The sequence below is a fragment of the Coturnix japonica genome, chromosome 4 (genome assembly GCF_054131305.1).
Source record: "Coturnix japonica strain WE chromosome 4, WE-NBRP24, whole genome shotgun sequence".
Classification (NCBI taxonomy): Eukaryota; Metazoa; Chordata; class Aves; order Galliformes; family Phasianidae; genus Coturnix; species Coturnix japonica.
In genome coordinates, this window is record NC_140666.1 from 4,323,657 (window position 1) to 4,467,031 (window position 143,375).

A 143,375-nucleotide genomic window follows, 5' to 3' on the forward strand; every position below is an offset into this window, starting at 1 on the left:
CCTGCCTCGGAGAAGAGCCCTCAGCCTTCAGTATTGCTGCACTTACAGGTGAGGGGAAGAGAAGCAAGAGGACGGGTGGGTGTCAAAGAAGGGAAAATTTACCAGGCAAGAATAAACCTATCCCTGAGCTCCATCACACACATGTGAATACTGCCTTACTAATATGAACAATAACATCATTCACACAGCTAAATTTACTCACATTCACGTACCTGGTTGTGGACATGTTCGAGGCCTCGCTGCTGCTGTGCTGTTCAACGCCGGCCACAGCAATAAAGCGCGCAGAAAGCCCATCTGTTGCAGACAGAGGAGTGAGCCGTGCTTAACCAACACTGCTTCAGCGCACGCTTACAGTAAGGCACACCTACCTTGCGCTGGCCATGCAGGAAGCTCGTGACGCAGCTCCAGACGGCTCTCCTGAGGCCCAGCTTCATTTCACGGCCACTCACGCTCTGCTGCTGGACATTCTGCAACAGAAAAGCCACCGGATGCAAATCCCATCCCTCGCAGATGGCATCAGACCTCCGCTCTCATGGCAGTCGCACTCACAGCTCCGGGGGAGAAAGCAGACGTGTGCTTACCGAGCGAGCGCTGTTTGCTGCCAGCTGCTGGTAGGAACCCATGCCTAACCCTACAGTACCAACAGTAACCTATGCCTAACTCTACTATGGGAACAACAATCTACTCCTAACACTAAAGAATGAAGAGGAACAAACTCCTAACAGGAAAACACCAACTACTAACACTAAACCTACTCCTAACCTACTCCTAACACTAAAAAATGAACAATAAGCAATGCCTAACTCGAAAACACAAACAATAACCTATGCCTAACTCAAAAACACTAACAACAACCTACACCTAACTCTAAAACTAAACTAAACCCAAAAACCAACTATAGAAACAGGGACTGGAACAAACAGGGTAAAGATGGGACTGGGGGCCCACAGAATGTGGCTGCAGAATAGGCCCAAAGGAGGAACAGATGTTACAAAAATGCCACCCAGCTAATGCAGGGGGCGGGGGCCGTGCAGCGGGTAAGGAGCTCAGCGCCTGGACCAGCCACGGTGGAGCTGTGACCATGCCAGCGCGGGGCCTGGCACGGTGGTGTGGTGCCAGGCCAGCTATGCCGCGGGCGGATCCACCTCCATGGGCTCCTCTGCAGGTGGATCCACCTCCATTCGCTCATCTGGAGGTGGATCCACCTCCATAGGCTCCACATGGGTGGTGGTCACGGGGCTGGTCCAGGCATGATGGAATATGGCTCTCTTACCCATCCTCTGCCTGGTGGTCATGGCGGGCCCCCTCCTCCTTCTCACTCCTAGGGCCCCCAGCTCCATCCTCCCGCCTGAAACAGGGAAAACTTCTACCCTAGCCCTCTTAGCTGCCGACATGGCTGCTAACTGCCACAGCTGTCAGAGGCGAGTGCGTTGCGCGCGGCAGCGGTGACCAAGGTGACGTGGAGAGGGTTCTAAAATGGCGGCCGCACTGCTGGCACTGGTGTTCCACATAGGATGAGGAGGGGGCTGGTAATAGCGGGACAAGGGGAAACTGATTTAAGTTGAAAGAGGGAAGATTTAGGTTGGATGTTAGGGGGAAAGTTGTTTACTAGGAGAGTGGTTAGGCCCTGGAACGGGCTGCCCAGGGAGGTTGTGGATGCCCCGTCCTTGGGGGTGTTCAGGGCCAGGTTGGACAGGGCCCTGGGCAACCTGATCTAGTAAAGGTGTATGTTTGGTGGCCCTGCCAGGCAGGGGGGTTTGTTCTTCATGATCCATGAGGTCCCTTCCAACCTGGGTCATTCTGTGACTCTGTGATACTGGTGTGTGGCTGTTTGTCCCAGCGCGCTGACCTTTTGTCTTCAGGTTCACCAACAAGACTGTAACTGATTTATGGAGGAGGCAAGTGATGGGTGCTACTGAGTGACAATCAACATCACTTTGTGGACATTTGAAAGCACCTTCCTCCAGAGCTGTTCACCTCCAGAAGAGGGTGCTCAGAAGTGTTTACTGGCAGAAGATCTGGCAGCTGCCCCCCTCCCCAACAGGCCCCAGCCCGGCCTGAGCCACGTGACAGTGACAGGAAGTGCTTCCTGCAGGCGGCGGAGAGCACTTCCTGGCCATGGCGGCCATGAGCGGGGCCGGGAGGAGCGGGCTCTGTGCTGCGAACGGGGTCGGGCCTCGGTGCGGGGGCACGGAGGGGCTGTCGGGGGAGGAGCTCGCGGCGCTGCCGGCACCCAGAGGCGGCTCCCGGGCGGCTCCACGGTCTCGCTGTGCTGCGGAGTCACCCGGCCGGCCCCAAAAGCCTGGAGGCAGAGCCTGAGCCGGCCCCGGCCCGGATCGTGTGGTGCGGCTCCGGCCGTGCTGGGCTGTGCGGCACCAAGAGGAAGACGTCCGTTCGTTTGCCGGCCACTCGCAGGCTGTAAGATCCGGGTGGCGCCGAGGCCCGGTTAAGAAACGGCGTGGATGAAGGTTTGTACGGATGGAGTGGGTCTGGATTGCAGTGAGCGGGACGAGTCCGGGCTGCGGTTTGGCGTGGTTGTGTTGGTTGCTTTGAAGGGCTGCCGTCATAGGGCGGAGGGAGGGAGAGGGAGAGGGAGGGATGAACAGGGAAGCAGAAAACAGATGCTCTGCTGGAATTCAGAATAAAGGGGGGCTAAAAGGGGGATAGTTAAAGGTAGTTTACAGAAAATGATTTAGTTAGAATAACAAGGAATGGAGACAGTGGGTCTGGAAGAGCAGGAAGGATGAAGATTAAGGAGTGAGAACTCCCTGAGACACCTGGTGAGAAGGGGATTAGGTGTTGCAACTCCTCTTTTGATATTTGCATCTCCCTGACAAGATGGGCGATAACAAGAGGAGGTCAGCATGATAAAGAATGTGTATTAGAATTAAGGGATGCATGTTAGAATTACGGGAAATCATTGACTATGCATGAGGTGTACCTATATCTGTATCATGGTTTTACAAGTTGGTGTGCAAGTTTGGAGGAGCTATCCCCCTTGCACCCAGCGCTGGAATAAAACATACCTGCTTTATAACCCATCTCTGGATTATAGAGTTTGATTCCGCAAGTCAGGGAGCTTTGAACAGTGCGGGCAGTCAGGAGCACGTCGCGTTTCTGCCTGCTGTGTTGGCGCTGCCGTAAGTCTTTGGGTCCCCAGGGAGGCTCTCCCTGGGGGTGTCCCGATTGGAAGGTAGGATTCAGTCCCGCCGCAGCCCGTCCATGGCAGGCAGACCCTTCTCTCCTCTGCTCATGGGACTCAGCAGTGCCAGGGGTTTCACAGCGCGTGTTGCAGTGGCTGGCAGCCTCCGTGTGTTTTTCTGTTGCAAACAGGATCCCATGGTGGAGCCGAACTAGAAGCAGACGTTGGTGTCTTGTGGCAGGAGCAAGGGCAGTGGAAGCGCTGTCCAATGCCGGGCGGTGGTGACTGCCATGAGAGCAGGGGTCTGATACCATCTGTGAGGGATGGGATTTGCATCCGGTGGCTTTCCCGTTGCAGAATGTCCAGCAGCAGAGCGTGAGTGGCCGTGAAATGAAGCTGGGCCTCAGGAGAGCCGTCTGGAGCTGCGTCACGAGCACCTTGTGTGTGTGCTGGCCATCATGCTGCCAGTTTCCAAGTTCCCAGAGGCAGTAAGTGGTGCTCTCATGGGCTGAGAGAAAGGCACGGGCAACTGGCTGGGAGGGAACTGTCAAATACAAGATACGAAATACTAAAGTATTGATGCTACAGATAAAGCTCAGTTTGCATTTTTGTTAGAGTCTGTGACAACAAATACAGTGTCCCTGAAGAAATGGCTTTTTTGGCCATTAAAAGACAAAATGCAATCTTTTGATTTGCACAAAGCAGTAAAAACAACACTGGAGCGATTTTCTTTATCCTTTGACAGAGTCTCTGGGTCTTTAATGTCCCTTCCCACCCAAACCATTCCACAATAATATATTTCCACAATGTAAATGTGAAAATATCTGCCATGGTCTCCTGCTGCTCTAGATGACTGGGAATCCTCAGCGTCCATAACAAGCCCAGGGGGAGCCTGGTCCTTGCGGTGGAACAGATCTACCCAGTGGGACACGCTCCCAGTAATTCTTCCCCAGCAGCCTGGCACTCACCCACTAAGGGGTGCCACAAGCACCCACTCTATGCAGCCCTGCTGCACAGGAGGAGCAGCCCGTGGGGAGGCCCAGCCAGCAGCCTGGGGATGTGAGGTCACTATGCCCTGCCACATTGCTGCCTTGTGCCACAAGATCACAATGCCCAGCTGCGTGCTCTAGGTGTTCTGTGCCCCAATAGCAGCACTCTTTGTGGCTGTAGCAGTGGTGGTAGCAGCATGGCACGAGTACTGGGGGCCACGGCCCCCACCTGCCTTGCCGTCCTCCTACTGATAGCCATGTGTTGTCAGGAGACTTGTGCTGCTCCAGGGCAAGCAGCAGGAGCAGGTGGGTGGGCAGAGATGGGGTAAAAAATAAGCGGAAATGAGAGTGAGAAGCCCAGGTTCTGGTTCCAGTGGCTCTGTGCCTTATAGCCCTAAGGCTGCCTTCGATGGGGGCGGGGGGGTATTGGAAAAGGGGGACAGGCAGCACCACAGGAGCTGGGCAAGGGCATGAGGAAGCCCTGTGCTCCCACGGCTCTGCCGCTGGCTGGGTGGAGCATGCTCTTCATCCTGGGGGTGTCCCAGGGGAGAACGTGGAAGGTGTGTGCTGGGAAAAGCATGAGCATTTCTGCTCCAGCTGCCTGATGCTCCCCATAGAAAAATCCTGGTTCCCAACAGAGACCCCCAGCTGTAGCCCAGTGTGTTTCAGGCACCTTTTCTTTGTATGCTCTTCCACGCGGTCCCGGAGGGGTGCTGCATGTGGCCAGGAGGGAGCATTTGTAAAGCTGCCGAGTGCTAGGCTCCAGGTCACCCTGGCCCCTCTATAGCTTTGGCGATCAAGGCCTGAGTCTCCCATCCTGTTACCTGTCCCCTTCCCTGGCCCATTCCCTGTCACTAAGGTGATCACAGCATGCAATGGGAACATCCCTCTTCTGTTCTTTCTTCTAGATGATGACATTGGTACTCCTTCCTCAGATGACTGGAAGGAGACTGCTTTTGTGCCTCAGGGGAAACTCCGAGGTAAGTTGTGAGTGTCTGTTTCCTTGGAAGTCGAAAAATTAGTGCTATAATAGCTTATTTGGGTACGTAAGGCTCTCCAAAGGTCTTTCAAGTCTCTTTGTGCTTTGAAGGTCGTACACAGATCAGTCATTAGTATTTCTTTACTTGGAGAATTGTCACATTTCAGTGGGAAGGCGGCCCTTGCCAGTCTTTGCTCCTATTCCTTTGCTGTTTGGGCCATGTCATTCCCTGACCTGCAGCCAGTCCTCACAGGTCACTGCAGGAAAAAAAACAAGGCAGACCCCAGTGCACAGCGGAAGCTCTCCTCACCTGTGTCTGATCACTCTTGTGCCTGCAGGCCCCTTTGGTGCATTTCGAAAGCAAAGTCGCGTCCCTGAGCCTGGGGTGGATGCCAGAGGTAAGTCACCAGTCTTCATCTCATGATCTTTGCTCATATTTGGTTGTGGAAGTTCAGGAGGGGTTCATCTTTTCACTGCCTGGTGATTTCTTCTCCATGAGAAGCTTGGGTAGTCACTGTTTCTTGGGTGCTGCATGCTCCCAGCATCCCGTTGACTTTGTCTCCATACATCAGAGATCTCCCCACTAAAAAAACCTTGAGGGGCCAAATGTTCTTCTATGCCTTCTCTGAAGGTTGTTTTACATGGCCTGGAGAGAGTATCTGGAAAGCTGCTGAGTGCCAGCCAACTGCCCACCTGGCTTCTCTGCAGCTTTGCAACTTTTGACCCAGGTCTGAGTGCCATGTCATCACCTGAGCCCCTTCCAGTCACTGCAGGTCCCTAAGGAAGAGAGAAATTACAGCATACCATGTCATGAGATTTTACTTCCTTTGAGAGATGCCAGCTCACAGTCCTAATGTCAGCCAGGCGCGTCTGCAGGTGTGAGTGAGAATGCACACCTGTGTGTGTGTGCCCTGCCCTCGCACAATGCCCTTGTCCCATTCAGTGATGCTGTTATGCGTTTAGGTAAGCTGCAGTGTGTGGTGAAAAGTTCTCATTCTTTGGTTGCAGAAGTGCCTCCAGGGAAGGCCGTGCTAAATTCTTAGTTGTGCTGGAACCCCACAGGCATCCCAGGGGTGGCTGTTGTCGTTACTGACTTCACTGAAAAGACCGTTCAGTTTAATATCTTGTTTGTCTGAAAGTTATCTTAATGCTTTCTGTTTAGGTCCTGAGAAACAGAAAGAGGCCCTGGAAACAGGAAAATATCTGCAGACACTGCCCCCTCTGCTAATGAAAATCATGAAGGACAAAGCACGTGGTAGGTGTATTTCCGTCTGTTCCCTGAAAGGCTTGTGAAACTGAATTTCTAGAAATACATGTGGAGAAACTGCACCATCTTCCTGATGAGAAGCAGTTACTTACAGTCCCACTCCCTTACCTCCTTTCTAAAGAGACAGGTGGAGCACCTATGCGCTGGCTTGCATTTTGGAACGGCAGAGTTCGCACACTGACTGTCCCCCTGAGAGTAATAGAGGCCATGCACACAACAACTGTCACTCCAGGTAAGGGCCGCTCATAGAGCTCCGTGGCCGTGGTTAGAGGTTGCTCCCCTCCCACTGCAGCCAGTTCCCAGGGACTTAGGAACTTTGTCCTTTTGGGAACTAGGCCACCAGAACCACATTCAGCAGATAAGGAGAGGAAACAGGACCCTCCATAGTACCTCCTGTGCACAGACCCTGCATTCCAGAGCTTGCTGTGCTTCCCCTGAGCCACCAGGCACAACAGCAGCCCGGAGCGGGATCCTTCCTGTGGTTGTTCTTGTCCATGTCACTCAAAGCAGCAGCTGGTGAAACAGATCCACATTGTTTTTCCAGGTGCGGATGGTGAGGAACACGCAAATGCCGCAGACAATAATTTTATCAAGAAGTACTGCCTGGGATTTGGTGTGGCTATCTTCGTTACCATGCTGATGGCAATGTTTTCGTGCTATCGTCTTGTCCAACAACGGAGGCAGATAAACCAGTGAGTTCTTGTTCACCCCCAACCCCATCCTGCCCCCTCTCTTTACTATAGGGATCCTGTGAGCAAGGAGGCATTTCTAGTTAAAGCAGCATAGAGAAGCCAGTTAGTTGTTGCCTAACACTGTCTGAGATTGACACTGTCAGACATTTAACTGGCCTCGCCATTCCTGCTGCATGTTCTTACTGCTGGGCCTGAGACAGGCCCGGAGCTGAGAGTGACTCTATCATGCACTGTGAGGAAGGAGAGCAGGGGGTTCTCCTGTGCCCTCAGCACGTTTCTCTCCCTGCAGGCGCCTTGCTGAAGATGCTGCAGTCCAGCATATTGCCCGCAGCAACCTCACGCTTGGACAAACAGCTTCCTCGCCTCAGTGCGCCGGACAGAAAAGACGTGGCACAAACAACCGGTGCCTGTGCAGTGACAATCTGCCCACCAGCTGCAGAGCACCACCAGAGCGGCCCCTGCCAGGCCTGACGGCTGTCGGGCTCAGCTGCCCCCAGTGCAGCCCCCGTAGCCCACCAGCCCAGGCTCCGTGGCCCCTGGGAAGTACATCAGGCCCAGTGGCCCCTATCCACCTTGGGCATCAACACCTCTTTCAGGGGACAGGAGGGACCCACCTGGTTTGGAAGCTTGCAGTCATCGGCTAGCACCCAAACAGCAGCACCCTGGCATCAACACCACCCTCCCATCCCGCACCACCATCCTTCAGGGGTTGGCAGTGGCTCCCTCAAAGTGTCACCCGCAGGCAGCCACTGCCTCAGGGAAGCCTGAGAGGCCTGTCAGCCTCCAGCACCATCTCTGCCCTCACCCTCCCCTCCACCATCCATCAGGGGATGGAAGCGACCCCAGCAGAGTATAGACCTGGGGACATCATCCAACAGACGGACGACCATTGCCTGGGGGAAGCCAACTGGCCCAGCAGCCCCCTGTCCCCCCAGGAACTGTCACCAACTTTCCTTCACCATCCTTCAGGAGGTTGGAGCAGCCCCCACAGGGTGGCAGTTTGAGGGCATCATCCGACACCCAGAAAACCACAGCCAGGGGAAAGCATACCAGGCCCCACAGCTCCCAGCCCCCCACAGCACCAACTCTGCCCTCCCGCTCCTCTCCTCCATCCTTCAGGATGTGGGAGTGGCCCCCCCCCACAGGGTCGGCATGGGGGCAACACCTGTAAAACCTCTGCCTGGAAAAAGTATGACAGGCCCAGCAGCCCCAAGATCCCCCCAGCACCACCTCTCTCTTCATGCTCCTCTCCACCATTGGTCAGGTGGTGGGAGCATCATCACTGGTCAACACAACAGGGGCTTCTTTCTTTAACATCCTTATTACACCTTCTGAACTGAGTATACCTTTTCTACAAAAATTCTCAGCACCACAGATGATCATATTCAAAACATCTATAACTATATGGAATATAGATATTGTAAATTAATTCAATAAAGTTCAACAATAAAACAAAATAACCAAGAAGCTGCTTTCTTCAAAAGGCAGAGTATTCTGACGAGGAGAAAACAGCAATACTAACATCACGTCACAGCGTTGCCATCAGGGCTCAAGCTAAGGCAGCCAGCTGACCAGGGCAGAACTTGTGTTAGATGCTGCTCAGTGACAACACCCAGAATGAAGTAGCAAGGATGTGAAGTGTAGGAGACTACTTGCGCTTATCACATTCTGTCTGCTGTAACAGCACTACTCAAAGATTTCTAATCGGGCCAAGATCTTTGTGAAGCAGCAGTTTGTTCATTACTGCCATCATGGCCGCACACCCCTACTGACTGTTGGGCAGGGCTGCAGTGGAGAACGGCCTCCACACGCAGTCCTGGGCAGGCAAGGGCTGTCGGTGCACAGTGCCACACGCTCCTTGCCATCTGCACACACATGGGCTGGCTTTGCACTGCCAGGCACATCGTCTCACCTGGGCACTGCAGGTCCTCGCTTGGTGGTATGCAGAGACAGCGGGGCCAACAGATGAAGTTATCTGTGTTGTGTGCAATACTTGCATGACTTGGGAGCTGACAATCCTTGTGGTTCTCTGTCCTGCTCCAATTTATAGGAAGGAGAGGAGGTCCATATGTGTATGCCTGAGCATGGTTCAAATGTTGGAGGACGGACGCTATTACGATTTAGGGTGATTAGGAAGGGAAGGCGGGCAATAGAAAAGACAGGAAAAAGAATCAAGGAGTCTTTATAGGAAGCAAGAGGGAGAGAGAGTCACCACCATGGATCTGACGTGTTTAGTAGTTCAGTCATTGATCTTCAGTAGTGGTGGGTCATCAGGAGTTGTTGTTCCGCTGACAATGACTGTGACCACGGCAACAGTTTCCAATGATAGTATAAACTTACAAATAAGTCCAACGTGGTTCAGTCAGCTCTCCTTGGTGTGACAGCTCAAATCCAAAATGGTTGAGTAAGCTCTCCTTGGAATGGCAGCTTCTGGCTCTGGGATCTCATCTGGACCTTGCCAGCAGACAAGAGGGAGCAGGGACGCCCACCTGCTTCTTGTTCTTCACCGGACACGATGGTATCATTCCCCAGTTTTTCCATACCAAGCTGGAGCCAGATCTTCTGCCAGTAAACACTTCTGAGCACCCTCTTCTGGAGGTGAACAGCTCTGGAGGAAGGTGCTTTCAAATGTCCACAAAGTGATGTTGATTGTCACACAGTAGCACCCATCACTTGCCTCCTCCATAAATCAGTTACAGTCTTGTTGGTGAACCTGAAGACAAAAGGTCAGCGCGCTGGGACAAACAGCCACACACCAGTATCACAGAGTCACAGAATGACCCAGGTTGGAAGGGACCTCATGGATCATGAAGAACAAACCCCCCTGCCTGGCAGGGCCACCAAACATACACCTTTACTAGATCAGGTTGCCCAGGGCCCTGTCCAACCTGGCCCTGAACACCCCCAAGGACGGGGCATCCACAACCTCCCTGGGCAGCCCGTTCCAGGGCCTAACCACTCTCCTAGTAAACAACTTTCCCCCTAACATCCAACCTAAATCTTCCCTATTTCAACTTAAATCAGTTTCCCCTTGTCCCGCTATTACCAGCCCCCTCCTCATCCTATGTGGAACACCAGTGCCAGCAGTGCGGCCGCCATTTTAGAACCCTCTCCACGTCACCTTAGTCACCGCTGACGCGCGCAAAACACTCGCCTCTGACAGCTGTGGCAGTTAGCAGCCATGTTGGCAGCTAAGAGGGCTAGGGTAGAAGTTTTCCCTGTTTCAGGCGGGAGGATGGAGCTGGGGGCCCTAGGAGTGAGAAGGAGGAGGGGGCCCGCCATGACCACCAGGCAGAGGAGCCCCCCTGCAAAGGGGCACATGTGGGTCAGATCTATGAGGCAGGGGCTGATGTGGGTCAGATCTATGGGGCAGGAGCTGCTGTAGGGCTGATTTGGATCAGATCTATGGGGCAGGAGCTGCTGTGGGGTAGTTGTGGGTCAGATCTATGGGGCAGGATCTGCTCTGGGGCACATGTGAGTGAAATCTATGGGGCAGGAGCTGCTGTGGGGTAGATGTTGGTCAGAACTATGGGGCAGGAGGAGCTGTGGGGGTGCTGTGGGTCAGATCTGTGGGACAGGAGCTGCTGTGTGGCTCATGTGGTTGAGATCTATGGGGCAGGAGCTGCTGTGGGGAAGACGTGGGTCAGATCTATGGGGCAGGAGCTGCTGTGGGGTAGATGTGGGTCAGATCTATGGGACTGGAGCTGCTGTGGGTCTGATGGGGGCTAGATCTATGGGGCAGGAGCTGCTGTGAAGGTGATGTGTGTCAGATCTATGGGGCAGGAGATGCTATGGCGCTGATGTTGGTAAGATATATGGGGCAGGAGCTGCTGTGGGGTAGATGTGGGTCTGATCTATGGGGCAGGAGCTGTTGTGGGTCCGATGTGGGTCAGATCTATGGGGCGGGAGCTGCTGTGTGGCTGATGTGAGTCTGATCTATGGGGCAGGAGCTTCTTTGGGGCTGATGTGGGTCAGATCTATGGGGCGGGAGCTGTTCTGGGGCAGATGTGGGTGAGATCTATGTGGCAGGAGCAGCTGTCGGTCAGATCTATGGGGTTGGAGCTCCTAAGGGGCAGATGTGGGTCGGATCTATGGGGCAGGAGCTGCTGTGGGGCTGGTGTTGGTCAGATCTGTGGGGCGGGAGCTTCTGTTTTGCTGCTGAGGGTCAGATCTATGGGACAGGAGCTGCTGTGGGGCTCATGTGGTTGAGATCTATGGGGCAGGCGTTGCTGTGGATCTGATATGGGTCAGATATACGGGGCAGGAGCAGCTTTGGGGCAGATGTGGGTCAGATCTATGGGGCAGGAGCTGCAGTGGGGCAGAAGTAAGTCAGATCTATGGTGCAGGAGCTGCTGTGGGGTAGATCTATGGGGCAGGAGCTGTTGTGAGGCTGATGATGGTCTGATCTATAAGGCAGGAGCTGCTGTGGGGCGCATGTGGGTCAGATGTATGGGGCAGGAGCTGCTGTGTGGCTGATGTGGGTCAGATCTATGGGGCAGGAGCTGCTGTGGGGCACATGTGGGTCAGATCTATGGGGCAGGAGCTGCTGTGAGGCTGATGCGGGTCAGATCTATGGGGCAGGAGCTGCTGTGGGGCTGGTGTGGGTCAGATCAATGGGGCAGGAGCTGCTCTGGGGCACATGTTGGTCAGATCTATGGGGCAGGAGCTGCTGTGGGTCAGATCTACTGGGCAGGAGTTGCTGTGGGGCAGATGTGGGTCAGATCTATGGGGCAGGAGCTCCTGTGGGGCACATGTATATCAAATCTTTGGGGCAGGAGCAGTTGTGGGGATGATGTGTGTGAGATCTATGGAACAGGTGCTGCTGTGGGTTTATGTGGGTCTGATCTATGGGGCAGGAGCTGCTGTGGGGCTGATGAGGGTCAGATCTATGGGGAGGAATCTGCGGTGGGGCTGATGTGGGTCTGATCTATGGGGCAGGAGCTGCTGTGGGGCTGATGTGGGTCTGATCTATAGGGCAGGAGCTGCTGTGGGTCAGATCTATGGGGCAGGAGCTGCTAAGGGGCACATGTTGGTCAGATCTATGAGGCAGGGGCTGAGGTGGGTCATATCTATGGGGCAGGAGCTCATGTGGGGCTGATGTGTGTCAGATCTACGGAACAGGTGCTGCTGTGGGGCTTATGTGGGTCAGATCAATAGGGAAGGAGCTGCTGTGGGGCAGGTGTGTGTCATATCTATGGGGCAGGAGCTGCTGTGGGGCAGGTGTGTGTCAGATCTGTGGGGCAGGAGCTGCTGTGGGGCAGATGTGTGTCAGATCTATGGGGCAGGAGCTGCTGTGGGGCAGGTGTGTGTCAGATCTATGGGGCAGGAGCTGCTGTGGGGCAGGTGTGTGTCAGATCTATGGGGCAGGAGCTGGTGAGGGGCTGATGTGGGTCAGATCTATGGGGCAGGAGCTGCTGTGGGGCAGATGTGGGTCTGATATATGGGGCAGGAGCTGCAGTGGGGCAGATGTGGGTCAGATCTATGGGGCAGGAGCTGCTGTGGGGGCTATGTGGGTCAGATCTGTGGGACAGGAGCTGCTGTGGGGCTCATGTGGTTGTGATCTATGGGGCAGGCGTTGCTGTGGTGCTGATGTGGGTCAGATATATGGGGCAGAAGCTGCTGTGGGGCAGATGTGGGTCTGATCTATGGGGCAGGAGCTGCAGTGGGGATGATGTGAGTCAGATCAATGGGGCAGGAGCTGCTGTGGGGATGATGAGGGTCAGATCAATGGGGCAGGAGCTGCTGTGTGGCTGATGAGGTTCAAATCTACAGGACAGGAGCTGCTGTGGGGCTCAGGGGGGACAGATCTATGAGGCAGGAGCTGCTGTGGGTCTGATCTATGGGTCAGGAGCTGCTGTGGGGCTGATGAGGGTCAGATCTATGGGGCAGGATCTGCGGTGGGGCTGATGTGGGTCTGATCTATGGGGCAGGAGCTACTGTGGGTCAGATCTATGGGGCAGGAGCTGCGGTGGGGCTGATGTGGGTCTGATCTTTGGGGCAGAAGCTGCTGTGGGTCAGATCTATGGGGCAGGATCTGCTGTGGGTCATATGAGGGTCAGATCTATGAGTTAGGAGCTGCTGTGGGTCAGATCTATGGGGCAGGAGCTGCTAAGGGGCACATGTTGGTCAGATCTATGAGGCAGGAGCTGAGGTGGGTCATATCTATGGGGCAGGAGCTGCTGTGGGGCAGGTGTGTGTCAGATCTATGGGGCAGGAGCTGCTGTGGGGCAGATGTGTGTCAGATCTATGGGGCAGGAGCTGCTGTGGGGCAGGTGTGTGTCAGATCTATGGGGCAGGAGCTGCTGTGGGGCAGGTGTGTGTCATATCTATGGGGCATGAGCTGCTGTGGGGCAGGTGTGTGTCAGATCTATGGGGCAGGAGCTGCTGTGGGGCTGGTGTGGGTCAGATCAATGGGGCAGGAGATGGTGTGGGGCTGATATGGGTCAGATCTATGAGGCAGGATCTGGTGTGGGGCTGATTTGGATCAAATCTATGGGCAGGAGCTGCTGTGGGGTAGATGTTGTTCAGATCTATGGGGCAGGAGTATCTGTGGGGCATATGTGAGTCAGATGTATGCGGCAGGAGCTACTGTAGTGCAGATGTGGGTCAGATCAATGGGGCAGGAGCTGCTGTGGGGCTGATGTGGGTCAGATCTATGGGGCAGGAGCTTCTGTGGGGTAGATGTGGGTCAGATCTATGGGACTGGAGCTGCTGTGGTTCTGATGGGGGCTAGATCTATGGGGCAGGAGCTGCTGTGGGGGTGATGTGTGTCAGGTCTATGGGGCAGGAGATGCTATGGCGCTGATGTTTGTAAGATATATGGGGCAGAAGCTGCAGTGGGGTAGATGTGGGTCTGATCTATGGGGCAGGAGCTGTTGTGGGTCCGATGTGGGTCAGAAGTATGGGGCGGGAGCTGTTGTGGATCCGATGTGGGTCAGATCTATGGGTCAGGAGCTGCAGTGGGGCAGATGTGAGTCAGATCAATGGGGCAGGAGCTGCTGTGGGGGTGATGAGGGTCAGATCTATGGGACAGGAGCTGCTGTGGGGCTGGTGTTGGTCAGATCTGTGGGGCGGGAGCTGCTGTGTTGCTGCTGAGGGTCAGATCTATGGGGCAGGAGCTGCTGTGAGGCTCATGTGGTTGAGATCTATGGGGCAGGCGTTGCTGTGGATATGATATGGGTCAGATATATGGGGCAGGAGCTGCTGTGGTGCTGATGTGGGTCAGATCTATGGGGCAGGAGCTGCAGTGGGGCAGATGTGAGTCAGATCAATGGGGCAGGAGCTTCTGTGGGGATGATGAGGGTCAGATCTATGGGGCAGGATCTGCTTTGGGGCAGATGTGTGTCAGATCTATGGGGTAGGTGCTGCTGTGGAGCTGATGTTGGTAAGATCTATGGGGCAGGAGCTGCTGTGGGGTATATGTGGGTCATGTCTGTTGGGCAGGTGCTGCTGTGTTGCTGCTGAGGGTCAGATCTATGGTGCAGAAGATGCTGTGGGGATGATGAGGGTCAGATCTATGGGGCATGAGCTGCTGTGTGGTAGATCTATGGGGCAGGAGCTGTTGTGAGGCTGATGAGGGTCTGATCTATAAGGCAGGAGCTGCTGTGGGGCGCATGTGGGTCAGATTTATTGGGCAGGAACAGCTGTGGGGCAGATGTGGGTCAGATCTACTTGGCTGGAGCTGCTGTGGGTCAGATCTACTTGGCTGGAGCTGCTGTGGGGCTGATGTGGGTCAGATCTATGGGGCAGGAGCTCCTGTGGGGCACATGTATATCAGATCTTTGGGGCAGGAGCAGTTGTGGGGATGATGTGTGTCAGATCTACGGAACAGGTGCTGCTGTGGGTCTTATGTGGGTCAGATCTATAGGGAAGGAGCTGCTGTGGAGCTGATGTTGGTTAGATCTATGGGGCAGGAGCTGCTGTGGGGCCTATGTGGGCAAGATCTGTGGGACAGGAGCTGCTGTGTGGCTCAAGTGGTTGAGATCTATGGGGCAGGAGCTGCTGTGGGGTAGATGTGGGTCTGATCTATGGGGCAGGAGCTGTTGTTGGTCCGATGTGGTTCAGATCTCTGGGGCGGGAGCTGCTGTGTGGCTGACGTGGGTCTGATCTATGGGGCAGGAGCTTCTTTGGGGCTGATGTGGGTCAGATCTATCGGGCAGGAGCTGCTGTGGGGATAATGTGGGTCAGATCAATTGGGCACGATCTGGTATGGGGCAGATGTGGGTCAGATCTATGGGGCAGGAGCTGCTGTGGGGCAGATGTGGGTCTGATCTATGGGGCAGGAGCTGCTGTGGTGCTGATGAGGGTGAGATCTATGGGGCAGGAGCTGCTGTGGGGCTGATTGGGATCAGATCTATGGGTCAGGAGCTGCTGTGTGGCTGATGTGGGTCTGATCAATGGGGCAGGAGCTTCTTTGGGGCTGATGTGGGTCAGATCTATGGGGCGGGAGCTGTTCTGGGGCAGCTGTGGGTCAGATCTATGTGGCAGGAGCAGCTGTTGGTCAGATCTATGGGGTTGGAGCTCCTAAGGGGCAGATGTGTGTCGGATCTATGGGGCAGGAGATGCTGTGGGGCTGATGTGGGTCAGATCAATGGGGCAGGAGCTGTTGTGTAGCTGATGAGGGTCAGATCTATTGGGCAGGAGCTGCTGTGGTGCTGATGTGGGTCAGATCTATGGGGTACGAGCTGTTGTGGGGCACATGGGTATCAGATCTTTGGGGCAGGAGCTGTTGTGGGGCACTTGTCGGTAGATCTATGGGGCAGGAGCTGCTGTGGGGCAGATGTGGGTCAGATCTATGGGGTAGGTGCTGCTGTGGTGCTGGTGTTGGTCAGATCTGTGGGGCAGGAGCTGCTGTGTTGCTGCTGAGGGTTAGATCTATGGGGCAGGAGCTGCTGTGGGGCCTATGTGGGTCAGATCTATGGGACAGGAGCTGCTGTGGGGCTCACGTGGTTGAGATCTATGGGGCAGGCATTGCTGTGGATCTGATATGGGTCAGATATACGGGGCAGTAGCTGCTATGGGGCAGATGTGGGTCAGATCTATGGGGCAGGAGCTGCAGTGGGGCAGATGTGAGTCAGATCAATGGGGCAGGAGCTGCTGTGGGGATGATGAGGGTCAGATCTATGGGGCAGGAGCTGCTGTGGGGTAGATCCATGGGGCAGGAGCTGTTGTGAGGCTGATGATGGTCTGTTCTATAAGGCAGGAGCTGCTGTGGGGCACAAGTGGGTCAGATGTATGGGGCAGGAGCTGCTGTGTGGCTGATGCGGGTCAGATCTATGGGGCAGGAGCTGCTCTGGGGCACATGTGGTTCAGATGTATGGGGCAGGAGCTGCTGTGTGGCTGATGCGGGTCAGATCTATGGGGCAGGAGCTGCTGTGGGGCAGATGTGGGTCAGATCTATGGGCAGGAGCTGCTTTGGGGCAGATGTGGGTCAGATCTATGGGGCAGGAGCTGCTGTGGGTCTGATCAATGGGTCAGGAGCTGCTGTGGGGCTGATGAGGGTCAGATCTATGGGCAGGAGCTGCTGTGGGGCTGATGTGGGTCTGATCTATGGGCAGGAGCTGCTGTGGGGCAGATGTGGGGCAGATCTATGGGCAGGAGCTGCTTTGGGGCAGATGTGGGTCAGATCTATGGGGTAGGTGCTGCTGTGGAGCTGATGTTGGTAAGATCTATGGGGCAGGAGCTGCTGTGGGGTATATGTGGGTCATATCTGTGGGGCAGGAGCTGCTGTGTTGCTGCTGAGGGTCAGATCTATGGGGCAGAAGATGCTGTGGGGATGATGAGGTTCAGATCTATTGGGCAGGAGCTGCTGTGGTGCTGATTGGGATCAGATCTATGGGGCAGGAGCTGTTCTGTGGCTGATGTGGGTCAGATTTTTAGGGCAGAAGGCTCTGTGGGGCAGATGTGGGTGAGATCGATGGGGCAGAAGATGCTGTGGGGTTGATGGGCGTCAGATCTATGGGGCAGGAGCTGCAGTGGGGCAGATGTGAGTCAGATCAATGGGGCAGGAGCTGCTGTGGGGATGATGAGGGTCAGATCTATGGGGCAGGAGCTGTTGTGAGGCTGATGATGGTCTGATCTATAAGGCAGGAGCTTCTGTGGGGCTCATTTGGGTCAGATGTATGGGGCAGGAGCTGCTGTGGGGCACATGTGGGTCAGGTGTATGGGGCAGGAGCTGCTGTGTGGCTGATGTGGGTCAGATCTATGGGGCAGGAGCTTCTGTGGGGCACATGTGGTTCAGATCTATGAGACAGGAGCTGCTGTGGGGCAGATGTGGGTCAGATTTTTAGGACAGAAGGCTCTGTGGGGAAGATGTGGGTCAGATCGATGGGGCAGAAGATGCTGTGGGGCTGATGGGCATCAGATCTATTGGGCAGGAGATGCTGTGGGGCTAATGTGGGTCAGATCTATGGTGTAGGAGCTGCTGTGGGGCACATGTTGGTCAGATCGATGGGGCAGGAGCTGCTGTGGGGCAGATGTGGGTCAGATCTATGTGGCAGGAGCTGCTGTGGGGCTGATCTCTTGGACAGGAGCTGCTCTGGGGCACATTTTGGTCAGATCTATGGGGCAGGAGCTGCTGTGGTGTAGATGTGGGTCAGATCTATGGGACTGGAGCTGCTGTGGGTCTGATGGGGCTAGATCTATGCGGCTGGAGCTGCTGTGGGGGTGATGTGGGTCCGATCTATGGGGCAGGAGCTGCTGTTTGGCTGATGTGGGTCTGATCTATGGGGCAGGAGCTTCTTTGGGGCTGATGTATGTCAGATCTATGGGGCGGGAGCTGCTGTGCGTCTGATGTGGGTCAGATCTATGTGGAGAATGTTTATGCAGAATGGCTTCATGAGAAATGACATGAAGAGATTCCACTAGTTAAATTGTAAAAGAATGAACGTGATTAAAGACAAAGACGGTCTATCCTAGGGCCGATCACGGGCTAAGCAGCTATGGAGAAATCAGGATGTGAAAAGACAGGGTATGTAGCTAAAGACGAAATATGTATCTAGAGGCAAGGACGGCCTGAGGGAAAAGCAAGATGTGTAGCAAGGTGTAGACAGAGCTGCAAAGAAAAAGTATCCGTAAGACTAACCACAAAGGTCAGATGAAGTAATGTGTAACCCACCAATCCTGAGCTTTACTTCTGCAATATGCATGAACTTATTACTGATTGTATAAATGAGATGCTGTAACACCTAATAAACGAGACTTGTTGACCATGATAGCATGAGACTTGTCTCCCGCGGTTACTTCCAACAAAGCTGTGTTACAGAAAGGCAGAATTTCTATACGTCCTTATCAAACTAGTTTTTTCTTCTTTTAGTTTGACTCCTGACTTTAACTTTGAAATCAGACAAAGACCTTACAGTAGCAGACTTATCTGATGAAGAATTCACCATTTGTTTACTGTTACAGCATGAAATGATTTGTAAAATGAGTACAGAGCAGGTAAAGAACATCTACCATGTGAAATCAAGGATCATCCATTCCTGCCCTAAACACACAGTTATTCACCGAAAAAATTCTCCCTCTACATATCCAAAAGCTGATTTTAACAGAAATCAGAGCATAGACAGAAACACACAATCAAAATTAAAATGTTTCTTTGTGAGTCATTATGAAGTTAATAAAACATTTAATAAACACAGTGAGTCCGAGCTTCAGAGATGCTTTGTGTTTTTATTTATTTATCTAGCTGGAAGAATGTACACACACATTTCCTTGGACTGTGGTATTGAGAGATACACTTAAAGCAATCAAGCTGAAGTATAACAGAAGTATATCTAAAGCACCTTTCTTGAAGGACGGCAGGATCACTGAGGATAAGATAATACAGAGCCATAAATGAGAAGGATCAGAAGGACCAACCAACCTGTATAGCATTTCAGAGTGTAGCTGGTTCTTAGAAGAACGAATGACTCTATGGTTCTATGATTCTGTGACTTAAGGTTGAAAAAGACCACTGAAGGTCATCTAGTTCAACCATCAACCCACTCCCAGCATGCCCACTATGTCCCTCAGAGCCACATCTACACGTTTCTTGGACGTCTGCAGGGATGGTGATTCCACCATCACCCTGGGCAAACCTTTCCAATACCTAATGACTATTTTTGAGAAGTTGTTTCTCCGAACATCCAGTAGAACCTCTCCTGGCACAACTCTAAGCCACTCCCTCTTGTCCTGTCACTAGTTACACACAAAAAGAGGTTGAACCTCACCTCACCACAACCCCCCTTCAGGAAGTTGTAGAGAGCAATGAGGTCTCCCCCCAAGCCTCCTCTTCGCCGGACTAAATACCCCCAGCTTCCTCAGCTGCTCCTCACAAGGCTTATGCTCCAGACCCCACACCAGCCTCATTACCATTCTATGAACATGTGCCAGGGTCTTTCTTGTAGTGAGGGGGCCCAAAAATGAACACAGTGCTCAAGTCACAGCTTCACCAGTGCCAAGTACTGAGAGATTATCACCTCCCTGGTCCTGCTGGCAACACTATTTCTGATACAAGCCAGGCCTTCTAGGCTACCAGGCACACTGCTGGCTCACATTCATCTGGCTGTCAACGAACACCACCAGAATCTAGATTCTAGCCACAAGCCTGCAAAATGGAGTGGCATGATATTGTGATCAAAGTGCAGTAGCTGGCACTTGACTTTGTTGAAGCTTATACAATTGCCTTCAGCCCATTGATCCAGCCAATTCAGATCCCTCTGTAAGGCCTTCCTACTCTCAGGCAAATCAACACTTCCTTCCAGCGAGGAGTCATCTGCAAACTCACTGGGGATACACTCAATCCCCCCATCCAGATCATCAATAAAGATATTAAACAGGACCTACCCCTATACTGACGCCTGGGGAAAAAAAAAAAAAAAAAAAGTCAATTAATGAAGCTGGGAAACAGCACAACATTAGGCACCTCTTTGTATTCTAAGTGTGACAAGAAAGAATATTTTCCACTTTAAATTCACAGTATGTAATTAGCAACAGGATAATAGTTATCTATAAATACCTACAAAATCCTTTTACTGAAGGCTTGTTTTGTTCTGGAGACAAACCATCTGTGCATTCCACTCAGAATCTGTATTTACAAATGCTCTGACTTATGTCATTGATATCAGATCAAAAGAACCACAAGCTAAAAACTGCTAACAAAGATAAGAACCAGCTTAAGTCGATCTGCATATACTAAAAGTTTAACTCTCACTGGGTTAGTAGAAAAAAACTACAGTACTGGAATGTAGAGGATTTTACAGACACTTTACACCTGTGTTTTTAACTGTGTATCTGAAGCCCAGGCTGCCCAGCAAAGCCACCAGGTGGCACGAACACATAGTACCAGAGGTGCTTTCTCTCACCATCCCTCAGCAAAGGCACTGCCCCAAAACAAACTGTGCGATCAACCTACCAAATGACAGAAGCACAAAATCATTTATCTGAAATGAATCTGAAAATATCTGGCAAACCAATACCCTTCATAAAAAGAGGAAGAGATGATTAACCAAAAAAATACATTCTATTTCCTCACAATTATTGGGTTCAACTTCAGGCATCTTTTTATTCACTCAACATATCCTTTAAATATCAGGTCACAGTAGCAGCCCCTGTTTTGTTACACAAGATGAAGAGCAGTCATGCCCTGCCCGGCATTAGAGTTCTCATCACCTGTTAACTCATCTGCGAGCTCATATGCAGCAATAATGTATAGATCAATCAGGAAATTAAAAAACAAATAAAAAACCAGCAGGATGCCATAAATGTTGCACTGATTCAGCAACAGGAGATAGTATTTACCTATTTGTGGCATTCGACTCTCTAAGACAAGATCAAACCATTTCAGAAACAATAAATGTCAAAAACCCTCTCAAATCTGTATCAAAGAGCATCAAGACCTCCAAAACATTGTACCCTAGAGCTTAAACTCTCAGGAAAGAAGATGACACATACATACAAGAAAATACTTTAAGGCTGTCAGAGAGAAGGCACCTACTACATTAAAGCATTGCAACTCGATCCTTGCAACACTGCAGTACTTGCAGTCTTTACAGTTAGCTGAATTCCATTTCTAGACCATCAGAAGAGCAGTAGAACAGGTGCCATTTGTAAACAGCGAGCTCTTCAGGAGTACAAGATGGATATTAACACTACCCAGCAAATGCATGCCTTGGGCAACAAATACATGAGCTCTACTTCACAGCGTCAATTGATGTGATATCTAAAGTATTCATAAATAATATCCACATATACTATTGGTTCCATTTAAATCTAATCAGAACTTGGTACAGTGTATATTAACAGTAATTGCAAAAATGGCTTTCAAGTTAAATTTTTCAATACATGGTCCTTCTACAAGGAATATAATGATTGCACCCAAAAAATTCAAATAGCATATCCATGCAACACTTAGATTGCTAAGAGGGATTAATAACTCTTTTGACAAATGAAATGGATGCGACAAAAGACAGAAAGTACTGATCACACAAGAACTTGACGTGCGTGAAAACAGAGGACACTCAAAGTCCATGACGTGTTAAATCACCACTAAGATCATCACGTCCATCTATCAGAGACAAACATGAACTTTTATTGAATACTACACGCCATACGTGTTTTGCATGTGTGTAATGGCCAGGGAGACCTGTCAGATCTATGGGGCAGGAGCTACTGTGGGGCAGATGTGCATCAGATCTATGGGGCAGGAGATGCTGTGGGGATGATATGGGTCAGATCTATGGAGCAGGAGCAGCTGTGGAGATGATGAGGGTCAGAACTATGTGGCAGGAGATGATGTGGGACAATGTGGGTCAGATCTATGGGGCAGTTGCATCTGTGGGGCTAATTGGGGTAAGATCTATGGGGCAGGAGCTCTTGTGGGTCAGATCTATGGAGGAGGAGCTGCTTTGGGGCTGATGTTGGTCAGATCTATGGGGCAGGAGCTGCTGTGGGGCACATGTGTATCAGATTTATGGGGCAGGAGCTGTTGTGGTGCACATGTGGGTCAGATCTATAGGGCAGGAGCTGCTGTGGGGCTGATTGGCGTCAGATCTATGGGGCAGGAGCTGCTCTGCGGCATATGTGGGTCAGATCTATGGGGCAGGAGCTGCTGTGGGGCAGATATGGTTCATATCTATGGGCAAGGAGCTGCTGTGGTACAGATCTATGGGGCAGAAGATGCAGTGGGGCAGATGTGCATCAGATCTATGGGGCAGGAGCTGCTGTGTGGCTGATGTGGTTCAGATCTATGGGGCAGGAGCTCATGTGGGGCTGATATGGGTCAGATCTACGGAGCAGGAGCAGCTTTGGTGCAGATGAGAGTCAGATCTATGGGGCAGTAGCTGCTGTGGGTCAGATCTATGGGGCAGGAGCAACTGTGGAGATGATGTGGGTCAGAACTATGTGGTAGGAGATGATGTGAGACAATGTGGGTCAGATCTATGTGGCAGGAGCTGCTGTGGAGCTAATGCGGGTCCGATCTATGGGGCAGCAGCTGCTGTAGGGCTGATTGTGGTCAGATCTATTGGGCAGGAGGTGCTCTGGGGCATATGTGTGTCAGATCTATGGGGCAGGAGCTGCTGTGGGGCACATGTGGGTCAGATATACGGGGCAGGAGTTGCTGTGGGGTAGATGTGGTTCAGATCTATGGGGCAGGTGCTGCTATGGGGCATATATGGGTGAGATATATGGGGCAGGAGCTGCTACGGGGATGATTGCGCTAAGATCAATAGGGCAGGAGCTGCTGTGAGGCAGATGTGGGTCAGATTTATTGGGAAGGATCTGCTGTGGGGTAGAGGTGGGTCAGATCAATGGGGCAGAAGCTGCTGTGGGGCAGAGGTGGGTCTGATCTATTGGGCAGGAGATGCTGTGGGGCTGATGTGGGTCAGATCTACGGAGCAGGAGCTTCTCTGGGGCACATGTGGTTCAGGTCTGTGGGGCAGGTGCTGCTGTGGGGAAGATGTGGGTCAGATCTATGGGGCAGGAGCTGATGTGGGTCAGATCTGTGGGACAGGAGCTGCTATGGGGCAGATGTAGGTCAGATCTATTGGTCAGGAACTGCTGTGGAGCTGATGTGGGTCAGATCTATGGGGCAGGAGCTGCTGTGGTGCTGCTTGGCGTCAGATCTATGGACAGGAGCTGCTTTGGTGCACATGTGGGTCAGATCTATGGGGCAGGAGCTGCTGTGTGGCTGATATGGGTCAGATCTATGTGGCACGCGCTGCTGTGTGGTAGATGTGGGTCAGATCTATGGGGCAGGAATTGCTGTGTGGATGATGTGGCTCAGATCTATGGGGCAGGAATTGCTGTGTGGATGATGTGGCTCAGATCTATGGGGCAGGAGCTGCTGTGGGGCAGATGTGGGTCAGATCTATGGGGCAGGAGCTACAGTGGGGATGATTGCGGTAAGATCTATAGGGCAGGAGCTGCTGTGAGGCAGATGTGGGTCAGATCTATTGGGAAGGATCTGCTGTGGGGTAGAGGTGGGTCACATCAATGAGGCAGGAGCTGCTGTGGGCAGATGTGGGTCTGATCTATGGGGCAGAAGCTGCTGTGGGTCAGATCTATGGGGCAGGAGTTGCTGTGGGGCACATGTGGGTCGGATCTATGGGTCAGGAGCTGCTGTGGAGTAGATGTGGGTCAGATCTATGGTACAGAAGCAGCTTTGGGGATGATGTGGCTAAGATATATGGGGCAGGAGCTGCTATGGGGCAGATGTGGGTGAGATATATGGGGCAGGATCTGATCTGGGAATGATTGCGGTAAGATCTATAGGGCAGGAGCTGCTGTGGGGTAGAGGTGGGTCAGATCAATGGGGCAGGACCTATGTGGGGCAGAGGGGGTTCTTATTATTGGGCAGGAGCTGCTGTGGGGAACATGTGGGTCAGGTCTATAAGGCAGGTGCTGCTGTGGAGCTAATTGGGGTAAGATCTATGGGGCAGGAGCTGATGTGGGTCAGATCTATGGGGCAGGAGCTGCTGCGGGGCTGATGTGGGTCAGATCTATGGGGTAGAAGCTGCTATGGGGCACATGTGTATCAGATCTATGGGGCAGTAGCTGTTGTGGGGCACATGTGGGTAAGATCTATGGGCCTGGAGCTGCTGTGGGGCAGATGTAGGTCAGATCAATGGGTCAGGAGCTGCTGTGGAGCTGATATGGGTCAGATCTATGGGGCAGGATCTGCTGTGGGGCTGATTGGCATCAGATCTATGGGACAGGAGCTGCTGTGGTGCACATGTGGGTCAGATCTATGGGTCAGGAGATGATGTGGGGCACATGTGGGTCAGATCCAAGGGGGAGGCGCTGCTGTGGGGTATATGTAGGTCAGATCTATGGGGCAGGAGCTGCTGTGAGGCAGGTATGGTTCATATCGATGGGGCAGGAGATGTAGTGGGGCGGATGTGGATCAGATCTATGGGGCAGGAGCTGCTGTGGGTCTGATTTGGGTCAGATCTATGGGGCAGGAGCTGCTGTGGGTCAGATCTATGGGGCAGGAGCTGCTGTGGAGATGATGTGGGTCAGAACTATGTGGTAGGAGATGATGTGGGACAATGTGGGTCAGATCTATGGGGCAGGAACTGCTGTGTGGCTTCTAAGGGTCACATCTATGGGGCAGGAGCTGCTGTGGGGCACATGTGTTTCAGATCTATGGGGCAGGAGCTGCTGTGGAGCTGATGTGGGTCAGATCTATGGGGCAGGAGCTGCTGTAGGGCTGATTGGGGTCAGATCTATGGGGCAGGAGATGATGTGGGGCACATTTGTGTCAGATCTATGGGGCAGGAGTTGCTGTGGGGCACATGTGGGTCAGATCCAAGGGGGGAGGCGCTGCTGTGGGGTATATGTGGGTCAGATCTATGGGGCAGGAGCTGCTGTGGGGATGATGTGGCTCAGATCTATGGGGTAGGAGCTGCTATGGGGCAGATTTGGGTCAGGTATATGGGGCAGGAGCTGCTGTGGGGCTGATTGCGGTAAGATCTATAGGGCAGGAGCTGCTGTGAGGCAGATGTGGGTCAGATCTATTGGGAAAGATCTGCTGTGGGGTAGAGGTGGGTCAGATCTATGGGGCAGAAGCTGCTGTGGGGTAGATGTGGGTCAGATCTATGGGACAGGCGCTGCTGTGGAACAGAAGTGGGTCAGATTTAACGGGCAGGAGTAGCTGTTGGGGTGATGTGGGTCAGATCTATGGGGAGTAGCTGCTGTGGGGCAGATGTGGGTCAGATCTATGAGGCACGAGTTGCTGTGGGGCTGATGGGGGTCAGATCTATGGGGCAGGAGGTGCTGTGGGGCTGATGTGCTTCTGATCTGTTGGGCAGGAGCTGCTGTGGGGCGTATGTGTGTCAGATCTATGGGGGTGGAACTGCTGTGGGGCACTTGTAGGTCAATTCTTTGGGGCAGGAAATTCTGTGGGTCAGATGTGGGTCAGATCATAGGGGCAGGAAATTCTGTGGGGCAGATCTCTTGGACAGGATCTGCTGTGGGTCAGATCCATGGGGCAGGAGCTGCTGTGGGGTAGAGGTGGGTCAGATCTATGGTGCAGGTGCTTCTATGGGGCACATGTGTGTCAGGCCAATGGGGCAGGAGCTGCTGTGGGGCACATGTGGGTCAGATCTATGGGGCAGAAGGCTGCTGTGGTGAAGATGGTGGTCAGATCTATGGGGCAGAAGATGCTGTGGGGCTGATGGGGGTAACTTCTATTGGGCAGGAGCTGCTCTGGGGCATATGTGGGTCAGATCTATGGGGCAGGAGCTTCTGTGGGGTAGATGTGGGTCATATCTTTGGGACAGGAGTTGCTGTGGGTCAGATCTATGTGGCAATAGCTGCTGTGGGACTGATATGGGTCAGATCTATGGGGCAGGAGCTGCTGTGGGGCAGATTTGGGTCAGGTATATGGGGCAGGAGCTGATGTTTGCCTGCTGAGGTTCAGATATATGAGGCAGGAGCTGCTATGGGGCACATGTGTATCAGATATATGGGGTAGGAGCTGTTGTGGGGCACAAGGGGGTCAGATCTATGGGGCAGGAGATGCTCTGATGAAGATGTGGTTCAGATCTATGGGGCAGGAGCGGCTGTGAGGCTGATTGGTGTCAGAGCTATGTGGCAGGAGCTGTGTGGGGCACATGTGGGTTAGATCTATGGGGCAGGAGCTGCTCTGGGGCATATGTGGGTCAGATCTATGTGGCAGGAGCTGCTGTGGGGCAGATCTATGGGGCAGGAGCTACTGTGCAGATGATGTGGATCAGAACTATATGGTAGGAGATGCTGTGGGACAATGTGGGCTAGATCTATGGGGCAGGAGCTGATGTTTGCCTGCTGGGGTTCAGATATATGAGGCAGGAGCTGCTGTGGGGCACATGTGGATCGGATCTATGGGGCAGGAGCTGCTGTGGGGCTGATGTGGGCCAGATCTATGGGGCAGGATCTGCTGTCGGGTAGATATGGGTCAGATCTATGGGGCAGGAACTGCTGTGGGGGAGATGTGGATCTGATCTATTGGGCAGGAGCTGCTGTGGGGCTGATGTGGGTCAGATCTATGAGGCAGGAGCTGCTGTGGGGCACATGTGGATCAGACCTATGGGGCAGGAGCTTCTGTGGGGCTGATGTGGGTCAGAACTATGGGGCAGGAGCTTCTATGGGGCTGATGTGGGACATTTCTATGGGGCAGGAGATGCTGTGGGTCACATGTGCGTAAGATCTATGGTGCAGGCGCTGCTGTGGGGCAGATGTGGGTCAGATCTATGGGCAGTAGCTGCTGTGGGGCAGATGTGGGTCTGATCTATGGGGCAGGAGCTGCTCTGGATCACATGTGGGTCAGATATATGGGGCAGGAGCTGCTGTGGGGATGATTTGGGTCAGATCTATGGGGCATGTGCTGCTGTGTGTCAGATCTATGGGGAAGGAGCTGCTGTGGGACAGATCTATGGGACAGGAGAGTCTCTGGGGCTGATGTGGGTCACATCTATGGGGTAGGAGCTGCTGTGGGGTAGATGTGGGTCAGATCTATGGGGCAGGAGCCGCTTTGGGGCTTATGGGGGTTAGATCATTTCGGTAGGAGCTGCTGTGGGTCAGATATATGGGGCAGGAGATACAGTGGGGCAGTAGTGGGTCAGATCTATTGAGAAGGATCTGCTGTGGTGTAGATGTGGGTCAGATATATGGGGCAGGAGCTGCTGTGGGGCAGATGTGGGTCTCATCTATGGGGCAGGAGATGTTGTGGGTCAGATCTATGGGGCAGAAGCTGCTCTGGGACTGATTTGGGTAAGTTTTTTGGGAAAGGTGCTGCTTTGGGGCTGATGTGGGTCAGATCTATGGGGCAGGTGGTGCTGTTGGTCTCATTGGTGTAAGATCTATGGGGCAGGAGCTGCTGTGGGACTGATGTGGGTCAGATCTATTTGTCAGGAGCTTCTCTGTGGCACATGTGCGTCAGATCTATGGGGAGGGAGCAGCTGTGGGACTGATGGGGTTTAGATCAATTGAGCAGGAGCTGCTGTCGGTCAGAACTATGGGGCAGGAGCTGCTGTGAGGCAGAGGTGGGTCAGATCTATGGGGCACGAGCTGCTGTGGGTCAGATCTATGGGGCAGGAGCTGGTGTGGGACACATGTGGTTCAGATTTATGGGTAGGTGCTGCTGTGGGGCTCATGTGGGTCAGATCTATGGGGCAGGAGCTGCTGTGTGGCTGATATGGTTCAGATCAATGGGGCAGGAGCTGGTGTGGGGCTGATGTGGGTCAGATCTATGGGGCAGGAGCTGGTGTGGGGCAGATCTATGGGGCAGGCTCTGCTCTGGGGCACATCTGGGTAAGATCTATGGGGCAGGAGCTGCTGTGGGGTAGATGTGGGTCAGATCTATGGGGCAGGAGCTGCTGTGGGGCAGATGTAGGTCAGATCTATGGGGCAGAAGCTCTTGTGGGACTGATGAGGGTCAGACATCTAAGGCTGGAGCTGATCTGGGTCAGATCTATGTGTCAGGAGCTGATGTGGGTCAGATCTATGGGGCAGAAGCTGTTGTGTTGCAGATGAGGGTCAGATCTATGTGGCAGGAGCTGCTGTGGGGCTGATGTGGGTCAGATCTGTAGGGCAGGAGCTGCTGTGGGGTAGACGTGGGTAAGATCTATGGGGCAGGAGCTGCTGTCGGGCTGATTTGGGTCAGATCTATGGGGCAGGAGCTGCTGTGTGTCAGATATATGGGGCAGGAGAAGCTGTGGGTCAGATCTATGGGGCAGGAGCTGCTGTGGGGCACATGTGGTTCATATCTATTGGGAAGGAGCTGCTGTGGGGCAGATGTGGGTCATATCAATGGGGTAGCTGTTGCTGTGGGTTAGATCTATGGGGCAGAAGCTCCTTTCGGGCATATGTGAGTCAGATGTATAGCAATACCTGGCCCATAGATGTGACCCTCATCAGCCTCACAGCAGCTCCTGCCCCATAGATCTGACCAACATCAGCCCCACAGCAGCTCCTGCCCGATAGATCTGAACCACATCTGACCAACAGCAGCTCCTGCCCCATAGATCTGACTCACATATGCCCGACAGCAGCTTCTGCCCCATAGATCTAACCCACAGCATCTCCTTCCCCATTGAAATGACCCTCATCAGACCCACAGCTGCTCCAGCCCAATAGATATGACCCACATATACCCCTCAGCAGGTTATGCCCCATAGATCTGACCCACATGTGCCCCACAGCAACTCCTGCCCCATAGATCTGACCCACAGCAGCTCCTGCCCCATAGATCAGACCCACATCTGCCCCACAGCAACTCCTGCCCCATAGATCTGACCCACATGTGCACCACAGCAGCTCCTGCCCCATCGATCTGACCCACATGTGCCCCACAACAGCTCCTGCCCCATAGATCTGATACACATGTGCCCCGTAGCAGCTCCTGCCCCATAGATCTGACCCACAGCAACCCCACAGCAGCTCCTGCCCCGTAGATCTGACCCACAGCAGCTCCTGCCTCAATAGATCATACCCCAATTAGCCCCACAGCAGAACCTGTCCCATAGACCTGACCCACATGTGCCCCACAGCTGCTCCTGCTCCATAGATCTGACCCTCATCAGCCCCACAGCAGCTCCTGCCCAATAGATCAGTCCCACCTCTACCCCACAGCAGATCCTTCCCAATAGATCTGACCCACATCTGCCTCACAGCAGCTCCTGCCCTATAGATCTTTCCGCAATCAGCCCCACAGCATTTCCTGCCCCATAGATCTGACCCACATCTACCCCACAGCAACTCTGGCCCCATAGATCTGACCCACATGTGCCCCACAGCAGCTCCTGCCCCATAGATCTGACACACATATACCCCAGAGCTGGTCCTGCACAATAGATCTGACCAACATCTACCCCACAGCAGCTCCTGCCCCATAGATCTTACCAACATCAGCGCCATAGCATCTCCTGCCCCATAGATCTGACACACAGCAGCTCCTGCCCCATAGATCAGACCCACATCTGCACTACAGCAGCTCCTGCCCCATAGATCTCACTCACATGTGCCCCAGAGCAGATACTGCCCGATAGATCTGACCCAGAACTACCCCACAGCAGCTCCTGCCCCATAGATCTGACCCACATCTGCACTACAGCAGCTCCTGCCCCATACATCTGACTCACATATGCCCCACAGCTACTCCTGCCCCATAGATCTGACCAACATCTACCCCACAGCAGCTCCTGCCCCATAGATCTCACTCACATGTGCCCCAGAGCAGATCCTGCCCCATAGATCAGACCCACAACTACCCCACAGCAGCTCCTGCCCCATAGATCTGACCCAAATCAGCCCCACACCAGCTCCTGCCCCATAGATCTGACCCACATCAGCCCCACACCAGCACCTGCCCCATTGATCTGACCAACACCAGCCCCATAGCAGCTCCTGCCCCATAGATATGACACACACCTGCCCCACAGCAGCTCCTTCCCTATAGATCTGACCCACATAAGCCCCACAGCAGCACCTGTTCCGTAGATCTGACCCACATCAGCCCCACAGCAGCTCCTGCCCCATAGATATGACCCACCTCAGCCCCTGCCTCAGAGATCTTACCCACATGTGCCCCTTAGCAGCTCCTGCCCCATAGATCTGACCCACAGCAGCTCCTAACTCATAGATCTGACCCACATATGACCCACAGCAGATCCTGCCCCATAGATCTGACCCACAGCAGCTCCATAGCAGCACCTACCCCATAGATCTGACCCACATCTGCCCCACAGCATCTCCTGCCACATAGATCTACCGACATGTGCCCCACAACAGATCCTGCCCCAAAGATCTGATACCCATGTGCCCCACAACAGCTCCTGCCCAATAGATCTGACCCACATCGGCCCCACAGCAGCTCTTGTCTCATAGATCTTAACCACATCAGCACCACAGCAGCTCCTGCCCCACAGATCTGTCCCACATGAGCCCCACAGCAGCTCCTGCCCCATTGATCTGACTCACTTGTGCCCCACAGCAGCTCCAGTCCCATAGATCTGACCCACATCTGCCCCACAGGAGCTCCTGCCCTATAGATCTGATCCACATAAGCCCCACAGCAGCTCCTGTTCAATATGTCTCACCCACATCTGCCCCATAGCAGCTCCTGCCTCATAGATCTGAGCTACATCATCCCCACAGCAGCTCCTGCCCCATAGATATGACCCACAGCAGCCCCACAGCAGCTTATGTCCCATAGATATGACCCATATGTGCCCCACAGCAACTCCTGCCCCATAGATCTGACCCTCAGCAGCTCCTGCCCCATAGATCAGACCCACATCTGCCCCACAGAAACTCCTGCCTCATAGATCTGACCCACATGTGCCCCACAGCAGCTCCTGCCTTATAGATCTGACCCACATGTGCCCCACAGCAGCTCCTGCCCCTTAGATCTGTCCCACAGCAGTTCCTTCCTCATAGATCTGACCCTCATCATCCCCACAGCAGCTCCTGCCCCATTGATCTGACTCACATCTGCCCCACTGCAGCTCCTGCCCCATAGATCTGACCCACATCTGCCCCATAGCAGCTCCTGCCCCATATATCTGACCCATATCAGATCCACAGCAACGCCTGCCCCATAGATCCCAACCACATGAGCCCCACAGCAGCTCCTGTCCCACAGATCTGACCCACATAGGCCCCACAGCAGCTCCTGCCCCATAGGTCTGACCCACATCAGCCACACAGCAGCTCCCGCCCCACAGATCTGACCAACACCAGCCCCACAGCAGCTCCTGCCTCATAGATCCGACCCACATCTGCCCCTTAGGAGCTCCAACCCCATAGATCTGACCGACAGCTGCTCCTGCCACATAGATCTCACCCACATCTGCCCCAGAACAGCTCCCGCCCCATAGATCTGACCCACATCAGCCCCAAAGATGCTCCTGCCCCATAGATCAGACCCACATCAGCCACACAGCAGCTCCCGCCACATAGATCTGACCCACATCGGACCCACCACAGCTCTTGCCCCATAGATCAGACCCACATCTACCCCACAGCAGCTCCTGCCCCATATATCTTACCAACATCAGCGCCATAGCATCTCCTGCCCCATAGATCTGACACACATCACCCCCACAGCAGCTCCTGCCCCATAGATCTGACCCACGTCTTCCCCACAGCAGCTCCTGCCCCATAGATCTAGCCCCCATCAGACCCACAGCAGCTCCAGTCCCATAGATCTGACCCTCATCATCCCCACAACAGCTCCTGCCCCATAGATCTGACCCACATCTGCCCCACAGCAGCTCCTGCCTCATAGATCTGACCTACACACTACATCCGGATCTCACTACAGCCTCCCTTCAGGAAGTTAGAGAGAGCAATGAGGTCTCCCCTGAGCCTCCTCTTCTCCAGGCTGAACAATCCCAGCTCCCTCAGCCTCAACTCATACGGCCTGTGCTCCAGACCCCTCACCAGCTTTGTTGCCCTCCTCTGAACGCGTTCCGGGGCCTCCATGTCTTCCTTGCACTGAGGGGCCCAAAACTGAACACAGCACTCGAGCTGCGGCCTCATCAGTGCTGAGAACAGGGGGACAATCACCTCTCTGCTCCTGCTGGCAACACTGTTTCTGATGCAGGCCAGGATGCCCTTGGCCTTCTTAATATACAGCAAAGGAATCTCCTGAAAAGGAAACCAGAATATCTGGCAACATGAAACAAAGTTCTGATTCATAAAAGACTGGCAGCAAGGCCTGAATCTCTTGTGTAATCTGCTCTTGATTTATCCCATTAGCACTAGGTGGAATGCAGAAGCTTCCTGAGAAGTGATAATCAAAACCTAGTCCAATGCCTTTAAAAAAGCCTTTAAGAGATTACTCCTCCTTGGCTGTTTAAAATAAACTTAGGTAATACAAAATGTTGGAAAATTTTTGGACAGCTCCCCAGGGCCGGGCTTTGGAAGGCCGTATTGACGAGAGTCAATCAAGCTCCGGCTGCAGGCGTATATGTGTGTGCCAGTTCTTTAACACAGTAGAAATCACAACTTGCTGCGTGATCAAAATTCTGCATGTGCTACTCCTGAACCCCAATTACTTCCAACGGTGTTAAATTACCCCTTGATCTCAAAGCTGAACAAAACAACAAAATGCCACACCAATACTGAATACATAAAAACAAACAACTCCTTGGGCCTCAAGGGGAGGCTGATGCACAGGCCACGGCTGCCAGCGTGCAGCTGGGCTTCCCAGGGCAAACAGCAGCACACGGTGCATCAGAAGCTGAAAGAACCCTCAGGGAAGAGAGGCCAACTCAAGGGGCTGAGCACGGGACACCCTTCTTCCTGCCGGGCTGCTTCCCCTCCTCTGGTTTCTTTCTGTCAGTCCTCAGAGAGCAAGGAGATGCTCACAGCCTGTCACCAGCACTTACGGGTTGGCTGAAAGGCCACAGGTTGGGAAGACCAACAAGGAAACAGGGGAAAACCTGCACCATGTCAAGGGAGAGACGTGAAGCCGACCGCTTCATCGCCCTGTGATTGCCAGCCCGAGCGAGGGACGTTCTGACCAGCTACTGAAAGAGGCAGCACCAGGTTTAGAATGTTCGCTTCAATTTTATTGCGTACAAAAGGACTCGGCTTCTATTTATTACCCCGCCCACACCCCAAAATGAAGCCCCAGTGCCCAGGATTTCCGCTTAGCAATCAGTCACTCAGCCTCCAGTCAGACCCAAGGAGAAGCCAAACCCCAGGGCTACGTCACCTCCTCCCTCTCCAGTCCCAGCCAGCCCTATTTCAACCTAACCCTACACCAGGCCTGGACCTCAAGAGACACACCCTGAAGGAACGCAGCGTCTCCAGCTCTTGCCGTACACCAAGTCCTGCACAGGTGAAGCCCTCTTTGCTTCTAACGCAGCACAAGTCCTTCCTGTCCAGTTCACTTCCATCATCTCCACCGTCCATGACAGGGAAAGCACGGCTGTGCCGGTAAACTGGACTGTTCAGTCAGCAGCTTTTGGTGCCACCTCCGAGGAAGCGCTGCAGGTGGTTCTGCTGTCCTCTGCAGCTTCTTGCTCAGGCCATCATCGTTGCTTTCTGCTTTCCTTCTCGGCTTTCTTCCTCAGCTGAGCAGCGCTTGCCTTGCCTCAGCTTTCTTCACTCTCTCCCAGGTCTCAGTCCCCAGACTCTCCGAGTCCTACAAGAATCAATTCGGAAACGCTCAGGGAACCTTCTCAGCTAACAACTGGTTGGCGGCTCGCTTTGGGAGCTCAAGTCACCCTGCTGGGCACGTTGGGCTGCCAGAACTGGGAACCGCCTTCCTGACAGTCGGGCACACAAGAAACTCCACCCCTGTCTCGTTCCCCAAATCCCACACAAACCAGAGCCTAAAGCCCTTTCCTGCAAGGCGGTCCCTGCACGGGCGGGAGGACCCTGTGCCTGGCAGCTCATAGGGAGCAGCAGTAGCCACAGGATAAGACTGAGCTGGCACCTCCAGGCTGCTGGCAACAGTTACAGATGGTTCCCTCCCACCCAGTTGCCCGTGCCTTTCTCCTATCCCATGAGAGCACCACTTACTGCCTTTGGGAACTTGGAAACTGGCAGCATGATGGCCAGCACAGAGAAGCTGCAAAACGGCTCCGTAGAAGAGTCTGTGGCGCAGCATGTTCTTCATTAGCATGGGCTCAGGGATCTCAGGTGGCCAGAAATGCAGTTCAGCAGCCATAGCACAGACAGCCTGCTGCTCTACTGCTCTCTTATGGAGGCTGCCTGCTGTGAGGGGGGAAATGAGGCATCATTACTCTCAGGCACTGTGATGGAGTTACTTCCTGCTAGAAACATTTCCAGGCTGACTTAGAGAAGTGCTCTGAAGCTTGGTCACCTTGGGCTACCGACCCAAGAACAAAGAGGGACAACAAACTTGCATTTCAATTGCCCTTTAGCGCCTGCCTCGGAGAAGAGCCCTCAGCCTTCAGTATTGCTGCACTTACAGGTGAGGGGAAGAGAAGCAAGAGGACGGGTGGGTGTCAAAGAAGGGAAAATTTACCAGGCAAGAATAAACCTATCCCTGAGCTCCATCACACACATGTGAATACTGCCTTACTAATATGAACAATAACATCATTCACACAGCTAAATTTACTCACATTCACGTACCTGGTTGTGGACATGTTCGAGGCCTCGCTGCTGCTGTGCTCTTCAACGCCGGCCACAGCAATAAAGCGTGCAGAAAGCCCATCTGTTGCAGACAGAGGAGTGAGCCGTGCTTAACCAACACTGCTTCAGCGCACGCTTAAAGTAAGGCACACCTACCTTGCGCTGGCCATGCAGGAAGCTCGTGACGCAGCTCCAGACGGCTCTCCTGAGGCCCAGCTTCATTTCACGGCCACTCACGCTCTGCTGCTGGACATTCTGCAACGGAAAAGCCACCGGATGCAAATCCCATCCCTCGCAGATGGCATCAGACCTCCGCTCTCATGGCAGTCGCACTCACGGCTCCGGGGGAGAAAGCAGACGTGTGCTTACCGAGCGAGCGCTGTTTGCTGCCAGCTGCTGGTAGGAACCCACGCCTAACCCTACAGTACCAACAGTAACCTATGCCTAACTCTACTATGGGAACAACAATCTACTCCTAACACTAAAGAATGAAGAGGAACAAACTCCTAACAGGAAAACACCAACTACTAACACTAAACCTACTCCTAACCTACTCCTAACACTAAAAAATGAACAATAAGCAATGCCTAACTCAAAAACACAAACAATAACCTATGCCTAACTCAAAAACACTAACAACAACCTACACCTAACTCTAAAACTAAACTAAACCCAAAAACCAACTATAGAAACAGGGACTGGAACAAACAGGGTAAAGATGGGACTGGGGGCCCACAGAATGTGGCTGCAGAATAGGCCCAAAGGAGGAACAGATGTTACAAAAATGCCACCCAGCTAATGCAGGGGGCGGGGGCCGTGCAGCGGGTAAGGAGCTCAGCGCCTGGACCAGCCACGGTGGAGCTGTGACCATGCCAGCGCGGGGCCTGGCACGGTGGTGTGGTGCCAGGCCAGCTATGCCGCGGGCGGATCCACCTCCATGGGCTCCTCTGCATGTGGATCCACCTCCATGGGCTCCTCTGCAGGTGGATCCACCTCCATTCGCTCATCTGGAGGTGGATCCACCTCCATAGGCTCCACATGGGTGGTGGTCACGGGGCTGGTCCAGGCATGATGGAATATGGCTCTCTTACCCATCCTCTGCCTGGTGGTCATGGCGGGCCCCCTCCTCCTTCTCACTCCTAGGGCCCCCAGCTCCATCCTCCCGCCTGAAACAGGGAAAACTTCTACCCTAGCCCTCTTAGCTGCCGACATGGCTGCTAACTGCCACAGCTGTCAGAGGCGAGTGCGTTGCGCGCGGCAGCGGTGACCAAGGTGACGTGGAGAGGGTTCTAAAATGGCGGCCGCACTGCTGGCACTGGTGTTCCACATAGGATGATGAGGGGGCTGGTAATAGCAGGACAAGGGGAAACTGATTTAAGTTGAAAGAGGGAAGATTTAGGTTGGATGTTAGGGGGAAAGTTGTTTACTAGCAGAGTGGTTAGGCCCTGGAACGGGCTGCCCAGGGAGGTTGTGGATGCCCCGTCCTTGGGGGTGTTCAGGGCCAGGTTGGACAGGGCCCTGGGCAACCTGATCTAGTAAAGGTGTATGTTTGGTGGCCCTGCCAGGCAGGGGGGTTTGTTCTTCATGATCCATGAGGTCCCTTCCAACCTGGGTCATTCTGTGACTCTGTGATACTGGTGTGTGGCTGTTTGTCCCAGCGCGCTGACCTTTTGTCTTCAGGTTCACCAAAAAGACTGTAACTGATTTATGGAGGAGGCAAGTGATGGGTGCTACTGTGTGACAATCAACATCACTTTGTGGACATTTGAAAGCACCTTCCTCCAGAGCTGTTCACCTACAGAAGAGGGTGCTCAGAAGTGTTTACTGGCAGAAGATCTGGCAGCTGCCCCCCCCCCCAACAGGCCCCAGCCCGGCCTGAGCCACGTGACAGTGACAGGAATTGCTTCCTGCAGGCGGCGGAGAGCACTTCCGGGCCATGGCGGCCATGAGCGGGGCCGGGAGGAGCGGGCTCTGTGCTGCGAACGGGGTCGGGCCTCGGTGTGGGGGCACGGAGGGGCTGTCGGGGGAGGAGCTCGCGGCGCTGCCGGCACCCAGAGGCGGCTCCCGGGCGGCTCCACGGTCTCGCTGTGCTGCGGAGTCACCCGGCCGGCCCCAAAAGCCTGGAGGCAGAGCCTGAGCCGGCCCCGGCCCGGATCGTGTGGTGTGGCTCCGACCGTGCTGGGCTGTGCGGCACCAAGAGGAAGACGGCCGTTCGTTTGCCGGCCGCTCGCTGGCTGTATGATCCGGGTGGCGCCGAGGCCCGGTTAAGAAACGGCGTGGATGAAGGTTTGTACGGATGGAGTGGGTCTGGATTGCAGTGAGCGGGACGAGTCCGGGCTGCGGTTTGGCGTGGTTGTGTTGGTTGCTTTGAAGGGCTGCCGTCATAGGGCGGAGGGAGGGAGAGGGAGAGGGAGGGATGAACAGGGAAGCAGAAAACAGATGCTCTGCTGGAATTCAGAATAAAGGGGGGCTAAAAGGGGAATAGTTAAAGGTAGTTTACAGAAAATGATTTAGTTAGAATAACAAGGAATGGAGACAGTGGGTCTGGAAGAGCAGGAAGGATGAAGATTAAGGAGTGAGAACTCCCTGAGACACCTGGTGAGAAGGGGATTAGGTGTTGCAACTCCTCTTTTGATATTTGCATCTCCCTGACAAGATGGGCGATAACAAGAGGGGGTCTGCATGATAAAGAATGTGTATTAGAATTAAGGGATGCATGTTAGAATTACGGGAAATCATTGACTATGCATGAGGTGTACCTATATATGTATCACGGTTTTACAAGTTGGTGTGCAAGTTTGGAGGAGCTATCCCCCTTGAACCCAGCGCTGGAATAAAACATACCTGCTGTATAACCCATCTCTGGATTATAGAGTTTGATTCCGCAAGTCAGGGAGCTTTGAACAGTGCGGGCAGTCAGGAGCACGTCGCGTTTCTGCCTGCTGTGTTGGCGCTGCCGTAAGTCTTTGGGTCCCCAGGGAGGCTCTCCCTGGGGGTGTCCCGATTGGAAGGCAGGATTCAATCCCGCCGCAGCCCGTCCATGGCAGGCAGACGCTTCTCTCCTCTGCTCATGGGACTCAGCAGTGCCAGGGGTTTCACAGCGCGTGTTGCAGTGGCTGGCAGCCTCCGTGTGTTTTTCTGTTGCAAACAGGATCCCATGGTGGAGCCGAACTAGAAGCAGACGTTGGTGTCTTGTGGCAGGAGCAAGGGCAGTGGAAGCGCTGTCCAATGCCGGGCGGTGGTGACTGCCATGAGAGCAGGGGTCTGATACCATCTGTGAGGGATGGGATTTGCATCCGGTGGCTTTTCCGTTGCAGAATGTCCAGCAGCAGAGCGTGAGTGGCCGTGAAATGAAGCTGGGCCTCAGGAGAGCCGTCTGGAGCTGCGTCACGAGCACCTTGTGTGTGTGCTGGCCATCATGCTGCCAGTTTCCAAGTTCCCAGAGGCAGTAAGTGGTGCTCTCATGGGCTGAGAGAAAGGCACGGGCAACTGGCTGGGAGGGAACTGTCAAATACAAGATACGAAATACTAAAGTATTGATGCTACAGATAAAGCTCAGTTTGCATTTTTGTTAGAGTCTGTGACAACAAATACAGTGTCCCTGAAGAAATGGCTTTTTTGGCCATTAAAAGACAAAATGCAATCTTTTGATTTGCACAAAGCAGTAAAAACAACACTGGAGCGATTTTCTTTATCCTTTGACAGAGTCTCTGGGTCTTTAATGTCCCTTCCCACCCAAACCATTCCACAATAATATATTTCCACAATGTAAATGTGAAAATATCTGCCATGGTCTCCTGCTGCTCTAGATGACTGGGAATCCTCAGCGTCCATAACAAGCCCAGGGGGAGCCTGGTCCTTGCGGTGGAACAGATCTACCCAGTGGGACACGCTCCCAGTAATTCTTCCCCAGCAGCCTGGCACTCACCCACTAAGGGGTGCCACAAGCACCCACTCTATGCAGCCCTGCGTCACAGGAGGAGCAGCCCGTGGGGAGGCCCAGCCAGCAGCCTGGGGATGTGAGGTCACTATGCCCTGCCACATTGCTGCCTTGTGCCACAAGATCACAATGCCCAGCTGCGTGCTCTAGGTGTTCTGTGCCCCAATAGCAGCACTCGTTGTGGCTGTAGCAGTGGTGGTAGCAGCATGGCACGAGTACTGGGGGCCACGGCCCCCACCTGCCTTGCCGTCCTCCTACTGATAGCCATGTGTTGTCAGGAGACTTGTGCTGCTCCAGGGCAAGCAGCAGGAGCAGGTGGGTGGGCAGAGATGGGGTAAAAAATAAGCGGAAATGAGAGTGAGAAGCCCAGGTTCTGGTTCCAGTGGCTCTGTGCCTTATAGCCCTAAGGCTGCCTTCGATGGGGGCGGGGGGGTATTGGAAAAGGGGGACAGGCAGCACCACAGGAGCTGGGCAAGGGCATGAGGAAGCCCTGTGCTCCCACGGCTCTGCCGCTGGCTGGGTGGAGCATGCTCTTCATCCTGGGGGTGTCCCAGGGGAGAACGTGGAAGGTGTGTGCTGGGAAAAGCATGAGCATTTCTGCTCCAGCTGCCTGATGCTCCCCATAGAAAAATCCTGGTTCCCAACAGAGACCCCCAGCTGTAGCCCAGTGTGTTTCAGGCACCTTTTCTTTGTATGCTCTTCCACGCGGTCCCGGAGGGGTGCTGCATGTGGCCAGGAGGGAGCATTTGTAAAGCTGCCGAGTGCTAGGCTCCAGGTCACCCTGGCCCCCCTATAGCTTTGGCGATCAAGGCCTGAGTCTCCCATCCTGTTACCTGGCCCCTTCCCTGGCCCCTTCCCTGTCACTAAGGTGATCACAGCATGCAATGGGGACATCCCTCTTCTGTTCTTTCTTCTAGATGATGACATTGGTACTCCTTCCTCAGATGACTGGAAGGAGACTGCTTTTGTGCCTCAGGGGAAACTCCGAGGTAAGTTGTGAGTGTCTGTTTCCTTGGAAGTCGAAAAATTAGTGCTATAATAGCTTATTTGGGTACGTAAGGCTCTCCAAAGGTCTTTCAAGTCTCTTTGTGCTTTGAAGGTCGTACACAGATCAGTCATTAGTATTTCTTTACTTGGAGAATTGTCACATTTCAGTGGGAAGGCGGCCCTTGCCAGTCTTTGCTCCTATTCCTTTGCTGTTTGGGCCATGTCATTCCCTGACCTGCAGCCAGTCCTCACAGGTCACTGCAGGAAAAAAAACAAGGCAGACCCCAGTGCACAGCGGAAGCTCTCCTCACCTGTGTCTGATCACTCTTGTGCCTGCAGGCCCCTTTGGTGCATTTCGAAAGCAAAGTCGCGTCCCTGAGCCTGGGGTGGATGCCAGAGGTAAGTCACCAGTCTTCATCTCATGATCTTTGCTCATATTTGGTTGTGGAAGTTCAGGAGGGGTTCATCTTTTCACTGCCTGGTGATTTCTTCTCCATGAGAAGCTTGGGTAGTCACTGTTTCTTGGGTGCTGCATGCTCCCAGCATCCCGTTGACTTTGTCTCCATACATCAGAGATCTCCCCACTAAAAAAACCTTGAGGGGCCAAATGTTCTTCTATGCCTTCTCTGAAGGTTGTTTTACATGGCCTGGAGAGAGTATCTGGAAAGCTGCTGAGTGCCAGCCAACTGCCCACCTGGCTTCTCTGCAGCTTTGCAACTTTTGACCCAGGTCTGAGTGCCATGTCATCACCTGAGCCCCTTCCAGTCACTGCAGGTCCCTAAGGAAGAGAGAAATTACAGCATACCATGTCATGAGATTTTACTTCCTTTGAGAGATGCCAGCTCACAGTCCTAATGTCAGCCAGGCGCGTCTGCAGGTGTGAGTGAGAATGCACACCTGTGTGTGTGTGCCCTGCCCTCGCACAATGCCCTTGTCCCATTCAGTGATGCTGTTATGCGTTTAGGTAAGCTGCAGTGTGTGGTGAAAAGTTCTCATTCTTTGGTTGCAGAAGTGCCTCCAGGGAAGGCCGTGCTAAATTCTTAGTTGTGCTGGAACCCCACAGGCATCCCAGGGGTGGCTGTTGTCGTTACTGACTTCACTGAAAAGACCGTTCAGTTTAATATCTTGTTTGTCTGAAAGTTATCTTAATGCTTTCTGTTTAGGTCCTGAGAAACAGAAAGAGGCCCTGGAAACAGGAAAATATCTGCAGACACTGCCCCCTCTGCTAATGAAAATCATGAAGGACAAAGCACGTGGTAGGTGTATTTCCGTCTGTTCCCTGAAAGGCTTGTGAAACTGAATTTCTAGAAATACATGTGGAGAAACTGCACCATCTTCCTGATGAGAAGCAGTTACTTACAGTCCCACTCCCTTACCTCCTTTCTAAAGAGACAGGTGGAGCACCTATGCGCTGGCTTGCATTTTGGAACGGCAGAGTTCGCACACTGACTGTCCCCCTGAGAGTAATAGAGGCCATGCACACAACAACTGTCACTCCAGGTAAGGGCCGCTCATAGAGCTCCGTGGCCGTGGTTAGAGGTTGCTCCCCTCCCACTGCAGCCAGTTCCCAGGGACTTAGGAACTTTGTCCTTTTGGGAACTAGGCCACCAGAACCACATTCAGCAGATAAGGAGAGGAAACAGGAACCTCCATAGTACCTCCTGTGCACAGACCCTGCATTCCAGAGCTTGCTGTGCTTCCCCTGAGCCACCAGGCACAACAGCAGCCCGGAGCGGGATCCTTCCTGTGGTTGTTCTTGTCCACGTCACTCAAAGCAGCAGCTGGTGAAACAGATCCACATTGTTTTTCCAGGTGCGGATGGTGAGGAACACGCAAATGCCGCAGACAATAATTTTATCGAGAAGTACTACCTGGGATTTGGTGTGGCTATCTTCGTTACCATGCTGATGGCAATGTTTTCGTGCTATCGTCTTGTCCAACAACGGAGGCAGATAAACCAGTGAGTTCTTGCTCACCCCCAACCCCATCCTGCCCCCTCTCTTTACTATAGGGATCCTGTGAGCAAGGAGGCATTTCTACTTAAAGCAGCATAGAGAAGCCAGTTAGTTGTTGCCTAACACTGTCTGAGATTGACACTGTCAGACATTTAACTGGCCTCGCCATTCCTGCTGCATGTTCTTACTGCTGGGCCTGAGACAGGCCCGGAGCTGAGAGTGACTCTATCATGCACTGTGAGGAAGGAGAGCAAGGGGTTCTCCTGTGCCCTCAGCACGTTTCTCTCCCTGCAGGCGCCTTGCTGAAGATGCTGCAGTCCAGCATATTGCCTGCAGCAACACCTCACGCTTGGACAAACAGCTTGCTCGCCTCAGTGCGCCGGACAGAAAAGACGTGGCACAAACAACCGGTGCCTGTGCAGTGACAATCTGCCCACCAGCCGCAGAGCACCACCAGAGCGGCCCCTGCCAGGCCTGACGGCTGTCGGGCTCAGCTGCCCCCAGTGCAGCCCCTGTAGCCCACCAGCCCAGGCTCCGTGGCCCCTGGGAAGTACATCATGCCCAGTGGCCCCTATCCACCTTGGGCATCAACACCTCTTTCAGGGGACAGGAGGGACCCACCTGGTTTGGAAGCTTGCAGTCATCGGCTGGCACCCAAACAGCAGCACCCTGGCATCAACACCACCCTCCCGTCCCCCACCACCATTCTTCAGGGGTTGGCAGTGGCTCCCTCAAAGTGTCACACGCAGGCAGCCACTGCCTCAGGGAAGCTTGAGAGGCCTGTCAGCCTCCAGCACCATCTCTGCCCTCACCCTCCCCTCCACCATCCATCAGGGGATGGAAGCGACCCCAGCAGAGTATAGACCTGGGGACATCATCCAACAGACGGACGACCATTGCCTGGGGGAAGCCAACTGGCCCAGCAGCCCCTTGTCCCCCCCAGGAACTGTCACCAACTTTCCTTCACCATCCTTCAGGAGGTTGGAGCAGCCCCCACAGGGTGGCAGTTTGAGGGCATCATCCGACACCCAGAAAACCACAGCCAGGGGAAAGCATACCAGGCCCCACAGCTCCCAGCCCCCCACAGCACCAACTCTGCCCTCCCGCTCCTCTCCTCCATCCTTCAGGATGCGGGAGTGCCCCCCCCCACAGGGTCGGCATGGGGGCAACACCTGTAAAACCTCTGCCTGGAAAAAGTATGACAGGCCCAGCAGCCCCAAGATCCCCCCAGCACCACCTCTCTCTTCATGCTCCTCTCCACCATTGGTCAGGGGGTGGGAGCATCATCACTGGTCAACACAACAGGGGGTTCTTTCTTTAACATCCTTATTACACCTTCCGAACTGAGTATACCTTTTCTACAAAAATTCTCAGCACCACAGATGATCATATTCAAAACATCTATAACTATATGGAATATAGATATTGTGAATTAATTCAATAAAGTTCAACAACAAAACAAAATAACCAAGAAGCTGCTTCCTTCAAAAGGCAGAGTATTCTGACGAGGAGAAAACAGCAATACTAACATCACGTCACAGCGTTGCCATCAGGGCTCAAGCTAAGGCAGCCAGCTGACCAGGGCAGAACTTGTGTTAGATGCTGCTCAGTGACAACACCCAGAATGAAGTAGCAAGGATGTGAAGTGTAGGAGACTACTTGCGCTTATCACATTCTGTCTGCTGTAACAGCACTACTCAAAGATTTCTAATCGGGCCAAGATCTTTGTGAAGCAGCAGTTTGTTCATTACTGCCATCATGGCCGCACACCCCTACTGACTGTTGGGCAGGGCTGCAGTGGAGAACGCCCTCCACACGCAGTCCTGGGCAGGCAAGGGCTGTCGGTGCACAGTGCCACACGCTCCTTGCCATCTGCACACACGTGGGCTGGCTTTGCACTGCCAGGCACATCGTCTCACCTGGGCACTGCAGGTCCTCGCTTGGTGGTATGCAGAGACAGCGGGGCCAACTGATGAAGTTATCTGTGTTGTGGGCAATACTTGCATGACTTGGGAGCTGACAATCCTTGTGGTTCTCCGTCCTGCTCCGATTTATAGGAAGGAGAGGAGGTCCATACGTGTATGCCTGAGCATGGTTCAAATGTTGGAGGACGGACGCTATTACGATTTAGGGTGATTAGGAAGGGAAGGCGGGCAATAGAAAAGACAGGAAAAAGAATCAAGGAGTCTTTATAGGAAGCAAGAGGGAGAGAGAGTCACCACCATGGATCTGACGTGTTTAGTAGTTCAGTCATTGATCTTCAGTAGTGGTGGGTCATCAGGAGTTGTTGTTCCGCTGACGATGACTGTGACCACGGCAACAGTTTCCAATGATAGTATAAACTTACAAATAAGTCCAACGTGGTTCAGTCAGCTCTCCTTGGTGTGACAGCTCAAATCCAAAATGGTTGAGTCAGCTCTCCTTGGAATGGCAGCTTCTGGCTCTGGGATCTCATCTGGACCTTGCCAGCAGACAAGAGGGAGCAGGGACGCCCACCTGCTTCTTGTTCTTCACCGGACACGATGGTATCATTCCCCAGTTTTCCCATACCAAGCTGGAGCCAGATCTTCTGCCAGTAAACACTTCTGAGCACCCTCTTCTGGAGGTGAACAGCTCTGGAGGAAGGTGCTTTCAAATGTCCACAAAGTGATGTTGATTGTCACACAGTAGCACCCATCACTTGCCTCCTCCATAAATCAGTTACAGTCTTGTTGGTGAACCTGAAGACAAAAGGTCAGCGCGCTGGGACAAACAGCCACACACCAGTATCACAGAGTCACAGAATGACCCAGGTTGGAAGGGACCTCATGGATCATGAAGAACAAACCCCCCTGCCTGGCAGGGCCACCAAACATACACCTTTACTAGATCAGGTTGCCCAGGGCCCTGTCCAACCTGGCCCTGAACACCCCCAAGGACGGGGCATCCACAACCTCCCTGGGCAGCCCGTTCCAGGGCCTAACCACTCTCCTAGTAAACAACTTTCCCCCTAACATCCAACCTAAATCTTCCCTCTTTCAACTTAAATCAGTTTCCCCTTGTCCCGCTATTACCAGCCCCCTCCTCATCCTATGTGGAACACCAGTGCCAGCAGTGCGGCCGCCATTTTAGAACCCTCTCCACGTCACCTTGGTCACCGCTGCCGCGCGCAACGCACTCGCCTCTGACAGCTGTGGCAGTTAGCAGCCATGTCGGCAGCTAAGAGGGCTAGGGTAGAAGTTTTCCCTGTTTCAGGCGGGAGGATGGAGCTGGGGGCCCTAGGAGTGAGAAGGAGGAGGGGGCCCTCCATGACCACCAGGCAGAGGAGCCCCCCTGCAAAGGGGCACATGTGGGTCAGATCTATGAGGCAGGGGCTGATGTGGGTCAGATCTATGAGGCAGGGGCTGAGGTGGGTCATATCTATGGGGCAGGAGCTGCTGTGGGGCTGATGTGTGTAACATCTACAGAACAGGTGCTTCTGTGGGGCTTATGTGGGTCAGATCTATAGGGAAGGAGCAGCTGTTTTGGGCAGGTGTGTGTCACATCTATGGGGCAGGAGCTGCTGTGGGGATGATGAGGGTCAGATCTATGGGGCAGGAGCTCCTAAGGGGCAGATGTATGGAACAGGAGCTGCTGTGGGGCTGGTGTTGGTCAGATCTGTGGGGCGGGAGCTGCTGTGTTGCTGCTGAGGGTCAGATCTATGGGGCAGGAGCTGCTGTGGGGCCTGTGTGGGTCAGATCTGTGGGACAGGAGCTGCTGTGGGGCTCATGTTGTTGAGATCTATGGGGCAGGCGTTGCTGTGGATCTGATATGGGTCAGATATATGGGTCAGGAGCTGCTATGGGGCAGATGTGGGTCAGATCTATGGGGCAGGAGCTGCAGTGGGGCAGATGTGAGTCAGATCAATGAGGCAGGAGCTCTTTTGGGGATGATGAGGGTCAGATCTATGGGGTAGGAGCTGCTGTGAGGCTGATGATTGTCTGATATACTGGGCAGGAGCTGCTGTGGGGCTGATGTGTGTCAGATCTACGGAACAGGTGCTGCTGTGGGTCTTATGTGGGTCAGATCTATAGGGAAGGAGCTGCTGTGGAGCTGATGTTGGTTAGATCTATGGGGCAGGAGCTGCTGTGTGGCTCATGTGGTTGAGATCTATGGGGCAGGAGCTGCTGTGGGGAAGACCTGGGTCAGATCTATGGGGCAGGAGCTGCTGTGGGGGTGATGTGTGTCAGATCTATGGGGCAGGAGATGCTATGGCGCTGATGTTGGTAAGATATATGGGGCAGGAGCTGCAGTGGGGTAGATGTGGGTCTGATCTCTGGGGCAGGAGCTGTTGTGGGTCCGATGTGGGTCAGATCTATGGGGCGGGAGCTGCTGTGTGGCTGATGTGGGTCTGATCTATGGGGCAGGAGCTGCTGTGGGGATAATGTGGGTAAGATCAATTGGGCAGGATCTAGTATGGGGCAGATGAGGGTCAGATCTATGGGGCAGGAGCTGCTGTGGGGCAGATGTGGGTCTGATCTATGGGGCAGGAGCTGCTGTGGGGCTGATGAGGGTGAGATCTATGTGGCAGGAGCAGCTGTTGGTCATATCTATGGGGTTGGAGCTCCTAAGGGGCAGATGTGGGTCGGATCTATGGGGCAGGAGATGCTGTGGGGCTGATGTGGGTCAGATCTATGGGGCAGGAGCTGCTGTGGCGCTGATGTGGGTAAGATCTATGAGACAAGAGCTGCTGTGGGGCACATGTTGGTCAGATCTATGGGGCAGGAGCTGTTGTGGGGCAAATGGGTATCAGATCTTTGGGGCAGGAGCTGTTGTGGGGCACATGTCGGTAGATCTATGTGGCAGGAGCTGCTGTGGGGCAGATGTGGGTCAGATCTATGGGGTAGGTGCTGCTGTGGAGCTGATGTTGGTAAGATCTATGGGGCAGGAGCTGCTGTGGGGTATATGTGGGTCATATCTGTGTGGCAGGTGCTGCTGTGTTGCTGCTGAGGGTCAGATCTATGGGGCAGAAGATGCTGTGGGGATGATGAGGGTCACATCTATGGTGCAGGAGCTGCAGTGGGGCTGATGTGATTCAGATCAATGGGGCTGGAGCTGCTGTGGGGCTGATGAGGGTCTGATCTATGGGGCAGGAGCTGCTGTGGGACAGATCTACTGGGCAGGAGCTGCTGTGGGGCTGATGTGGGTCAGATCTATGGGGCAGGAGCTCCTGTGGGGCACATGTATATCAGATCTTTGGGGCAGGAGCAGTTGTGGGGATGATGTGTGTCAGATCTACGGAACAGGTGCTGCTGTGGGTCTTATGTGGGTCAGATCTATAGGGAAGGAGCTGCTGTGGAGCTGATGTTGGTTAGATCTATGGGGCAGGAGCTGCTGTGGGGAAGACCTGGGTCAGATCTATGGGGCAGGAGCTGCTGTGGGGGTGATGTGTGTAAGATCTATGGGGCAGGAGATGCTATGGCGCTGATGTTGGTAAGATATATGGGGCAGGAGCTGCAGTGGGGTAGATGTGGGTCTGATCTCTGGGGCAGGAGCTGTTGTGGGTCCGATGTGGGTCAGATCTATGGGGCGGGAGCTGCTGTGTGGCTGATGAGGGTGAGATCTATGTGGCAGGAGCAGCTGTTGGTCAGATCTATGGGGTTGGAGCTCCTAAGGGGCAGATGTGGGTCGGATCTGTGGGGCAGGAGATGCTGTGGGGCTGATGTGGGTCAGATCTATGGGGCAGGAGCTGTTGTGTGGCTGATGAGGGTCAGATCTATTGGGCAGGAGCTGCTGTGGTGCTGATGTGGGTAAGATCTATGAGACAGGAGCTGCTGTGGGGCACATGTTGGTCAGATCTATGGGGCAGGAGCTGTTGTGGGGCACATGGGTATCAGATCTTTGGGGCAGGAGCTGTTGTGGGGCTCATGTCGGTAGATCTATGTGGCAGGAGCTGCTGTGGGGCAGATGTGGGTCAGATCAATGGGGTAGGTGCTGCTGTGGAGCTGATGTTAGTCAGATCTGTGAGGCGGGAGCTGCTCTGTGGCTGATGTGGGTCAGACCTATGGGGCAGGAGCTGCTGTGGGGCCTATGTGGGTCAGATCTGTGGGACAGGAGCTGCTGTGGGGCTCATGTGGTTGAGATCTATTAGGCAGGCATTGCTGTGGATCTGATATGGGTCAGATATATGGGGCAGGTGCTGCTGTGGGGATGATGAGGGTCAGATCTATGGGGCAGGAGCTGCTGTGAGGTTGATGATGGTCTGATCTATAAGGCAGGAGCTGCTGTGGGGCGCATGTGGGTCAGATGTATGGGGCAGGAGCTGCTGTGTAGCTGATGTGTGTCAGATCTATGGGGCAGGAGCTGCAGTGGGGCAGATGTGAGTCAGATCAATGGGGCAACAGCTGCTGTGGGGCTGATGTGGGTCAGATCTATGGGGCAGGAGCTCCTGTGGGGCACATGTATATCAGATCTTTGGGGCAGGAGCAGTTGTGGGGATGATGTGTGTCAGATCTACGGAACAGGTGCTGCTGTGGGTCTTATGTGGGTCAGATCTATAGGGAAGGAGCTGCTGTGGAGCTGATGTTGGTTAGATCTATGGGGCAGGAGCTGCTGTGGGGAAGACCTGGGTCAGATCTATGGGGCAGGAGCTGCTGTGGGGCCTATGTGGGTCAGATCTGTGGGACAGGAGCTGCTGTGTGGCTCATGTGGTTGAGATTTATGGGGCAGGAGCTGCTGTGGGGCAGATGTGGGTCAGATCTATGGGGCAGGAGCTGCTGTGGGGCAGATGTTGGTCTGATCTATGGGGTAGGTGCAGCTGTGGAGCTGATGTTGGTAAGATCTATGGGGCAGGAGCTGCTGTGGGGTATATGTGGGTCATATCTGTGGGGCAGGTGCTGCTGTGTTGCTGCTGAGGGTCAGATCTATTGGGCAGAAGATGCTGTGGGGATGATGAGGGTCAGATCTATGGGGCAGGAGCTGCTGTGGGGTAGATCTATGGGGCAGGAGCTGTTGTGAGGCTGATGAGGGTCTAATCTGTAAGGCAGGAGCTTCAGTGGGGCATATGTGTGTCAGATTTATTGGGCAGGAGCTGCTGTAGGGCGCATGTGGGTCAGATCTATGGGGCAGGAGCTGTTGTGGGGTTGAAGTGGGTCAGATCTATGGGGCAGGATCTGCTGTGGGGCTGATGAGGGTGAGATCTATGGGGCAGGAGCTGCTGTGGTGCTGATTGGGATCAGATCTATGGGGCAGGAGCTGTTCTGTGGCTGATGTGGGTCAGATTTTTAGGGCAGAAGGCTCTGTGGGGCAGATGTGGGTGAGATCGATGGGGCAGAAGATGCTGTGGGGTTGATGGGCGTCAGATCTATGGGGCAGGAGCTGCAGTGGGGCAGATGTGAGTCAGATCAATGGGGCAGGAGCTGCTGTGGGGCTGATGAGGGTCAGATCTATGGGGCAGGAGCTGCTGTGGGTCAGATCTACTGGGCAGGAGCTGCTGTGGGGCTGATGTGGGTCAGATCTATGGGGCAGGAGCTCCTTTTGGGCACATGTATATCAGATCTTTGGGGCAGGAGCAGTTGTGGGGATGATGTGTGTCAGATCTATGGAACAGGTGCTGCTGTGGGTCTTATGTGGGTCAGATCTATAGTGAAGGAGCTGCTGTGGCGCTGATGTTGGTAAGATATATGGGGCAGGAGCTGCAGTGGCATAGATGTGGGTCTGATCTATCGGGCAGGAGCGGTTGTGGGTCCGATGTGGGTCAGATCTATGGGGCGGGAGCTGCTGTGTGGCTGACGTGGGTCTGATCTATGGGGCAGGAGCTTCTTTGGGGCTGATGAGGGTGAGATCTATGGGGCAGGAGCTGCGTTGGGGCTGATTGGGATCAGATCTATGGGTCAGGAGATGCTGTGTGGCTGATGTGGGTCTGATCTATGGGGCAGGAGCTTCTTTGGGGCTGATGTGGGTCAGATCTATGAGGCAGGAGCTGCTCTGGGGCAGATGTGGGTCAGATCTATGTGGCAGGAGCAGCTGTTGGTCAGATCTATGGGGTTGGAGCTCCTAAGGGGCAGATGTGGGTCGGATCTATGGGGCTGGAGATGCTGTGGGGCTGCTGTGGGTCAGATCTATGGGGCAGGAGCTGCTGTGGAGATGATGTGGGTCAGAACTATGTGGTAGGAGATGATGTGGGACAATGTGGGTCAGATCTATGGGGCAGGAACTGCTGTGTGGCTGCTATGGGTCACATCTATGGGGCAGGAGCTGCTGTGGGGCACATGTGGTTCAGATCTATGGGGCAGGAGCTGTTGTGGGGCACATGTCGGTAGATCTATGTGGCAGGAGCTGCTGTGGGGCAGATGTGGGTCAGATCAATGGGGTAGGTGCTGCTGTGGAGCTGATGTTTGTCAGATCTATGGGGCAGGAGCTGCTGTGAGGCTGGTGTTGGTCAGATCTGTGGGGCAGGAGCTGCTGTGTTGCTGCTGAGGGTCAGATCTATGGGGCAGAAGCTGCTGTGGGGCCTATGTGGGTCAGATCTGTGGGACAGGAGCTGCTGTGGGGCTCATGTGATTGAGATCTATGGGGCAGGCATTGCTGTGGATCTGATATGGGTCAGATATATGGGGCAGGAGCTGCTATGGGGCAGATGTGGGTCAGATCAATGGGGCAGGAGCGGCAGTGGGGCAGATGTGAGTCAGATCAATGGGGAAGGAGCTGCTGTGGGGATGATGTGGGTCAGATCTATGGGGCAGGAGCTGCTGTGGGGTAGATCTATGGGGCGGGAGCTGTTGTGAGGCTGATGATGGTCTGATCTATGGAGCAGGAGCTGCTGTGGGGCGCAAGTGGGTCAGATGTATGGGGCAGGAGCTGCTGTGAGGCTGATGCGGGTCAGATCTATGGGGCAGGAGCTGCTGTGGGGTAGTTGTGGGTCAGATCTATGGGGCAGTATCTGCTCTGGGGCACATGTGAGTGGGATCTATGGGGCAGGAGCTGCTGTAGTGCAGATGTGGGTCAGATCTATAGACCAGGAGCTGCTGTGCGGCTGATGTGGTCAGATCTATGGGGCAGGAGCTGCTCTGGGGCACAGGTTGGTCAGATCTATGGGGCAGGAGCTGCTGTGGGTCAGATCTACTTGGCAGGAGCTGCTGTGGGGCAGATGTGGGTCAGATCTATGGGGCAGGAGCTGCTCTGGGGCACATGTTGGTCAGATCAATGGGGCAGGAGCTGCTGTGGGTCAGATCTACTGGGCTGGAGCTGCTGTGGGGCTGATGTGGTTCAGAACTATGGGGCAGGAGCTGCTGTGGAGCTGATGTTGGTTAGATCTATGGGGCAGGAGCTGCTGTGGGGCCTATGTGGGTCAGATCTATGGGGCAGGAGCTGCTGTGGAGGTGCTGTGTGTCAGATCTATGGGGCAGGAGCTGCTGTGGGTAGATGTGGGTCAGATCTATGGGACTGGAGCTGCTGTGGGTCTGATGGGGGCTAGATCAATGGGGCAGGAGCTGTTGTGGGGGTGATGTGTGTCAGATCTATGGGGCAGGAGATGCTATGGCGCTGATGTTGGTAAGATATATGGGACTGGAGCTGCAGTGGGGTAGATGCAGGTCTGATCTATGGGGCAGGAGCTGTTGTGTGGGTGATGAGGGTCAGATCTATGGGGCGGGAGCTGTTGTGGGTCCGATGTGGGTCAGATCTATGGGTCAGTAGCTGCTGTGTGGCTGATATGTGTCAGATATATGGGGCAGGAGCTGCTGTTTGGCAGATGTGGGTCAGATCTATGGGGCAGGAGCTACAGTGGGGTAGATGTGAGTCAGATCAATGGGGCAGGAGCTGCTGTGGGGATGATGAGGGTCAGATCTACTGGGCAGGAGCTGCTGTGGGGCAGATTTGGGTCAGATCTATGGAGCAGGAGCTCCTGTGGGGCACATTTATATCAGATCTTTGGGGCAGGAGCAGTTGTGGGGATGATGTGTGTCAGATCTACGGAACAGGTGCTGCTGTGGGTTTATGTGGGTCAGATCAATGGGGCAGGAGCTGCTGTGTGGCTGATGAGGTTCAAATCTACGGGACAGGAGCTGCTGTGGGGCTCACGGGGGACAGATCTATGAGGCAGGAGCTGCTGTGGGTCTGATCTATGGGTCAGGAGCTGCTGTGGGGCTAATGAGGGTCAGATCTATGGGGCAGGAGATGCTTTGGGGCTGATGTGGGTCTGATCTGTGGGCAGGAGCTGCTGTGGGTCAGATCTATGGGGCAGGAGCTGCTGTGGGGCAGATGTGGGTCAGATCTATGGGCAGGAGCTGCAGTGGGGCAGATGTGGGTCAGATCTATGGGGTAGGTGCTGCTGTGGAGCTGATGTTGGTAAGATCTATGGGTCAGGAGCTGCTGTGGGGTATATGTGGGTCATATCTGTGGGGCATGTGCTGCTGTGTTGCTGCTGAGGGTCAGATCTATGGGGCAGAAGATGCTGTGGGGATGATGAGGGTCACATCTATGGAGCAGGAGCTGCTGTGTGGTAAATCTATGGGGCAGGAGCTGTTGTGAGGCTGATGAGGGTCTGATCTGTAAGGCAGGAGCTGCAGTGGGGCATATGTGTGTCAGATTTATTGGGCAGGAGCTGCTGTAGGGCGCATGTGGGTCAGATGTATGGGGCAGGAGCTGCTGTGGGGCTGAAGTGGGTCAGATCTATGGGGCAGGAGCTGCTGTGGGGCAGATGTGGGTCTGATCTATGGGGCAGGAGCTGCTGTGGGGCTGATGAGGGTCTGATCTATGGGGTAGGAGCTGCTGTGGGGATGATGAGGGTCAGATCTATGGGGCAGGAGCTTTTGTGAGGCTGATGATAGTCTGATCTATAAGGCAGGAGCTTCTGTGGGGCGCATTTGGGTCAGATCTATGGGGCAGGAGCTGCAGTGCGGCACATGTGGGTCAGATGTATGGGGCAGGAGCTGCTGTGTGGCTGATGTGGGTCAGATCTATGGGGCAGGAGCTGCTGTGGTGCTGATGTTGTTCTGATCTATGAGACAGGAGCTGCTGTGGGGCAGATGTGGGTCAGATTTTTAGGGCAGAAGGCTCTGTGGGGCAGATGTGGGTCAGATCGATGGGGCAGAAGATGCTGTGTAGCTGATGGGCCTCAGATCTATGGGGCAGAAGATGCTTTGGGGCTAATGTGGGTCAGATCTATGGTGTAGGAGCTGCTGTGGGGCACATGTTGGTCAGATCTATGGGGCAGGAGCTGCTGTGGGGCAGATGTGGGTCAGATCTATGTGGCAGGAGCTGCTGTGGGGCAGATCTCTTGGACAGGAGCTGCTCTGGGGCACATTTTGGTCAGATCTATGGGGCAGGAGCTGCTGTGGTGTAGATGTGGGTCAGATCTATGGGGCAGGAGCTGCTGTTTGGCTGATGTGGGTCTGATCTATGGGGCAGGAGCTGCTGTTTGGCTGATGTGGGTCTGATCTATGGGGCAGGAGCTTCTTTGGGGCTGATGTGGGTCAGATCTATGGGGCGGGAGCTGCTGTGCGTCTGATGTGGGTCAGATCTATGTGGAGAATGTTTATGCAGAATGGCTTCATGAGAAAGGACATGAAGAGATTCCACTAGTTAAATTGTAAAAGAATGAACGTGATTAGAGACAAGGACGGTCTATCCTAGGGCCGATCACGGGCTAAGCAGCTCTGGAGAAATCAGGATGTGAAAAGACAGGGTATGTAGCTAAAGACAAAATATGTATCTAGAGGCAAGGACGGCCTGAGGGAAAAGCAAGATGTGTAGCAAGGTGTAGACAGAGCTGCAAAGAAAAAGTATCCATAAGACTAACCACAAAGCTCAGATGAAGTAATGTGTAACCCACCAATCCTGAGCTTTACTTTTGCAATATGCATGAACTTATTACTGATTGTATAAATGAGATGCTGTAACACCTAATAAACGAGACTTGTTGACCATGATAGCATGAGACTTGTCTCCCGCGGTTACTTCCAACAAAGCTGTGTTACAGAAAGGCAGAATTTCTATACGTCCTTATCAAACTAGTTTTTTCTTCTTTTAGTTTGACTCCTGACTTTAACTTTGAAATCAGACAAAGACCTTACAGTAGCAGACGTATCTGATGAAGAATTCACCATTTGTTTACTGTTACAGCATGAAATGATTTGTAAAATGAGTACAGAGCAGGTAAAGAACATCTACCATGTGAAATCAAGGATCATCCATTCCTGCCCTAAACACACAGTTATTCACCGAAAAAATTCTCCCTCTACATATCCAAAAGCTGATTTTAACAGAAATCAGAGCATAGACAGAAACACACAATCAAAATTAAAATGTTTCTTTGTGAGTCATTATGAAGTTAATAAAACATTTAATAAACACAGTGAGTCCGAGCTTCAGAGATGCTTTGTGTTTTTATTTATTTATCTAGCTGGAAGAATGTACACACACATTTCCTTGGACTGTGGTATTGAGAGATACACTTAAAGCAATCAAGCTGAAGTATAACAGAAGTATATCTAAAGCACCTTTCTTGAAGGACGGCAGGATCACTGAGGATAAGATAATACAGAGCCATAAATGAGAAGGATCAGAAGGACCAACCAACCTGTATAGCATTTCAGAGTGTAGCTGGTTCTTAGAAGAACGAATGACTCTATGGTTCTATGATTCTGTGACTTAAGGTTGGAAAAGACCACTGAAGGTCATCTAGTTCAACCATCAACCCACTCCCAGCATGCCCACTATGTCCCTCAGAGCCACATCTACACGTTTCTTGGACGTCTGCAGGGATGGTGATTCCACCATCACCCTGGGCAAACCTTTCCAATACCTAATGACTATTTTTGAGAAGTTGTTTCTCCGAACATCCAGTAGAACCTCTCCTGGCACAACTCTAAGCCACTCCCTCTTGTCCTGTCACTAGTTACACACAAAAAGAGGTTGAACCTCACCTCACCACAACCCCCCTTCAGGAAGTTGTAGAGAGCAATGAGGTCTCCCCCCAAGCCTCCTCTTCGCCGGACTAAATACCCCCAGCTTCCTCAGCTGCTCCTCACAAGGCTTATGCTCCAGACCCCACACCAGCCTCATTACCATTCTATGAACATGTGCCAGGGTCTTTCTTGTAGTGAGGGGGCCCAAAAATGAACACAGTGCTCAAGTCACAGCTTCACCAGTGCCAAGTACTGAGAGATTATCACCTCCCTGGTCCTGCTGGCAACACTATTTCTGATACAAGCCAGGCCTTCTAGGCTACCAGGCACACTGCTGGCTCACATTCATCTGGCTGTCAACGAACACCACCAGAATCTAGATTCTAGCCACAAGCCTGCAAAATGGAGTGGCATGATATTGTGATCAAAGTGCAGTAGCTGGCACTTGACTTTGTTGAAGCTTATACAATTGCCTTCAGCCCATTGATCCAGCCAATTCAGATCCCTCTGTAAGGCCTTCCTACTCTCAGGCAAATCAACACTTCCTTCCAGCGAGGAGTCATCTGCAAACTCACTGGGGATACACTCAATCCCCCCATCCAGATCATCAATAAAGATATTAAACAGGACCTACCCCTATACTGACGCCTGGGGAAAAAAAAAAAAAAAAAAGTCAATTAATGAAGCTGGGAAACAGCACAACATTAGGCACCTCTTTGTATTCTAAGTGTGACAAGAAAGAATATTTTCCACTTTAAATTCACAGTATGTAATTAGCAACAGGATAATAGTTATCTATAAATACCTACAAAATCCTTTTACTGAAGGCTTGTTTTGTTCTGGAGACAAACCATCTGTGCATTCCACTCAGAATCTGTATTTACAAATGCTCTGACTTATGTCATTGATATCAGATCAAAAGAACCACAAGCTAAAAACTGCTAACAAAGATAAGAACCAGCTTAAGTCGATCTGCATATACTAAAAGTTTAACTCTCACTGGGTTAGTAGAAAAAAACTACAGTACTGGAATGTAGAGGATTTTACAGACACTTTACACCTGTGTTTTTAACTGTGTATCTGAAGCCCAGGCTGCCCAGCAAAGCCACCAGGTGGCACGAACACATAGTACCAGAGGTGCTTTCTCTCACCATCCCTCAGCAAAGGCACTGCCCCAAAACAAACTGTGCGATCAACCTACCAAATGACAGAAGCACAAAATCATTTATCTGAAATGAATCTGAAAATATCTGGCAAACCAATACCCTTCATAAAAAGAGGAAGAGATGATTAACAAAAAAAATACATTCTATTTCCTCACAATTATTGGGTTCAACTTCAGGCATCTTTTTATTCACTCAACATATCCTTTAAATATCAGGTCACAGTAGCAGCCCCTGTTTTGTTACACAAGATGAAGAGCAGTCATGCCCTGCCCGGCATTAGAGTTCTCATCACCTGTTAACTCATCTGCGAGCTCATATGCAGCAATAATGTATAGATCAATCAGGAAATTAAAAAACAAATAAAAAACCAGCAGGATGCCATAAATGTGGCACTGATTCAGCAACAGGAGATAGTATTTACCTATTTGTGGCATTCGACTCTCTAAGACAAGATCAAACCATTTCAGAAACAATAAATGTCAAAAACCCTCTCAAATCTGTATCAAAGAGCATCAAGACCTCCAAAACATTGTACCCTAGAGCTTAAACTCTCAGGAAAGAAGATGACACATACATACAAGAAAATACTTTAAGGCTGTCAGAGAGAAGGCACCTACTACATTAAAGCATTGCAACTCGATCCTTGCAACACTGCAGTACTTGCAGTCTTTACAGTTAGCTGAATTCCATTTCTAGACCATCAGAAGAGCAGTAGAACAGGTGCCATTTGTAAACAGTGAGCTCTTCAGGAGTACAAGATGGATATTAACACTACCCAGCAAATGCATGCCTTGGGCAACAAATACATGAGCTCTACTTCACAGCGTCAATTGATGTGATATCTAAAGTATTCATAAATAATATCCACATATACTATTGGTTCCATTTAAATCTAATCAGAACTTGGTACAGTGTATATTAACAGTAATTGCAAAAATGGCTTTCAAGTTAAATTTTTCAATACATGGTCCTTCTACAAGGAATATAATGATTGCACCCAAAAAATTCAAATAGCATATCCATGCATCACTTAGATTGCTAAGAGGGATTAATAACTCTTTTGACAAATGAAATGGATGCGACAAAAGACAGAAAATACTGATCACACAAGAACTTGACGTGCGTGAAAACAGAGGACACTCAAAGTCCATGACGTGTTAAATCACCACTAAGATCATCACGTCCATCTATCAGAGACAAACATGAACTTTTATTGAATACTACACGCCATACGTGTTTTGCATGTGTGTAATGGCCAGGGAGACCTGAGGGGGATCATGGGATCACATGGCTGAGGCCCCACTCTGGTAGGAAACACCCATGCCAAGCACATGAGATGTGGGGAAGGGAGAGGGCAGCGGCACTGGGAAAAGCCCAGAAACTTGAGCTGGGGCTGGAGCACGTGCTGCGGGTGAGGACGGCTCACTGTGATGACCCAGCAGTGGACTGCGGCATCGCTGTGAGACGGGCAGTGATGTACCCAAGCGAAGGTCAAGCGAAGGTGACACCCAGCAGCTTGGCCAAGCCATGGTTGGAGACATCACCAGGCAACGGATTGTGACCCCATAGGCCACGCCGGCTTTGATGCGGGCGCAGCAGCTCAGCCCAGCAGTTCGTGCCTGGCCTCCGACCAAGCGTGTGTGCGAGGACTGGAGTGTGGACAGGGTGAGCTTTGGTGCTGGAAAGTGCTCTGGGTGCTGTTAGCACAGCTCCCAGTGGCCTTCTCAGAGCCATTTGTTCTTTCCCCGAGCCTGCCAGGAGCAGGCAGACGGGACATCCTAGAGAAAAAAGCGTGTGCAGCAGCACAGGTAGGCGGCACAGAGACTGGCAGCGGGGGGGCACAACTTGAGGGACCCTTCCCAGGCCGGAGTCTGACTAATGTCTCTTGTCCTCTTCCAGCGTGTCACCTGCTGCTGCTGCTGCAGCGTTAGTGCTGGGGAGCACGTTACCATCTCCCACTCCCACTGGCCCACCGCAACTGGTGGAAGGATGGAGGCAGAGTTTGAGACCCGCTGCCCCGTGTGCCTGGAGAACTGGGACAGCGCAGCATACGCCATGCCTTGCTGCCACCAGTTCTGCTTCCGCTGCATCCAGCGGTGGACAAGCACCAGGCCCCAGTGTCCGCTGTGCAAACGGGATGTGAAGACCATCATTCACTCCGTGCAAGCGGACGACAACTACAAGGAGGTGGAGGTCAGACCAGCTGCACAGGCATCCGTTGCTACACGGAGACCCGCACTCCACCACGCAGCCCGGCCATGGCCTGCAGTGCCCACGCATCCTCTGGGCGGCCTCTCCCCTGCCACCTGGGCTTCCCTCTTCAGGGAGCACCCGGCCCTGCTGCGGCCCCTGCGGTCCTGGCTGCGCCAGAACCTGCACCGCATCCTGGGCACCGAGGGGCCACAGGCAAATATCCTGGTTGACAGTGTCATCTGGGCCCTGCTCCTCGTAGGCTTGGCAGAGGGGATCCTGATAGAAATGCTGGATCCTGACCTGCACGGCCACACGGTGACCTTTGTGAGGCACTTCATCGCCTTTGCGGTGCGGAGGTGCAGCCGGGTGGCAGGCCGCTTCCTGGGCCTCAACATCCCCCCTGCTCCTGGGGCACAGGAGGCCACAGCAGCAGAGCCCAGAGCTGCCACACCAGAGGAGCCACCTGTCCCTGGCTCAGCACCCTCCAGCAGCCCTGCCAGCTCCAACAGGGACGAAATGCTGGGCAGGGCAACACAAGAGGTTCGTGGGCATCCCAGCCGCCCACACGGCAACCCTGCAACTGTCACCACAGAGCAGGCAGTGCCTCAGGAGGAGCCAGGAGAGCCTGTGGCAGGGCCCTCCGGCACCAGCCCACCTGAGGGGACCCGGCGAGCCCCGAAGAGGAAGGCCGGCGACTCACAGGCCTCAGCACCATCAAAGAAGAGGCCACCCCGCCGGCAGCAATAGAAGAGCCCATGGGGCAGCTGAGGAGGCTGGGGCCAGGCAGCACCTGGGACACACACTGGCCCCAACGGACCCTTGTCATCACCGTCCAATTCAACCTCAAATAGAAAACAGAAAGACTGCAAACAATAAATTAACATTGAAAAAAACTGAAAAACAAAGTGTTGGTATTGAGTGTTGGTATTGATAACGGCACAGCTGTTGACGCTTCCCCATCCTTGACGCTCTCTCCCCTTTTTCCTACTGCCGTGCAACTGCTGCCACTGTTGCATTCCAGACACGAACCCCACGGGCTTCAGAGAGGGCAATGGCAAATCTCTGCTCCTGGGGACCAAGATCCACAGGCCGTGCTACAGCTGGGGTCAGCCAGCTGGAGCAGAACCACCAGTCCTGCTGGACACCAGGCTGAACCTGCAAGGAACCCACCCGGGCTGCCTTGCCGAACGCTGTCCTGGGCTGCGTGAGGCCAGGTGCCACCCGTGGGTGAAGGGCGGTTATCCCGCCCTCTGCTCAGCCCTGAGGAGGTCACAGCTGGAGCGCTGGGACCGCAGCTGGGCTACCCAGCACAGGGGATAACAACACACTTCTTCCCATTACGAGTGGACCATTCGCTTCTACCACTCCAGATCCGCAGCCCATCCCTGTACAACCGCTCTTAAGTAGGGACCTATACACTTCCTTCTTTGCAGGCATTTGAAATGTCTCTACAGAAGACAAAACCAGACAAAAATCTTTCCGTGCCTATCCACACCACGTTCCTAAGACAACACAGCTGGTTCTTAAACACGGTACTACGTACCCTTGGTTTACTGCACATCTGGTGAACAGAAAGTTCTCCAGCCTCACTACGGAATAAAGAACTCCACCGTCATTCCCATGCTCCCTATGAAGCATACTGAGCTCCAACACTCACTCAGTCCCTCACTCAATCTTCCCCCTGCTAATGTTCTTCCATCTAATTTCACCTCACATCACAACACAAGCTGTCACAGCCTGGTGTACAGTCTCATCAAAGGGAACGCTGCTTGTTTGCCATCAGAATTCATTCAAAAATGAAACAATTCAACAACCAACAACCACTACTTCTCATATTACCTACAGGCAACAATGCCTGAAGAACTGGAGTGTCAGATGGCATGCAAAACATTAGAATTTGGCTCGTAGGAATGAAAGAATTTCATTAGAGAACGGGGCTAATGACACAAGGAGCGCCATAGACATCAAAGATAACCACTGGAAGAACCGATGGGATTAATAACTCTTTTGACAAATGAAATGGATGCGACAAAAGACAGAAATTACTAATCACAAAAGAACTTGACGTGCGTGAAAACAGAGGACACTCAAAGTCCATGACGTGTTAAATCGCCACTAAGATCATCACGTCCATCTATCAGAGACAAACATGAACTTTTATTGAATACTACACGCCATACGTGTTTTGCATGTGTGTAATGGCCAGGGAGACCTGTCAGATCTATGGGGCAGGAGCTACTGTGGGGCAGATGTGCATCAGATCTATGGGGCAGGAGATGCTGTGGGGATGATATGGGTCAGATCTATGGAGCAGGAGCAGCTGTGGAGATGATGAGGGTCAGAACTATGTGGCAGGAGATGATGTGGGACAATGTGGGTCAGATCTATGGGGCAGTTGCTGCTGTGGGGCTAATTGGGGTAAGATCTATGGGGCAGGAGCTCTTGTGGGTCAGATCTACGGAGGAGGAACTGCTTTGGGGCTGATGTTGGTCAGATCTATGGGGCAGGAGCTGCTGTGGGGCACATGTGTATCAGATTTATGGGGCAGGAGCTGTTGTGGTGCACATGTGGGTCAGATCTATGGGGCAGGAGCTGCAGTGGGGCAGATGTAGGTCAGATCTATGGGGCAGGAGCTGCTGTGGGGCTGATTGGCGTCAGATCAATGGGGCAGGAGCTGCTCTGTGTCATATGTGGGTCAGATCTATGGGGCAGGAGCTGCTGTGGGGCAGATATGGTTCATATCTATGGGCAAGGAGCTGCTGTGGCACAGATCTATGGGGCAGAAGATGCAGTGGGGCAGATGTGCATCAGATCTATGGGGCAGGAGCTGCTGTGTGGCTGATGTGGTTCAGATCTATGGGGCATGAGCTCATGTGGGAATGATATGGGTCAGATCTACGGAGCAGGAGCATCTTTGGTGCAGATGAAAGACAGATCTATGGGGCAGTAGCTGCTGTGGGTCAGATCTATGGGGCAGGAGCAACTGTGGAGATGATGTGGGTCAGAACTATGTGGTAGGAGATGATGTGAGACAATGTGGGTCAGATCTATGTGGCAGGAGCTGCTGTGGAGCTGATGCGGGTCCGATCTATGGGGCAGCAGCTGCTGTAGGGCTGATTGTGGTCAGATCTATTGGGCAGGAGGTGCTCTGGGGCATATGTGTGTCAGATCTATGGGGCAGGAGCTGCTGTGGGGCACATGTGGGTCAGATATACGGGGCAGGAGTTGCTGTGGGGTAGATGTGGGTCAGATCTATGGGGCAGGTGCTGCTGTGGGGATGTTGTGGCTCAGATCTATGGGGCAGGAGCTGCTATGGGGCATATATGGGTGAGATATATGGGGCAGGAGCTGCTACGGGGATGATTGCGCTAAGATCAATAGGGCAGGAGCTGCTGTGAGGCAGATGTGGGTCAGATTTATTGGGAAGGATCTGCTGTGGGGTAGAGGTGGGTCAGATCAATGGGGCAGAAGCTGCTGTGGGGCAGAGGTGGGTCTGATCTATTGGGCAGGAGCTGCTGTGGGGCTGATGTGGGTCAGATCTATGGAGCAGGAGCTGCTCTGGGGCACATGTGGTTCAGGTCTATGGGGCAGGTGCAGCTGTGGGGAAGATGTGGGTCAGATCTATGGGGCATGAGCTGATGTGGGTCAGATCTGCGGGGCAGGAGCTGCTATGGGGCACATGTGTATCAGATCTATGGGGCAGGAGCTGCTGTGGGGCAGATGTAGGTCAGATCTATGGGTCAGGAACTGCTGTGGAGCTGATGTGGGTCAGATCTATGGGGCAGGAGCTGCTGTTGTGCTGCTTGGCGTCAGATCTATGGACAGGAGCTGCTTTGGTGCACATGTGGGTCAGATCTGTGGGGCAGGAGCTGCTGTGTGGCTGATATGGGTCAGATCTATGTGGCACGTGCTGCTGTGGGGTAGATGTGGGTCAGATCTATGGGGCAGGAATTGCTGTGTGGATGATGTGGCTCAGATCTATGGGGCAGGAGCTGCTATGGGGCAGATGTGGGTCAGATCTATGGGGCAGGAGCTGCAGTGGGGATGATTGCGGTAAGATCTATAGGGCAGGAGCTGCTGTGAGGCAGATGTGGGTCAGATCTATTGGGAAGGATCTGCTGTGGGGTAGAGGTGGGTCACATCAATGAGGCGGGAGCTGCTGTGGGCAGATGTGGGTCTGATCTATGGGGCAGAAGCTGCTGTGGGTCAGATCTATGGGGCAGTAGCTGCTGTGGGGCAGATGTGGGTCGGATCTATGGGTCAGGAGCTGCTGTGGGGTAGATGTGGGTCAGATCTATGGTACAGAAGCAGCTTTGGGGATGATGTGGCTAAGATATATGGGGCAGGAGCTGCTATGGGGCAGATGTGGGTGAGATATATGGGGCAGGATCTGATCTGGGAATGATTGCGGTGAGATCTATGGGGCAGGATCTGATCTGGGAATGATTGCGGTAAGATCTATAGGGCAGGAGCTGCTGTGGGGTAGAGGTGGGTCAGATCAATGGGGCAGGACCTATGTGGGGCAGAGGGGGTTCTTATCTATTGGGCAGGAGCTGCTGTGGGGAACATGTGGGTCAGGTCTATAAGGCAGGTGCTGCTGTGGGGCTAATTGGGGTAAGATCTATCGGGCAGGAGCTGATGTGGGTAAGATATATGGGGCAGGAGCTGCTGCGGGGCTGATGTGGGTCAGATCTATGGGGTAGAAGCTGCTATGGGGCACATGTGTATCAGATCTATGGGGCAGTAGCTGTTGTGGGGCACATGTGGGTAAGATCTATGGGCCTGGAGCTGCTGTGGGGCAGATGTAGGTCAGATCAATGGGTCAGGAGCTGCTGTGGAGCTGATGTGGGTCAGATCTATGGGGCAGGATCTGCTGTGGGGCTGATTGGCATCAGATCTATGGGACAGGAGCTGCTGTGGTGCACATGTGGGTCAGATCTATGGGGCAGGATCTGCTCTGCGGTATATGTGGGTCAGATCTATGGGGCAGGAGCTGCTGTGGGGCAGGTATGGTTCATATCTATGGGGCAGGAGATGTAGTGGGGCGGATTTGGATCAGATCTATGGGGCAGGAGCTGCTGTGGGGCTGATTTGGGTCAGATCTATGGGGCAGGAGCTGCTGTGGGTCAGATCTATGGGGCAGGAGCTGCTGTGGAGATGATGTGGGTCAGAACTATGTGGTAGGAGATTATGTGGGACAATGTGGGTCAGATCTATGGGGCAGGAACTGCTGTGTGGCTGCTAAGGGTCACATCTATGGGGCAGGAGCTGCTGTGGGGCACATTTGGTTCAGATCTATGGGGCAGGAGCTGCTGTGGAGCTGATGTGGGTCAGATCTATGGTGCAGGAGCTGCCTTAGGGCTGATTGGGGTCAGATCTATGGGGCAGGAGATGATGTGGGGCACATTTGTGTCAGATCTATGGGGCAGGAGTTGCTGTGGGGCACATGTGGGTCAGATCCAAGGGGGAGGCGCTGCTGTGGGGTATATGTGGGTCAGATCTATGGGGCAGGAGCTGCTGTGGGGATGATTTGGGTCAGATCTATGGGGCAGGAGTTGCTATGGGGCAGATTTGGGTCAGGTATATGGGGCAGGAGCTGCTGTGGGGCTGATTGCGGTAAGATCTATAGGGCAGGAGCTGCTGTGAGGCAGATGTGGGTCAGATCTATTGGGAAGGATCTGCTGTGGGGTAGAGGTGGGTCAGATCTATACGGCAGAAGCTGCTGTGGGGTAGATGTGGGTCAGATCTATGGGGCAGGCGCTGCTGTGGGGCAGAAGTGGGTCAGATTTAACGGGCAGGAGTAGCTGTTGGGGTGATGTGGGTCAGATCTATGGGGAGTATCTGCTGTGGGGCAGATGTGGGTCAGATCTATGGGGGTGGAACTGCTGTGGGGCACTTGTGGGTCAAATCTTAGGGGCAGGAAATTCTGTGGGTCAGATGTGGTTCAGATCTTAGGGCAGGAAATTCTGTGGGGCATATCTCTGGGACAGGATCTGCTGTGGGTCAGATCCATGGGGCAGGAGATGCTGTGGAGTAGAGGTGGGTCAGATCTATGGTGCAGGTGCTGCTATGGGGCACATGTGTGTCAGGTCAATGGGGCAGGAGCTGCTGTGGGGCACATGTGGGTCAGATCTATGGGGCAGAAGGCTGCTGTGGTGAAGATGGTGGTCAGATCTATGGGGCAGAAGATGCTGTGGGGCTGATGGGGGTAACTTCTATTGGGCAGGAGCTGCTCTGGGGCATATGTGGGTCAGATATATGGGGCAGGAGCTTCTGTGGGGTAGATGTGGGTCATATCTTTGGGACAGGAGTTGCTGTGGGTCAGATCTATGTGGCAATAGCTGCTGTGGGACTGATATGGGTCAGATCTATGTGGCAGGAGCTGCTGTGGGGCAGATTTGGGTCAGGTATATGGGGCAGGAGCTGATGTTTGCCTGCTGAGGTTCAGATATATGAGGCAGGAGCTGCTATGGGGCACATGTGTATCAGATATATGGGGTAGGAGCTGTTGTGGGGCACAAGGGGGTCAGATCTATGGGGCAGGAGATGCTCTGATGAAGATGTGGTTCAGATCTATGGGGCAGGAGCTGCTGTGAGGCTGATTGGAGTCAGAGCTATGTGGCAGGAGCTGTGTGGGGCACATGTGGGTTAGATCTATGGAGCAGGAGCTGCTCTGGGGCATATGGGGGTCAGATCTATGGGGCAGGAGCTGCTGTGGGGCTGATGTGGTTCAGATCAATTGGGCTGGAGCTGCTGTGAGGTTGATTGGCGTCAGATCTATGTGGCAGGAGCTGCTGTGGGGCAGATCTATGGGGCAGGAGCTACTGTGGAGATGATGTGGATCAGAACTATATGGTAGGAGATGCTGTGGGACAATGTGGGCTAGATCTATGTGGCAGGAGCTGATGTTTGCCTGCTGGGGTTCAGATATATGAGGCAGGAGCTGCTGTGGGGCACATGTGGATCAGATCTATGGGGCCGGAGCTTCTATCTGGCTGATGTGGGCCAGATCTATGGGGCAGGATCTGCTGTCGGGTAGATATGGGTCAGATCTATTGGGCAGGAGCTGCTGTGGGGCTGATGTGGGTAAGATCTATGAGGCAGGAGCTGCTGTGGGGCAGATGTGGGTCAGATCTATGGGGCAGGAGCTTCTATGGGGCTGATGTGGGACATTTCTATGGGGCAGGAGATGCTGTGGGTCACATGTGCGTCAGATCTATGGGGCAGGAGCTGCTGTGGGGCAGATGTGGGTCAGATCTATGAGGCTGGAGATGCTGTGGGTCAGATCTATGGGGCAGGTGATGCTGTGGGTCAGATCTATGGGGCAGGAGCTGCTGATGGGGCACATGTGGGTACGATGTATAGGGCAGGGGCTGCTGTGGGGCTGATGTGGGTCAGATCTATGGGACAGGAGCTGCTGTGGGGCTGATGTGGGTCAGATCTATGTGGCAGGAGCTGCTGTGGGACATATGTGGGTCAGATCTATGGGGCAGGAGATGCTGTGCGCAGATGTGGGTCAGATCTACTGGGTAGAATCTGCAGTGGGGCTGATGGGGGTTAGATCAATTGGGCAGGAGCTGCTGTGGGGCTCATGTGGGTCACATCTATGGGGCATTAGCTACTGTGGAGATGATGTGTGTCAGATCTATGGGGCAGGAGCTGCTGTGGGGCTGATGTGGGTCAGATCTATGGGGCAGGAGCTGCTGTGGGGCAGATGTGGGTCAGATCTATGGGGCAGGAGCTGCTGTGGGGCAGATGTGGGTCAGAACAATGGGGCAGGATTTGCTGTGGGGCAGATTTTCGTCACATCTATGTGGGAGAAGATGGTTTCGGGCTGATGGGGGTCTCATCTATGCGGCAGGAGCTGCTGTGGGGCTGATGTGGGTCGTATCTTTAGGGCAGGAGCTGCTGTGGGTCAGATCTATGGGGCAGGATATGCAGTGGGGTAGATGTGGATCAGATCTATGGGGCAGGCGCTGCTGTGTGTCTGATATGGGTCAGATTTTTGGGGCAGGAGCTGCCATGGGGCAGATCTATTGGGCAGGAGCTGCAGTGGGTCTCATGTTGTTCAGATCTATGGGGTTGGAGCTGCTGTGGGGCACATGTGGGTCAGATCTATGGGGGACGAGCTGCTGTGGGGCTGATTGGCGTCAGATCAATGGGGCAGGAGCTGCTCTGCGTCATATGTGGGTCAGATCTATCGGGCAGGAGCTGCTGTGGGGCAGATATGGTTCATATCTATGGGCAAGGAGCTGCTGTGGCACAGATCTATGGGGCAGAAGATGCAGTGGGGCAGATGTGCATCAGATCTATGGGGCAGGAGCTCATGTGGGGCTGATGTGGTTCAGATCTATGGGGCAGGAGCTCATGTGGAACTGATATGGGTCAGATCTACGGAGCGGAGCAGCTTTGGTGCAGATGAGAGTCAGATCTATGGGGCAGTAGCTGCTGTGGGTCAGATCTATGTGGCAGGAGCTGCTGTGGAGCTGATGCGGGTCCGATCTATGGGGCAGCAGCTGCTGTAGGGCTGATTGTGGTCAGATCTATTGGGCAGGAGGTGCTCTGGGGCATATGTGTGTCAGATCTATGGGGCAGGAGCTGATGTGGAGCTGATGTGGGTCAGATCTATGGGGCAGGAGCTGCTCTGGGGCACATGTGTATCAGATCTATGGGGCAGGAGCTGCTGTGGGGCAGATGTAGGTCAGATCTATGGGTCAGGAACTGCTGTGGAGCTGATGTGGGTCAGATCTATGGGGCAGGAGCTGCTGTGGTGCTGCTTGGCGTCAGATCTATGGACAGGAGCTGCTTTGGTGCACATGTGGGTCAGATCTATGGGGCAAGAGCTGCTGTGTGGCTGATATGGGTCAGATCTATGGGGCAGGAGCTGCTGTGTGGCTGATATGGGTCAGATCTATGTGGCACGCGCTGCTGTGGGGTAGATGTGGGTCAGATCTATGGGGCAGGAATTGCTGTGTGGATGATGTGGATCAGATCTATGGGGCAGGAGCTGCAGTGGGAATGATTGCGGTAAGATCTATAGGGCAGGAGCTGCTGTGAGGCAGATGTGGGTCAGATCTATTGGGAAGGATCTGCTGTGGGGTAGAGGTGGGTCACATCAATGAGGCAGGAGCTGCTGTGGGCAGATGTGGGTCTGATCTATGGGGCAGAAGCTGCTGTGGGTCAGATCTATGGGGCAGGAGTTGCTGTGGGGCACATGTGGGTTGGATCTATGGGTCAAGAGCTGCTGTGGGGTAGATGTGGGTCAGATCTATGGTACAGAAGCAGCTTTGGGGATGATGTGGCTAAGATATATGGGGCAGGAGCTGCTATGGGGCAGATGTGGGTGAGATATATGGGGCAGGATCTGATCTGGGAATGATTGCGGTAAGATCTATAGGGCAGGAGCTGCTGTGGGGTAGAGGTGGGTCAGATCAATGGGGCAGGACCTATGTGGGGCAGAGGGGGTTCTTATCTATTGGGCAGGAGCTGCTGTGGGGAACATGTGGGTCAGGTCTATAAGGCAGGTGCTGCTGTGGGGCTAATTGGGGTAAGATCTATGGGGCAGGAGCTGATGTGGGTCAGATATATGGGGCAGGAGCTGCTGCGGGGCTGATGTGGGTCAGATCTATGGGGTAGAAGCTGCTATGGGGCACATGTGTATCAGATCTATGGGGCAGTAGCTGTTGTGGGGCACATGTGGGTAAGATCTATGGGCCTGGAGCTGCTGTGGGGCAGATGTGGGTCAGATCTATGGGGCAGGATCTGCTGTGGGGCTGATTGGCATCAGATCTATGGGACAGGAGCTGCTGTGGTGCACATGTGGGTCAGATCTATGGGGCAGGAGCTGCTCTGCGGTATATGTGGGTCAGATCTATGGGGCAGGAGCTGCTGTGGGGCAGGTATGGTTCGTATCTATGGGGCAGGAGCTGCTGTGGGTCTGATTTCGGTCAGATCTATGGGGCAGGAGCTGCTGTGGGTCAGATCTATGGGGCAGGAGCTGCTGTGGAGATGATGTGGGTCAGAACTATGTGGTAGGAGATGATGTGGGACAATGTGGGTCAGATCTATGGGGCAGGAACTGCTGTGTGGCTGCTAAGGGTCACATCTATGGGGCAGGAGCTGCTGTGGGGCACATGTGGTTCAGATCTATGGGGCAGGAGCTGCTGTAGGGCTGATTGGGGTCAGATCTATGGGGCAGGAGATGATGTGGGGCACATTTGTGTCAGATCTATGGGGCAGGAGTTGCTGTGGGGCACATGTGGGTCAGATCCAAGGGGGAGGCGCTGCTGTGGGGCAGAAGTGGGTCAGATTTAACGGGCAGGAGTAGCTGTTGGGGTGATGTGGGTCAGATCTATGGGGCAGGAGCTGCTCTGGATCACATGTGGGTCAGATATATGGGGCAGGAGCTGCTGTGGGGATGATTTGGGTCAGATCTATGGGGCAGGAGCTGCTATGGGGCAGATGTGGGTCAGATATATGGGGCAGGAGCTGCTATGGGGCAGATGTGGGTCCGATATATGGGGCAGGAGCTGCTGTGGGGCAGATGTGGGTCTGATCTATGGGGCAGGAGTTGCTGTGGGGCTGATATGGGTCAGTTCTATGGGGCAGGAGCTGCTGTGTGGCTGATGAGAGTCAGATCTATGGGGCAGGAGCTGCTGTGTGGCTGATGATTTGGGTCAGATCTATGGGGCAGTAGCTGCTGTGGGGCTGATGTTGGTAAGATCTATGGGGCAGGAGCTGCTGTGGGGCAGATATGGTACATCTTGATGGGCCAGGAGCTGCTGTGGTGCAGATGTGGGTCAGATCTATGGGGCAGTAGCTGCTGTGGGGCAGATGTGGGTCAGATCTATGGGGCTGGAGATGCTGTGGGTCAGATCTATGGGGCAGGTGATGCTGTGGGTCAGATCTATGGGGCAGGAGCTGCTGTGGGGCACATGTGGGTCAGATCTATGGGGCAGGAGCTTCTATGGGGCTGATGTGGGACATTTCTATGGGGCAGGAGATGCTGTGGGTCACATGTACGTCAGATCTATGTGGCAGGAGCTGTGTGGGGCACATGTGGGTTAGATCTATGGGGCAGGAGCTGCTGTGAGGTTGATTGGCGTCAGATCTATGTGGCAGGAGCTGCTGTGGGGCAGATCTATGGGGCAGGAGCTACTGTGGAGATGATGTGGATCAGAACTATATGGTAGGAGATGCTGTGGGAGAATGTGGGCTAGATCTATGTGGCAGGAGCTGATGTTTGCCTGCTGGGGTTCAGATATATGAGGCAGGAGCTGCTGTGGGGCACATGTGGATCAGATCTATGGGGCAGGAGCTTCTATCTGGCTGATGTGGGCCAGATCTATGGGGCAGGATCTGCTGTCGGGTAGATATGGGTCAGATATATGGGGCAGGAACTGCTGTGGGGGAGATGTGGGTCAGATCTATGGGGCAGGAGCTTCTATGAGGCTGATGTGGGACATTTCTATGGGGCAGGAGATGCTGTGGTTCACATGTGCGTCAGATCTATGGGGCAGGAGCTGCTGTGGGGCAGATGTGGGTCAGATCTATGGTGCAGGAGCTGCTGTGGGGCAGATGTGGGTCTGATCTATGGGGCAGGAGCTGCTCTGGATCACATGTGAGTCAGATATATGGGGCAGGAGCTGCTGTGGGGATGATTTGGGTCAGATCTATGGGGCAGGAGCTGCTATGGGTCAGATGTGGGTCTGATCTATGGGGCAGGAGTTGCTGTGGGGCTGATATGGGTCAGTTCTATGGGGCAGGAGCTGCTGTGTGGCTGATGACGGTCAGATCTATGGGGCAGGAGCTGCTGTGTGGCTGATGATTTGGGTCAGATCTATGGGGCAGTATCTGCTGTGGGGCTGATGTTGGTCAGATCTATGGGGCAGGAGCTGCTGTGGGGCAGATATGGGTCATCTTGATGGGCCAGGAGCTGCTGTGGTGCAGATGTGGGTCAGATCTATGGGGCAGTAGCTGCTGTGGGGCAGATGTGGGTCAGATCTATGGGGCTGGAGATGCTGTGGGTCAGATCTATGGGGCAGGTGATGCTGTGGGTCAGATCTATGGGGCAGGAGCTGCTGTGGGGCACATGTGGGTCAGATCTATGGGGCAAGAGCTTCTATGGTGCTGATGTGGGCCAGATCTATGGGGCAGGATCTGCTGTCGGGTAGATATGGGTCAGATCTATGGGGTAGGAACTGCTGTGGGGGAGATGTGGATATGACCTATTGGGCAGGAGCTGCTGTGGGGCTCATGTGGGTCACATCTATGGGGCAGGAGCTACTGTGGAGATGATGTGGGTCAGATGTATGGGTCAGGTGCTGCTGTGGGGCTGATGTGTGTCAGATCTATGGGGCAGGAGCTGCTGTGGGGCACATGTGGGTCAGATCTATGGGAGACGAGCTGCTGTGGGGCTGATGTGGGTCAGATGTATGGGGCAGGAGCTGCTGTGGGGCTGAATTGAGTCAGATCTATGGGGCAGGAGTTGCTGTGGGGCTGATGAGGGACAGATCTATAGGGCAGGAACTTCTGTGGGGCATATGTGGGTCAGATCTTTGGTCAGGAGCTGCTCTGGGGCACATGTGGGTCAGATATATAGGGCAGGAGCTGCTGTGGAACTGATGTGGGTCAGATCTATGGGGCAGGAGCTGCTGTGGGGCAGATGTGGGTCAGAACAATGGGGCAGGATCTTCTGTGGGGAAGATTTTCGACACATCTATGTGGGAGAAGGTGGTTTCGGGCTGATGGGGGTCTCATCTATGCGGCAGGAGCTGCTGTGGGGCTGATGTGGGTCGTATCTTTAGGGCAGGAGCTGCTGTGGGTCTAATCTATGGGGCAGAATATGCATTGGGGTAGATGTGGATCAGATCTATGGGGCAGGCGCTGCTGTGTGTCTGATATGGGTCAGATATATGGGGCAGGAGCTGCCATGGGGCAGATCTATTGGGCAGGAGCTGCAGTGGGTCTCATGTTGTCCAGATCTATGGGGCAGGAGCTGCAGTGGATCTCATGTTGTTCAGATCTATGGGGCAGGAGCTGCTGTGGGGCACATGTGGGTCAGATCTATGGGGGACGAGCTGGTGTGGGGCTGATGTGGGTCAGATCTATGAGGCAGGAGCTGCTTTGGGAAAGATGTGGGTCTGATCTATGGGGCAGGAGTAGCTGTGGGGCAGATGAGGGTCAGAATTATGGGGAAGGAGCTGCTGTGGGGCTGAGGGGGGTCGGATCTATGGGGCAGGAGCTGTTGTGGGGCATATGTGTGTCAGATCTATGGGGCAGGAGCTGCTGTGGGGCTGATGTTGGTCTTATCAATGGGGCAGGAGATGCTTTGGGTGTAGGTCTATGGGGCAGAAGCTGCTGTCGGGCATATGTGAGCCAGATGTATCGGGCAGGAGCTGCTGTGGGTCAGATGTGGGTCACATCTCTGGGGCAGGAGCTGAGGTGGGTCAGAGGTGGGACTGATCTATTGGGCAGGAGCTGCTGTGGGGCTAATGTGGGTCAGATCTATAGGGAAGGTGATGCTGTGGGGCTGATGTGGGTCACATCTATGGAGCAGGAGCTGCTGTGAGGCACATGTGGGTCGGGTCTATGGGGCAGGTGCTGCTGTGGGGCTGATGTGGGTCGGATCTATGGGCCATGTGCTGCTATGGGGCACATATGTATCAGATCTATGGGGCAGAAGCTGTTGTGGGGCACATGTGGGTCAGATCTATGTGTCAGGAGGTGCTGTGAAGTTGATGAGGGTAAGATCTGTGGAGCAGGAGCTGCTGTGGGGCTCATTGGCGTCAGATCTATGGGGCAGGAGCTGCTGTGGCTCAGATCTATGGGGCAAGAGATGCAGTGCGGCTCATGTGGATCCGATCTATGGAGCAGGAGCTGCTGTGTGGCTGATGTGGTTCAGGTCTATGGGGCAGGAGCTGATGTGGGGCAGATCTATGGGACAGGAGCTACTGTGGATATGATGTGGGTCATAACTATGTGGTAGGAGATTATGTGAGACAATGTGGGTCAGATCTATGGGGAGGAGCTGCTGTGGGGCACATGTGAGTCAGATCTCTTGGGCAGGAGTTGCTGTGGGGAAGATGTGGGTCTGATCAATGGGGAAGGATCTGCTGTGGGGATGATGTGGGTCAGATCTATGGGGCAGGAGCTGCTGTGTGACTGATGAGCGTCAGATCTATGGGGCAGGAGCTGCTGTGGGTCAGATGTGGGTCAGAACTATGGGGCACGAGATGCTGTGGAGATGATGTGGGTCAGATCTATGGGGCAGGAGCTGCTGTGGGGCTGATGTAGGTCAGATCTATGGGGCAGGAGCTGCTGTGGGGCAGATGTGGGTCAGATATTTGGGGCAGGAGATGCTGTGGTTCAAATCTATGGGGCAGGAGATGCTGTGGAGATGATGTGGGTCAGATATTTGGGGCAGGAGATGCTGTGGGGTAGATGTGGGTCAGATCTATGGGGCAGGAGCCGCTTTGGGGCTTATGGGGGTTAGATCATTTCGGTAGGAGCTGCTGTGTGTCAGATATATGGGGCAGGAGATGCAGTGGGGCAGTAGTGGGTCAGATCTATTGAGAAGGATCTGCTGTGGGGTAGATGTGGGTCAGATCTATGGGGCAGGAGATGTTGTGGGTCAGATCTATGAGGCAGAAGCTGCTCTGGGGCTGATTTGGGTCAGTTTTTTGGGAAAGGTGCTGCTTTGGGGCTGATGTGGGTCAGATCTATGGGGCAGGTGGTGCTGTTGGTCTCATTGGTGTAAGATCTATGGGGCAGGAGCTGCTGTGGGACTGATGTGGGTCAGATCTATTTGTCAGGAGCTTCTCTGTGGCACATGTGGGTCAGATCTATAGGGAGGGAGCAGCTGTGGGACTGATGGGGTTTAGATCAATTGAGCAGGAGCTGCTGTCGGTCAGAACTATGGGGCAGGAGCTGCTGTGAGGCAGAGGTGGGTCAGATCTATGGGGCAGGAGCTGCTGTGGGTCAGATCTATGGGGCAGGAGCTGCTGTGGGACACATGTGGTTCAGATTTATGGGTAGGTGCTGCTGTGGGGCTCATGTGGGTCAGATCTATGGGGCAGGAGCAGCTGTGTGGCTGATATGGTTCAGATCAATGGGGCAGGAGCTGCTGTGGGGCTGATGTGGGTCAGATCTATGGGGCAGGAGCTGCTGTGGGGCAGATCTATGGGGCAGGCTCTGCTCTGGGGCACATCTGGGTAAGATCTATGGGGCAGGAGCTGCTGTGGGGTAGATGTGGGTCAGATCAATGGGGCAGGAGAAGCTGTGGGTCAGGTCTATGGGGCAGGAGCTGCTGTGGGGCACATGTGGTTCATATCTATTGGGAAGGAGCTGCTGTTGGGCAGATGTGGGTCATATCAATGGGGTAGCTCTTGCTGTGGGTTAGATCTATGGGGCAGAAGCTCCTTTCGGGCATATGTGAGTCAGATGTATAACAATACCTGGCCCATAGATGTGACCCTCATCAGCCTCACAGCAGCTCCTGCCCCATAGATCTGACCAACATCAGCCCCACAGCAGCTCCTGCCCCATAGATCTGAACCACATCTGACCAACAGCAGCTCCTGCCCCATAGATCTGACTCACATATGCCCGACAGCAGCTTCTGCCCCATAGATCTAACCCACAGCATCTCCTTCCCCATTGATATGACCCTCATCAGACCCACAGCTGCTCCAGCCCAATAGATATGACCCACATATACCCCTCAGCAGGTTATGCCCCATAGATCTGACCCACATGTGCCCCACAGCAACTCCTGCCCCGTAGATCTGACCCACAGCAGCTCCTGCCCCATAGATCAGACCCACATCTGCCCCACAGCAACTCCTGCCCCATAGATCTGACCCACAAGAGCCCCAAAGAAGCTCCTGCCCCATAGATCTGACTCACGCCTGCCCCACAGCTGATTTGCCTCTTAGATCTGACCCACATCAGCACCAGAGAAGCTACTGCCCCATAGATCTGACCCCCCACAGCCTTACAGCTGATCCTGACCCAAAGATCTAACCCACAGCATCTCCTGCCCCATTGATATGACCCTCATCAGACACACAGCATCTCCTGCCCCATATATATGACCAACATCTGCCCCAAAGCAGATCCTGCCCCATAGATCTGAACCAATTAATCCCCAGAGCACCTTCTGCCCAATAGATCTGACCCTAATCAGCCCTACAGCAGCTCCTGCCCCATAGATCTGAACCACATCTGCCCAACTGCAGCTCCTGCCCTATAGATCAGACCCACATCTGCTTCACAGCAGCTCCTGCCCTACAGATCTGACCCACATGTGCCCCAGAGCAGCTCCTGTCCCATACATGAGCCCCACAGCAGCTCCTGCCCCATAAATCTGACCCACATCTGACCCAGAGCAGCTCCTGCCCCATAGATCTGAGCAACATCATCCCCACAGCAGCGTCTCCCCATTAATCTGACCCACATGTGCCCCAGAGCATCTCCTGTCCCATAGATCTGCCCCACAGCAGCTCCTGCCCCACAGATCTGATCCACATCAGCCCACAGCAGCTCCTGCCACATAGATCTGAGCCACAGCAGCTCCCGCCCCATAGATATGAACCATATCTGCCCCACAGCAGCTCCCGCCCCATAGATATGAACCATATCTGCCCCACAGCAGCTCCTGCCCCATAGATCTGACCCACAGCAACCCCACAGCAGCTCCTGCCCCGTAGATCTGACCCACAGCAGCTCCTGCCTCAATAGATCATACCCCAATTAGCCCCACAGCAGAACCTGTCCCATAGACCTGACCCACATGTACCCCACAGCTGCTCCTGCTCCATAGATCTGACCCTCATCAGCCCCACAGCAGCTCCTGCCCAATAGATCAGTCCCACCTCTACCCCACTGCAGATCCTTCCCAATAGATCTGACCCACATCTGCCTCACAGCAGCTCCTGCCCTATAGATCTTACCGCAATCAGCCCCACAGCATTTCCTGCCCCATAGATCTGACCCACATCTACCCCACAGCAACTCTGGCCCCATAGATCTGACCCACATGTGCCCCACAGCAGCTCCTGCCCCATAGATCTGACACACATATACCCCAGAGCTGGTCCTGCACAATAGATCTGACCCCAATCAGCCCTACAGCAGCTCCTACCCCATATATCTTACCCACAGCAGCTCCACAGCAACTCCTGCCCCATAGATCTGATCCACATGTGCCCCACAGCAGCTCATGCCCCATAGATCTGACCCACATCTGCCCCACAGCTGCTCATGCCCCATAGATCAGACCCACATCTGCCCCACAGAAGCTCCTGCCCCATAGATCTGACTCACATGTGCACCAGAGCAGCTCCTGCCCCAAAGATCTGATCCACATGTGCCCCACTGCATCTCCTGCCCCATACATCTGACCCACAACAGATCCTGCCCCATAGATCAGACCGACATCTGCCCCACAGCAGATCCTGCCCAAATGATCTATCCCCCATCAGCCCCACAGCATCTCCAGCACCATAGATCTGACCCACATCTGCCCCACAGCAGTTCCTGCCCAATAGATCTGACCCCCCTCAGCCCCACAGTTCTGACCCACATCTACCCCACAGCAACACTGGCCCCATAGATCTGACCCACATGTGCCCCACAGCAGCTCATGCCCCATAGATCTGACACACATGTGCCCCACAGCAGCTCCTGCCCCATAGATCTGACCCCCCTCAGCACCACAGCACCTCCTGCCCCATAGATCTGATCCACATCTACCCACCTTTGAAGTACTTTGGTCCTTCTCTGCCAGTCGATCGCTGCAGCATCTGGTTGTCTCCTGCTCAACACTCTGTCCTACATCCCTCCTACACAGGCCAGAAACCAAGGCACAGAAAGTATAAAGGATCCACAAGGGTCTGGGGCGTCTTCCCTGCTGGAACAGCAATGGAGGACACAAGACCACAAGAAGCCAGATTCAGGCAGAGAAGCTTGAGGGTGCAGCCATCTGCATTAAGGTTGCTATGGTTTGGCGTTGCAAATACTACTCTGCCTGACTGGGGCAGGGCAGGCTTACGCAAGTGTTTAAGCAGACGTCTTTCTGGTCCTGTAGGAAGCAGCAGGTCTGAATTAAAAGGAGCAATGAGGCAAGGAGTGCCCTGAGCTTGTTTCCTAAATAGAAGGCAGTGTGGGACAATTTGAGGAACAGGAATTCAACTACTGTAATGCAGAGCACTATTTTTGTCGCCTTCCAGCAGTCACCGATTAATGGAAGATTCTTGTTCTTCCCAGACTCCACTGTTGGTAACTCACATCTACAGCCTCTCTGGGCAGCCTGTGCCATTGCCTCACCACCCTCTGTCTGAAAAAGTTTCCCCCTAGTATCTAACCTAACATGTAGCCTAATTCTCCTCTCTTTATTCACAGGAGATGTGCTCTAGACCTCTAATTATCATTCTGACCTTCCTCTGGAGCTAATCCAGAAGCTCTGCACCTTTCTTGTGCTGTGGGCTCCAGATCTGGACACAGTACTGCAGATGGGGACTCATGAAGGCAGAGTGGAGGGGAGCAAGAGCCTACTTCTCCATGCTGCCACTTCTCTGTGGATACAGTTGGTCTTCCAGACTGCAAGCACACACTGCTGGTTCATGTCCATCTTTTTGTCCACCAGAACCTCCAAATCGTTCTCCACATTTCTTCCATGAGGAACAGCTCCATGATCTTCCCAGGCACAGAGGTAAGGCTCACTGGCCTGTAGTTTCCCATGTGATTTCCTTCCTGCCTTTCTAAAAACTGGGAGTGATGTTTCCCTTTTCCAGACCCCAGGGACTTCTCCTGCCTTCTTCTGACAGCCATGACTTTTCAAATACGGTGGAGAATGGCTGGGTGAGCGTATCAACCAGCTCCCTCATGACTCTGGGAAGCATGTCATCCTGCCCCATGGACTTGGACATATCCAGTCTTATGAGGAGGTCTTGGACTTGCTCGTCTCTTACAGTAGGAAGGATTTTGCTCCCCTGGTGTCCACCTAAATGTTCAGAGACATGAATGTCATTCACTTTCTAGGCTCTTCTTGTGGCTCCTTAAAGTCCAAGAAGTCTCATTTTCAGCTCTCCTTACGCTTTTACCACACAAAGTAACCTGTTCCAGTTGCTTTCTCTTGTGGAAGGACAAAGGAGATTGACAGTGCACCATAAGTCAGAATATAAACTGCTGCTATGCAGAAAATATTTCTGATTTCTTCAGTATTTGTCTGGAAGACAAAGCTCATAGAAAAATGTTCTAAAGTGTGAAGAACGAGCCCCTTTCAGGACTGAAAATGACTTCTGCTTTAGATGAATAACATGAATGTCTTACAGGCAAAAAATACTAATCTGGAAAATATGAAATAGGAGTCAGAAAAGTTCCTGATGAGCTGCACATGAAGAGTATGGCAGAGTTTCCTTAGGGTAACCATCTTCTTTATTACCCTACAGGAATGGGTAACAAGGGCAGGAGTATGGTTCATCATTCCCTTCTTAGTTTGATGGCAGCTCCCTCTTTGTGCTGGGAAGGTAAATAATGATGGGAGAGACCCCTGGGTTTTGGTGGGACATGAAATATCTGTGGTCACAGCAGGTATGTGTCAGCTGTCACAAGGCAGACATACACAGGTAATGCAGGGTAAATTAAACGAGAGCCTGTACAATGAATATGATTAAAAACTGTGTAATAACAGCTCAACAAGAAAACCACTTGAAAGAAAGCAGGGGATCTGGCAGTGTGAATATATGCTAATTATAGAATGGATATTTGGCTGACGTCAGTAAGAATGTGCAATGTGTAATTTTTATGTGTCAGATAAGTACAATAGGCTGTTTTCTATGTTTAAGAAACCCTGACACTTGGGTCTCCAGGCTGTCTCCCCAAGTTATTCCCTAGTGTGCTTCACAACACTAAGAATGTGGAACTGGATCATTCTCTTAGCCCTCTTGCGTTGCTAAGTGTGAGATCCTCTGTTCAGAATTGGATTAGCTATCAATGAGTGATGCACAGATGCTATGGCAGACCCACAGTCCTTCCACTTCTGCCCTCCTACTGCTGACCTGTGAGCGCAGATGTACTGTTCTATAAGATGCTTTAGAGAGCTCAGGCTTAGCCAGTTGCTGCACCCACAGAAAGGCAGAGGGAAGGGCTGAAAGTCTGTGGTGACAAAGCTGGGCTGCTGAGGGGCTGATTTTCAGTTCTGTCACAGAAATCCCAGGGCCATTTGCAGTCCTTCAGGCAACTGCCCATTTGTAATAGGCTGACAAACTTGTCTTGTGCGTCACATCTGTTCAGGCTGCAGAATTCTTGGAGCAGGGTTCATTTCCTATGGAGAAAACCTCACTCTGTTTGGGTCTCTCCCTTTCTACAAAGAAAGGAAAATGACAGCAATCAAAATGATAAACACAAACATAGGACATTGCTTAGTTAGGATGTGTTTAACAGTCAACAGCAGTGTAACACTTATTCCTCAGGCAAAGAAAATAAGAAAACGAGCCATCTGGGCTTGTCTCTTCCCAGTTTTGAATGAGGCAACAGCATTAATCTTTTATTCCCTCCATTTTGGGCCTGGTAAACTTGGAGTTCTGAGAGATGTGGTTTTTGGTGAATAGATGTGGCCTTCAGTATTCTCCTTTTACTCCAAAGTCTGAATCTCTGCATTCCCCCATATCACATTAATGCTTTCTTTCCCCCTCCCCCCTCCCTATAAATAAATAAATAAATAAAAACAAAAATTGATAATAATAAAAAAGCAAGCTCTCAGCTTATGAAGAAATAGCTGACAACAACCTTCTGGACAAAGCGTTTTTATGGAGTACAGTTCATATTTATAGGGAAAAAAGATCCAGAACTTTGTGCTCTGTAGTCTCCCAGTACCATATCCCACACATGCTAACACACCCTTAGGACAAAGATTACAACTGGAAATAATGATGTGGCAGTTATCCTCCACCCTGATAAAACTTCATCCATTGATGAAAAAGGTGTGTTCCACAAACTAGTGCTCATGCCATGTGGTTCCTATCAGTGGGAGAAAGTAAGGGGGAAAGCTAGAAGGTACTGTTCACATTAAGGAAATACAAGAGAAGATTTTTTTGTTTTCCTGTACAGAGGTTGCCTTGCTTAAGCTTTATTCTGCTATGGAGGAAATGCATACACTTTTCTTCCTCATTTTCCCTTGCTAACAGAGGGAAAAGTCTGACAAGAAGAGTTATTGTCACCTTCCTCATCCTTACTACTTGCTGACACTGGAGAAGAAAATCCTCTGGGGACTACATGGCTTTGTTTCTTGGCTGTCTACTGTGCAGTTGTCCCTTCTCTTCACTTTCTCATTTCCTTAAGGTAACATCAAGCTGATGTGTGCAGCCCACCAATAAAAGTCTGTGGAAGTAAGCCTTTCTCAGGAGGTGCTGTGCTACTGTCCTCACTCATTTGCAAAGTTCCCTCTCCATTCTTTAGCATAATCTCCAGGTGGGAATGGCAGGAGGCAGTTACAGAAGGAACTGCCAGACCCCAAAGCAGAGCTGGTGCAGGAGGGTACCACACAGCCATGACTTCAGGTTGGGAACTCAGAAGACCATCATACTTGAGCAATGAAGAGTCCCTTTAAATAATGAGATGTGCAGAAACACCAATGAGTAGAGAAATAAAAAATCTGGCCTTTTCAGTTTATCATATTGGCTTATAAGTTGTGAGAAATCTATGCTAGTTCTTTGAGAGGGACAGATTTTGTTTCTCTACTTTTCAGCTTACATTTGCACCACTGAGTTACTGATGGAAAAGGAATGTTACCTATAACAAAGATAAGCTTTATCTACTGATTGCTTTAAATAAACCCTCATTCCTTTCAGCTTTCACAGCTTGTAGTCTGTTAATCCCGTCAATCATTGACTTTAAATGTAGGAAATATGTAGTAAATGCATGTCAAGCTCTCTCAGCGTGTGTCAGAGAATCCAGCCACGAGCCTAAGAACAAGTAGGGGCCCTAGCCTTAAAAGAAACTGGGGGTGGGGAGTCAAACCACATTTGGGCCACCATCACAATAAATAAAATCCAGGCAAAATATGGGTGAACCATGGGCTGACAGATCAGCCTCAAAGGGTTAAAGTAAAGGGGTCAGCCAGGTTGGATGGCCCTGTTCTAACCTGACCTGCTGGGTAGCAGCGCTCCCATGGCAGGGGTTGGGTGGGCCCTGAGGTCCCTTCCAACCCAACTATTCTGTGGTTCTATGATCCTTGAGAGCCCCTTCCAAATCGGGATATTCCGTGATTCAATCTCGTGTGCTGAGCGCTCCCTCTGCTGGCACACACACATAGCTGGATTTTTCCCTACTCAGGCTGGGAAAAAAACGTGCCAGTGGAGCTGATGAAATGAAAGAGGTCATCGAAACAGAGCCCGTGGGGACTTGAAGGCTGAGCTTACCTTTTCTTCTTGGTACAGTTAGCGATCAGCGTCGTTCATTACCTTCAGCACCATGCAGATAGCGCCTGTATTTTACACAGGCCTTAGAGCTGGTTTTCTTTCACTTATTAACTGGAACGGCCAGTAAAAGAATCTGAAGTTTTTCTTCAGTTTCTGATAACAGGGCAACAAGTTTGTTTAGTCACTTCTTTTTTACATTTGCTGTGACCTGAGGAACGGATTTATAAGCAGAGCATTTCTACACTCATGTAAAAATCCTGTGGAATGCAAATGTCCAGAAGAATTTTAGCACCCACTGTGGGGTTTGTCCTTACAGTGCAGAGCAGACTGGCACATTGTTCAGCCTTGTCTGTTTAGAGCATAAAGTCCAAGAATGGCACCACATGAAAATTTGTAATGCAAGGATCAAGTACCCCTCATAGTCAGCACCATCAGCTCCCACAATATCCCACAGCACAGCACTGAGGACCTGAGTGGAAGGTGGTGGGATACCTGTCTATGTTCCCATGATGCTGCCTCTAGGACACATGCTCATCCCTGGATAAGCAGTATAGCATAAACACATCATCAGAAAACAAAGATTCCATCTTTCTGTTTTTCCTTGTCTATTGCTACTGAATTTCTTGTTCCATTGGGCTCGAATCCATAATGGCTTATTTATGGATATGACAGTCCTGTCCTCTCTCCCCTCTAAACATGTGTACAACCACACAAGCAGCCAGACACAGCCCTGACACAGTTGCCATTCACAATCACTATCCCCCAGGGCAGCACAGTAAGCTTTCATCCCACAGGATGAACTACTGCTTTAATGGAGAGGGGAAAACACAGGGGGCAGCCAGAGACAGCTTTGTTCTGCTCTGGATGCATCTCCAGCAAAATCACGTTCAGTTAGGTGGCATACATCTCACAGTAACAGAGGGCAGTTTGCTATCTGCAGAAAAGGTGAAAACCAAAAGAAGTATTATTCACAAAACATAAAGAAATACTGTTATATGTCTTCTCTTTGAGTCATTATACACAGTCATTACAGAAAAAATGTTCTCCTTGCTGGGCACTGCAGCAGGATTTAGTTACGTCTTCTCTTAGAGATCCACATCTTATTCATGCTTACACCATGTCAAGTCAAAATGAGGACGGGCATTTTGTAGATGCGTGGTATGAGAGGCCAATATTCTGTTAGTAATGCTTCCCTCCCAAGGTTTGAAGGCAGCACCTTTTCCAGCCTCATTTCAAATACTGCATCACATTTAAATCCCAGCTTTTCTAACACAGATGCAATGTTAGGAAGCCATGTGAGGAAAGACAGGGATGGCTTTAAGTCTCTAAATAAGAAGAAAGAGAATCATCATCAAGGAGGCTGACTGACTGAAAAAGAATGTGCTTTTCCAGGCCATTTCTGAAGGTACAGCTGAGGGCTAACCCATAACAGTTACTTTACTTGTTGAATAACATTTTTATGTATGTGTTTTATGTTTTGCTTTTTGTCACTTTGCCTCATGTTTAATTGCTCTGTTCCAAAGTTTTGCTGAAGGGAACTGAGGAATGATTTGAATGGCAGTAAATGTGGATATCACAGATCCAAAACATGGCCAGAACTCAACATTGTAAAAGCTGCGATTTGACCCTCGCTCAACAAATACTTTGTACATTTAAACAGGCAAAAAAAGAACCAGCTTTAAACTGAGATGAAACCACAGATCAGAGATGAACATTTCATTAAATACTGGACAAAGCAGTAGAAACTCTTGCTCTCTTCTTGTTTGCAGATCATGAGAGTTCAGAAAAGCCCATGGAATTATATCTGATTTATAATCTGATTTATAAGCAGCACTGCATTGAGACAAGATGGGGATGAAAGGACAGAGCACAGCTCTGGTGAAAAGGGCTGGGCATCACCTTGGGGTGATCATTGTGACTCCATGTTGGGAGTGGCCGAAGCCCCCATCACAAACACGTGCCATCACAATGACACCCCATCAGAACCCCCAGGGTGTTCAGAAGGATTTCACTTGCCGAGTGGCACAGCGAAAACCGCTTTGTCGCAGAAATGTCTGCAAGGACAAACTTCAATTGGACTGAGCAAAGACGCTCCCACCCTGCAAGAGGTGGTCAAGGATCGGCTCGTGATGCTGCTCACTCCCATGTCCGTCTTTAGCAATTGAAAATCTCCTGTACCTTGCTGTCTTTCAAGCGCAAGGTGATAACAACTGACTCTTCTCCTTTGCCTTTTGCAGCCTCTCGTCAACTGGAACCCAGACTTCGGAGGAGAGAGCTCTCGGCTCCTCGAGCAGCGCAGGCCGAGATCTGCCCGGAGAAGGAGAGCCGAGACGGGCCCCTGCTGCTGCTCCTGCTGCTGCTGCTGCTCCTGCTCCCGCAGGGGCTGCCTGCAGGCAGCGGGTCCGGCAGCCGGCACCCAGGCGGCTGCAGCCAGGGGACCCCGGCCTCCCAAGCGCCGAAGGAGAAACCGCAGCCGACGCCGAGCTCGAGCCTCTTACAGCCGGCCAATGCGTGCTGCAGCAGCTTGGGGAATGAACCAGCCTCTGGACCCGTCCCTGCTGCCACCAAACAGCGGCTGGAGCCCTGGAGACATTTCTACTTCCTTGTCGTTCACCGCTTCATCTTACATGGGAGACAGCTTGCCACGCAACCCAGCACTGCAGGAACTTCCCTGGCGCCCAAGAGAGCAAGAGCAGCGTGCTCCTGAGGCCGGCCTGCTTTTGCACTCCTTATTGCTCACGGTGAACATACAGCATGAAGTCACGGTGATGCCAGAGGAGTGGGAGCCTTGGGAGGACCCGCAGCGCCCACCTTTCACCAGCTCTGTCTGGGTAGAGGAAGGCTGCTGGCTGCGCACTGATGAAGATGACAGTGATGAAGATGACGAGTGAGCGCCCTGCAGTGGGGTCATGTCGGCGCCCGCATAGTGGCCCAAGGTGGTAGTGGATAGACCGATAGTTATAAGGACAGGTTGTTTCAATAATAAATCGTTTCAGTTGTCACTTCAGTTTGGTCATTCAGTCCTTTCCTTGAGTGCGAGATCTCAGATGCGATTTTAATTTTGTCAGTGAAAACGTGCAAGGCTTTGGCTTGGTTGAACGAGGTGTACTCCCGCAGGGAACTCATCCCGATACTTCCATCACCCGCCCCTCATCCCGCCCCGCTCGGCCCTGGCTCCGCCCGGCTCCCCGGGCCGCGGCTGCGCGGAGGGCGGTGTGAGCGGGGAGTGCGTCCCGTGCCGAGCCGACAGCCGCCCCATGGCCGTGCCGCCATGCTGCCCAACACTGGGTAAGGCGACCTGGGCTTTCCTCCTTCCTTCGGCGGGGCCGCGAGCTCCGAGCCACAGGAGCTGCCAGGGCAGAGCTGGGGCCGGGGCCGGGGCCGGGGCCGGGGCCGGGCAGAGGGACAGACGCGTGCTCCGCAGCCCCTTGAGGGCGATGGGACGCGGGGTGGAGGCCGCGGCCGGGCACGGTGGCCCCGGAGCGGCTGGGTCGGACCCGGAGTCCCGCTCAGTGCTGTTTGCTCACGGGCCGAGCTGTGTGCACGTCCAGAGGGCAAAGTGCGGCTGTGGGTGTGCTGTGGAATCTGAATTGAGTGACTGCTGCGGCGTTATTTCTGCGCTGCTAATGAACGGGGACATACGTTGACCTTATTCGTTCCCGTGTGTTGCAAGCAGTAGTCATGAGATCCTGTACGAGTGCAGAAAGTGCCCACGGTGCAGCCTGTGGGCTGCCCTGGTTGCAGCCGTGCCTGCTGCAAAAGGAGCCCACCTGCATGATTCTAACTCCCTGAACCTGTCCAGTTAACATTTCTCTTACCCCTTAGGCTGTTCAACCATCCAGACTATTATGTATTTACTTGGATACAAAAGTATTTTGAGAGATGGTAATGAAAGCCTTGCTAATGTGAATGGTGTCAGCTGTTATCACTTTGGCCTCAAATCCTTTCATTCTATCACAGAAGTCAATCAGGTTCACCAGGCTTGATTTTACCTACTGAGATTGATGATGCATTGGAACATGCTGCCCAGGGAAGTGGTGAAGTCACCATCCCTGGTGATGTTCAGGAAGGGTTTAGATGTGGCACTGAAGGACATGGTTTAGTGGCCATAGTGGGGATGGGTTGAAGGTTGGACTATATTGTCTTTTCCAACCTTCCAAGTTCTAAGATTACCTCTCATCTGTGGCTAGTTTCTCATGTCCTGGTAAACCATGTTCCTAAGCAAGGCACTACCAGTGTCTGCTCTCACTGAATCACCCATGCCACTCAGCAACGCCTTTCCCTTGTTCATGCTCTTCCTACCCACATTATAGCAGATAAACAAGTTGCCACTGGCTTCCCTTGCAAGTCTCAGCTGCAGGTGAACTTTGGTTCTCCTCACACTGTGCTGATATGCTCATGCAATATTCCCAGTTCCTTTTTATCTCACTGGTGCTTCCACTCTGTGTGACACCTTTGTACACAGGGGCTCAGTCACAAGTCGTTTGCACAGCTGTGTCAGCCTGCTGGTTGGTTGGACAGACTTGTGGGGATTTATTGGGTTAAATGCAGTTACTTGCAAACTGAGTTTTACTGTGAAAGCCTTAAGGAAAATCATGGTCATTTTTGAAAATCTGATTTTTGGCTCTTGTCTTTGGCACCCTGCATTGGGATTGTGATCCTGGACTTTGCCTTTACAGCGTGTTGAGCTACTGGTCCTCTGTGTTCAGAGGGCCAAAAGAATTAAATTACAGAGAGCTGCACTGAGTATCAAAACGTTAGAATTGGTTGGTTTTGTTGTTTTTAGAAGTCACTCCTTTTCTGCTTTTGGAGAATGCAGCAGTTCTGTTGTGGGCAGCCTTGGATTATTGTACAAAAAGTCTTCAGTGGTGGTGAAAGGCTTATATTTCCAAGAACGTTCTGCAGGTAAGAGTTAAGAGTTTTTCATAGGATTTCTTAATACTACACCATGTTTTCTATTCCCAATAGAGATAGGAAGGCAAAATCTTTTTTTCTCTATGCTTCCACATTTGATTTGATAGCGATAAAGCTCATTGCTGTCTTTTTAAATAGAAATTATCTTTGAGGAGTGAAGGAGGCCCCAATTGCGTCTTTGGGCTAGAACATATGTTGCTCATCTTAAACCTGTGGATTATCTTTTAAACTTCAACACTTGGAACATGGTTAAACTCCTCTTGCAGGTCCATGTTCCTTCTCTGCAACATCCCCTTCTCAGAGTATACAAAAAGGATTTACAACGTGCTTTTTTCCTTTTTTTTTTCCCTCCCCAATTCAATACTCATGTAAAAGGGTCAGTTTGTATCTGAAGGGGGTGGTAGGAGCTGGGAGAGTTTCTGTACTCTAGGAAGATGATGCTTTGACCCCAGAAAGTTGATTTTTCCGTGACTTACATCCTTCAAAAGTAAAATTCTATGTGTAGACTAAATATGTATCCTACTAAATATGGGATTTTTGTGTGCTTTTTGTAGCCTACACAATTTGTAAATATGGCATGTCCATGTGTGTCTTGGGAATGGCAGAAGAATTTAAAGGAGAAGTTGCTGTCAATGCTTTATGGCCTAAAACAGGTGATTATTTTGAATTGTTGTGTTTTGTCCTATACAGGTGGTCTTATTTAGGACTGATTCAGAACACCGAGCACTTCTATGTATTTTTTTGTGATCAAAGATGTTGTGTGGGTATTGGCTTTCTTTCCTAGTTCTCACTGTTGCCTTCCTGTTTTCACTTAAACTTGCCTTCAGCCTGAGCACATTCTGCTTTTTCTCCTGTCTTGTCACTGCTCCTTTCAACATGACTCAAACTTTGGTTTGCACACCATCCCTGAGTAGTATTGGACATTTATGTTAATATTTAGAATCCCCAGCTAGTTAGATTGCCAGGAAATAGATGAAGCTGACAAGATATGTACCTCTGTAGATGTAAAAAAAAAAAAGTTTTGGCTGAGTGGGAAATCAATTGCTTCTTCACACAACCATCCAACACTTCTTGCAAGTCACAGCACACTGAAGGGCCGCATAGCAGAAAAATAACTTGGTGTGCCCATCTTATACTAGCTCCAGTTTATTGTCCATGGGTCAGTGAGGACCAGGGCTGCTGTTGAAGGTTTGGTAGCTGCTGAACAAAGAGACCAGTGTCTTGAAAGCATTAGAAGCAGCAAGTGAGCTTTCAAAATTTGTATGTATCGGTGTTTCCTTGATGAAAACTGTTCATGTTCTGAAGTATAAAAGTTTGTAATGTTCAGTCTAGGAAGAAAAATGTTGTTTTGAAAGGTTTATCTGCCAAAACAAAAGTTAACTACTTTAGAGAGTGAGAGAGGTGACTTCTGTAGTATCTACATTACAATTACAAAGTTTTTAATTTAAAGAACATCATATATATGTGATCAGCTTCAATGCTGGAGATTAACACTGTGCTAGTATGGTTCTATTGGTTCATCCAGCTCCTTGAAACAAGAAAATATGCTGATAGTGAGATGTTATGAGCTCTCGATTTAACTAAAAGTGAAAGAGGTAGCCTGCCAAAAGGATGTAAGAGTGTGAATGAGTAGTAGAGGTACTGCAGGGTCAAAGTGGAAGATGCTGTATGTATGAATTAATGGAAAACCAGCAGCACTTTGTATGAAATAGATGGAAGGATGTGCAGATTGCAGGACAGTAGATGGTTTTTCATATCAGTCTTTGCCCATAGTTTTGCTATATTTAGAACAATAATAATTGGCTGTAATGTGAAAGTAGAGGAGCATAAGCCAGGAAAAGTTTGAGTTTGTGCTATTGGGTTTCTCATCTTTAACTTAGAGTCACTTTGTTATCTCACAAGTTATTGTGGGGCTAAAATTGAGATTTTCAGTATGGTAATGGCTGCAGAAAATGTTAATTGCTGATGCACGTTCACTTTGAGAAAGATAGTTGTCCTGTTAGTTTTTCATGTCCTGAATAAAGCCAGAGGAAGTCTTTGTGTGGAAAGTATTGATAGAAGCATTGAATAATATGAATATTACAAGGAGTTCTTCCCTTTATTCCTCTTTTGGTTCCTTTAATACTTTTCAAGTAAGGGAATCTTTACACTTTGAGGATTGTTTGCTGGTTGACCATTCTTCGCTGGTTGATGGTATTTCACAGTTTAGTCTTCTCATGATTTACTTTCATGTGAGAGGAGAATAAAGTTTATGCATTTGCCAAAGAGATGAGTATGTGATGTCATTAGTGTTAAACTTGTAATTTCCTGTCCTCTGAATTTTCCAGCCATACATACAGCTGCTATGGATATGCTGGGAGGATCCGGAATAGAGAAGCAGTGCAGAAAAACTGACATAATTGCAGATGCTGCATATTGCATTTTAACAAAGCCGAAAACTTTCACTGGAAACTTCATTATTGATGAAGTTCTACTGAGAGAAGAAGGCGTTAAGGATTTTGATGTCTATGCAATTGCACCAGGTAAAAGAGATCTTTAAAATGAGAAGTTTGCCAAGGAAGGAAGGCCATATGGGGAATATGGATATATTCCTTTGACTCAGTCAAAAGATGCTTTGCCTCACGTTTGAGAATGTGGATTCTGGGAAAGCACATAATAGTCCACTGAGGCTCTAATAATCAATGCCTATATATATTAAAATATATATATATATATATATATATATAAATATATATATATATATATATATTAAACCCATTAGCAAAAAGAAAATAGACCTGCACCACAAGCGCATGTATTACTATTTACCAAATAGTGAGATAGTGTTTCTTCATCTTCAGATGTTTCTGACTGAATTTGTAAGAGGCTTCTGGGTCTGATTTTAAATGTACCAGAACCTAAACATGTCACCTCGTCTTCTTTCAACCTGTAGTTCATTTACTGGTAAATTGAGGTGCTGTTGCCTTCAGAATGGATTCCTGTTTGTGCTGTTCACCCTTACTTGGGCTTACTGTTATTGTTCAACTCCCCTTTAGGTCACCCCCTGATGCCTGACTTCTTCTTGGATGCTGAAACTGACATGACAGCCACATAATCAGAAGGCCGTGGAAGGGCAACCTCTGCATGTACATGTCGATTATTTGTGATGATAATGAATGCCTCCTCTATTTCAAGTTACTTTTGGACTACATTCAAGCTATGTGGCAAAATCTCTTGTATTTGGGCTGTTTGATTTATGGAAGTGACTTTAGTGTCTGCAACTTTCACAGTTCATAATCAGCACCTTGTTTTGAACAACCTTTTTGCTTTTTACCACCAGAGTTAAGTGGTATGAAGATTATGAGTAAATATTGCTGTAAAAAAATCACAAGCAATCAGCATATTTTGCAGGAGTGTTACATCTTTCTTGCAGTGTGAGAACTTGAGAAGCTTCTATTCCTACATGAAGTTCTCACAGTCGTACATGATGTGAATGTCTACAAGATGAAATAGAGAAGTTGGTTTTTTACAAAAGAATCAGGTTCACTTTTTCAGAATAGTGATGTTTCTATTGGAGGGCAAATAGGAATACTGAATATGTTTTATAGGAGTGCCAAAACAAATATAGGAAAGAAAGAGGCTAAGTTTGAAAAGAGCCCAGTTCCCTTGAAAATACTATTTGTGAGTGCGCACTTAGACTTTTCTGCCAGGAACTGATACTGCCAACTGCCCAGATCTCCAACACAGTAGCAATTCACTGAGTAGAATAATTATTTCCTGATACACTGACCTTCTGCATGGCTTTTAGGGGCTGCTAAGCATTACATGCCTTATAAATTGCAAATGCTCTTTCTTAATGTTAAATGAGCACATTCACTGCAGTGTAGAAAGTTGCTGATTAAAGTAGTGAATTGATTCACACCTTAGAAGCATTTGCAGAAGAACTGCTGAAAACATATATATTCTTAGAAATATAAGTGAGATAGAGCGTTCCAGCATTTTACAGAGAATCCATCTGTTTCTTTTAGGTGCTTCACAGGCATCAGGTGGAGCCAAGCTTAATAAAGAATCAGCTTCAGCGGGGCCTGTAGCAGAAACATTCAGAGTTATTCAGGGAGAACTCAATAAAGAAATAGTGAAATCCACGCAGGGCGTCTTTCAGTTTGAATTGTCAGGTAAGACCATCACTTGTAAAATTCTCAAATGCTCACTTTTCTAGCAAGTGTCAGTCTGTATTTTCACATGTAAATACTTGTCTTTTATAACTGGTCTAGGAACAGGGACATCTTTGGGTGTGCTCTATAACATGCTGCCTTTCAGAGCCAACTTCAGCACATGTGGGATTTACCCTGCTGCTGTTGTCACAGGGAGACGCTTTCTGCATCAGCAGCATGTGCTGCTCTTTTGGGGACTGTGGTGTGTTTTCCTGGTGTTTCATTTCTGCTGTGTCACCCTGCTGGCCGTGCTGCACAGGGTCAGCATGGTAGTTCTGTTCCAAACCCCTGCTGCCTCCAGCTCCACCAGCAGCCACTGCCTTGTCCCCTGACACTGTGGCACTGTGGGGCATCTGCTGGGGCTGACCTTGTCTGCACAGAGAGCGCGGGGCAGCTTCTGGCACAGCACCTCCAGCATGTCTAGCACGAAGATGGGAGAGAAAAGCAGGCGGGGGTAGCAAAGGGCAGGGCACATCAGTCCTTGTGGTGCTGCCACAGGTTCTCCCAGTTCCACTCAGGTGATGAAGGAGGCACTTGGTACCTTGACCTGAAAACCAGCAGTGGGAGTGCTGGGTTTGGGAAGCCTCCTGCAGCAGCTGATGTTGTGATGAGCATGTCGAGTGGCGACTTTGTGAAGATGTTCACTGGTGAGTAACAAACGGGTTTGGCAGAACCGAGGCAGCTACTGGTGGCAGGAAACATCTTGCTGATGGATGAGCTGACAGGCTCACCTCTCTTTGTGGTCTTGGAATTGGATGAGCTGTAGCTGGAAGTGCGTGGCCTTTAAATTCCCTTCCAACGTAAGTCACTCTGTGAGTCCATGATTTTATAATAAAAATATCTACTGCTTTGTTCAGTAGCTATTGAACTTTTCAGAGCGTAGCTTCAGAAAGCATCCAGTCAATCTGTTGAACCTCTTTTCTGATGCTTTTACAGTAGAACTTGGTAGCAAAGTAACTACTATATGATATCGCAATCTCCAGTTCCTTTCCTTTTCCTGATGATTCTGTGTCTTCTTTTTAGGTAAACTAAAGCCAACCATGGCCTTCATGTCAGGAAAATTAAGGATTAAAGGTAACATGGCACTAGCATTGAAGCTAGAGAAGATGCTGACGCAGTTTAATGCTAAACTGTGAGGGAGAAGCTGTACCAGCAGAACATCCAGCCTTTCTTTTATAATAGCAATGCTACATTTTAAAACGATAATCTACTTTTTTCTCTTTTTTTGTGTGTATAACAACTGTGGATAAAATGCTGATCTGTTAGAGAAGATCTAATTTAGTTTTATTAAGACTGAAAGGTGTTTGTGATTAAACAATTCCTTCTTGAGAATACTTCTATTATGTAACTGGTGTTTTCCTTTCTTACACTCCTTTGGAGCAATGCAACACACCTGAAGTGGGTTTTCTTTTACATATTTGCTTGCATGCGTGCATGTCCCATAAGAAGTCTGGGAGGAGCAAATATCACCTTGCAGATCTTCACACAAACACACCCCCAGCCCAGACTGCCACAAACAAGGTAATCCCTCCCACAGCACCTGCGTGCAGCACCAGAAGGTTTAAACTACAACATGTTTACAGGCACATCACCTTCCCTCTTTAGCATGGAAAGAATGGAAACTCATGAGAAAAAGCACAAATGCTCTCTAAGGGGACAAGAGCACAGATCCTCCTCCTGGTTCAAGAGCACGTGCAAAGCCAGAGGTAGCAACCTCACAGTGTTGCCAACAGAACTGCTCAAAATGTAGGGCATTTTACTCCTAAGTATGTAGAGAATATTTCAAGACTTAGAATTTATTTTCTAACTCGTGCAATGGTCAAATAGTTTATAGTCTTCAAAGCCTGTGCTCAAACAAAATTATTTGTGCTGTAAAGGTTCCATCCCTGTTGAATTCTGGTAATAATACAGAGAATGTTGAATTCATTTATGCACTCTGCAGTCCCAGCGCCATGAAAAACATGAACGAACTTTCCTTTTGAGGTGACAGCTTGCCTGTGGCTGTGTGGTTGTTCCCACACTTGGCTACATTATGCAATACTGTATGTGTAATGCTGGTTGCAGCAGTGCAATCAGGAAGTATGCCTTAGGATTGCCAGGGCTGTTACATCTGGAAGGAGATGTAAGCAGATGTGGCTTGTTCTCATCTAGATAACATGAAGAGTATTGAGGGGATAGTGCAAGAAAAAGAATCTTTCAAAAGCAGTCAAACAAGTGCTTTGCTGCATGACCTGAAAGGGTGATGGTACCAGATTGTCTTGGTGTGAGCACATGGTAAGATTTTTGTGTTAATAACTAAAGACCGTTAGATACGCTGCTGTTCTCTGAGCTGAATAAACATCAGCTGGCGGTACCTCATGTATGAGCAGAGGATGGGTGAGAAGGTGGTGTGTTTGGAAACTGGGGGTGGCTGGGATCTAGAAGATGCAGAGTGAGCTGACAAAAGGTAAAGGTTGAAAACAAAATGGGAAAAGAGTTTTGCCAGTTCCTCAGCCGGTGACCCTCCTGAGAACTGAGAGTGGGGAAAAATTAATCAGATGAAATTCCAGCTCCCTCCCTTGAAGACTGACAACGATTTTAGAGGCACATGTTCATGTTGGACTACACCTCTTTTCCCCTATGAATAAAAAACCTTGCTGCCTCAAAAAACAGGGCACCTTACCCTTCTTTGATCCAGTCTTGCTCAGATCTGGAGGAGCTGGAGAGAGCTGCAGCATAAGTATTCACATATAGTAGTACTGTTAAGCACAACCTGTAGGTGACAGCAGGGCAGCAGCACCTGCAGTGCTGTGGGCTGCTCATGGGTGTGTTGCTCAATTCTATGCAGCTGGGAGCTGCTTGCAAAATGCTGAATGTGCTGTGACCAGCACAGTGCAGAGCTTTTACTCTATCTCACTTTCTGCCTTCCCTCGGAATAATGCACCTACTCTATCACAATTGCATTTGTGTAAAAATGAATATTTGAAACCCTGTTCTTTTGGTTACTCAGCTGATCTCCATTCCCTTGTTAGCAGTCCTGTGTTTTTTTATGGCTTGCACCATCATTAGTCATCTGCCTGTGCTATAAGATTCTCCTTTATCTCTCGTTTGCCTACGCCATATTCAAGCATTTCCAGGAAAAGCTCAGGGTATTGAAATATCCTTGAGTGGTCTAAGTATTCTTTCAGAATATAGGAGGAAGGAATGTGCTTTAAGCACCCGCATCTAAGTAGCTTCTGCTACTCTCATAAATTAGATCTAATCCAACACCTGTGAATAACAGCTCCCCTCTGCTTTATAGTTTAGCTGTGCTTTTGGAAACCTTAATTGTGAGTATTGTGTGAGAAACAATTGATGCAATTACATTTGCTGGAAAGAATAACGACTGTCACTTCCTTTGGAACAAGAGGAAGTACACCATTTTGTGCTTTTTCTGTCTAATACAACAGCACATGTGAGATAACTAGTGACTAGATCTAAGGGAAGACATGTAATATGTTCTCTCCACAAGTAATTCAGCTTCAGCAGATCCACTGCAGTTACATTTTCTAAGGTACCTCAAACGAGATCAAGGCTTGGCTTTTCAAAAGATGCGTTTGCATGTGGGAGGGAACCTCTGAATGTTGTGCAATGAGCTGCAGCCTCTCTTCAGCCTCTAAATTAATGAAGATCCGTGTAAGTATGTTCAGCACACAATCAAAGTGCTGCCAAAACAGTCCCATTTAATGCAATTATCAGCTACTTTGCACTGTCCGTGCTTTCCCTTTGTTGGCACCTACAACACAATGCTGTCACAAGGGGAGCACGCAGGCACACAGCCCTTGGCAGCCCTTCTACATGATGCTGGGCAGAGGTGAAAATACAAAGAGGCTCAGTGAGGCAGGCAGAGAGTGCCAGTGTCAGGTGCTCAGGTGGGGCTATGGGCATTCTGGGGACCTTCCCTGCCCAGAAAGTGTCTTTTTTGGCTCAGTGAGAGTGTTTTGAAGGCCCTCCAGGAAAGCATGATTTGGGAGTGGAAGATTGGTATGTCATGCTGGTCACACATCCATCCTAGTGCAGAACAGAGAGCATTCATTCACACTCCTACTACTGCTCCTTTAAGCTCTCCTACAGTCTGCAGTTCTGATTTACCAGCAGTCAGCAAAGAAATCATAGCTTCTTCCTACTCATTTGTCTCTAACAGTCAAATAAAACCATTTGTGTCAAACCTTTCTCTCTGTAGCACCTGCTTTGGCCTGGAGGCGTCTCCCTCAGACTCACAGATAAGCATGCTGGCCCTGAAGGATTCCAAACCATGGCTCTCACCACAGCTCCCCTCTCCCCAAGTTGAAACATACCTTTTTACAGTTATAAACTGCATGTAAAGATCATCATACTCGAATAGAATGCACATGTTTTGACTTAGCCAAATGGAACTGTGTGGTAATAGTTACTTGCAAAGAGTTTGCTCTGCTCTCCAAGCCATTTTGAAAGCTGTGTGCCTTGAAGGCCAACTGCTCTGATTTTAATGCCTCTTTTATCCATATTTCTGTGCCTAATTCAGTCATACTGCAAAAGTGAAGGTAGTTATATGGATTTACAGCACCTTTGGGTCTCAGCAGCAGCCTGGAGACGCGAAGCACATGTGCTTGGAGACTCATACTGCCCAAGTGCTCTTTTCTTCACCAAAGGTCCTCTTCCTCAGTTAGAAGGTTCCATGGTGGAGCTGCAGGATCCTTCTTCGGGGAGATTTTATCACCAGAGTGAGGAGATGATTATACAGAATTTGTCCACATGGGTGTGTGTGCATGATGACACTAAGCTGAGTGGTGCAGTTGAAGGAATGCCATTCAGAGGGACCTTGACAGGCTTGAAAGGTGGGCCTGAGTGAACCTAATGAGGTTCAACACGGCAAAGTGCAAGGTTTTGCACTTAGGTTGGAAGAACCCCAGGCACCTGTACAGGCTGGGAGGAGTGGTCCTTGAGAGCAGCTCGGCAGAGAAGGACCTGGGGGTCCTGATGGATGAGAAACTCAACATGAGCCAGCAGTGCGCTCTGGCAGCCCGGAAAGCAAATGGGATCCTGGGCTCCATCAGGAGAGGGGTGATCAGCAGGGATAGGGAGGTGATCGTCCCTCTCTACTCTGCTCTTGTGAGGCCCCATCTGTTGTACCGTGTCCAGGTGTGGAGCCCTCAGTACAAAAAAGACATGGAGCTGTTGGAAGGGGCCAAGAGGTGGGTCACGAAGATGATCAGGGGGCTGGAGCACCTCCCCTATGAGGACAGGCTGAGGGAGTTGGGCTTGTTCAGCCTGGAGAAGAGAAGGTTGCGGGGTGACCTCATTGCAGCCTTTCAATACCTGAAGGGAACTTACTGCCAGGAGGGGAGTAAACTCTTGGAAAGGGCTGATAATAGCAGGACTAGGGGAAACTGATTTAAGTTGAAAGAGGGAAGATTTAGGTTGGACGTTAGGGGGAAAGTTGTTTACTAGGAGAGTGGTTAGGCCCTGAAACAGGCTGTCCAGGGAGGTTGTGGATGCCCCGTCCTTGGGGGTGTTCAGGGCCAGGTTGGACAGGGCCCTGGGCAACCTGATCTAGTAAAGGTGTATGTTTGGTGGCCCTGCCAGGCAGGGGGGTTTGTTCTTCATGATCCATGAGGTCCCTTCCAACCTGGGTCATTCTGTGATTCTGCGATTCTGTGATTCTGTGATCAAATCCCCATCAGCCACACAGCAACTCCTGCCCCATAGATCTGACCCACATCAGCCCCACAGCATCTCCTGCCCCATAGATCCAAACCACATCTGCCCCTTAGGAGCTCCAACCCCATAGATCTGACCGACAGCTGCTCCTGCCACATAGATCTGACCCACATCTGCCCCAGAACAGCTCCCGCCCCATAGATCTGACCCACATCGTACCCACAACAGCTCCTGCCCCATAGATCAGACCCACATCTACCCCACAGCAGCTCCTGCCCCATATATCTTACCAACATCAGCGCCATAGCATCTCCTGCCCCATAGATCTGACACACATCACCCCCACAGCAGCTCCTGCCCCATAGATCTAGCCCCCATCAGACCCACAGCAGCTCCAGTCCCATAGATCTGACCCACATCTACCCCACAGAAGCTCCAGCCCCATAGATCTGACACACATCACCCCCACAGCAGCTCCTGCCCCATAGATCTCAACCACATGAGCCACACAGCAGCTCCTGTCCCACAGATCTGACCAACATCAGCTCCACAGCAGCTCCTTCCCTATAGATCTGACCCACATAAACCCACAGCAGCACCTGTTCCGTAGATCTGACACACATCATCCCCACAACTGCTCCTGCCCCAAAGATCTGACCAACATGATCCCCAGAGCAGCTCCTGCCCCATAGACCTTACCCACATCAGCCGCACAGCAGCTCCTGGTCTATAGATCTGACCCACATGTGCACCACAGCACCTCCTGTCCCATAGATCTGCCCCACAGCAGCTCCTGCCCCATAGATCTGACCCACATCTGCACTACAGCAGCTCCTGCCCCATAGATCTCACTCACATGTGCCCCAGAGCAGATCCTGCCCTATAGATCTGACCCACAACTACCCCACAGCAGCTCCTGCCCCATAGATCTGACCCACACCAGCCCCACAGCAGCTCCTGCCCCATAGATCTGACCCAAATCAGCCCCACACCAGCTCCTGCCCCATAGATCTGACCCACATCAGCCCCACACCAGCACCTGCCCCATTGATCTGACCCACACCAGCCCCACAGCAGCTCCTGCCCCATAGATATGACACACACCTGCCCCACAGCAGCTCCTTCCCTATAGATCTGACCCACATAAGCCCCACAGCAGCACCTGTTCCGTAGATCTGACCCACATCAGCCCCACAGCAGCTCCTGCCCCAGAGATATGACCCACCTCAGCCCCTGCCTCAGAGATCTGACCCACATGTGCCCCTTAGCAGCTCCTGCCCCATAGATCTGACCCACAGCAGCTCCTGCCCAATAGATCTGATACACATCAGCCCCAAAGAAGCTCCTGCCCCATAGATCTGACCCACGTCTGCCCCACAGCTGCTTTTGCCCCTTAGATCTGATCATCATCAGCCCCACAGCAGCTCCTGCCCCATTGTTCTGACCCACAGCAGCTCCTAACTCATAGATCTGACCAACATATGACCCACAGCAGATCCTGCCCCATAGATCTGACCCACAGCAGCTCCTGACCCATAGATCTGACCAACATCAGCTCCACAGCAGCACCTACCCCAAAAATCTGACCCACATCTTCCCCACAGCAGCTCCTGACACATAGATCTACCGACATGTGCCCCACAACAGCTCCTGCCCCAAAGATCTGATACCCATGTGCCCCACAACAGCTCCTGCCCAATAGATCTGACCCACATCTGCCCCACAGCAGCTCCTGTCTCATAGATCTTAACCACATCAGCGCCACAGCAGCTTCTGCCCCATAGATCTGATCCATGTGTGCCCCACAGCAGCTCCTGCCCCATAGATCTGACTCGCTTGTGCCCCACAGCAGCTCCAATCCCATAGATCTGCCCCACATCTGCCCCACAGCAGCTCCTGCCCAATAGATCTGACCCACATCAGCCCCACAGAAGCTCCTGCCCCATAGATCTGACAAACAGATCTGACCCACAGCAACTCCTGCCCCATAGATCTGAAACCCCTCAGCCCCACAGCAGATCCTGCCCCATAGATCTGACCCTCATCAGCCCCAGAGCAGCAACTGACCTATAGATCTGACCAACAGCAGCTCCTGCCCTACAGATCTGACCCTCATCAGACCCACAACAACTCCTGCCCCATAGATCTGCCCCACAGAAGCTCCTGCCCCATAGGTCTCAGTCACATGTGCTCCACACCAGCTCCTGCCCCATAGATCTGACCCACATCTCCCCACAGCAGATCCTACCCCATACAACTGACTAACATATCCCCCACAGCAGCTCCTGCCCCATAGATCTGACCCACATGTGCCCCAGAGCAGCTCCTGCCCCATAGATCTGACCTACATCTGCCCCACAGCAGCTCCTGCCTCATAGATCTGACCCACATCTGCCCGACAGCAGCTCCTGCCCCATAGACCTGACCCACAGCAGCTCCTGCCCCATAGATATGACCCATATCTCCCCCACAGAAGCTCCAGCCCCATAAATCGGGCCCTCAGCATCCAAACAGCAGCTCATGCCACATAGATCTGACCGACATCAGACGCACAGCAACTCCTGCACTATAGATCTGACCCACATGTGCCCCACAGGAGATCCTGCCCCAAATAGATCTGACCCGCAGCAGCTCCTGCCCCAAAGATCTAACCCACACCTGCCCCACAGCAGCTCCTGGCCCATAGATCTGACCCACATCAGACCCACAGCATCTCCTGACCCATAGATCTGACCCACATCGCCCCCACATCAGCTCCTGCCCCAGAGATCTGCCCCACAGCTGCTCCTGCCCCATACATGTGACTCAAATATACCCAACAGCAGCTTCTGCCCCATAGATCTAACCCACAGCATCTCCTGCCCCATATATCTGACCCACATCAGCCCCACTGCAGCTCCTGCCCCATAGATCTTACCCACATCACCCCCACAGCAGCTCCTGCCCCATAGATCTGACCCAAAGCAGCTCCTGCCCCATAGATCTGACCCACATCAGACACACAGCATCCCCTGCCCCATAGATCTGACCCACATCAGCCACACAGCAGCTCCTGCCCCATAGATCAGACCCACATCTGCTCCACAGCAGCTCCTTTCCCATAGATCTCACACACATGTGCCCCACAGCAGCTCCTGCCCCATAGATCTGACCCACAGCAGACCCACAGCAGCTCCTGCCCCATAGATCTGACCCACATCAGACCCACAGCAGCTCCTGACCCAGTGATCTGACACACAGCATCAGCCCCACAGCAGCTCCTGCCCCTTAGATCTGACCTACAGCAGCCCCAAAGCAGCTACTGCCCCATAGATGTGACCCTCATCAGCCCCATATCAGTTCCTGCCCCATAGATGTGAGCCACATCATCCCCACAGCAGCTCCTGCCCCATAGATATGACCCACATCTACCCCTCAGCACCTTATGCCCCATAGATCTGACCCATATGTGACCCACAGCAGCTCCTGCCCCATAGATCTGACCCACAGCAGCTCCTGCCCCATAGATCAGACCCACATGTGCCCCACAGCAGCCCCTGCCCCATAGATCTGACCCACATCTGCCCCACAGCAGCTCCTGCCCCATAGATCTGACCCACAGCAGCTCCTGCCACATAGATCAGACCCACATCTGCCCCACAACAACTCCTGCCCCATAGATCTGACCCACATCTGCCCAACAGCAGCTCCTGCCCCAAAGATCTGACCCACATCTGCCCCACAGCAGCTCCTGCCCCATAGATCTGACCCACAGCAGCTCCTGCCCAATAGATCTGACACACATCAGCCCCAAAGAAGCTCCTGCCCCATAGATCTGACCCACGTCTGCCCCACAGCTGCTTTTGCCCCTTAGATCTGATCATCATCAGCCCCACAGCAGCTCCTGCCCCATTGTTCTGACCCACATCTGTCCCACAGCAGCTCCTGCCCCATAGATCTGACCCACATGTGCCCCCGAGCAGCTCCTGCCCCATAGATCCTACCCAATCGGCCCCACAACAGCTCGGGCCAATATATCTGACCCACATCAGCTCCACAGCAGCTCCTGCCCCATAGATCTGACCAGCATCAGCCCCACAGCAGCTCCTGCCCCAGAGATCTGACCCACATGTGCCCTTCAGCAACTCATGCCCCATAGATCTGACCCACAGCATCTCCTGCCCCATTGATATGAGCCATATCTACCCCACAGCAATTCGTGGCCCATAGATGTGGCCCTCATCAGCCTCACAGCAGCTCCTGCCCCAGAGATCTGACCCAAATCATCTCCACAGCAGCTCCTGCCCCATAGATCTGACCCACATCTGCACTACAGCAGCTCCTGCCCCATAGATCTGACCCACATGTGCCCCCGAGCAGCTCCTGCCCCATAGATCCTACCCAATCGGCCCCACAACAGCTCGGGCCAATATATCTGACCCACATCAGCTCCACAGCAGCTCCTGCCCCATAGATCTGACCAGCATCAGCCCCACAGCAGCTCCTGCCCCAGAGATCTGACCCAAATCATCTCCACAGCAGCTCCTGCCCCATAGATCTGACGCACATCTGCACTACAGCAGCTCCTGCCCCATACATCTGACTCACATATGCCCCACAGCTACTCCTGCCCCATAGATCTAACCAACATCTACCCCACAGCAGCTCCTGCCCCATAGATCTCACTCACATGTGCCCCAGAGCAGATCCTGCCCCATAGATCTGACCCACACCAGCCCCACAGCAGCTCCTGCCCCATAGATCTGACCCAAATCAGCCCCACACCAGCTCCTGCCCCATAGATCTGACCCACATCAGCCCCACACCAGCACCTGCCCCATTGATCTGACCCACACCAGCCCCACAGCAGCTCCTGCCCCATAGATATGACACACACCTGCCCCACAGCAACTCCTTCCCTATAGATCTGACCCACATAAGCCCCACAGCAGCACCTGTTCCATAGATCTGACCCACATCAGCCCCACAGCAGCTCCTGCCCCATAGATATGACCCACCTCAGCCCCTGCCTCAGAGATCTGACCCACATGTGCCCCTTAGCAGCTCCTGCCCCATAGATCTGACCCACAGCAGCTCCTAACTCATAGATCTGACCGACATATGACCCACAGCAGATCCTGCCCCATAGATCTGACCCACAGCAGCTCCTGCCCCATAGATCTGACCAACATCAGCTCCACAGCAGCACCTACCCCAAAAATCTGACCCACATCTGCCCCACAGCAGCTCCTGCCCCATAGATCTCACACACATGTGCCCCACAGCGGCTCCTGCCCCATAGATCTGACCCACATAAGCCCCACTGCCGCTCCTGCCCCAGAGATCTGACCCAAATCATCTCCACAGCAGCTCCTGCCCCATAGATCTGACCCACGTCTGCCCCACATCAGCTCCTGCACCATAGATCTGACCCCAATCAGCCCCACAGCAGCTCGGGCCAATATATCTGACCCTCATCATCTCCACAGCAGCTCCTGACCCATGGATCTGAACCACAGCAGCTCCTGCCCCATAGATCTGACCCACAACAGCTCCTGCCTTATAGATCTGACTCACATCAGCCCCACTGCAGCTCCTGCCCCATAGATTTGACCAGCATCAGCCCCACAGCAGCTCCTGCCCCAGAGATCTGACCCAAATCATCTCCACACCATCCCCTGCCCCATAGTTCTGACCCACATCATCTCCATAGTAGCTCCTGCCCCATAGATCTGACCCACGTCTGCCCCACATCAGCTCCTGCACCATAGATCTGACCCCAATCAGTCCTACAGCAGCTCCTGCCCCATAGATCTGACACATATCTTCCCCACAGCAGCTCCTGCCCCATAGATCTGACCCCAATCAGTCCTACAGAGCTCCTGCCCCATAGATCTGACCCACTTCAGCCCCACAGCAGCTCCTGCCCCATAGATCTATCCCACATGAGCCCCACAGCAGCTCCTGCCCCATAGATCTGATCCACGTGTGCCCCACAGCAGCTCCTGCCCCATTGATCTGACTCATTTGTGCCCCACAGCAGCTCCTGCCCCATAGATCTGATCCACGTGTGCCCCACAGCAGCTCCTGCCCCATTGATCTGACTCACTTGTGCCCCACAGCAGCTCCAGTCCCAATGATCTGCCCCACAGCAGCTCCTGCGCCAGAGATCTGACCCACAGCAGCCCCACAGCAGCTCCTGTCCTATAGATCTGACGCACATCAGCCCCACAGCAGCTCCTGTCCTATACATCTGACCCACAGCCACTCCTGCCCCATAGATCTGACCCACATCTGCCCCACAGCAGCTCCTTCCCCATAGATCTGACCCCCATCAGCCCCACATCAGCTCCTGTCCCATAGATCTGTCCCACATCAGCCCCACAGCATCTCGTGCCCCATAGTTCTGACCCAAATCATCTCCACAGTAGCTTCTGCCCCATAGATCTGACCCACATCAGCCCCACTGCATCTCCTGCCCCACAAATCTGACCCACAGCAGATCCTGCCTCATGCATCTGACCCACATCTGCCCCATAGCAGCTCCTGCCCCATAGATCTGACCCACGTCAGCCCCACAGCAACTCCTGCCCCATAGATCTGATCCCCCTCAGCCCCACAGCAGCTCCTGCCCCATAGATCTGCCCCACATCTGCCCCACAGGAGCTCCTGACCCATAGTTCTGACCCACATCTGCCCCAGAGCAGCTCCTACCCCATACATCTGACCCACTGCAGCTCCTGCCCCACAGATCTGACCCAATTCAGCCCCACAGAAGCTCCTGTCCCATAGATCTGATCCACATATGCCCCAAAGCAGCTCCTGCCCCATAGATCTGATCTATATCAGCCCCACAGCAGCTCCTGCACCATCGATCTGACCCTCATCAGCCCCACAGGAGCTCCTGCCGCATAGATCTTACCCACAGCAGCTCCTGCCCCATAGATCTGACTCACTTGTGCCCCAGAGCAGCTCCTGTCCCATAGATCTGCCCCACAGCAGCTCTTGCCCCATAGATCTGACCCGCATCAGTCCCACAGCAGCTCCTGCCGAATAGATCAGACCCACATCAGCACCATAGCAGCTCCTGACCCATAGATCAGAACCATATGTGCCCCACAGCAGCTCCTGCCCCATAGATCAGACCCACATTTGCCCCACAGCAGCTCCTGCCCCATAGATCTGACCCACAGCAGCTCCAGCCCCATAGATCTCACCCACATCTGCCCCACAGCAGCTCCTGCCCCATAGATCTGACCCACATCAGCCTCACAGAATCTTCTGACCCATAGATCTGACCAACATCAGCCCCACAGCAGCTCCTGCCCCAGAGATCTGACCCACATCGCCCCCACAGCAGCTCCTGCCCCAGAGATCTGCCCCATAGCAGCTCCTGCCCCATACATCTGACTCAAATATACCTGACAGCAGCTTCTGCCCCATAGATCTGCCCCACAGCATCTCCTGCTCCATTGATATGAGCCATATCTACACCACAGCAATTCCTGGCCCATAGATGTGACCCTCATCAGCCTCACAGCAGCTCCTGCCCCATAGATCTGACCCACATAAGCCCCTCTGCAGCTCCTGCCCCAGAGATCTCACCCAAATCATCTCCACAGCAGCTCCTGCCCCATAGATCTGACATACATGTTCCCCACAGCAGCTGCTGCTTCATAGATCTGACCCACATCTGCCCCACAGAAGCTCCTGCCCTATAGATCTGATCCACATAAGCCCCACAGCAGCTCCTGTTCAATATGTCTCACCCACATCTGCCCCATAGCAGCTCCTGCCTCATAGATCTGAGCCACATCATCCCCACAGCAGCTCCTGCCCCATAGATATGACCCACAGCAGCCCCACAGCAGCTTATGTCCCATAGATATGACCCATATGTGCCCCACAGCAACTCCTGCCCCATAGATCTGACCCTCAGCAGCTCCTGCCCCATAGATCAGACCCACATCTGCCCCACAGCAACTCCTGCCCCATAGATCTGACCCACATGTGCCCCACAGCAGCTCCTGCCTTATAGATCTGACCCACATGTGCCCCACAGCAGCTCCTGCCCCTTAGATCTGTCCCACAGCAGCTCCTGACACATAGATCTGACCCTCATCATCCCCACAACAGCTCCTGCCCCATAGATCTGACCCACATCTGCCCCACAGCAGCTCCTGCCTCATAGATCTGACCTACACACTACATCCGGATCTCACTACAGCCTCCCTTCAGGAAGTTAGAGAGAGCAATGAGGTCTCCCCTGAGCCTCCTCTTCTCCAGGCTGAACAATCCCAGCTCCCTCAGCCTCAACTCATACGGCCTGTGCTCCAGACCCCTCACCAGCTTTGTTGCCCTTCTCTGAACGCGTTCCGGGGCCTCCATGTCTTCCTTGCACTGAGGGGCCCAAAACTGAACACAGCACTCGAGCTGCGGCCTAATCAGTGCTGAGAACAGGGGGACAATCACCTCTCTGCTCCTGCTGGCAACACTGTTTCTGATGCAGGCCAGGATGCCCTTGGCCTTCTTAATATACAGCAAAGGAATCTCCTGAAAAGGAAACCACAATATCTGGCAACATGAAACAAAGTTCTGATTCATAAAAGACTGGCAGCAAGGCCTGAATCTCTTGTGTAATCTGCTCTTGATTTATCCCATTAGCACTAGGTGGAATGCAGAAGCTTCCTGAGACGTGATAATCAAAACCTAGTCCAATGCCTTTAAAAAAGCCTTTAAGAGATTACTCCTCCTTGGCTGTTTAAAATAAACTTAGGTAATACAAAATGTTGGAAAATTTTTGGACAGCTCCCCAGGGCCGGGCTTTGGAAGGCCGTATTGACGAGAGTCAATCAAGCTCCGGCTGCAGGCGTATATGTGTGTGCCAGTTCTTCAACACAGTAGAAATCACAACTTGCTGCATGATCAAAATTCTGCATGTGCTACTCCTGAACCCCAATTACTTCCAACGGTGTTAAATTACCCCTTGATCTCAAAGCTGAACAAAACAACAAAATGCCACACCAATACTGAATACATAAAAACAAACAACTCCTTGGGCCTCAAGGGGAGGATGATGCACAGGCCACGGCTGCCAGCGTGCAGCTGGGCTTCCCAGGGCAAACAGCAGCACACGGTGCATCAGAAGCTGAAGGAGCCCTCAGGGAAGAGAGGCCAACTCAAGGGGCTGAGCACGGGACACCCTTCTTCCTGCCGGGCTGCTTCCCCTCCTGTGGTTTCTTTCTGTCAGTCCTCAGAGAGCAAGGAGATGCTCACAGCCTGTCACCAGCACTTACGGGTTGGCTGAAAGGCCACAGGTTGGGAAGACCAACAAGGAAACGGGGGAAAACCTGCACCATGTCAAGGGAGAGACGTGAAGCCGACCGCTTCATCGCCCTGTGATTGCCAGCCCGAGCGAGGGACGTTCTGACCAGCTACTGAAAGAGGCAGCACCAGGTTTAGAAAGTTCGCTTCAATTTTATTGCGTACAAAAGGACTCGGCTTCTATTTATTACCCCGCCCACACCCCAAAATGAAGCCCCAGTGCCCAGGATTTCCGCTTAGCAATCAGTCACTCAGCCTCCAGTCAGACCCAAGAAGAAGCCAAACCCCAGGGCTACGTCACCTCCTCCCTCTCCAGTCCCAGCCAGCCCTATTTCAACCTAACCCTACACCAGGCCTGGACCTCAAGAGACACACCCTGAAGGAACGCAGCGTCTCCAGCTCTTGCCGTACACCAAGTCCTGCACAGGTGAAGCCCTCTTTGCTTCTAATGCAGCACAAGTCCTTCCTGTCCAGTTCACTTCCATCATCTCCACTGTCCATGACAGGGAAAGCACGGCTGTGCCGGTAAACTGGACTGTTCAGTCAGCAGCTTTTGGTGCCACCTCCGAGGAAGCGCTGCAGGTGGTTCTGCTGTCCTTTGTAGCTTCTTGCTCAGGCCATCATCGTTGCTTTCTGCTTTCCTTCTCGGCTTTCTTCCTCAGCTGAGCAGCGCTTGCCTTGCCTCAGCTTTCTTCACTCTCTCCCAAGTCTCAGTCCCCAAACTCTCCGAGTCCTACAAGAATCAATTCGGAAACGCTCAGGGAACCTTCTCAGCTAACAACTGGTTGGCGGCTCGCTTTGGGAGCTCAAGTCACCCTGCTGGGCACGTTGGGCTGCCAGAACTGGGAACCGCCTTCCTGACAGTCAGGCACACAAGAAACTCCACCCCTGTCTCGTTCCCCAGATCCCACACAAACCAGAGCCTAAAGCCCTTTCCTGCAAGGCGGTCCCTGCACGGGCAGGAGGACCCTCTGCCTGGCAGCTCATAGGGAGCAGCAGTAGCCACAGGATAAGACTGAGCTGGCACCTCCAGGCTGCTGGCAACAGTTACAGATGGTTCCCTCCCACCCAGTTGCCCGTGCCTTTCTCCTATCCCATGAGAGCACCACTTACTGCCTTTGGGAACTTGGAAACTTGCAGCATGATGGCCAGCACAGAGAAGCTGCAAAACGGCTCCGTAGAAGAGTCTGTGGCGCAGCATGTTCTTCATTAGCATGGGCTCAGGGATCTCTGGTGGCCAGAAATGCAGTTCAGCAGCCATAGCACAGACAGCCTGCTGCTCTACTGCTCTCACGGAGGCTGCCTGCTGTGAGGGGGGAAAAAGAGGCATCTTTTTGTGTGCCCCCGTGGCGCAGGTGGTAGGAATGCTTCATTGCAACACCGGGGCCCGGGTGTTCGAATCCCCCTGTGGTGCAAGTGGTAGAAGTGCCACCCTGTAGCACAGAGGCTGGAATCCCGGGGGTTGGACTCGATGATCTCTAAGGTCCCTTCCAACCCGCACGAGACTATTACTATTACTATTATTACTCTCAGGCACTGTGATGGAGTTACTTCCTGCTAGAAACATTTCCAGGCTGAATTAGAGAAGTGCTCTGAAGCTTGGTCACCTTGGGCTACCGACCCAAGAACAAAGAGGGACAACAAACTTGCATTTCATTTGCCCTTTAGCGCCTGCCTCGGAGAAGAGCCCTCAGCCTTCAGTATTGCTGCACTTACAGGTGAGGGGAAGAGAAGCAAGAGGACGGGTGGGTGTCAAAGAAGGGAAAATTTACCAGGCAAGAATAAACCTATCCCTGAGCTCCATCACACACATGTGAATACTGCCTTAATAATATGAACAATAACATCATTCACACAGCTATATTTACTCACATTCACGTACCTGGTTGTGGACATGTTCGAGGCCTCGCTGCTGCTGTGCTGTTCAGCGCCGGCCACAGCAATAAAGCGCGCAGAAAGCCCATCTGTTGCAGACAGAGGAGTGAGCCGTGCTTAACCAACACTGCTTCAGCGCACGCTTAAAGTAAGGCACACCTACCTTGCGCTGGCCATGCAGGAAGCTCGTGACGCAGCTCCAGACGGCTCTCCTGAGGCCCAGCTTCATTTCACGGCCACTCACGCTCTGCTGCTGGACATTCTGCAATGGAAAAGCCACCGGATGCAAATCCCATCCCTCGCAGATGGTATCAGACCTCCGCTCTCATGGCAGTCGCACTCACGGCTCCGGGGGAGAAAGCAGACGTGTGCTTACCGAGCGAGCGCTGTTTGCTGCCAGCTGCTGGTAGGAACCCACGCCTAACCCTACAGTACCAACAGTAACCTATGCCTAACTCTACTATGGGAACAACAATCTACTTCTAACACTAAAGAATGAAGAGGAACAAACTCCTAACAGGAAAACACCAACTACTAACACTAAACCTACTCCTAACCTACTCCTAACACTAAAAAATGAACAATAAGCAATGCCTAACTCGAAAACACAAACAATAACCTATGCCTAACTCAAAAACACTAACAACAACCTACACCTAACTCTAAAACTAAACTAAACCCAAAAACCAACTATAGAAACAGGGACTGGAACAAACAGGGTAAAGATGGGACTGGGGGCCCACAGAATGTGGCTGCAGAATAGGCCCAAAGGAGGAACAGATGTTACAAAAATGCCACCCAGCTAATGCAGGGGGCGGGGGCCGTGCAGCGGGTAAGGAGCTCAGCGCCTGGACCAGCCACGGTGGAGCTGTGACCATGCCAGCGCGGGGCCTGGCATGGTGGTGTGGTGCCAGGCCAGCTATGCCGCGGGCGGATCCACCTCCATGGGCTCCTCTGCAGGTGCATCCACCTCCATGGGCTCCTCTGCAGGTGGATCCACCTCCATTGGCTCATCTGGAGGTGGATCCACCTCCATAGGCTCCACATTCCATTATTCCTAGCTGGAGTATTCCGGCGGCCGGCCTGCTTTAACACTCTAATTTTTTCAAAGTAAACGCTTCGGGCCCCGCGGGACACTCACTTAAGAGCATCGAGGGGGCGCCGAGAGACAGGGGCTGGGACAGGCAGTAGCTCGCCTCGCGGCGGACCGCCAGCTCGATCCCAAGATCCAACTACGAGCTTTTTAACTGCAGCAACTTTAAGATACGCTATTGGAGCTGGAATTACCGTGGCTGCTGGCACCAGACTTGCCCTCCAATGGATCCTCGCTAAAGGATTTAAAGTGGACTCATTCCAATTACAGGGCCTCGAAAGTGTCCTGTATTGTTATTTTTCGTCACTACCTCCCCGGGTCGGGAGTGGGTAATTTGCGCGCCTGCTGCCTTCCTTGGATGTGGTAGCCGTTTCTCAGGCTCCCTCTCCGGAATCGAACCCTGATTCCCCGTTACCCGTGGTCACCATGGTAGGCACAGACAGTACCATCGAAAGTTGATAGGGCAGACATTCGAATGGGTCGTCGCCGCCGCGGGGGCGTGCGATCGGCTCCAGGTTATCTAGAGTCACCAAAGCCGCCGGGCGAGCCCGGGTTGGTTTTGGTCTGATAAATGCACGCGTCCCCGGAGGTCGGCGCTCGTCGGCATGTATTAGCTCTAGAATTATCACAGTTATCCAAGCAACGGGAGGGGAGCGACCAAAGGAACCATAACTGATTTAATGAGCCATTCGCAGTTTCACTGTACCGTCCGTGTGTACTTAGACATGCATGGCTTAATCTTTGAGACAAGCATATGCTACTGGCAGGATCAACCAGGTAGCCGCGCCAAAGGGCGACGACCCGACGCGCCCGACCCGCCGACGACCGCTCAACCATTCTCTCTCTCGCCCTCGGGTCCCACTCGGTCGGCCCGCGGGGCTCGGCTTCGACACCTCACCCCTAACGTCCTTCCCTTCGCGGGTCGACGGCGGCGGCCGACGGGGCGAACGCCTCTCGGCGGGGAGGGCGGCCCTCCGCATCGCTCGCTCGCTCGCGTGGGCGGACCGGCGGCGGGAGAGGCGCGCCCGCTCCCCGAGGGCGGACCCGCGCGCCTCCCCCACGCGGGGAAGGAGCGGGCGCCGCTGCGCAGCTCGCGTCGTCGCGCGCCTTTTCGCCGGCGGCGCGCTCCGGGCTCGCGCCGCCGGAGCCAGACGCGCGGCACGGCACGGCGGCACCGGCTGGGGCTGACCCGCCCTCCAAGACCGGCGGCGGGCGAGCGGGAAGCGGAACCCCGCCGCCCGAGACTGGCGGACGCGCTAGAGGAGAAGGCGACCTCGAGGCGGACGCCGCCCCAACACCGGAGGCCCTTTCCCGAGGCGGCACGCTCCGCAGCGAGCGGGGACGTCGGAAGGAAACCCCACGCACGCGGACCCCGGCGGCCCGGGAGGCGGAGGGGAGGCCGGCGGACGCCCCCGGCCCTTAACTTTCTAGCCCCTCGCCTCACTTCCCCGAACGGACAGTTTCCCTCATTTGACACCCCGCCGCCTTGCTGCTTGCGGCCGGCACTCGCCGGGTCCCGAACAGGGGTCGGCGCCGGCGCCTCGCTCACGACTCACTGGGTACTCCTGCGGCTCGCGGGGCCGCTCGGCCGTCACACTGATGGGCTCGGTCGGGCGAGCTCTCGGCCGCTCTCGGAGCGAGCCAGAGAGCGCCTCACCTTGTGTACGACGGGAAGCGAACCGGAGAGGAGACCGCCCGTGCCTGAACACCGGACGCCGCAGCGGCTTCCCCGGGACGGGGAACGCAGAAGCGCCTGCCCGCCGGGGGCCCTCACCGACGCGACCCGAATGGCCTCATCGATCGACGGAAAGAAAGGGGGAACAGGGAGGGGACGGGAGGGGTAGGGTGCGGTGAGGTAGAGGAGGAGGGACGTTGGGGGAAGGCACGAGCCCTTCCACCCGGGCGCGGCGGAAAGACCGCACGCGCACGTGTGTGTGGGTGTGCGTGGGCAACGTCCGCCGAGGGGTGCTCGCCCTTGCCTGAACACCGGCCCGCCCCACGCCGCCCCGAACAACACGGGGAGCGGGATTGAGCCGGCCCGCCGGGAAGCCTCTTCGACGCGCCCGAGGAGCGCCACGGTGGATCGGGTCAGGGCTCCCGCGTGCGAGTGAGAGCGGTGCGAAAGGGAGAACGCCGCGCCGCCGCCGCGACAAGCGAGCTCCGGGTCCCCCTTCTCCTTCCCTCGTGACGGCGGGACCCGCCGGGGACGCCCCCGGCCTTTCTGCGTCCGACTGCCGGCCGCCCGGCACGCCGGCCCGCGCCCTTTTCTTCCCTCTGCCTGCCTGTCTGCCTTCCTTCCTCCCTCCCTCCTCGGGGCTCTTCCCATGGCAGCGCGGGGAGACGCCTGCCCACGCTCGCTCACTCTCTCGCGCCTTTCGCCCCGATTTTGGCGGGTTCCCCGCTCGCGGAACGAGCGAACGCCAGAGTCCGGGGCCGAACTGCGACACGGGCAGCGAACATCCGACCGACGGAGGCCACTGGACCGAACAAACCAAGCGGCGCACCAGAAAGCCGCAACCGAAAAACTCCACAGACCGGCGCCCAACCGCGCTCGCCTGCGCCCGCTCGTTGCTGCCTCTGGAGACGAGCACGCGCTCGCTCCTGCAGATGAAAACGGAAGGCGTAAGAAAAAACTGCTTCGGAAAAGAACGGCGCCGACTACCGGCAGCGGCGCCGAGGGTAAGCGGCGCTCTACGTCGACGTAACGGTAGGTAAGAAACTACAGCGACCCCCCAGCAAGCTCCGGAGCTTTAGCGCCCCCCATCTCACAGGGCGGCAAAGCCTAGCCGAAAGCGGGTAGACCTGGCAGTTACACGCAAGCCGCACGGGCAGCGACCCCTAGCCGCCGCCGCCGAGCACCACGGCCCACTCGGAGCCGGGTAGACCGTGCCGACCTAGTCGAGATGATTAGGCAGCGACCCCTAGCCCCCGCCGCCGAGCACCACGGTCCGCTCGGAGCCGGGTAGACCGTGCCGACCTAGTCGAGCTGCATGGGCAGCGACGCCTAGCCGCCGACGCCGTGCCCACCCCCCCCCCTTACTCCCCCCCACCCCCCCCCGGAGACGCTCGGAGCCGGGTACACAGTGCCGGCGCAGCGGAGCAGCCATGAGAGCGGCACTTGGCCAATTCCGCGGAACGTCCGAGCCGAGCTGAGTCCGCCTGGAGAGGCTGGACCGGTCCGCCGCGGCTCATATTGCCCGACTCCGCCGAGGAGCGTCCGAGCCGAGCGGAACCCGCCGGGACGACGGCAGCGACGCCTAATCGCCGACGCCGTGGCCCCCCCCCACCCCACCCCTTACTCCCCCCCACCCCCCCCCGGAGACGCTCGGAGCCGGGTACACAGTGCCGGCGCAGCGGAGCAGCCACGAGAGCGGCACTTGGCCACTTCCGCGGAACGTCCGAGCCGAGCGGAACCCGCCGGGAGCGGTTGGACCGTGCCGGCGCACTCAAGCCACCGCGGCTCAGATCGCCCGACTTCGCCGAGGAGCATCCGAGCCGAGCGGAACCCGCCGGGAGCGGTTGGACCGTGCCGGCGCACTCGTGCCGCCGCGGCTCAGATCGCCGGACGCCACCAAGGAACGTCCATGCCGAGCGGAACCCGCTGGGAGGGGCTGTGCAGTGCCGGCGCACTCGAGCCGCCGCGGCTGAGACCCCCCGGACACCACCGAGGAACGTCCGAACCGAACGGAGCTCGCCGGGAGAGGCTGGACCGTGCCAGCGCACACGAGCCTCCGCGCTGGCCAGCGGTCGCTGCACGTCCGGCTCGAGTTGGTCGGCACGGTCTACCCGGCTCCGAGCGGACCGAAGCTCATGCGGCGGCGGCCAGGGGTCGCTGAGTGTCGGCCGGCTCATGTCGGCACGGTCTACCCTGCTCCGCCGCGGATGCTAGAGGTCGCTGACGGACAGGCTGGCAGACGTGCAGCGACACCTAGCGACCGCCGCCAAGCCCTCGCGCAGGCACGGAGCAGGGTAGACCGTGCCGACCTAGTCGAGCCGCATGGGCAGCGACACCTAGCCGCCGACTTCTAGCACCCTAGCCCGCTCGGAGCCAAGTAGACCGTGCCGACCTAGTCGAGATGCTTAGGCAGCGACCTCTAGCAGCCGCCGCCGAGCACCACGGCCCGCTCGGAGCCGGGTAGACCGTGCCGACCTAGTCGAGACGCATGGGAAGCGACGCCCAGCCCCCGACGCCGTGCCCCCCCCCCCCCTTCCCCCCACCCTCCGGAGACGCTCGGAGCCGGGTAGACAGTGCCAGCGCAGAGGAGCCGCCACGAGAGCGACACTTGGCCACTTCCGCGGAACGTCCGAGCCGAGCGGAGCCCGCTGGGAGAGGCTGGACCGTGCCGGCGCACTCGAGGCGCCGCGGCTGAGACCGCTGGACGCCACCGCGGAACGTCCGAACCGAACGGAGCCCGCTGGGAGACGTTGGACCGTGCCGGCGCACTCGAGCCGCGATGGCCAGGGGTCGAGCCGTGTTGACCGTGCCGGAGCACCGGAGGCGCCACGGAGACGCCACTCGGCCGCAGCCGCGGAACGACCAGGGTGCACGTACGAGCCGGCCGCTGTTCGCCGGGTCGGGGGCACCCGGGCTTCTCGGTTCGGCCTTGCTTGAGGCTGGCCGTCCCGCCACCGCCACCGCGGTTTTGCCCTTTTGTCTGCGTGTTTGTTTGTTCGTCCGCTCGTTTGTACTTTGGTCCGTTCGATCGTTTGTCCGTGCCGCCACGCGCCCTCTCGGTTTTATTATTTTCCGTTTGTTTGTTTGTTTGTTTATTTGTTTGTTTGTTTTTCTCGTGGGTTCTTCTTTACTTTCCACTTTTTTAGATTTTGAAAAAGCCGCCCCGCCCCCCTCGCCTCCCCGGCTCTGCAGGAAGAGCGTGGGCGCGTGCGCGGGCCCCGCCCACAGGGGTCCGTTCGGGCCGGATATCCGGACTGCAGGCAGGCCGCGTGGCGAGGGATGGCGGAAGAGCGGCGGGAAGACGGCAGCGGCTAGAGGTGGGCCGGCGGGAGGCGGCCGCGTCCCCCGCGGGGTTCGCGCCTAGCCTTTCTCCCAGCCGGCAGATGAGGTGGAACGGTACGTAGTATTTTCGGCGGGAGGAGGAGGTGGAGGCGTTGGTGGTGGTGGTGGCGGTGGTGGTGGTGGCGGCGGCGGGGCTGGGGGGCGGCGAGGCGTTTTGGCGGGCTCCGATCGCCGAGTCGAGCCGCCATTGAGCCGAGCCGTCAGGAGCACCCCGGCGGAAAAAGGAAAGAAAAGAAAAAAACCAAACGGGCCAATTGGGTCCAAACAAATAACCGAGCGAGTGACTGACCAAACAACAAACAAACAAACAAACAAATAAAAAAGCACGGTCGCGGGCCGGTCGGGCGAGATGCGTCCGGGAGAGGGCGGGTTGTGGGCGAGGGCCAGGGTGGGGGCAGGCGGAGGCGGGCCGCCGTCGGGTACGGGTCGGGTTCCCGCTCGTGCGGTGTGGACCGGTGGGGGGGGGAAGGTGGAGGACGGACGCGGGGCGGGGAAGATCAGGCGCCGGCCGGCAGCCAGGTCTACCCGCATACCCGCAACCCCGTCGCGGACCCCCCCATCCCTCCTCGGCCACGCAAGCGACCCCCTTCTTCGTGACAGAGGCCGTGCCGGTCCAGGCCGGGCCGGGCCTACTCACGCGCGGGCGACGAGGAGAAAGAGAAGAGAAGAGAAGGGAAGAGAAGGCAAGGGAAGGGAAAGGAAGGGAAGGGAAGGGAAGGGAAGGGAAGGGAAGGGAAGGGAAGGGAAGGGAAGGGAAGGGAAGGGAAGGGAAGGGAAGGGAAGGGAAGGGAAGGGAAGGGAAGGGAAGGGAAGGGAAGGGAAGGGAAGGGAAGGGAAGGGAAGGGAAGGGAAGGGAAGGGAAGGCAGAAGTCAAAGAAAAGTAGAAGAGAAGAAGGTGTGAAAAAGTACAGATAGATCGTAAAATGTCACGGTAAAATAAAATAAAATAAAATAAAAGTAATAAAAAGATGGGGGTGCGGAAGAGTGATATTAATAATTGCATGAATAACTAAAAAAATAATAAGGAAATATGGGGAAAAGAAAATTAAAAAAAAAAAGAAAGAAAAAAATATTTTAAAAGGGGAAAAAAGGGAAAAAAAAGAAAAAATGGGGAAAAAAGGAGAAAAATAGGAAAAAAAATTAAAAGAAACAAAAATATTAAAAAAAAAACAAAAAAAAACAAAAAAAAAAACCACCACAATAATGGAGGAAGCAAGCGTGCCCGAGGGAGGACGAACGGCGGAGACGGTCGTGTGCGAGGACGCCCGAGCTCGAATGCCGGACCCCAGGTCTACCCTACCTATTTTTAATAAATTTAAATGAATTTTAATAAATTTAAATAACACCACAAGGGAGGGGAGGGGAGGGGAGGGGAGGGGAGGGGAGGGGAGGGGAGGGGAGGGGAGGATGCGGGCTGGCGCGAGGGAGGGTCAACGGCGGAAGCGGTCGGGTCGGGTCGGGTCGGGGGGCGGCTGGCCGTTCGTCGTACCCTTACCGCTTGACACAGCTGCGTGACACGCGGCTACGGCCGACACGTCTACCCGCGGCACGGCCGGGAAACGGCAACGGTCGACGGGTCAACCCCGCTACGGCCGACACGTCTACCCGCGGCACGGACGGGAAACTGCACCCGCCGATCGAGCGGGTGGATGGTCGCCCAGGTCTACCCCGCGCCGCCACAAAGCGGGAAGGTGGATGCATGGATGGATGGATGGGGAAAAACCGGGCGAAAGGGGGCGCACGGAACCCCCCGAACGGAGGACGGAAGCAACGCAGCGAGCGCCGGGTCTCCCAGCGGGTGCTGGGATGTTGCACCAGGTAAAAGACCAAGAGGTACCAATTGTCACCAGAGTGGTTCACAGATGGCAGTACCGCACCAATAGGGACTCATTGCTCCCCATTCACAAGCTAATTCGCCAATTAGAGAATCAGGGAGTGATTAGCAAAACTCACTCGCCTTTTAACAGCTCCATATGGCCAGTGTGTAAAACCAGTGGGGAATGGAGGCTGACAGTGGATTACCATGGCCTGAATGAAGTCACACCTCCATTAAGTGCTGCTGTACCAGACATGCTAGAACTCCAGTATGAACTGGAGTCAAAAGAAGCTAGGTGGTATGCCACCATTGACATTGCTAATGCCTTCTTTTCCATCCCATTGGCTGCAAAATGTAGGCCACAGTTTGCTTTTACCTGGAGAGGTATTCAGTATACCTGGAACCGTTTACCTCAAGGGTGGAAGCACAGCCCAACAATTTGCCATGGATTGATCCAAGCTGTTTTGGAACAGGGTGATGCTCCTGAGCACTTGCAGTATATTGATGATATTGTAGTGTGGGGCCATACAGCAGCAGAGGTTTTCAAGAAAGGGAAACAGATAATCCAAATTCTTTTGAAAGCTGGTTTTGCCATTAAGCGCAGCAAGGTGAAGGGGCCTGCCCAGGAAATCCAGTTCTTAGGTATAAAATGGCAAGATGGACGTCGTCACATCCCAGCAGATGTGATTGACAAAATCACTGCTATGTCTCCGCCCACCGACAAGACAGAGACCCAATCTTTTCTGGGAGTAGTGGGCTTTTGGAGAATGCATGTCCCAAACTACAGCCACATAGTGAGCCCCCTCTATCAGGTAACACAGAAGAAGAATAATTTCTCATGGGGTCCTGAGCAGCAGCAGGCTTTTGAGCAGATAAAACAAGAAATAGCCCGTGCCGTGGCCTTGGGGCCAGTACGGACGGGGCAGGATGTGAGGATCCGAGGCCGACCGCTAGGATTTTGGAGTCAAGCATATAAAGGGTCTGAGGAGCGCTACACTCCGACTAAGAAGGAGATCTTAGCCGTGTATGAGGGGGTTCGGGCTGCTTCTGAAGTAGTTGGGACAGAGGTTCAGCTTCTTCTAGCACCTCGCTTGCCAGTAATAAACTGGATGTTTAAAGGACAGGTTCCCTCCACCCATCATGCTACTGATGCCACTTGGAGTAAGTGGATTTCATTAATTACACAACGAGCTTGAATGGGAAAACTCAGCCGTCCTGGAATTCTAGAAGTGATCATGGACTGGCCTGAGAGTAAAAAAATTGAAAAACCACCTACAGAAGAGGTATCACGTGCTAAAGAGGCACCACCATACAATGAGCTACCAGAAAACGAAAAGTAATTTGCCCTATTCACAGACGGATCATGTCGTATTGTAGGGAAGCATCGCAGATGGAAAGCTGCTGTATGGAGCCCCACACGACAAGTTGCAGAGGCCACTGAAGGTAAAGGAGAATCAAGTCAATTTGCAGAGGTAAAGGCTGTTCAGCTGGCTTTAGATGTGGCTGAACGGGAGAGGTGGCCAATGCTTCATCTTTATACTGATTCATGGATGGTGGCAAATGCCTTATGGGGGTGGCTGCAACAGTGGAACCATCCTCTGCTACCAAATCTGTCACGGTTTGAACGAAAAATCCACCTGCGTCCGTGACAAGGGCCGTGGGCCCCTGAAGGGCCCTCAGCCGAAAAGAAAAAGTTAATTAAGAAAACAGCGGCAACGATGTAAGGAGGCACACTTATTTACTAAATACTATATCGAAATACAGGATAACACAATATAATACAATATAATTGAAAATTGAGCTAATGAATCAAGCAAAATAGGAGAGAGAATGAGTCCCGTAACTGAGAGGCCTACCGTGAATCTGGGCGAACGGCTGAAGGCTCCCACACACTGCCCTGAACGCCAGAACTCGAAAGACGTCAGTCTGTTCTGCGACAGAGTTAATATAGAGTCCAGGTCCCGTGACCCATCGTGTTGCTCTCTGGGAGATGTAGTCTTCTTCTGTAAGTTGCAGATTCAGTAAAATTATCCATGCTTTATATGATGTTATGATGTGGAATACTGATAGCAAAATTACAACATTATTAAACCATGACAATCTGACCCACAGCAGCTCCTGCCCCATAGACCTGATTCACATGCGCCCCACAGCAGCTCCTGCCCAATAGATCGGACCAAAATACGGCCCACAGCAACTCCTGCCCCATAGATCTGACCCACATCTGCCCCAAAGCATCTCCTGCCCCATAGATCTTTCCCACATCAGCCCCACAGCAGATCCTGCCCCATAGATCTGACCCACATATGTCGCACAGCAGCACCTGCCCCATAGATCTGACCCACATCTGTCACACAGCAGCTCCTGCCCCATAGATCTGACCCCCATCAGACCCACAACAGCTCCTGCCCCATAGATCTAACCCACATCAGCCCCACAGCAGCTCCTGCCCCATAGATCTGACCCACATATGCCCCACAGCAGCTCCTGCCCCATAGATCTGACCCACATCTGTCGCACAGCAGCTCCTGCCCTATAGATCTGACCCACATCAGCCCCACAGCAGCTCCTGCCCCATAGATCTGACCCACATGTTCCCAAGAGCAGCTCTGCCCCATTGATTTGACCCAAATCAGCCCCACAGTAGCTCCTACCCCATAGATCTGACCCCCATCATCCCCACTGCAGCTCCTGCCCCATAGATCTGACACACATCATATGTAAAGCAGCTGCTGCCCAATAGATATGACCCACAACAGCTCCTGCCCCATAGATCTAACCCACAGCAGCCCCACTGCAGCTCCTGCCCCATAGATCTGACCCAAATCTGCCCCACAGCAGATCCTGCCAAATAGATCTTAACCACAGCAGCTCCTGCCCCATAGATCTGACCCACATCAGCCCCACAGCAGCTCCTACACCATAGATCTGACCCACATCTGCCACACACCATCTCCTACCCCATAGATCTTACCCACTTCTGCCCCACAGCAGCTCCTGCCCCATAGCTCTGACCCATATCTGCACCACAGCAGCTCCTCCCCATAGATCTAACACCCATCAGCCTCACAGCAGCTCCTGCCCCATAGATAAGCCCTACATCTGCCCCACAGCAGCTCCTGCACCATAGATCTGACCCACATCAGCCCCACAGCAGCTCCTGCCCCATAGATCTGACCCACATCTGCCCCAAAGCATCTCCTGCCCCATAGATCTTTCCCACATCAGCCCCACAGCAGATCCTGCCCCATAGATCTGACCCACATATGTCGCACAGCAGCACCTGCCCCATAGATCTGACCCACATCTGTCGCACATCAGCTCCTGCCCCATAGACCAGACCAACATCAGCCCCACAGTAGCTCCTGCCCCATAGATCTGACCCCCATCAGACCCACAACAGCTCCTGCCCCATAGATCTAATCCACATCAGCCCCACAGCAGCTCCTGCCCCATAGATCTGACACACATCATATGTAAAGCAGCTGCTGCCCAATAGATACGACCCACAGCAGCTTCAGCCCCAAGGATCTGACCCACATCAGCCCCACAGCAGCTCCTGCCCCATAGATCTGACCCACATATGCCCCACAGCAGCTCCTGCCCCATAGATCTGACCCACATCTGTCGCACAGCAGCTCCTGCCCTATAGATCTGACCCACATCAGCCCCACAGCAGCTCCTGCCCCATAGATCTGACCCACATGTTCCCAAGAGCAGCTCTGCCCCATTGATTTGACCCAAATCAGCCCCACAGTAGCTCCTACCCCATAGATCTGACCCCCATCAGCCCCACTGCAGCTCCTGCCCCATAGATCTGACACACATCATATGTAAAGCAGCTGCTGCCCAATAGATATGACCCACAACAGCTCCTGCCCCATAGATCTAACCCACAGCAGCCCCACTGCAGCTCCTGCCCCATAGATCTGACCACATCTGCCCCACTGCTGCTCCTGCCCCATAGATCTGACCCAAATCTGCCCCACAGCAGATCCTGCCAAATAGATCTTAACCACAGCAGCTCCTGCCCCATAGATCTGACCCAAATCAGCCCCACAGCAGCTCCTAGACCATAGATCTGACACCCATCATATGTAAAGCAGCTGCTGCCCAATAGATATGACCCACAACAGCTCCTGCCCCATAGATCTAACCCACAGCAGCCCCATTGCAGCTCCTGCCCCATAGATCTGACCACATCTGCCCCACTGCTGCTCCTGCCCCATAGATCTGACCCAAATCTGCCCCACAGCAGATCCTGCCAAATAGATCTTAACCACAGCAGCTCCTGCCCCATAGATCTGACCCAAATCAGCCCCACAGCAGCTCCTAGACCATAGATCTGACACCCATCATATGTAAAGCAGCTGCTGCCCAATAGATATGACCCACAACAGCTCCTGCCCCATAGATCTAACCCACAGCAGCCCCATTGCAGCTCCTGCCCCATAGATCTGACCACATCTGCCCCACTGCTGCTCCTGCCCCATAGATCTGACCCAAATCTGCCCCACAGCAGATCCTGCCAAATAGATCTTAACCACAGCAGCTCCTGCCCCATAGATCTGACCCACATCTGCCACACACCATCTCCTACCCCATAGATCTTACCCACTTCTGCCCCACAGCAGCTCCTGCCCCATAGCTCTGACCCATATCTGCACCACAGCAGCTCCTCCCCATAGATCTAACACCCATCAGCCTCACAGCAGCTCCTGCCCCATAGATAAGCCCTACATCTGCCCCACAGCAGCTCCTGCACCATAGATCTGACCCACATCAGCCCCACAGCAGCTCCTGCCCCATAGATCTGACACACATCATATGTAAAGCAGCTGCTGCCCAATAGATATGACCCACAACAGCTCCTGCCCCATAGATCTAACCCACAGCAGCCCCACAGCAGCTCCTGCCCCATAGATCTGAACACATCTGCCACACTGCTGCTCCTGCCCCAAAGATCTGACCCAAATCTGCCCCACAGCAGATCCTGCCAAATAGATCTTAACCACAGCAGCTCCTGCCCCATAGATCTGACCCACATCAGCCCCACAGCAGCTCCTGCCCCATAGCTCTGATCCACATCTGCCACACACCATCTCCTACCCCATAGATCTTACCCACTTCTGCCCCACAGCAGCTCCTGCCCCATAGCTCTGACCCACATCTTCACCACAGCAGCTCCTCCCCATAGATCTAACACCCATCAGCCTCACAGCAGCTCCTGCCCCATAGACCTGATTCACATGCGCCCCACAGCAGCTCCTGCCCAATAGATCGGACCGACATATGGCCCACAGCAACTCCTGCCCCATAGATCTGACCCACATCTGCCCCAAAGCATCTCCTGCCCCATAGATCTTTCCCACATCAGCCCCACAGCAGATCCTGCCCCATAGATCTGACCCACATATGTCGCACAGCAGCACCTGCCCCATAGATCTGACCCACATCTGTCGCACATCAGCTCCTGCCCCATAGACCAGACCAACATCAGCCCCACAGTAGCTCCTGCCCCATAGATCTGACCCCCATCAGACCCACAACAGCTCCTGCCCTATAGATCTAACCCACATCAGCCCCACAGCAGCTCCTGCCCCATAGATCTGACACACATCATATGTAAAGCAGCTGCTGCCCAATAGATATGACCCACAGCAGCTTCAGCCCCAAGGATCTGACCCACATCAGCCCCACAGCAGCTCCTGCCCCATAGATCTGACCCACATATGCCCCACAGCAGCTTCATCTGTCGCACAGCAGCTCCTGCCCTATAGATCTGACCCACATCAGCCCCACAGCAGCTCCTGCCCCATAGATCTGACCCACATATGCCCCACAGCAGCTCCTGCCCCATAGATCTGACCCACATCTGTCGCACAGCAGCTCCTGCCCTATAGATCTGACCCACATCAGCCCCACAGCAGCTCCTGCCCCATAGATCTGACCCACATGTTCCCAAGAGCAGCTCTGCCCCATTGATTTGACCCCCATCAGCCCCACTGCAGCTCCTGCCCCATAGATCTGACACACATCATATGTAAAGCAGCTGCTGCCCAATAGATATGACCCACAACAGCTCCTGCCCCATAGATCTAACCCACAGCAGCCCCACTGCAGCTCCTGCCCCATAGATCTGACCACATCTGCCCCACTGCTGCTCCTGCCCCATAGATCTGACCCAAATCTGCCCCACAGCAGATCCTGCCAAATAGATCTTAACCACAGCAGCTCCTGCCCCATAGATCTGACCCACATCAGCCCCACAGCAGCTCCTACACCATAGATCTGACCCACATCTGCCACACACCATCTCCTACCCCATAGATCTTACCCACTTCTGCCCCACAGCAGCTCCTGCCCCATAGCTCTGACCCACATCTTCACCACAGCAGCTCCTCCCCATAGATCTAACACCCATCAGCCTCACAGCAGCTCCTGCCCCATAGACCTGATTCACATGCGCCCCACAGCAGCTCCTGCCCAATAGATCGGACCGACATATGGCCCACAGCAACTCCTGCCCCATAGATCTGACCCACATCTGCCCCAAAGCATCTCCTGCCCCATAGATCTTTCCCACATCAGCCCCACAGCAGATCCTGCCCCATAGATCTGACCCACATATGTCGCACAGCAGCACCTGCCCCATAGATCTGACCCACATCTGTCGCACATCAGCTCCTGCCCCATAGACCAGACCAACATCAGCCCCACAGTAGCTCCTGCCCCATAGATCTGACCCCCATCAGACCCACAACAGCTCCTGCCCTATAGATCTAACCCACATCAGCCCCACAGCAGCTCCTGCCCCATAGATCTGACACACATCATATGTAAAGCAGCTGCTGCCCAATAGATATGACCCACAGCAGCTTCAGCCCCAAGGATCTGACCCACATCAGCCCCACAGCAGCTCCTGCCCCATAGATCTGACCCACATATGCCCCACAGCAGCTTCATCTGTCGCACAGCAGCTCCTGCCCTATAGATCTGACCCACATCAGCCCCACAGCAGCTCCTGCCCCATAGATCTGACCCACATATGCCCCACAGCAGCTCCTGCCCCATAGATCTGACCCACATCTGTCGCACAGCAGCTCCTGCCCTATAGATCTGACCCACATCAGCCCCACAGCAGCTCCTGCCCCATAGATCTGACCCACATGTTCCCAAGAGCAGCTCTGCCCCATTGATTTGACCCCCATCAGCCCCACTGCAGCTCCTGCCCCATAGATCTGACACACATCATATGTAAAGCAGCTGCTGCCCAATAGATATGACCCACAACAGCTCCTGCCCCATAGATCTAACCCACAGCAGCCCCACTGCAGCTCCTGCCCCATAGATCTGACCACATCTGCCCCACTGCTGCTCCTGCCCCATAGATCTGACCCAAATCTGCCCCACAGCAGATCCTGCCAAATAGATCTTAACCACAGCAGCTCCTGCCCCATAGATCTGACCCACATCAGCCCCACAGCAGCTCCTACACCATAGATCTGACCCACATCTGCCACACACCATCTCCTACCCCATAGATCTTACCCACTTCTGCCCCACAGCAGCTCCTGCCCCATAGCTCTGACCCACATCTTCACCACAGCAGCTCCTCCCCATAGATCTAACACCCATCAGCCTCACAGCAGCTCCTGCCCCATAGACCTGATTCACATGCGCCCCACAGCAGCTCCTGCCCAATAGATCGGACCGACATATGGCCCACAGCAACTCCTGCCCCATAGATCTGACCCACATCTGCCCCAAAGCATCTCCTGCCCCATAGATCTTTCCCACATCAGCCCCACAGCAGATCCTGCCCCATAGATCTGACCCACATATGCCCCACAGCAGCTCCTGCCCCATAGATCTGACCCACATCTGTCGCACAGCAGCTCCTGCCCTATAGATCTGACCCACATCAGCCCCACAGCAGCTCCTGCCCCATAGATCTGACCCACATGTTCCCAAGAGCAGCTCTGCCCCATTGATTTGACCCACATCAGCCCCACAGTAGCTCCTGCCCCATAGATCTGACCCCCATCATCCCCACTGCAGCTCCTGCCCCATAGATCTGACACACATCATATGTAAAGCAGCTGCTGCCCAATAGATATGACCCACAACAGCTCCTGCCCCATAGATCTAACCCACAGCAGCCCCACAGCAGCTCCTGACCCATCGATCTGACCCAAATCTGCCCCACAGCAGATCCTGCCAAATAGATCTTAACCACAGCAGCTCCTGCCCCATAGATCTGACCCACATCAGCCCCACAGCAGCTCCTACACCATAGCTCTGACCCACATCTGCCACACACCATCTCCTACCCCATAGATCTTACCCACTTCTGCCCCACAGCAGCTCCTGCCCCATAGCTCTGACCCACATCTGCACCACAGCAGCTCCTGCCCCATAGATCTGACCCACATCTGCAAACCAGCAGCTCCTGCTCCATAAATCTGACCAACATCAGGCCCACATCTGTTCCTGCCCCATAGATCTGACCCACAGCAGCTCCTGCCCCATAGATCTGACCCACATCTGCCCCACAGCAGCTCCTGCACCATAGATCTGACCCACATCAGCCCCACAGCCGCTCCTGCCTTATAGATCTTACCCAAATCTGCCCCACTGCTGCTCTTGCCCCATTGATCAGACCAACAGCAGCTCTTCCCAATAGATCTGACCCACAGCAGCTCCTGCCCCATAGATCTGACCCACATCAGCCCCACAGCAGCTGCTGACCCATAGATCTGACCCACATCTGCCCCACAGCAGCTCCTGCCCCATAGACCTGACCCACATGTTCCCCACAGCAGCTCCTGCCCCATAGATCTGACCCACAGCATCTCCTGCCCCATAGATCTGACCCACATCAGCCCCACAGCAGCTCCTGCCCCATAGATCTGACCCACATCAGACCCACAGCAGCTGCTGACCCATAGATCTGACCCAAATCAGCCCCGCAGCAGCTCCTGGCCCATAGATCTGACCCACATGTGCCCCACAGCAGCTCCTGCCCCATAGATCTGACACACATCATATGTAAAGCAGCTGCTGCCCAATAGATATGACCCACAGCAGCTTCAGCCCCAAGGATCTGACCCACATCAGCCCCACAGCAGCTCCTGCCCCATAGATCTGACCCACATATGCCCCACAGCAGCTCCTGCCCCATAGATCTGACCCACATCTGTCGCACAGCAGCTCCTGCCCTATAGATCTGACCCACATCAGCCCCACAGCAGCTCCTGCCCCATAGATCTGACCCACATGTTCCCAAGAGCAGCTCTGCCCCATTGATTTGACCCACATCAGCCCCACAGTAGCTCCTGCCCCATAGATCTGACCCCCATCATCCCCACTGCAGCTCCTGCCCCATAGATCTGACACACATCATATGTAAAGCAGCTGCTGCCCAATAGATATGACCCACAACAGCTCCTGCCCCATAGATCTAACCCACAGCAGCCCCACAGCAGCTCCTGCCCCATAGATCTGACGTACATCATCTCCACTGCAGCTCCTGCCCCATAGATCTGACCACATCTGCCCCACAGCTGCTCCTGCCCAATAGATCTGACCCAAATCTGCCCCACAGCAGATCCTGCCAAATAGATCTTAACCACAGCAGCTCCTGCCCCATAGATCTGACCCACATCAGCCCCACAGCAGCTCCTACACCATAGCTCTGACCCACATCTGCCACACACCATCTCCTACCCCATAGATCTTACCCACTTCTGCCCCACAGCAGCTCCTGCCCCATAGCTCTGACCCACATCTGCAAACCAGCAGCTCCTGCTCCATAAATCTGACCAACATCAGGCCCACATCTGTTCCTGCCCCATAGATCTGACCCACAGCAGCTCCTGCCCCATAGATCTGACCCACATCTGCCCCACAGCAGCTCCTGCACCATAGATCTGACCCACATCAGCCCCACAGCCGCTCCTGCCTTATAGATCTTACCCAAATCTGCCCCACTGCTGCTCCTGCCCCATTGATCAGACCAACAGCAGCTCTTCCCAATAGATCTGACCCACAGCATCTCCTGCCCCATAGATCTGACCCACATCAGCCCCACAGCAGCTGCTGACCCATAGATCTGACCCACATCTGCCCCACAGCAGCTCCTGCCCCATAGACCTGACCCACATGTTCCCCACAGCAGCTCCTGCCCCATAGATCTGACCCACAGCATCTCCTGCCCCATAGATCTGACCCACATCAGCCCCACAGCAGCTCCTGCCCCATAGATCTGACCCACATCAGACCCACAGCAGCTGCTGACCCATAGATCTGACCCAAATCAGCCCCGCAGCAGCTCCTGGCCCATAGATCTGACCCACATGTGCCCCACAGCAGCTCCAAACTCATAGATCTGACCCACATCAGTCCAACAGCAGATTTTGCACCATAGATATGTCCCTCATCTGCCCCACAGCAACTCCTGCCCCATAGATCTGACCTACATCATCCCCTCTGCAGCTTCTGCCCCATAGTTCTGACCCACATGTGCCCACAGCAGCTCCTGCCATATAGATCTGACCCACATATGCCCCACAGCAGCTCCTGCCCCATAGATCTGACCCGCATCAGCCACACAGCAGCTCCTGACTCATAAATCTGACCCACAGCAGCCCCACAGCAGCTCCTGCCCCATAGATCTGACCCAAATCTGACCCACAGCAGCTCCTGCCCCATAGATCTGACCCACATTTTCCCCAAAGCAGCACCTAACCCATAGATCTGACACACATGTGCCCCACAGCTGCTCCTGCCCCATAGATCTGAACCACAGCAGTTCCTAACCCATAGATCAGACCCAAATCTTCCCTACATCAGCTCCTGCCCATAGATCTGACCCACATCAGCCGCACAGCAGCTCCTACCCCATAGATCTCACCCACATCAGCCCCACAGCTGCTCCAGGGCACGGTTTCCCCGGCTCGGTGCGGCTCGCGAGCTTTGCGGTGCCGGCTATGCATTTTTGCCTGCGGAAACGCCACGGGAGCGACATTTGGCTGATTCCGAGGAACGTTTGAGCCGAGCGGTGCCCGCCGGGAGCGGTTGGACCGTGCCGGCGCACTTGAGCGGGGTCCGTTCGAGCCGGAAATCCGGACTGCGGGCAGACCGCGTAGCGAGGGATGGCGAAAGAGCGGCGGGAAGCCGCAACCGAAAAACTCCACAGCCCGGCGCTCAACCGTGCTCGCCTGCGCCCGCTCGTTGCCGCCTCTGGAGACGAGCACGCGCTCGCTCCTGCAGACGAAAACGGAAGGCGTAAGAAAAAACTGCTTCGGAAAAGAACAGCGACGACTACCGGCAGCGGCGCCGAGGGTAAGCGGCGCTCTACGTCGACGTAACGGTAGGTAAGAAACTACAGCGACCCCCCAGCAAGCTCCGGAGCTTTAGCGCCCCCCCATCTCACAGGGCGGCAAAGCCTAGCCGAAAGCGGGTAGACCTGGCAGCTACACGCAAGCCGCACGGGCAGCGACCCCTAGCCGCCGCCGCCGAGCACCACAGCCCGCTCGGAGCCGGGTAGACCGTGCCGACCTAGTCGAGCCGCATGGGCAGCGACGCCTAGCCGCCTACGCCGTGCCCCCCCCCCTCCCCCTTACTCCCCCCCACCCCCCCCCGGAGACGCTCGGAGCCGGGTACACAGTGCCGGCGCAGCGGAGCAGCCACGAGAGCGGCACTTGGCCACTTCCGCGGAACGTCCGAGCCGAGCTGAGTCCGCCTGGAGAGGCTGGACCGTTCCGCTGCGGCTCAGATCGCCCGACTCCGCCGAGGAGCGTCCGAGCCGAGCGGAACCCGCCGGGAGCGGTTGGACCGTGCCGGCGCACTCGAGCCTCCGCGGCTCAGATCGCCGGACGCCGCCGAGGAACGTCCGTGCCGAGCGGAGCCCGCCGGGAGAGGCTGTGCAGTGCCGGCGCACTCGAGCCTCCACGGCTGAGACCCCCCGGACACCACCGAGGAACGTCCGAACCGAACGGAGCCCGCCGGGAGAGGCTGGACCGTGCCGGCGCACACGAGCCTCCGCGCTGGCCAGCGGTCGCTGCACGTCCGGCTCGAGTTGGTCGGCACGGTCTACCCGGCTCCGAGCGGACCGAAGCTCATGCGGCGGCGGCCAGGGGTCGCTGAGCGGCGCCCGGCTCACGTCGGCACGGTCTACCCTGCTCCGCCGTGGACGCTAGAGGTCGCTGACGGACGGGTTGGCAGACGTGCAGCGAGACCTAGCGACCGCCGCCGAGCCCTCGCGCAGGCACGGAGCAGGGTAGACCGTGCCGACCTAGTCGAGCCGCATAGGCAGCGACCTCTAGCAGCCGCCGCCGAGCCCCACGGCCTGCTCAGAGCTGGGTAGACCATGCCGACCTAGTCGAGATGCATGGGAAGCGACGCCTAGCCGCCGACGCCGTGCCCCCCCCCCCCTTCCCCACACCCTCCGGAGACGCTCAGAGCCGGGTAGACAGTGCCAGCGCAGAGGAGCCGCCACAACAGCGACACTTGGCCACTTCCGCAGAACGTCTGAGCCGAGCAGAGCCCGCCGGGAGTGGCTGGACCGTGCCGGCGCACTCGAGCCGCCGCGGCTGAGACCGCCGGACGCCACTGCGGAACGTCCGAACCGAACAGAGCCCGCCGGGAGACGTTGGACCGTGCCGGCGCACTCGAGCCGCGATGGCCAGGGGTCGAGCCGTGTTGACCGTGCCGGAGCACCGGAGGCGCCACGGAGACGCCACTCGGCTGCAGCCGCGGAACGACCAGGGTGCACGTATGAGCCGGCCGCTGTTCGGCGGGTCGGGGCGCACCCGGGCTTCTCGGTTCGGCCTTGCTTGAGGCTGGCCGTCCCGCCACCGCCACCGCGGTTTTGCCCTTTTGTCTGCGTGTTTGTTTGTTCGTCCGTTCGTTCGTACTTTGGTCCGTTCGATTGTTTGTCCGTGCCCCCACGCGCCCTCTCGGTTTTATTATTTTCCGTTTGTTTGTTTGTTTGTTTGTTTGTTTTTCTCGTGGGTTCTTCTTTACATTCCCCTTTTTTAGTTTTTTTATGCTGCAGCATAAGTATTCACATATAGTAGTACTGTTAAGCACAACCTGTAGGTGACAGCAGGGCAGCAGCACCTCCAGTGCTGTGGGCTGCTCATGGGTGTGTTGCTCAATTCTATGCAGCTGGGAGCTGCTTGCAAAATGCTGAATGTGCTGTGACCAGCACAGTGCAGAGCTTTTACTCTATCTCACTTTCTGCCTTCCCTCGGAATAATGCACCTACTCTATCACAATTGCATTTGTGTAAAAATGAATATTTGAAACCCTGTTCTTTTGGTTACTCAGCTGATCTCCATTCCCTAGTTAGTAGTCCTGTGTTTTTTTATGGCTTGCACCATCATTAGTCATCTGCCTGTGCTATAAGATTCTCCTTTATCTCTCGTTTGCCTACGCCATATTCAAGCATTTCCAGGAAAAGCTCAGGGTATTGAAATATCCTTGAGTGGTCTAAGTATTCTTTCAGAATATAGGAGGAAGGAATGTGCTTTAAGCACCCGCATCTAAGTAGCTTCTGCTACACTCATAAATTAGATCTAATCCAACACCTGTGAATAACAGCTCCCCTCTGCTTTATAGTTTAGCTGTTCTTTTGGAAACCTTAATTGTGAGTATTGTGTGAGAAACAATTGATGCAATTACATTTGCTGGAAAGAATAACGACTGTCACTTCCTTTGGAACAAGAGGAAGTACACCATTTTGTGCTTTTTCTGTCTAATACAACAGCACATGTGAGATAACTAGTGACTAGATCTAAGGGAAGACATGTAATATGTTCTCTCCACAAATAATTCAGCTTCAGCAGATCCACTGCAGTTACATTTTCTAAGGTACCTCAAACGAGATCAAGGCTTGGCTTTTCAAAAGATGCGTTTGCATGTGGGAGGGAACCTCTGAATGTTGTGCAATGAGCTGCAGCCTCTCTTCAGCCCCTAAATTAATGAAGATCCGTGTAAGTATGTTCAGCACACAATCAAAGTGCTGCCAAAACAGTCCCATTTAATGCAATTATCAGCTACTTTGCACTGTCCGTGCTTTCCCTTTGTTGGCACCTACAACACAATGCTGTCACAAGGGGAGCACGCAGGCACACAGCCCTTGGCAGCCCTTCTACATGATGCTGGGCAGAGGTGAAAATACAAAGAGGCTCAGTGAGGCAGGCAGAGAGTGCCAGTGTCAGGTGCTCAGGTGGGGCTATGGGCATTCTGGGGACCTTCCCTGCCCAGAAAGTGTCTTTTTTGGCTCAGTGAGAGTGTTTTGAAGGCCCTCCAGGAAAGCATGATTTGGGAGTGGAAGATTGGTATGTCATGCTGGTCACACATCCATCCTAGTGCAGAACAGAGAGCATTCATTCACACTCCTACTACTGCTCCTTTAAGCTCTCCTACAGTCTGCAGTTCTGATTTACCAGCAGTCAGCAAAGAAATCATAGCTTCTTCCTACTCATTTGTCTCTAACAGTCAAATAAAACCATTTGTGTCAAACCTTTCTCTCTGTAGCACCTGCTTTGGCCTGGAGGCGTCTCCCTCAGACTCACAGATAAGCATGCTGGCCCTGAAGGATTCCAAACCATGGCTCTCACCACAGCTCCCCTCTCCCCAAGTTGAAACATACCTTTTTACAGTTATAAACTGCATGTAAAGATCATCATACTCGAATAGAATGCACATGTTTTGACTTAGCCAAATGGAACTGTGTGGTAATAGTTACTTGCAAAGAGTTTGCTCTGCTCTCCAAGCCATTTTGAAAGCTGTGTGCCTTGAAGGCCAACTGCTCTGATTTTAATGCCTCTTTTATCCATATTTCTGTGCCTAATTCAGTCATACTGCAAAAGTGAAGGTAGTTATATGGATTTACAGCACCTTTGGGTCTCAGCAGCAGCCTGGAGACGCGAAGCACATGTGCTTGGAGACTCATACTGCCCAAGTGCTCTTTTCTTCACCAAAGGTCCTCTTCCTCAGTTAGAAGGTTCCATGGTGGAGCTGCAGGATCCTTCTTCGGGGAGATTTTATCACCAGAGTGAGGAGATGATTATACAGAATTTGTCCACATGGGTGTGTGTGCATGATGACACTAAGCTGAGTGGTGCAGTTGAAGGAATGCCATTCAGAGGGACCTTGACAGGCTTGAAAGGTGGGCCTGAGTGAACCTAATGAGGTTCAACACGGCAAAGTGCAAGGTTTTGCACTTAGGTTGGAAGAACCCCAGGCACCTGTACAGGCTGGGAGGAGTGGTCCTTGAGAGCAGCTCGGCAGAGAAGGACCTGGGGGTCCTGATGGATGAGAAACTCAACATGAGCCAGCAGTGCGCTCTGGCAGCCCGGAAAGCAAATGGGATCCTGGGCTCCATCAGGAGAGGGGTGATCAGCAGGGATAGGGAGGTGATCGTCCCTCTCTACTCTGCTCTTGTGAGGCCCCATCTGTTGTACCGTGTCCAGGTGTGGAGCCCTCAGTACAAAAAAGACATGGAGCTGTTGGAAGGGGCCAAGAGGTGGGTCACGAAGATGATCAGGGGGCTGGAGCACCTCCCCTATGAGGACAGGCTGAGGGAGTTGGGCTTGTTCAGCCTGGAGAAGAGAAGGTTGCGGGGTGACCTCATTGCAGCCTTTCAATACCTGAAGGGAACTTACTGCCAGGAGGGGAGTAAACTCTTGGAAAGGGCTGATAATAGCAGGACTAGGGGAAACTGATTTAAGTTGAAAGAGGGAAGATTTAGGTTGGACGTTAGGGGGAAAGTTGTTTACTAGGAGAGTGGTTAGGCCCTGGAACGGGCTGTCCAGGGAGGTTGTGGATGCCCCGTCCTTGGGGGTGTTCAGGGCCAGGTTGGACAGGGCCCTGGGCAACCTGATCTAGTAAAGGTGTATGTTTGGTGGCCCTGCCAGGCAGGGGGGTTTGTTCTTCATGATCCATGAGGTCCCTTCCAACCTGGGTCATTCTGTGATTCTGCGATTCTGTGATTCTGTGATCAAATCCCCATCAGCCACACAGCAACTCCTGCCCCATAGATCTGACCCACATCAGCCCCACAGCATCTCCTGCCCCATAGATCCGAACCACATCTGACACACAGCAGCTCCTGCCAAATTGATCTGACCCACATCAGCACGACAGCAGCACCTCTCCCATAGATCTGACAAACGACTGCCCCACAGCAGCAACTGCCCCATAGATCTGACCCACACCTGCCCCACAGCAGCTCCTGTCTCATAGATCTTAACCACATCAGCACCACAGCAGCTCCTGCCTTTAGATCTGACCCCCATCAGCCACACAATAGCTCCTGCCCCACAGATCTGACCCACATCAGCCCCACAGCATCTCCTGCCCCATAGATCCGACCCACATCTGCCCCTTAGGAGCTCCAACCCCATAGATCTAACCGACAGCTGCTCCTGCCACATAGATCTGACCCACATCTACCCCAGAACAGCTCCCGCCCCATAGATCTAACCCACATCGGACCCACAACAGCTCCTGCCCCATAGATCAGACCCACATCTACCCCACAGCAGCTCCTGCCCCATATATCTTACCAACATCAGCGCCATAGCATCTCCTGCCCCATAGATCTGACACACATCACCCCCACAGCAGCTCCTGCCCCATAGATCTTGCCCCCATCAGACCCACAGCAGCTCCAGTCCCATAGATCTGACCCACATCTACCCCACAGCAGCTCCTGCCCCATAGATCTCAACCACATGAGCCACACAGCAGCTCCTGTCCCACAGATCTAACCAACATCAGCTCCACAGCAGCTCCTTCCCTATAGATCTGAGCCACATAAACCCACAGCAGCACCTGTTCCGTAGATCTGACACACATCATCCCCACAACTGCTCCTGCCCCAAAGATCTGATATACATGTGCCCCACAGGAGCTCCTGCCCCATAGATCTGACCCACATCTGCCCCACAGCAGCTTCTGCCCAGTAGATCTGACCCACAGCAGCTCCTGCCCCATAGATCTGACCAACATTTGCCCCAGAGCAGCTCCTGCCCCATAGACCTTACCCACATCAGCCGCACAGCAGCTCCTGGTCTATAGATCTGACCCACATGTGCACCACAGCAGCTCCTGTCCCATAGATCTGCCCCACAGCAGCTCCTGCCCAATAGATCTGACCCACATCTGCACTACAGCAGCTCCTGCCCCATAGATCTCACTCACATGTGCCCCAGAGCAGATCCTGCCCCATAGATCTGACCCACAACTACCACACAGCAGCTCCTGTCCCTTAGATCTGTCCCACAGCAGCTTCTGACACATAGATCTGACCCTCATCATCCCCACAACAGCTCCTGCCCCATAGATCTGACCCACATCTGCCCCACAGCAGCTCCTGCCTCATAGATCTGACCTACACACTACATCCGGATCTCACTACAGCCTCCCTTCAGGATGTTAGAGAGAGCAATGAGGTCTCCCCTGAGCCTCCTCTTCTCCAGGCTGAACAATCCCAGCTCCCTCAGCCTCAACTCATACGGCCTGTGCTCCAGACCCCTCACCAGCTTTGTTGCCCTCCTCTGAACGCGTTCCGGGGCCTCCATGTCTTCCTTGCACTGAGGGGCCCAAAACTGAACACAGCACTCGAGCTGCGGCCTCATCAGTGCTGAGAACAGGGGGACAATCACCTCTCTGCTCCTGCTGGCAACACTGTTTCTGATGCAGGCCAGGATGCCCTTGGCCTTCTTAATATACAGCAAAGGAATCTCCTGAAAAGGAAACCAGAATATCTGGCAACATGAAACAAAGTTCTGATTCATAAAAGACTGGCAGCAAGGCCTGAATCTCTTGTGTAATCTGCTCTTGATTTATCCCATTAGCACTAGGTGGAATGCAGAAGCTTCCTGAGACGTGATAATCAAAACCTAGTCCAATGCCTTTAAAAAAGCCTTTAAGAGATTACTCCTCCTTGGCTGTTTAAAATAAACTTAGGTAATACAAAAGGTTGGAAAATTTTTGAACAGCTCCCCAGGGCCGGGCTTTGGAAGGCCGTATTGACGAGAGTCAATCAAGCTCCGGCTGCAGGCGTATATGTGTGTGCCAGTTCTTTAACACAGTAGAAATCACAACTTGCTGCGTGATCAAAATTCTGCATGTGCTACTCCTGAACCCCAATTACTTCCAACGGTGTTAAATTACCCCTTGATCTCAAAGCTGAACAAAACAACAAAATGCCACACCAATACTGAATACATAAAAACAAACAACTCCTTGGGCCTCAAGGGGAGGCTGATGCACAGGCCATGGCTGCCAGCGTGCAGCTGGGCTTCCCAGGGCAAACAGCAGCACACGGTGCATCAGAAGCTGAAAGAACCCTCAGGGAAGAGAGGCCAACTCAAGGGGCTGAGCACGGGACACCCTTCTTCCTGCCAGGCTGCTTCCCCTCCTCTGGTTTCTTTCTGTCAGTCCTCAGAGAGCAAGGAGATGCTCACAGCCTGTCACCAGCACTTACGGGTTGGCTGAAAGGCCACAGGTTGGGAAGACCATCAAGGAAACGGGGGAAAACCTGCACTATGTCAAGAGAGAGACGTGAAGCCGACCGCTTCATCGCCCTGTGATTGCCAGCCCGAGCGAGGGACGTTCTGACCAGCTACTGAAAGAGGCAGCACCAGGTTTAGAAAGTTCGCTTCAATTTTATTGCGTACAAGAAGATTTGGCTTGTATTTATTACCCCGCCCACACCCCAAAATGAAGCCCCAGTGCCCAGGATTTCCGCTTAGCAATCAGTCACTCAGCCTCCAGTCAGACCCAAGGAGAAGCCAAACCCCGGGGCTACGTCACCTCCTCCCTCTCCAGTCCCAGCCAGCCCTATTTCAATCTAACCCTACACTAGGCCTGGACCTCAAGAGACACACCCTGAAGGAACGCAGCGTCTCCAGCTCTTGCCGTACACCAAGTCCTGCACAGGTGAAGCCCTCTTTGCTTCTAACGCAGCACAAGTCCTTCCTGTCCAGTTCACTTCCATCATCTCCACCGTCCATGACAGGGAAAGCACTGCTGTGCCGGTACACTGGACCGTTGAGTCAGCAGCTTTTGGTGCCACCTCCGAGAAAGCGCTGCAGGTGGTTCTGCTGTCCTTTGTAGCTTCTTGCTCAGGCCATCATCGTTGCTTTCTGCTTTCCTTCTCGGCTTTCTTCCTCAGCTGAGCAGCGCTTGCCTTGCAAGGCGGTCCCTGCACGGGCGGGAGGACCCTGTGCCTGGCAGCTCATAGGGAGCAGCAGTAGCCACAGGATAAGACTGAGCTGGCACCTCCAGGCTGCTGGCAACAGTTACAGATGGTTCCCTCCCACCCAGTTGCCCGTGCCTTTCTCCTATCCCATGAGAGCACCACTTACTGCCTTTGGGAACTTGGAAACTTGCAGCATGATGGCCAGCACAGAGAAGCTGCAAAACGGCTCCGTAGAAGAGTCTGTGGCACAGCATGTTCTTCATTAGCATGGGCTCAGGGATCTCAGGTGGCCAGAAATGCAGTTCAGCAGCCATAGCACAGACAGCCTGCTGCTCTACTGCTCTCACGGAGGCTGCCTGTTGTGAGCGGGGAAAAAGAGGCATCTTTTTGTGTGCCTCCGTGGCGCAGGTGGTAGGAATGCTGCATTGCAACACCGGGGCCCGGGTGTTCGAATCCCCCTGTGGTGCAAGTGGTAGAAGTGCCACCCTGTAGCACAGAGGCTGGAATCCCGGGGGTTGGACTCGATGATCTCTAAGGTCCCTTCCAACCCGCACGAGACTATTACTATTACTATTACTATTATTACTCTCAGGCACTGTGATGGAGTTACTTCCTGCTAGAAACATTTCCAGGCTGACTTAGAGAAGTGCTCTGAAGCTTGGTCACCTTGGGCTACCGACCCAAGAACAAAGAGGGACAACAAACTTGCATTTCAATTGCCCTTTAGCGCCCGCCTCGGAGAAGAGCCCTCAGCCTTCAGTATTGCTGCACTTACAGGTGAGGGGAAGAGAAGCAAGAGGACGGGTGGGTGTCAAAGAAGGGAAAATTTACCAGGCAAGAATAAACCTATCCCTGAGCTCCATCACACACATGTGAATACTGCCTTAATAATATGAACAATAACATCATTCACACAGCTAAATTTACTCACATTCACGTACCTGGTTGTGGACATGTTTGAGGCCTCGATGCTGCTCTGCAGTTCAATGCCGGCCACAGCAATAAAGCGTGCAGAAAGCCCATCTGTTGCAGACAGAGGAGTGAGCCGTGCTTAACCAACACTGCTTCAGTGCACGCTTAAAGTAAGGCACACCTACCTTGCGCTGGCCATGCAGGAAGCTCGTGACGCAGCTCCAGACGGCTCTCCTGAGGCCCAGCTTCATTTCACGGCCACTCACGCTCTGCTGCTGGACATTCTGCAACAGAAAAGCCACCGGATGCAAATCCCATCCCTCGCAGATGGTATCAGACCTCTGCTCTCATGGCACTCGCACTCACGGCTCCGGGGGAGAAAGCAGACGTGTGCTTACCGAGCGAGCGCTGTTTGCTGCCAACTGCTGGTAGGAACCCACGCCCAACCCTACAGTACCAACAGTAACCTATGCCTAACTCTACTATGGGAACAACAATCTACTCCTAACACTAAAGAATGAAGAGGAACAAACTCCTAACAGGAAAACACCAACTACTAACACTAAACCTACTCCTAACCTACTCCTAACACTAAAAAATGAACAATAAGCAATGCCTAACTCGAAAACACAAACAATAACCTATGCCTAACTCAAAAACACTAACAACAACCTACACCTAACTCTAAAACTAAACTAAACCCAAAAACCAACTATAGAAACAGGGACTGGAACAAACAGGGTAAAGATGGGACTGGGGGCCCACAGAATGTGGCTGCAGAATAGGCCCAAAGGAGGAACAGATGTTACAAAAATGCCACCCAGCTAATGCAGGGGGCGGGGGCCGTGCAGCGGGTAAGGAGCTCAGCGCCTGGACCAGCCACGGTGGAGCTGTGACCATGCCAGCGCGGGGCCTGGCACGGTGGTGTGGTGCCAGGCCAGCTATGCCGCGGGCGGATCCACCTCCATGGGCTCCTCTGCAGTTGGATCCAGCTCCATTGGCTCATCTGGAGGTGGATCCACCTCCATAGGCTCCACATGGGTGGTGGTCACGGGACTGGTCCAGGTATGATGGAATATAGCTCTCTTACCCATCCTCTGCCTGGTGGTCATGGCGGGCCCCCTCCTCCTTCTCACTCCTAGGGCCCCCAGCTCCATCCTCCCGCCTGAAACAGGGAAAACTTCTACCCTAGCCCTCTTAGCTGCCGACATGGCTGCTAACTGCCACAGCTGTCAGAGGCGAGTGCGTTGCGCGCGGCAGCGGTGACCAAGGTGACGTGGAGAGGGTTCTAAAATGGCGGCCGCACTGCTGGCACTGGTGTTCCACATAGGATGATGAGGGGGCTGGTAATAGCAGGACAAGGGGAAACTGATTTAAGTTGAAAGAGGGAAGATTTAGGTTGGATGTTAGGGGGAAAGTTGTTTACTAGGAGAGTGGTTAGGCCCTGGAACGGGCTGCCCAGGGAGGTTGTGGATGCCCCGTGTGATACTGGTGTGTGGCTGTTTGTCCCAGCGCGCTGACCTTTTGTCTTCAGGTTCACCAACAAGACTGTAACTGATTTATGGAGGAGGCAAGTGATGGGTGCTACTGTGTGACAATCAACATCACTTTGTGGACATTTGAAAGCACCTTCCTCCAGAGCTGTTCACCTCCAGAAGAGGGTGCTCAGAAGTGTTTACTGGCAGAAGATCTGGCAGCTCCCCTTCCCCCCCAACAGGCCCCAGCCCGGCCTGAGCCACGTGACAGTGACAGGAAGTGCTTCTTGCAGGCGGCGGAGAGCACTTCCGGGCCATGGCGGCCATGAGCGGGGCCGGGAGGAGCGGGCTCTGTGCTGCGAACGGGGTCGGGCCTCGGTGCGGGGGCACGGAGGGGCTGTCGGGGGAGGAGCTCGCGGCGCTGCCGGCACCCAGAGGCGGCTCCCGGGCGGCTCCACGGTCTCGCTGTGCTGCGGAGTCACCCGGCCGGCCCCAAAAGCCTGGAGGCAGAGCCTGAGCCGGCCACGGCCCGGATCATGTGGTGCGGCTCCGGCCGTGCTGGGCTGTGCGGCACCAAGAGGAAGACGTCCGTTCGTTTGCCGGCCACTCGCAGGCTGTAAGATCCGGGTGGCGCCGAGGCCCGGTTAAGAAACGGCGTGGATGAAGGTTTGTATGGATGGAGTGGGTCTGGATTGCAGTGAGCGGGACGAGTCCGGGCTGCGGTTTGGCGTGGTTGTGTTGGTTGCTTTGAAGGGCTGCCGTCATAGGGCGGAGGGAGGGAGAGGGAGAGGGAGGGATGAACAGGGAAGCAGAAAACAGATGCTCTACTGGAATTCAGAATAAAGGGGGGCTAAAAGGGGGATAGTTAAAGGTAGTTTACAGAAAATGATTTAGTTAGAAAAACAAGGAATGTAGACAGTGGGTCTGGAAGAGCAGGAAGGATGAAGATTAAGGAGTGAGAACTCCCTGAGACACCTGGCGAGAAGGGGATTAGGTGTTGCAACTCCTCTTTTGATATTTGCATCTCCCTGACAAGATGGGCGATAACAAGAGGGGGTCTGCATGATAAAGAATGTGTATTAGAATTAAGGGATGCATGTTAGAATTACGGGAAATCATTGACTATGCATGAGGTGTACCTATATCTGTATCACGGTTTTACAAGTTGGTGTGCAAGTTTGGAGGAGCTATCCCCCTTGCACCCAGTGCTGGAATAAAACATACCTGCTTTATAACCCATCTCTGGATTATAGAGTTTGATTCCGCAAGTCAGGGAGCTTTGAACAGTGCGGGCAGTCAGGAGCACGTCGCGTTTCTGCCTGCTGTGTTGGCGCTGCCGTAAGTCTTTGGGTCCCCAGGGAGGCTCTCCCTGGGGGTGTCCTGATTGGAAGGCAGGATTCAATCCCGCCGCAGCCCGTCCATGGCAGGCAGACGCTTCTCTCCTCTGCTCATGGGACTCAGCAGTGCCAGGGGTTTCACAGCGCGTGTTGCAGTGGCTGGCAGCCTCCGTGTGTTTTTCTGTTGCAAACAGGATCCCATGGTGGAGCCGAAGTAGAAGCAGACGTTGGTGTCTTGTGGCAGGAGCAAGGGCAGTGGAAGCGCTGCCCAATGCCGGGCGGTGGTGACTGCCATGAGAGCAGGGGTCTGATACCATCTGTGAGGGATGGGATTTGCATCCGGTGGCTTTTCCGTTGCAGAATGTCCAGCAGCAGAGCGTGAGTGGCCGTGAAATGAAGCTGGGCCTCAGGAGAGCCGCCTGGAGCTGCGTCACGAGCACCTTGTGTGTGTGCTGGCCATCATGCTGCCAGTTTCCAAGTTCCCAGAGGCAGTAAGTGGTGCTCTCATGGGCTGAGAGAAAGGCAAGGGCAACTGGCTGGGAGGGAACTGTCAAATACAAGATACGAAATACTAAAGTATTGATGCTACAGATAAAGCTCAGTTTGCATTTTTGTTAGAGTCTGTGACAACAAATACAGTGTCCCTGAAGAAATGGCTTTTTTGGCCATTAAAAGACAAAATGCAATCTTTTGATTTGCACAAAGCAGTAAAAACAACACTGGAGCCATTTTCTTTATCCTTTGACAGAGTCTCTGGGTCTTTAATGTCCCTTCCCACCCAAACCATTCCACAATAATATATTTCCACAATGTAAATGTGAAAATATCTGCCATGGTCTCCTGCTGCTCTAGATGACTGGGAATCCTCAGCGTCCATAACAAGCCCAGGGGGAGCCTGGTCCTTGTGGTGGAACAGATCTACCCAGTGGGACACGCTCCCAGTAATTCTTCCCCAGCAGCCTGGCACTCACCCACTAAGGGGTGCCACAAGCACCCACTCTATGCAGCCCTGCGTCACAGGAGGAGCAGCCTGTGGGGAGGCCCAGCCAGCAGCCTGGGGATGTGAGGTCACTATGCCCTGCCACATTGCTGCCTTGTGCCACAAGATCACAATGCCCAGCTGCGTGCTCTAGGTGTTCTGTGCCCCAATAGCAGCACTCTTTGTGGCTGTAGCAGTGGTGGTAGCAGCATGGCACGAGTACTGGGGGCCACGGCCCCCACCTGCCTTGCCGTCCTCCTACTGATAGCCATGTGTTGTCAGGAGACTTGTGCTGCTCCAGGGCGAGCAGCAGGAGCAGGTGGGTGGGCAGAGATGGGGTAAAAAATAAGCGGAAATGAGAGTGAGAAGCCCAGGTTCTGGTTCCAGTGGCTCTGTGCCTTATAGCCCTAAGGCTGCCTTCGATGGGGGCGGGGGGGTATTGGAAAAGGGGGACAGGCAGCACCACAGGAGCTGGGCAAGGGCATGAGGAAGCCCTGTGCTCCCACGGCTCTGCCGCTGGATGGGTGGAGCATGCTCTTCATCCTGGGGGTGTCCCAGGGGAGAACGTGGAAGGTGTGTGCTGGGAAAAGCATGAGCATTTCTGCTCCAGCTGCCTGATGCTCCCCATAGAAAAATCCTGGTTCCCAACAGAGACCCCCAGCTGTAGCCCAGTGTTGCCTTGTGTAAGGTAACCTAAAGAACTACGTCCATCATTGAAAATGTGCATCTGACGGCCCCATGACCAAGTTACACGCTGATCACACCAATATGGTGAGCTGTAAAATGGCGTTTAATGAACCGTGTGAGACCCTTATATAGGGCCCCAATTTCAGCCTCATACATATACATTACCGAGCACGGGGAGGCCTATCGCGTTACATCCCGTGAGTTCGTGCCGCCTAATACATCATTTCCCCCTCTCCATGCTCGATAAAGTATGCCCCGTTACATCCCGAACGCTAATCCTTAATCCTAATATAAAAATGTTAGTCTCTATAATTTAAACTTAATAAGTTATCTAAAAAGTGAGGTAGACAAGCTACAGAGGTAGGTAGTGCAATATCTAATAACATCAGTAGTTTTCTAATGATTATATCCAAGGCATCTTGGGTTTATACAGTTCCTTCTTCTCAAAGTTTATCATATACCCGTTGGTACTCCATTTTTTCGTTAAACATTCTTTCTATCATACGCTGTAAACAACCCTGGACACATTGAAACAAACAAGGTAAGCAAATCATTAAAGCTAAAAAGAATAAAATACCTATGATTAATACTTTGAGAAACTGCTTAAGCCATGGGCCCAGATTACCAAACAGTCCCTCCAACCAGCTTCCGAATGCATCATCTATTGCGATCTTCTTCGTGTGTTCTTGCATCCATTCCAACTTCCTATGTATCGAATCGCTGTGGTCGCTCAGATTGAAACAACACATCCCTTCAAAGTCCTTGCACCCGTGCCCTTGAGCAAGCAGCAGAAAGTCAATTGCAGCTCTATTTTGAAGAACAGCGTGTCTGATATTGTTAACGTCCATCAGGAGTTCCGACAGGACTGCTGTGGTCGATTAGACCATGTAACCCAAACATTTTCTGGTTGTGATGTTAAGTGAGTACCCTCTCCCCCGGTAATGAATGCAATTACACAAAGGCACACAGCAAGTGATACAACAGATGTCCTTCTCGTTGGTACTAGCAGCAGTTCTTTATCTGTTCTTTTTCCTTTTTCTGAAGAGTCACTTCGCGGTTGCGGCTGGCGGGTTCCCATCAACCATGCCTGAAAAGAATCCTTTATAACAGAAGTCAGCGCTTCCTTAGGCAGTTCCGATCCTTCTACTGCCCATATCAATCGATTGGCAAACTCAGAGAATGACTCTGAGGGACCCTGCATAATCTCTGACCACGGGGCTACAGGCTCTGCTTTTCTTATAAAGTGTATAAAAGCAGAGGTAGCTGCCCCCGTGGTGGCAAGCAGCTCTCCTGGGCGGAGGTCCCTAAGCTGCCTCTCTGCAGATCCAGCCAAATCCGCAGATGAACCTGAAAGCCTCATTAAATCAGTTTTTGGATCTCCCTCCTTCCCATTTGCTGGATGCTGTGGATCGCGCGCAGCCTGTGCTAAAACAGCTTTGAGTTGTATTATCCACTCCTCCTTCCACACAGTAAACTGTACTGGTTCGAGGGCTACTCTCATAAGGCTTTCAATATCATATGGGAGTAGGGGACCTGGGGCTACGAGAGCCTCAAAGGCACTCATTGTCATCGGGGATCTCAATCCCTTTTTGTCAATCGCCTCTATAAACCGAGCAACTGCTTTTGCTTCCAAAGGTACCCAAACCGGTCCCTCCTGTTTGACTACAATTGGGAACACCGCCCAGTCCCGCTCCTTGAGCCCCACCTCTCGCATTGTATCGCAAATGTCAGTCCAATCAGTGGGCTTACGCGATATCTCTCGCTCCTCCCACTTCTCCCCCCTCCTCCGGGGAACCACGACCGACTGGGTGGGGACAGGCAATTCCTTCCGTTCCTCCCCTTTCTCCTCCCCCTTCGCGGGAGACGAAACCGACGGGGTGAAGGCAGACAGTACCTTTTGTTCCTCCCCTTTCTCCTCCCCCTCCTCGGGAGGCGAAACCAAAGGGGTAGGGGCAGGCAGTACCTTTCGTTCCTCCCCTTTCGGGGAATGAGGTCCCTCCTCCGGGGACGGGTCTAGGGGTGGCTTAACGCCTCCACGGCGCGCCTCCCCCCATGACTCTCCCTCCCTCGGACAGGACCCACCCCCCTCAGGTGAACGAAAGCTCTGCAAACAGGGGTATAGGCGGGGATAATATGGCGGCGCCTCCCCAGATGAGGCAACTTCCGCCATCCCTTCCGGAGTTGTTTCGGGCGCCGCCATGGCCATTGTGAAAACGGCCGGCGTGGTCGGCGCCATCTTGGGTACGGAGTCGCCGCAAGGGAGCGGTTCCTCCGCACCCTCCGGGACCCCAGACGTCCCGGAACCCACCCCAAAAACCCCATTCGCGACTGCCTGGATCTTTTTCTCCTCCTTAGCCGCTTTAAGCGCACCCAGGACCAAAACCCAGGTTTTTAACTCCTCCGCCTTATAATCGTTTGTTGCTCTTAGGAGCAGGGCAGCGGTGAAAGATTCCCACCGCTCCGAATCGAGCAAATTACAAGGGGAGGGTGAAAGCTCCGCTTCCTGCAAAAAAGTAATAACGGCAACAATCTCCTTCATAGAAGGAGCATTCCTACCGCAGTGGGTTTTACAAACCCGTAATAGTACCTTTGTGACGGAATCCATGTTTTTTCTGGTGCTCGACACCGTACGTCCTCGCACCCTTTGTATATATACCCGGGCCCAAAGTCCCACGGTCTTCCACGGTCTTACCGCAGGATAATCAGTAGCTGCAGCCAATATATCGCCCCTCCGGCGCTTCCACGGGATCTAACCGTAGGATTCGCGTCCGTCTCGCGGTTAGCCGTCGCACACTCACTCTCAGGACGTCCTCACACGGGGCACCAATTGTTGCCTTGTGTAAGGTAACCTAAAGAACTACGTCCATCATTGAAAATGTGCATCTGACGGCCCCATGACCAAGTTACACGCTGATCACACCAATATGGTGAGCTGTAAAATGGCGTTTAATGAACCGTGTGAGACCCTTATATAGGGCCCCAATTTCAGCCTCATACATATACATTACCGAGCACGGGGAGGCCTATCGCGTTACATCCCGTGAGTTCGTGCCGCCTAATACATCAGCCCAGTGTGTTTCAGGCACCTTTTCTTTGTATGCTCTTCCACGCGGTCCCGGAGGGGTGCTGCATGTGGCCAGGAGGGAGCATTTGTAAAGCTGCCGAGTGCTAGGCTCCAGGTCACCCTGGCCCCTCTATAGCTTTGGCGATCAAGGCCTGAGTCTCCCATCCTGTTACCTGTCCCCTTCCCTGGCCCATTCCCTGTCACTAAGGTGATCACAGCATGCAATGGGAACATCCCTCTTCTGTTCTTTCTTCTAGATGATGACATTGGTACTCCTTCCTCAGATGACTGGAAGGAGACTGCTTTTGTGCCTCAGGGGAAACTCCGAGGTAAGTTGTGAGTGTCTGTTTCCTTGGAAGTCGAAAAATTAGTGCTATAATAGCTTATTTGGGTACGTAAGGCTCTCCAAAGGTCTTTCAAGTCTCTTTGTGCTTTGAAGGTCGTACACAGATCAGTCATTAGTATTTCTTTACTTGGAGAATTGTCACATTTCAGTGGGAAGGCGGCCCTTGCCAGTCTTTGCTCCTATTCCTTTGCTGTTTGGGCCATGTCATTCCCTGACCTGCAGCCAGTCCTCACAGGTCACTGCAGGAAAAAAAACAAGGCAGACCCCAGTGCACAGCGGAAGCTCTCCTCACCTGTGTCTGATCACTCTTGTGCCTGCAGGCCCCTTTGGTGCATTACTAAAGCAAAGTCGCGTCCCTGAGCCTGGGGTGGATGCCAGAGGTAAGTCACCAGTCTTCATCTCATGATCTTTGCTCATATTTGGTTGTGGAAGTTCAGGAGGGGTTCATCTTTTCACTGCCTGGTGATTTCTTCTCCATGAGAAGCTTGGGTAGTCACTGTTTCTTGGGTGCTGCATGCTCCCAGCATCCCGTTGACTTTGTCTCCATACATCAGAGATCTCCCCACTAAAAAAACCTTGAGGGGCCAAATGTTCTTCTATGCCTTCTCTGAAGATTGTTTTACATGGCCTGGAGAGAGTATCTGGAAAGCTGCTGAGTGCCAGCCAACTGCCCACCTGGCTTCTCTGCAGCTTTGCAACTTTTGACCCAGGTCTGAGTGCCATGTCATCACCTGAGCCCCTTCCAGTCACTGCAGATCCCTAAGGAAGAGAGAAATTACAGCATACCATGTCATGAGATTTTACTTCCTTTGAGAGATGCCAGCTCACAGTCCTAATGTCAGCCAGGCGCGTCTGCAGGTGTGAGTGAGAATGCACACCTGTGTGTGTGTGCCCTGCCCTCGCACAATGCCCTGGTCCCATTCAGTGATGCCATTATGCGTTTAGGTAAGCTGCAGTGTGTGGTGAAAAGTTCTCATTCTTTGGTTGCAGAAGTGCCTCCAGGGAAGGCCGTGCTAAATTCTTAGTTGTGCTGGAACCCCACAGGCATCCCAGGGGTGGCTGTTGTCGTTACTGACTTCACTGAAAAGACCGTTCAGTTTAATACCTTGTTTGTCTGAAAGTTATCTTAATGCTTTCTGTTTAGGTCCTGAGAAACAGAAAGAGGCCCTGGAAACAGGAAAATATCTGCAGACACTGCCCCCTCTGCTAATGAAAATCATGAAGGACAAAGCACGTGGTAGGTGTATTTCCGTCTGTTCCCTGAAAGGCTTGTGAAACTGAATTTCTAGAAATACATGTGGAGAAACTGCACCA

The 143,375-nt window shown here is 53.2% G+C and overlaps 3 protein-coding genes and 2 pseudogenes across 3 annotated transcripts; 3 read left to right on the forward strand and 2 right to left on the reverse strand.

The window, feature by feature from the left end:
- Positions 1 to 6,922: 6,922 nt before the first annotated feature.
- Positions 6,923 to 8,526, forward strand: LOC146760910 (uncharacterized). Its single transcript, XM_085544377.1, has 2 exons — positions 6,923 to 7,069; positions 7,359 to 8,526. Exons 1-2 carry the CDS (start codon positions 7,011 to 7,013, stop codon positions 7,711 to 7,713), a joined length of 414 nt encoding a protein of 137 aa, XP_085400503.1. The 5' UTR covers positions 6,923 to 7,010; the 3' UTR covers positions 7,714 to 8,526.
- Positions 8,527 to 10,169: 1,643 nt separating this feature from the next.
- LOC146760911 (uncharacterized) lies at positions 10,170 to 106,434 on the reverse strand. The gene is made up of 4 exons (XM_085545964.1): positions 106,277 to 106,434; positions 106,121 to 106,202; positions 34,122 to 34,258; positions 10,170 to 10,232 (listed from the first exon to the last, which is right to left on the reverse strand). The coding sequence occupies exons 1-4, from the start codon at positions 106,340 to 106,342 to the stop codon at positions 10,170 to 10,172; spliced, it is 348 nt and encodes a 115-aa protein (XP_085402090.1). The 5' UTR covers positions 106,343 to 106,434.
- Positions 86,562 to 90,620, forward strand: LOC146760912 (hydroxysteroid dehydrogenase-like protein 2). Its single transcript, XM_085545949.1, has 4 exons — positions 86,562 to 86,637; positions 89,092 to 89,238; positions 89,796 to 89,924; positions 90,301 to 90,620. The coding sequence occupies exons 1-4, from the start codon at positions 86,562 to 86,564 to the stop codon at positions 90,411 to 90,413; spliced, it is 465 nt and encodes a 154-aa protein (XP_085402075.1). The 3' UTR covers positions 90,414 to 90,620.
- Positions 106,435 to 107,128: 694 nt separating the features above from the next.
- Positions 107,129 to 107,983, reverse strand: LOC146760913 (18S ribosomal RNA; annotated as a pseudogene; the record flags this gene model as incomplete).
- A 411-nt stretch (positions 107,984 to 108,394) lies between these two features.
- Positions 108,395 to 109,468, forward strand: LOC146760914 (uncharacterized; annotated as a pseudogene).
- The last annotated feature ends 33,907 nt before the right edge of the window (positions 109,469 to 143,375 follow it).

Excerpts from the sequence above, each read along its gene's own strand:
- LOC146760910 (XM_085544377.1), top strand. The coding sequence starts at position 7,011 with ATGCTGATGGCAATGTTTTCGTGCTATCGTCTTGTCCAACAACGGAGG. Across the intron at positions 7,070-7,358 it reads CAACGGAGGCAGATAAACCA|GCGCCTTGCTGAAGATGCTG; the intron begins GTGAGTTCTTGT and ends CTCTCCCTGCAG.
- LOC146760911 (XM_085545964.1), bottom strand. The coding sequence starts at position 106,342 with ATGAAGCTGGGCCTCAGGAGAGCCGTCTGGAGCTGCGTCACGAGCTTC. Across the intron at positions 106,203-106,276 it reads TCCTGCATGGCCAGCGCAAG|ATGGGCTTTCTGCGCGCTTT; the intron begins GTAGGTGTGCCT and ends TGTCTGCAACAG. Across the intron at positions 10,233-34,121 it reads ACAGACTCTTCTACGGAGCC|CTGTCAGAGGCGAGTGTTTT; the intron begins GTTTTGCAGCTT and ends TAACTGCCACAG.
- LOC146760912 (XM_085545949.1), top strand. The coding sequence starts at position 86,562 with ATGCTGGAGATTAACACTGTGCTAGTATGGTTCTATTGGTTCATCCAG. Across the intron at positions 89,239-89,795 it reads CTTTCAGTTTGAATTGTCAG|GTGATGAAGGAGGCACTTGG; the intron begins GTAAGACCATCA and ends AGTTCCACTCAG. Across the intron at positions 89,925-90,300 it reads CTTTGTGAAGATGTTCACTG|GTAAACTAAAGCCAACCATG; the intron begins GTGAGTAACAAA and ends TCTTCTTTTTAG.